General features: G+C 34.5%; 6 protein-coding genes across 9 annotated transcripts; 1 reads left to right on the forward strand and 5 right to left on the reverse strand.

Annotated features, from left to right (window-relative positions):
- Nucleotides 1–16412: 16412 nt before the first annotated feature.
- Nucleotides 16413–22824, forward strand: LOC122316817 (aluminum-activated malate transporter 8-like). 2 transcript variants are annotated; one of them, XM_043133617.1, is made up of 7 exons: nt 16433–16996; nt 17110–17253; nt 18232–18504; nt 18631–18740; nt 19041–19184; nt 19586–19935; nt 22658–22815. In XM_043133617.1, exons 1-7 carry the CDS (start codon nt 16507–16509, stop codon nt 22662–22664), a joined length of 1518 nt encoding a protein of 505 aa, XP_042989551.1. In that variant the 5' UTR covers nt 16433–16506; the 3' UTR covers nt 22665–22815. The 2 variants fall into 2 exon arrangements, with proteins under 2 accessions (XP_042989552.1, XP_042989551.1); XM_043133618.1 differs by lacking the exon at nt 19041–19184 and having other exon boundaries at nt 16413–16996; nt 22658–22824.
- A 21226-nt stretch (nt 22825–44050) lies between these two features.
- On the reverse strand, nt 44051–56819 carry LOC122315579 (protein trichome birefringence-like 10). 2 transcript variants are annotated; one of them, XR_006244059.1, is made up of 5 exons: nt 55813–56819; nt 54351–54740; nt 47051–47209; nt 45573–46071; nt 44051–44223 (listed from the first exon to the last, which is right to left on the reverse strand). XR_006244059.1 is itself a non-coding variant. In XM_043131572.1 (4 exons), exons 1-4 carry the CDS (start codon nt 56229–56231, stop codon nt 45732–45734), a joined length of 1308 nt encoding a protein of 435 aa, XP_042987506.1. In that variant the 5' UTR covers nt 56232–56819; the 3' UTR covers nt 45131–45731. The 2 variants fall into 2 exon arrangements, 1 of the variants encoding a protein (XP_042987506.1); XM_043131572.1 differs by lacking the exon at nt 44051–44223 and having other exon boundaries at nt 45131–46071.
- Nucleotides 56820–69089: 12270 nt separating this feature from the next.
- Nucleotides 69090–73118, reverse strand: LOC122316929 (F-box protein At2g27310-like). 2 transcript variants are annotated; one of them, XM_043133791.1, is made up of 2 exons: nt 72791–73118; nt 69090–70362 (listed from the first exon to the last, which is right to left on the reverse strand). In XM_043133791.1, exon 2 carries the CDS (start codon nt 70354–70356, stop codon nt 69229–69231), a length of 1128 nt encoding a protein of 375 aa, XP_042989725.1. In that variant the 5' UTR covers nt 70357–70362; nt 72791–73118; the 3' UTR covers nt 69090–69228. The 2 variants fall into 2 exon arrangements, with proteins under 2 accessions (XP_042989725.1, XP_042989724.1); XM_043133790.1 differs by having other exon boundaries at nt 72848–73116.
- A 3751-nt stretch (nt 73119–76869) lies between these two features.
- On the reverse strand, nt 76870–77269 carry LOC122315203 (outer envelope membrane protein 7). Its single transcript, XM_043131001.1, has one exon. It carries the CDS (start codon nt 77203–77205, stop codon nt 77029–77031), a length of 177 nt encoding a protein of 58 aa, XP_042986935.1. The 5' UTR covers nt 77206–77269; the 3' UTR covers nt 76870–77028.
- Nucleotides 77270–79517: 2248 nt separating this feature from the next.
- Nucleotides 79518–83707, reverse strand: LOC122317098 (small nuclear ribonucleoprotein SmD1a). Its single transcript, XM_043134016.1, has 4 exons — nt 83549–83707; nt 83352–83428; nt 79961–80152; nt 79518–79875 (listed from the first exon to the last, which is right to left on the reverse strand). The coding sequence occupies exons 1-4, from the start codon at nt 83560–83562 to the stop codon at nt 79814–79816; spliced, it is 345 nt and encodes a 114-aa protein (XP_042989950.1). The 5' UTR covers nt 83563–83707; the 3' UTR covers nt 79518–79813.
- A 47554-nt stretch (nt 83708–131261) lies between these two features.
- On the reverse strand, nt 131262–132828 carry LOC122314782 (probable aspartic proteinase GIP2). The gene has a single exon (XM_043130366.1). The coding sequence runs from the start codon at nt 132802–132804 to the stop codon at nt 131482–131484; it is 1323 nt and encodes a 440-aa protein (XP_042986300.1). The 5' UTR covers nt 132805–132828; the 3' UTR covers nt 131262–131481.
- Nucleotides 132829–144179: the final 11351 nt, after the last annotated feature.

Genomic DNA, 144179 nt, shown 5'->3' on the forward strand with positions numbered 1-144179 from the left:
CACTTGTCTTCCTGTGATGACTACTAATATAAGTAGTGCAAACTCGTCCACGTTCCTTTCAAAGTCTCCTGGTCAATAAATACCAGTTGTCATAAACATGCAAGTAGCTCCATGACCCACGCATGCATACAATATATATATATATATATATATATATATATATATATATATATATATATATATATATATATATATATATATATATATATATATGTATATATTTATATATATATATATATTTATATATGTATATTATAAATGTGCACGCGCGGCGGCAATGTACCAATGTGCAGCTACTATATAGAGAAATAATATTTACAATCTTGAAGTATATATATAGTTTTCGCGTACTTTCTTTAAAAAAAGTGAATAAATCGAATATTTACATAGAAAAATTATTTTTTAATGGTACTGTCTACATTTTTTCAAAAGAAGTACGCGACCATTGCATTCTCCATGAATTAATATGGCATTACCCATATATATATATATATATATATATATTAAAAATTATATGTATAATCACTTTTGTATATTCTTTTATGCACTCTATTGATGTGATTGATTGTATATTAAAAAATTGATGCAGTCAATTACATTAGTGGAGTGCTGCTTAGGAAATACGTAAAAATGATTGTATATAATATTACTCTATATATATATATATATATATATATGATTGTTCCTCTTTGTCAATGCAAATTGGCCTAGCTGCAACTAAATTCCTCATCATATGATTATACGCATGCACGAGTATGTGTTTTTCTCCCCCTTACAGCAACGCAAAGTACTCTTCATTTTAACGTTCCACGCACGTACATGAGGCATGAGCTTCTATCTTGAGCCATAAATTAAAAAGGAAAGGAAACGAAAGCGCCAACAGACAATAACCTAACTTATACTGAGAAAAACAATAATAGCATTCTGTATCAGTGGCAATATGCAGATCAGCATTCCATTTCCTGATGATCAATACTAGCGGCAGAGCAGAAATTGCATCACGTACGATTTAGTGGACTCTCCACTTTGCATTTGTCCTATACATATATATATCTTCTGCATTTTTAAAACTTCGTTATCTCTTTGCTTAGTGTCTTTAATTAATTTGTGACCAACGAAGGTGCAGACATATATATTAAGATTTGAGAAGTAGTACGTGCTACAGATACAGAGAAATATATTACATGATATGAAAATTAAATTTCTAAATTGACGTGATTTCATGTGATTCGTTAGATTTATTACTTGGCGACAAAAGTAACTTTACAATATGTCATTTCATATCAAGACACGTCATTTTGTAGATTTATTTTTATATAATCCTTTTATAGCTAAAGTATTCATCTTAATATCGAAAACTGCAGTCATGATCGAGTATGTAGTGCATCATCAATGGCCAAGTTTCGATCCATTCCTTAAAACATGACTAAATATCTTAATTTCTTCTTTCATGTTTTTTGTCCGATTTCGTGAGTAATTATTAGAAAACAGTTTAAAGAGTCATGATGTTAGTACTAAATACTATGAAAATATCAAATAAAACTAGATCTAAGTAGTGATCAATTTATAATATGCCAAAAAATAGTTGAAAAAACGTTGGCAGTAGTATCCATTAATCAATTAGTGCGCAGTGCGCTCCTCGGCCAAATCTGGTTTATCAAAATATATAGTTAAGATATATAATTAATTATTTATATGCCTAATTTTCCCTTCACCTCCAACCTTTTTTATTACTTTTTTCACGTGCATGATGCTTTGCAGTTACTGATTTTTTATGCTTTTGATCAATTGGCTTAGAAAATAATAATGGAGATCGAACTTATTTTCAGCATGCACTTAATTAAAAGATTGGAGATACATAGAACGGAACTATATATAATGAGTATGCCTTGAGAAATTTCATTTTGCACTCTTATATTATTATATATCATATCAGTACCCTTTAAATCTGATGCTGGACATAATAAAGATTATTCAGGTTAGGTTCAATGGATAATTGAGACAGAAAAGATAAGAGAATTGCCCAAAACACATAGAAAACTTTGAAAATTTATTGATTAATAGTAAAATTCGAAATTATTTTATTAACCTCACGAGCTGGATTTAAATAGCTGTAAAATTTGAAATTATGAATAAAATGAAAAAATAAAAATTATTATATGTGAAATAAATACAAAAATAAACAAGAATTCTACCAAAAATTCGCCTAAAATTGAATCAGAATTACTTCCAATACTTGAAACCAAATGTTTACTAATAAGGTAAAAATGAGTATAAATATATGATTTGAAAGAAAATAACTAATATTTCTCTTAGTCTAATGAAGATATTAAGATTTTTCTTCCATATTGCATATATAATAATTGTTATATTGAAGTAGAATCTTATTTTTGTTTGGTAAAACCTATCCTAGCTTTAATCAAATCTTGGCCGCTAATTACACATTAATGTTGGTAGATTAAAGATTGCATATTTCATATATATCTAGCTAGTGAGTACGTACAAGGCCGGCGGCCATTATATTATTTTATTCTAGGTTTGTCATGTTTGATTATAATATCAAAAACACTAAGTACTTTTTTTTTTTTTAATAGATTTCAATTCAATTCATGAACGAAGGAAATTACAGTTGTGATTAATAACGTCCAGATACACCCTGATTACAAGCTAACTACTCATCGGTTATACGCTCCCTGCACACAACTTTTATTGTGTTGGACATTGTCTAAAAACTTCAAAAAACTTTCTAATGACACATCCCTTCTGAGATGCGAAACTTTGTAAAAACAGAGATACCCATCTCGACTTGTTTACGAGAAAATAACTCATTTCACCCCCACCCTCCAAAGGATGAGGGAAATTTTCTACCCTCATCCTCTAAAGAAGGATATGGACTAAACTACTCTTCTCCAAAAGAGGAAATAGAATTATCTATTTCAATTTATTCTCTTTTAAACCTAACAAACAAAACAAGAGGTAAAACAACCTAACACCCTAATAGGAATAAAATTGTGCTCTCCACTTTGTCCACGCCGTATGCTCATTTCACCGAATGCCCACGCCATATGCCCATCCACTGTCTGCACCACTTTGTCCCCCACTACCCCTGCTACTCGTAACTGCCCCAACCCACCCTACGTTCTGCCACGTCTTGCAACCAGCAAGCAAGCAATGGACAACTCTAAGATGCTTCAGACGAGCCATCCTCAGAGTGCAAATGGACAAGCAAACAAGCAACTGACACCTTCACAGTAATCCCTTATTACAGACTAAGCAGAGAATCCAAAAAAACTAAACCGGCCAAAAAAATACTTAATTAATCTCAATGTTTTGCCGTATTAAATATTAATAATTTAATACTAGTTATCATGATTAAAACAGTTGATTATCAGGAATATTCCTACCTACCTACCGGTACGATGATCTCGATGTTTTATTAATAAAGTCTTATGTTTCTACTCTAATGAAAATTAATATTTACAAAATCATACCGTACCACAAACACACACACACACACATATATATATATATATGCACACAATTAATATATATTAATATATATATATATATGTTTTTATTATTGTTATCATGGACGTTCTATAAACAATTTGAAGAATGCTATATTATATATATATATATATATATGAAAAATTCTATTTGCAGTCTCTAATCAAGGATTGTGTATGTGCAGACCCATTGATATATTTCATTAAATGGAAATTATTCTAATTTTGAGAGGGATATTATTATAATTTTAAAAGCTAGAAATTTTATTTACAATTCCCTAGTGAGGAATGGATGAACATATATATATATACTAGTAGTTGGGCAACGTCCAAGGGACGTTCACCCAATGTATAAAAATATCATTTTTAAGAATTAATATTGTTTTTATTAAGGAAAAATTTTTGATTAATAATGTAATGCTTTTAGAAAAAAAAAATATATAATTTCTAACATCAAATAGTAAGATAAACTTAAATCAGTTTTAAAGCATTTAGAATTTAAAAAAAAAAGAACCTTGAACCAAAACTGAGTGCAGGAGATAAATCGTTAACTGTAAAGCAACGTGTAGAGCACGTTTTCTTAGTTTAATAAAGCGATTATTTTTAAAAGTGATATAATTTTTATAAATAAATAAAATACTAAGGTTTTTATAAGATATTATTATTTGATTTTAATGTTTCATAATGAATTTAAATTGATAAATAAATAATATATTATTGAAATAATTGTATTTGTAAATGTAGTTGGTAAATAGATTTAAACTTAATTATTTTACATTTCTCTTTATTTATATAAGGAATGAATAGAAATTTTAAATCACAAATATAAATTATAATTTATATAAAATATTATATATATAATAGAATATAGAATATATATTTATATAATTTATATAGATATATATATATCTATATAAATATCTAATATACCTCTTAAATAAATGAACATTAATGCATGAGTTATAGGCTGCATAAATTTTAATAATTATGAATTTATTCATAAGTAATTTGGGAGAGAGATTAAAAAAGTAAGAATTTTTAAGAAGAGAGAGAGAGTCACTTTAATTTATTCATGTAACTAACGACGTTAGTTTTAACGGTAAAACAACAAAAACCGTTAAACCAATAAAATTCCGTTAGATAGCCACTTTATATATATAAAGATATATATATATATCATACTCTGGAAGAATACCTGCAGCTAGCTAGGGTTGAATGATCTATTAATTGATAATGAATCCTACAAAGTGCTCGTTCTCTCGCAGTCTTTTCAGCTCCCCCTTACTATAATTTGCAAGTTGTAATCGAGAGGTAAAAATCAATTCCCATTGGACATTTGTTTGAAAATGCTAGATATATAGATCAACAAATTATCATTATTAATCCTCATCTACCATCACTACAAGAAATTTAGGTTTTTCTCATGAATTTTTTTCCCAAAATAAACATCCGTGGCAAATACTTACTTTATGACACTAAACCTGTTCGTGGAAAAAAAATATACTGTCTGGCTGGCTGTATCTTCAAGCCTACAATGATAATTTTGGGTTTATAGTAATCTTGTATATAGTTTAACTGAGTGTGCACAGTTGACTAAAATATTTTGCTACTTTAATTCAGGGATATTGCTGCATGCATTAGCTGCATATTTGTAAAGGTTCCAGCCAACAATGGTTCTGTGAGTATGTAAATGTTGTTCCAGCACAGTTACAAGATGTTGAGATCCAATTCAGGAAATGGTCAAGAAAATATAACTGGATAGGAGCTTCAGATCTGGTGATGGTATATGTTACTGTGATCTATTCTTGTTTACATCCGATCAATTTATAGTGCATTATGTTAGCATATGGAACTTGCTCCTAGACAACATGTATGTTTAAAATATATGGGATTTTGGTATATTGACTGTTGTATTTAACACCATAACTAGCTGGAAATTATTCTCTGTGGTTAAACTGTTTGGTGGAAGATAAGAATTAGTTTTTGTCAAAAAAATGTGTATGCATGGTTGCAGCTCTTACATATTATCTTAAAATGATCTCTTTGCAGCGTATATACAGTTTAGTGACATATATAGGCTATCGAAAGAAGGAAGGAAAAAAAAGTATAATGTCAATGAACTTATATATGGCCTTGCAAATAACATACTTGTACAACAAAGATTAATTTGGCCAGTTTCATCTTTAAACTAGTGGTTGTAGGAAATGTGCTTTGGAGCTGTCAAGCATATTCATAGTCTAGTTTAGACCCAGTTTACTGTTTTCATATATAATATTTTTGGGTATCTTATAACTGTCATATGGTATATGGGTCATAGGGTCAGATTTTGGCCAAACATGTGATCACCAAGGTAGTTCATACATGTAGTTTTTGACATATTCAGTCTACTTGGTTTTGATAGATATTGTAACAGCACTCATAAATGTTGTTTGATCAATCCTTACTGACCCATAGGATTTTATCTCGCTATAAGTCAAACTCTCATTCACTTCATTGTGGGAAAGGTCTGATTTGTTGAACACAAATTGAGGTCACAAAATAAAGCTTGTGTTGGAAATTGGCTATCCCTAAAACCATTGTTTGATCAATATTACTTGCATCTTGGAGACATGTAATTTTGTGAATGATCAATTGCTGATGTTAAGGGGCCAATATACAGAAACGTTGATGTTTTTTGTCTCCAACTATATTGAGCATACTGAGATATATTGGTAACATATATATATATATATATATATATATATATATATATATATATATATATATATATGTATGTATGCATTGGAAGAACATTACTAGATATTAATAATGAGTGCCCAGTGAATTTCAAACTTGGAAATGATTTGCATATTAGGTTTCTGGTAGGAAAATCTTGTATTGAAGAAAGGCCATGAATTTTTAGATAATTACATGTTGGATAATCTGCATATTGCAGAAAATTTGCCAGCTTGGTGGAGGATTTTACCATATATTGTCTGTGACTTTAATATTGTAAATGCCCAAGTATATTAAGGGAGATGGTATGTGAGGATATCTTACTCAGATCACTATTAGTTTGTAAGTTGTAATGTTCTGTTTTTTTTTTTTTTTTGCCATGTCAAGAGAAAGATCAGTCCTGTTATGCAAACTTTAATTGTTAACAAACTGAATTTGTTTTTTTTGTTCCCATTGTCCAGGTGTTTTTCATTCACTCAAAAAGTTGAAAATCTATCCATACAGAAGCTACATTGGTACAGCTGGAATCTCATCACCTTGGACGATAAAAAATGAATGATAGAAACCTTGAAAGCAATGGAGCTATGCACTATTTCTAGGCTGGAGCAAAGTTCATCCCAACTATATGTAGCAGAATTTGTGTTTTATGGGCTATACAATAGTTCTAACTATTATGTTGATCCTCCCATTTCCTTCCCACACGAAATACATTGATGTATTTCGTATATGCAATCTAAACATTGAAACATGTTTGAATTAATTATATATATGTACATGTATATGAACAGGGGAATTTATGTGATATGGTTGTGATTGTGTTTTTGAGTACTTTTGCCATATATCTCAACTAGGTAAAGCCCAATTTACGACCCTTTATGGAAGGGAACTTTTCTGATGAATGTGTATTTGTTTTTCCCCAGGAGCAAGCAATTGTGGCAAAAACGTGGTATGTTATATTTGCCAAAACAATATAACGAAAATAAACTTCATGGGAAAAGATTATTTGCTAAGATTGTGGTGGTGGGAAATTCTACATTTTTAGTGAATGGTCTTGGTGGGGAATAGTATTTAAGTAAATATGATGACATTATTTTCCACAAGACATTATCATGAAAAGTAATCTTTTACCACAATAGCGTTTATGGGTAAATCAGCTTACATTCATGGCTACCACATGCTAATTAACCACAAGAGATTTGGTGGATAATAGTTATACCCACGAAGCTAATATCATAGCAAAACATTTAATTACCCAGAAGACACATGGTGGGTAGTAATTATTCTCCACGACGTGTTTCATGGAAAAACATGCAAGTTACCCACAAGAAATTTGGTGGGTAATAGTATAACTCACGAAGTAGTTCATAGAAAAACATGCTAATCACCCTTGGTTCTATTTGGTGGGTAATAGTAATACTCACGAAGGACTTCATGGAAAAAGATCCTAATTACCCACAAGAAATTTGGTGGGTAGTAGTTATACCCACGAAGAAGTTCATGGCAAATCATTTCATTACCCAGAATACAATTAGTGGGTAATAATTATACCCACGAAGGAGTTCATGGCAAAATATGCTAAATACCCACAAAATAATTGGTGGCTATTAATTATACCACGAAATGTGCTGGTGAGAATTGTCTATCTTTCACGAGTTCTATAGTATTTAAAAGGGTTTTTGCCAAGAAAAGGATGACTTTTGCCCACAGAATATGTTGTGGTTAATTCCATGTAGTCCCCACGAGTTAGAGGTCTCGTGGAGAAAAATACCTTTTCCCACGAAGTATACGCCACGAGGCTCCCACGAACAAAATTGGTGTGTACAGTTCTTTTTTCACGAAAATACGGACTTTTGCCATGAAGGTGCTCCTTGGAAAAATCTTAGATTTCTTGTAGTGCATATTGATGTTCAGTCATGGACTGCACTTTAATTTCCTTTTTATCATTTCTAACTCCATTTTGATCTTTTAAATAAATGATTTGATATGTTTTCATAATTATGAAAACAATATGGATATTGGCCGGCACACCATCATATATAAATTAATATGATCATTCCAAGATTAATTACATTATGGTTACGCATGTAGAGAGAGAGAGAGAGAGAGAGAGAGAGAGAGAGATTATCATGCCTTGTTTTAAGCTAGCTGGCTTTATCTTTCAACTACTTTTGACTATTACATTTTCTGTATATATATACAGTTTAGAATATCCCAGCTTATAATTATATTCTAAAGTATAAAATTTAGATTTGATAACTTCTCTTATAAATCAAACCTTGATGTGTCGGTGTAGCAGTAATGAAGTCATGATGTAGACGACGTGTCTTCCACGCTAATGTACGAGTAGAACGACTCCTTTAAAATTTAGCTCTTATTTCCACGATCACTTATACTTTTTCTTATATAATTCTTTCATATCAACATCAGATTAGACTCGTCATGTACCTATCCAGCTTCCTCCTATATATCTACACTCAAATTAACAAAAGATATATGTACAATCAACCATATATATACATATACATATATATGTAACATTCTTCAATTTATATTCTTGTTGGTCGCATTATGTAAGTTTTGATTGTTGTGTATGATTATCATGTAATTATGAATCATATACATACATACATACATATCTTCTATATATAAAAAGTGTGTATGAAACGGAAAATCTTGTTTTAACGGTTTTTCTTGTTTTTCCGTTAAAGTTAACACCGTTTGTTTTAACGGTTTGGCACATAAAATGAAGACATAAATGTTGAGAGAGATAGCATTCAATGTTGTTATATGATTTATTAATCTCAATAATTATAATACTTAATAGTTTATATAATAATAATTAATTAAAGATTAGTTATTATATTTTTCTCTTTCTCCTTAACATATACACGTGTATTAGGTGCATAAGACGTGAATCCCTAAGTATAATATATGTGTATTATACGTTTCATTAATTCAGATTATTGAGTATTCCAAATTTAAAAATCTCATATAATAGATAATATAAGTGTGTTTAATCAAAGTGTTTTTTTTTTTCCATGGTAGTAGGACGTAGCTTCCGCTAAGTCATATTCCATACATGGGCTTGCTATGATAGGCACGTGACAAAAGCCGTGATCCTTGAACTGATCAAGAAAGAGTAAATTCGGCCAACAATTTCAAAATATATTTTATGATTTATATATATGTTATATATAGAAAATATTATACCACAAATTTTATAAAAAGATTATATTTTAACTTTATGTTGTCCCTGATCGACTCAACCAACGGCAAAATAAGAATTTCAATGTTGTCTCTATTGATTGTCTACAGGATGACATAAATTGATGAATTATAATACAAACATTAAACGACACATATTTTGAACTACCGTTTGTGTTAAACTTTTATTAAATTTTTCATATATATCTTTGCTAAAATTATAGATGTTATAAACATGTATTGGATTATATGATACTTTGAACTAATTTTTTTATTTTCTCCAATATGCCTTAAATTATTAAGTGACATCAATAATTTTTATAAAATATATATTATTTTTTACAAATAATCATTTCATAAAATTAGACAAACGTGCTTTGCACGTTACTCCCACCTAGTATATATATATATATATGTATATATATCACTTGCATATATTGAGCATACAATATTATTGAAACCTTTCGAAACACAAATTGTGAATGTAATTTAAGAACGTGATCATTAGGTTATGTATATGCCGAACATATAGTACGCTATGATAGATATATACCAGTTTTGAAATGTACTAAAGTTTGCGGAATGAGTGTAATGCAACTGCAACAAGCATTAACGTCCCCAATCGAGAAACATGTGTACTATATATATATATATATATAAAGACAAGACGAATCTGAATGTGTTCCTTGTTATCCATGTATGAACAAATTAATATTGGTGTCAACAATACATAACATGCCAATTGAAAACGTGGTTGGAGGGCCAATGTTGCGGATGGACGCCGGTTTGTGCTCAAATTGGGGGGTGACGTGATTGGTCTCCGGAACTTCAGTATGGATGCATGGATGGATGGATGGATGCAGGGATCAAGTGGATGACTGTGCATCAACTATATATATACATATATGCCGACGTGACTGCAGTGGCCTCAATAGTTAAAACACTATTAACTGCTCCTAAAAACATCATCATGACTAACAAAGACTTCTTCATACAAGGTGGCCGGCCGTCTGTGAAGAGTACGGATGGGTTTTTTTCCGTGGCACGGACTAAAAAAGTTACTTTATTTGATTGGTACATCGACCGGCCCTTCTAAAACTTAAAAACTAAGCACAGAGAGGGAGAAGAAAAACCTACTCCACTGCCGGCTGCCGCCCCCTAATTGCGCTTTAGGAACATGACATTGTCATTTAAGTCGGGCAGTGAAGTACGTGTCTATTCTTTTAAAGAAATTTTTTAAAAAAAAAAAAAAAAAATTGGAAAGAAGTGGGAACTCAAAGAATTTCTGTTTTTGAAAGAAAACCAAATGCAGTTGCAAAACTCAGATGAAAGTCTCTGTTCTTGGTTTTTCTTCTCATGTTTTGCAGATACATATCTACGCCATGATTTCAAGCAAGGCCATGGCCTTTCACTTTCTCGTCTATTTTTACATCGCTAGCTCTCATCTTGTAAGTGAGGAAGAATATATATATATATATATATATATATATATATATATATATATATAATATAATAAGTGTCTATCTTATTACTATAGGAATAAACAATGTTTTCTCATTCCGTTTTCATTTCCGTGTAATTGTATGTTTAGTTTTTACACAGTCCGTACAAAACACAGCGACCAGAGGGAAAGAGAGATGCGACGTTGAGGGTGGTGCACGCGATGGCACAAATGTTCACGTTGAGGGTGGTGCACACGACGGCTGGAGGGGGGGAAACGATGAAAAATTAGTGAGCGTTAACTAGGACAGCGTCCGAAGGGAGAAGGTCCCGTTAGCTCCGCAGCTTTGTGCCCTTGTTGGTTGGCCACGGTGGAGCATTTGCTCTGTTTTTAGGAAGCAAAACAGAGGCCTTCGGTGGAGGTTGGGTAGTTGCGGTGGAGCATTTGCTCTGTTTGTTGCCTTGTGGGGAAGAATTGTGCGGCGTTGCTGGGCTGTTGTGGCTTTCAGTGGAGGTTGGGTAGCTGGGCGCGCAGGGCTGGTTGCTCAAAAATGAGAGGAAGAAGATCGGGAGAGAAGCAGCAGCAGCAGCACACAGAAAACAGAGGAAGAAAAAATAAAAATGGAGGAGAAGCAGTCGGCGCCAGTAGGAGGAAGAAGAAAGAATGAAACCCTAAGGGGCATGGACCAAAACAGCGCCGTTTAAGGAAATAAGGGGCTTGGACTTAAGGTACATGGGCTGGGCTCGAAAACTGAAAGGGCTTGACCCAAAAATAAACGAAAAATCCACTAAAGCAGAGCTCATCCGAAAATATAAGTCTAATAAGATAAAAAAAAAAATACAATAAAAATAAATAAAAATTAAATAAAAACACTACAACTCAATATTAATAAAATAAAATAATTAAATCTAATAATAAAATAATTTAAAGTAAAGAGTAATTTAAATACAAAATAATAATTAATATCAAGAAAGAATATTAAAATAAATTTTATAACTTATAAATTATAAAATAATATAATGAAAAACAAATTAAAATTAAAACAACAGAACCACTAATTATATTAAATAAAATAATCATTTAATTAAAATACACGAAAATACAACTAAATGAAAATAATTTTATTTTCACATGTATGTTATTATGATATCTATGCTACTTTATTTTGACATGTATATTATTTTATTATTAGGTTATTTTGTCACAACTAGAGCAAATCATGTCAAGGGACGCTTGCTTCACTACTAGTATAAATATATATATATATATATATATATATATATATATATATATATATATATATATATAAGTAACACCGGTAGCTAGTACACATGATATGTTTCATGCGCCCCTTCATCTGGCAATTGATCCTCTCTTACACATCATGTATATATATTATTATCGGCATCTTCTTTAATTTTCTTGACTTTCACTACTAGCTAGGCCGGTTACATGAATCGAGTTTAATCAAGTTAAGGGCCTTAGGCCAATTAAATCGATAGAACTGAATTAACGTGGTCAATATACATTCCATTATTTTGCTTGTTGACTGATCAACCGACCCATTTATATGATACACTATTACCATAATACAACATCCATTTCAGTCTATTTTCACAATACTCATGGTATAGATCAGCTTCATGAAGTTTCAAAAATGGTGTGATACCTCCATATAATAAGGATAATGGTAGATGGTGTATGGGATCCCACATTACTTGGGAAAAAGAAGTTCTTGCTCTTTATTATAAGGTTCTAATGGATTTTTAATTATATCATTGACTAGTCCTTTTAGAGTATAGGCCATGTGGTTTGGGTCTTCCATTAGAACATTACAAATAGTATAAGAGAATTGCAATACCTAATATGATAAAGATAAGGGTTGGTGGCCGGTGTATAGGATCTCACATTACTTAAGAATGAGAAGTTCTTACTTTTTATAAGGTTCTAATGGGGTTCTAATTGTATAATTGATTAGTCATTTTAGAGTATAGGTAATGTGGTTTGGGTTTTCCATTAGAGCATTCCAAATATATCAGAGAATTGCAATACCCAATATGATAAGAATAAGGGTAGGTAGTGTATAGGATCCCACATTATTTAAGAATGAGAAATTCTTACTTTTTATAAGGTTCTAATGGGATTTCAATTGTATAATTGATTAGTCATTTATAGAGTATAGGCCATGTGGTTTTAGTTTTACCTTATATTAGGGTGTTACAAATGGTATCAAAGCCAGCTCCAACAAAAAATATGGAACTTGAACTATGCTACCTATGATAGACTGGGTCGACGAGGACGTCGGAAATTTAAGAATGGTAGATTATGATAAGAATAAATATACGTGGTGTATGGGATCCAATATTACTTAGGAATTAGGAAAAGTTCTTTCTTCTTATAAGATTCCAATAGAGTTTTAATTGTATTATTGACTAGTCTTTTTGAAGTATAGGCTATTTGGTTTGAGCCTTCTATTGGCACATTATATGTGGATATACTTTTCTATCTATCAATATTAATGATGTGAGAAAATACTCTTGCATCCATTAGGATATTAATTAAGTTCCATAAAATACACAATAATCGAAAAGAGAAAATTAATTATAACCAAGTCATCAAAATCCTTTTGGCCTTTGTATAATGAGAAACCCTAGATGGAAGATCCCCCAAATCTAACCCATGAACGAAACTCCAAGAAACTGAAGAACCTAATTCCTATGTTTGGTCATCCATTATTGCAAGAGATCAATACCTGAATTAAGCTCACTTCAATTTGTGTTAACTCCATTGATGTGGATTTTAAGAGCTAGTATAAATATATATTTTTATTTTTATTTTGCAGAAGCTCCGTTTCCTTTTTATATTTTGCAGATCAGCTTGATCATTGATTTTTCAAATATATATAATAATAGCTAGATTATTCTGAATACCCAATCTATACTACTTGATTACTTGAAAATCTAAATATATATCTTGGATTCATAATATATTCCTCATCTTGTAGGTGTTGCCAATGCATTAATGTGTGCAGATGATCACTGATACAAAACTAATTAGCTAGATGACAGTACGTAATTCTTAGCACTGTAATTCAGTCCTTGAGCAGTATATTATATACATACCAAAGAAATTTTAAGGTACCATCAACATTGCCCGGCCATAAAATGTTTAATTAATTATAGAAGATCTTCTCTCTTCTTTTTATGTGGATTAATCTGCTTTCGGGCCGACATAATATCATGCTTTCTAGGATTCTTGCAATCACGCTCAGAACTTCACATGTGAATATAGATAATATATTATATATGGATGTGTTTTCAACAATCTACAGCAATTGTAAAATGTGAACACAACCATGACAGCTCCTTCGTCAAAAGAACGAGGACTTTAATTTATAAGTAGTGCCTTAGCTTTGTGGAGATAGGTAGGTTTACCAAATGAAGGCCAAAGCCAACATTTGTACCTTTCAATTGGCGGGTTTCTGTCAATGTCATCATATATAGCCGATCGATATTTCTTGTGGTTCTAGCACTACCGAAAGCTCCTTTTCCAAATTAATAAGTATAATACAATATAATTTGACTCGTTGATCCCTCTAGAATCAATGTAAATCACATAAATATTGTTTATATTTTTTGGACGGCCAAGCTCGATCTGCTTTTGATTTGCAGGCCGCCAGCGCCGGATCAGGGCTTCTAGACACCCGTGTCAACAGCGCGTAAATCAAGGAATTCTAAGCTCGTAATTAGTGCCTCAGGAGAAACGAATGGAAAGTACAGATTTCGTACACATTTGAAAGTAAAAAATAAAAAATGAGAAATAATTATAAATCAATGTGAATTCCACTTGCCTTCATGTGTGCAAGATTATTGGATGTTCATGTTCTTATCAGCATCGATCTAGAATTTAGACCCATATTCAATGAATCTGACCATATTAATTCATTAATTCAAGTTTTTCTCCTCTTCTGGATGCATCAGAGAAACTTCCAATTACTTTATGGTAAATTATGTTGATAAGCTGACCTAACTAAATCAATCAGGTTAGGTACGCACCTTGAAAATTATATATAACTCATGTCTGCTATCAAACTATATTAAGTTTGCTAATTTATATTCTGATCAGAATATATCGATCGGAAGATGCTTACTAGTTTATATATTTAAGATAAATATTTTAGTCACAAAAAATTTTATAAAAATAAATTTATAAATTAATATACTAGATTAATGATATGATATTATATGTTAGATTATTGTAAAATTATTTTTATTATATAATAAATAATTTAACATATTATATGAAGTTACGTAGGTTTACTTTTGTTAGATTTCGTTGTTTGTAGCAGTTCGATTTCAATAATTTTAAATTATTTTTTGGCAAGTAACTTATTGATATTGACTTTCTTCCCGGCCGTTTATCTGCATTCAGTACCGAGGAGAATCTTCACCAGATGAGCCACACTCTAAATATTACTCCCGTTTATAAACATATATATGTATGTATATATGAAGTGTTACCTGTCCCCGATAATGCCAGGATTTTGTCGTTTAAAACACATAAATATATATATATATATATATATGTATGTGTGTGTATATATATATTAGGTGTACCCATTAGAGAAATAGCCAACATGATCACGTAACAGATAAAAGTTAGTGGCGCAATGCGACATATGATGGGCCACGATTAATTAAGGCGATCAGGTGGGTGTCATTTTCTATTTAATCATCATCTAGTATTGCGAATAGTTAAGACTCGTCGTTTTTATAATATATTTAATTAATTATATATATTAATTTATTCTCCACTTTCTCTTCCTCCAGGCAGCCACTCTTTTGCTCATTTCTCTGGAATATCTAGGATTAATATTATATATAGGCTTACGATCGATGGATTTCCGATCGAGCTAGTAGTAAAACAATAATATCACACAAAATATTAATTTATTTTCCCTAGCTATGGAAGGAATTACACGTATAAATCGGAGAGATTACTCATGCATATACATATAATATGCACGTATCATGATCATGGAAAAACATGAGCAAAAGAAGCAGTCCCAGCATGCATGCAGGCATCATGGAACAGTCATAAAGGAATATTATTGTAGATCGCTAGCTGGCCTAGCCTGTTGATCAATCTGCGCACACCTACGTACGTTGACATATTGATAATATTGAAACCTACCTCTATTTCGTAACCATCCACTAACATGAATAAGAAATAATTGGAAATTAAAAGCTTAGTGAAATTTAGATAAATACTGTCGGAGTATGGTCTCTCTACGGGCAATACAGATTTAATTAGCTTTAAAAGTATTGTGGGATATAATATTGTAATATATATATATATATATATATGTATGTATGTATGTATAGCTAGCTAGCTAGCTAGCTCGATCCCCCATATGTACGAAATGCATAAAGGTGTTGCGAAAAGACCATCCTCCACAATATCATGTACTGTTTAACAAGGTAGCCTTCGCCGTGCAGTGCAATGAAGCGTGTTCCACTAGAGTCACTAACTTCAAAAAATATAATTTGTGCACATTGAGATAATTGCACATAGTAGTAAATGCGGTTTTTTCATGTCCTCGTTTCTTTTTAGGGGATACTGTGTTTTTCGAGAAAGTGTATGGTGCCTGTTCCTGCCACTTTTCCTATATATCTCATGTTTACCGATGTCATGTATATATATATGGTTTCTCTCCAACTCATACTAGAACACGGAAGTGAGAGTTCATTTCAAGCAAAAAGCCGGAGATCGAGAAAAGAGAGAATATTCATCAAGACCAATATGGGCTCAACTGTAATATCTATTCCGGATGGAGAGGGGGTTCCTGATCTTGAGGAGAAGAAGAAGTCTCATTTCTCACTTCAACCCATTATTTCCTATCTAAGAGAAAAGAAGAAAGTACTCAAATTTTCACTTCCTCCCATTTTTTCCCATCTTAGAGAAGAGAAAACTAAGCATGACCTGAGAAAACTCATTCATAGTGCCAAAGTTGGAACTGCGCTGGTTTTGGTTTCACTTCTCTACCTCTTGGATCCACTTTTTAAAAAGGTTGGAGAAAATGCCATGTGGGCTATAATGACTGTTGTGGTCATCTTTGAGTTCTATGCAGGTTTGTTTATCGTAATCCTATATATATGTAGTCTGATATAGTCCTAGAAAAATGAAAATGTTAAGTGCTAGCTGCTTCGAAACTAATTTTATTTTCTGCTTATTACATGGTAGGTGCTACACTAAGCAAGGGCTTGAACCGGGGTCTTGGAACTATATTAGGAGGTGGACTGGGTTGTTTAGCAGCAGCCCTTGCTCAAGGAGTAGGTGGCCGTGTTGGCGACCCCATTGTCGTTGGCGTTTCTGTTTTCATTTTCGGTAAGACTTAAACTTATTCTTTGGAATTAATTAAACTGTTCATTACTGCATATAATTTTTTTTTTTTTTGTTAGAAATTGGTATGTACTAACTATTAACGAAAGAAAGAAAGAAAAATGGAGCTAGCTAGAAAGTTTTTCGCTGCTATCCAAATTTATTTAATTCTATGTTTCCTTAAAATATTAAGCACGAAAGTTTAATTAATTGTCCTTTTTTAATAAGTTTTTAAATAATAATCAAGACTCTAATGGCCTAATAGCATATTAGCCAATTCTCAAAATATAAAACGGGTTCGAAAACCCCACAATCTAGTTATTAAAAAAAATAAAAAAGGAAGAAGAAGAAGAAGAAGAAGAAAGCTTATATATAATAAGATGATGCTCTATTAAAGGAAAAATAGAAAGAAAGAAAATATCAGAATCCTATTAGGTCATGTTTAGTTATACAGGATATTTTAAATGGTAATGAATAAAATATTATTATAATATAATTTTTTATATTAATTTTGTATTGTGATTTGAAAAAATTAAATTATTTATTATATTTTATATAAAAATTTGAAAAACTTATAATGATGAATTGAGATAAGATGAGGTGATGTTAATTTTGTGGAATGAAGAGTTAAATTCTAGATTTTTGGTTTTTAGTTGATAGTGCGGTGTACGTTGGCGGTGTTGCTGTGTTGCTATTGTTATTAATTTATTAGTATTGGTGGCAGTGACCTGGAGAGATGCATTTATTTATTTTATGGCTTTGTCTTATTCTATACATGATCCAACTACGTACGTACCATCATTTCTCATAGGCAATATGCAATGCATTTTACACGCATTCTATACCCGACGTCGTATTGCACGCAGCTGCATAGTAAAGCAACCTATCATGCATATAATTGGCTAAACTGTATAAATATATATATATATATCTGAAGAATAATGTATATGATTCTGATTAATCGTCAAATTAAATTAATTTCAGCTGCAGCTGCAACATATACGCGAATGGTTCCAAGCATTAAGAAAAGATATGATTATGGGGTCATGATATTCATCCTCACCTTCAATTTAGTAGTGGTTTCTGGTATACGTGTTCAAGATGTCATGAAAGTAGCCCGTGAACGTCTCTCAACAATCGGTATGGGCTTTGCCATCTGCATTTTCATAAGCTTGTTTGTCTTCCCTGTTTGGGCTAGTGATGAACTTCATCACTCTTTTGCCTCCAAATTCGAAGACCTAGCACTCTCTATGGAAGGTAAGCTTCTTTAAATGGCAGGCTTTCTATCTTTTGAGTGCTCTCTATCTTCTTATTCTCATTCATAGAAAGAAAAAATAAGTATATATATATTCTGATCATAACTTGTCTTAATGTCTGTCCTAGGATGCCTGGAGGAATACTTCAGTTTCATGAGCGAAAAGGGAAACCAGCCTAAAGCAAATTTTAGTAGCTGCAAATCCATCCTGAACTCCAAGACCAAGGACGAGGCACTGGTATAATACATCTTGACATTAATCAATATATTTATCAGAAAATAGTGCCATGTTATTTGATAAGCTATCAAATGTTTGATCAGATCATGAACATGCGAAAGAAAATGGAAAATACCAAACAAAACAAAACGTCATGATGATCAAAGTTCCATTAAACTGCTTTGAAGGGACGTCTTCGCTTACTTATTTTTAAAAAAATAATAATAATAATCCTCTCGTCTTGAGTACTACCAACAATTATAGACAATCTTCACTGTAGAAAAAATATTAATCCAAACGGTTCTATATATAATATTTCAGGCAAATTTCGCAAAATGGGAACCATGGCACGGAAAATTCGGACTGTACTACCCTTGGGAAAAATATTTGTTGATTGGAGAGCATCTTAGAGAGCTGGCAGCAACCATCCTTTCACTGAAAACTTGTCTTCAATCCCCTAAACAGGTACTTAATTATCAGGAAAATGTTAAAAGAGTACTCCCTCAAATTTACTGCTCATGTAATTTTATTTTTTTAATTAATGATTAAAGAAATGATTATTAGTAAAATTGAATATTTTTTTTCTTAATGATTAAAAATATAAAAAAAATATTTACAAAAAATGATAAAAAAAAAAAAAAGCCATCTTAATATTATTTGTGCCAGCCGATACACCCAGCAGTAAGTGCTGGGCGGCCACTACCACCTTCCTAATTATAATTATATATATATAATTGTCTGCTGACAAAGTACCATATATTTCAACGCACAACGCATTAACTTTCCTTTTAGTTGAAAATTTTTTCAAATATCACAAAAACCTCATAGTACTTATAATTATTTGTTTTGAATTGTGCTATTGGCAGCCAACAACTCAGAGAGAAACACTGAAAGAACCATGCGAAGCAGTTGGATCGTTACTTGGATGGACACTAAGAGAGCTTGGGGAGAGTATCTTGAAAATGAGAAAATGTCATGCAGGAGTTTCGATAGTGCCAAATTTGAAGTCAACGAGACTAGAGCTCAGCTCGGTTTTGTCGTCTTCACCTTCGAAGCTTATGGAGAATGGTAATGATTATGGACTTGCAATGGCAACCTTTGTGTTCTTATTAATGGAGGTAGTGGAGAAGGTGGAAGAGGTGGCGAAGGAGGTGGAACAACTTGGAGAGATTGCTCATTTCCGTACCCAATTAGCTTTGATATGTCCCTCCACTCTGTGAGTATATGCTGCATGTGTACATAACCAATTGCTATTGGCCATTTTAATTTTTGGCCTGGGAATTTACATATATATATGTACGTATCTCTTTGAAAAAAAGATTATGAGCCTGGTTTTAAAATATGGATCAGATAAATATATCGGGAATTAATTGAGTTGATGATGTAATTAAAGAACTTGGGGATGCATGCCGGCCGGCCTTTCTAATGTAATATTTTATAACCTTGTAAGCTTGTCCAACGCTAGCTAAATTATATATATTGGAGATTAAACTTCTATGAAGATGTTAATGTAAAAATAATTTCTTGATATATTTAAATGACAAAACTTAGTCCAATTGAGTTGTACTTATTGCGCTATCGCTAAACTTGAGTTGTAATTAATCCTGAGAGATATAGTCAACCAAGACTCATGCATATAGATGACTTGCAAGACTTAATTGAGACGTGATTTCAACCGAGATAGTTGGATTTTCTTCATGTCAGAACCAAGAATTTGTGTAAATTAAGGTGGTGACGAGAAATTTCAAACCTACACTATAAAACAAAGTCTGGTGACTAGACAATCACCAGAGGCAAATATTATATATTTAAGCAAAGAGTAAGATCGAACGAAAGAAAAACACTCATGCTACAACATATATAAGTGAAAACCAAAAAGAGGGGTGAGAGAGATCAAAACACTACCTTATAAATTATTAGTGTACTAAAATTTTATAGAAGTGAGTGAGGTTCGTTCTTGGGTGTTGATATAGTACTATATATGTTATATCCCATATTTATGTGTATTTTTACTAAAGGATTATCTAATTATTATAATAAGTGGTTTTCTTATTTTAAATTAAACGTGCTTTTTCATTGTATTGTTTTATGATTTTTAAGTTGTGAGATTTAAATAATGTGTTTTCTTGATATTAATAATTACTTTATATTTAAATTACTCTCTACCTTGAATTATTTTATTGTTGGGTTTTAACCATTTTATTTTATTAATATTGAGTTGTAGTGTTTTTATTTAGATTTTATTTATGTTGTTGTGCTCTATATTTTAAAATAGTTTATTGTTGAATTCTATTTTTTTATTTTATAAAGTCACTATGTTTAAATTATTTCATTTAATTCGTCGTTTTAAAATTTATTTTCATTGGATCAGTTTGACATTCCGAGTTGAAGATACTGGACCTCACTTTCTTTCTCTTCCTTTTTTTTCTTTTTTCTTTTTCTTTTTTTCTCTTTCCTTTCTTTTTCTTCTTCTTCCCCCTGCCTCCCAATCGTGCATCACCCCCCCTGTTTCTCTCTGTGGGGCCTCTTTCCCTAACCCACCGACACCCGCTGCCTTCCGGCGTCACTGCTTGCCTCGCCATCTTCCTCACTCACCGGCGACCTCCCCTATATTGGCCACCACCCCCCACACCCCACTCTCTCTCTCTCCTAGCCGTGTATTGCCCAAATGGGCTTGTAGCTACCTGACCCACCCATCATCAGCCCTGATCCATCACTGGTGAAATCCAGCCATCTCACTTTCTGTTTTACCCTTTTGGACTTTCAACCACCATTTGTGCCACCATCCACGGCTAACCACCACTTCCATTAGTTTCATCAACACCCCTAAGCCCTACCATAGCCTTCCCTAGTCTTCGTTTGTCTCTATTTAAATTTTTTTATTTTGGGACTCACGACCACAATGCATTTTGCACTGTTACATTGCTTTACTGTCACCTTTTGCAGCTATTTGATCATCTGAATATTATTTTATAGCATTGTAAGTATTTTTCAAACTTCCTTTGAGATTTAAATATATTTTGCTTTAATAATAATTTGTGATTGGTTGGTTATGTCGGACTAAGTCTGAGGAGTCGGTGGTCGGAAGGATTTGAGGATGGAGTTATTTATATTTGGATGATTTGGATTGTTGGAAATTTCATGTCATGTCATTTGCATTACATGGTGCATGCATATACATGTATTGGAAATTGAAAACTGGATTTTTAAGTGTTAATGAATTTTTGAGTGCGTGTGTATCACGACCCCAAGCCGAGATGGGGCATTATCTCGGTGGAGCTCCTCTGGTCACTCGAGAGCAAAAAAGGCCGAGTGACATCCCCTGGGTTGTCACTAGGTGACAACAGACTCGGACGATACGGTAACACTATCATGCTGACTCTGTGGTCATTCAGCTGACGGGGACTAAAGGATGCCTGGTCATGGTATGCGCTGGGCACGGAGCTGGGTATCGCTCGTGTAGATGTCACATGCGTAGTCGTTACCTATGGTGTGGCATAGGAGCTAGAGTGTGCGGATGATCCCTAGGGGAAATCAAAGTGCATACAATAAATTGGAAACTGGTTTTGATATTGGATATGGGGTGAGTTTTGATTAAAGAATATTTGTAGACCATTTTCTAAGAAAATGGCGGAATTTTGTTAATGGATATTTGTGGACTATTTTCTGAAAAAATTGTGGATTTCTTGTTTTTGGCTATTATATGGGATAATGGCGAGAAAATGTTTTAATGGAACTGTTTGGGCAAAAAATGGGATTTTTGGCATCTGTTGGAAAAACTTATTATTTTTTGGAAAGGTTTATTTTGAGAAATGTTATTTTTGGATCTCATGCACACGGTATCCTGTTCATGCATATTGTTGAGGTCCTAATATATTTTTTATCTTATGGGTTATTCGGATTATTACTTACCTACGATACCGTTTTTGGTACCGTAGATTTTGATACAGATGAAGAGGAGGCTGAGCCTGAGGAGGCGGCTCCACCAGAGGCTTGTTTGGGTGCTCTTGCTTAATTATTAGAAATTATTTTCCATGTCCTTAAACTATGTATTTTGGTTTTATGATGTTATTGAGGTTTTTATTATTGTGATACACTTGTTTTAAGCGAGTTTGTATTTAAACAAAATTCTGATACTTAGTTGAAGACTTTTATTACTTGCTACGTTATTTTGATGTACATGTGTTGCATGTATACACACTTGGCATTTGGTGATGGGATGCCTGACCTGTATTGTCATCATCCTAACGTCTCGATTTTCACGTGTCTATAAATAGGAGATGGGGACGTCACAATATACATAGAAGCTGAAGTTTCAGAGCTACCATTGATCCATAGATCGAATGGGTCACTCCTGAAATCATTGCAACAAATACCTATTTTTCCCCCAATTTATTTTAAAAGGCATTCTTGATATTATTTATTATTTTACATTTAAATTTCTCTTTGCTTTAAGTTATTTTATTTTTGAGTTTTAAATACTTTATTTTATTTATATTTAGTTGTAGTGTTTTTATCGGACTTTTATTTATTTTTATTGGATCTTTTTCTGCTATTTTTTGGCTGGGCTCTTCCTAGTGGATTTCACTTTTGATTTTGGACCAATTCCTCTTCAATTTTGCGCCCAGCCCGCTGCAATGGAACTCATCCCTCTCTCCCTATCGAAATGGCGTCGTTTGGCCGTGTGCCCTAGGGGCTTGTTTTTCTTTTCCTTCTTGCATCGTTCCTCTGTTTGACCGTGGTCTTTACCTGCGGTGTGACATGAGAGCCAAGGTGTGCGGATGATTGCTAAAGAAGATCATGGTATATACGGATAAAATTGGAAATTGGTTTTGATATTGGATAATGGCCCATTTTTTTGAAAAATGACAAGTTTTGGTTAAAGGATATTTGTGAGCCATTTTCTGAAAAAATGACTGGATTTTTTATAAGTGGATTTTTGTAGTCCATTTTCTGGAAAAATTGTGGATTCTTGTTTTGGGTCATTCTCTTGGATAATAATGAGAAAATGTTATAATGGAAATGTTTGGGCAAAAAATGAAATTTTTGGCATGCGTTGGAAAAAAAAAATGATTACTTTTGAGAAATGATTGACTTTGAATCTCATGCATATGACATCATGTTCATGCATATTGTTGTTGCTTTAATGTATTTTTATCTTGTGGGTTGCTTGGATTAGTACTTACCTGCGGTACCGTCTTCGGTACCGTAGATTTTGATGCAAAGGACGAGGAGGCTGAGCCTGAGGAGGCGGCTTCGGCTGAGGATTGATTGGTGCTCTTTGTTATTATTTGGAAATTATTTTCCCTGTCTTTAAATTATGTATTTTGAATTTATGATGTTACTAGAACTTGTAATATTTTTGGTACGCTTGTGTTTAAGCGATATTGTTTTTAAATCTGTATTTTAAATTCTTGTACTTAGTCGACTAACTTTTATTATCCATTGCTTTATTTTTGTTGTACACGCGTTGCATGTACACACATTTGGCATTTGGCAATGGGATGCATGACTTGTGTTGTCATCATCCCGATGTCTCGATTTTCACGTGTCCATACGTGGGAGTTAGGGGCGTCACAACCATGACAAGTGCCAATGGGTTATATAGTTTAATCGATGAAAATATTTGGTGAAAATAACTTCTTTCTCAACCAAACTCAGTTGTTAGTAAAATTGAGGGCTGTACTTTTTCCCACATAGGCTATGTTCTAGTATTGTTCATTTTCATTAACTGAACCTGCAAGAAATAGTTTTTCTGGTAGTGCTAGCTAATTACCTAATTTCTACAAACATCATATTTTCAAGAAAAATAAATTTTATTTATGAAAACTGTTTCGTAGAAAATATTGATGTTTTGAAACTTTTCCCACAAATTGTTAGCATCACTAATTGTCGATTATCCTTGTGTTTCTTATACAAAGGTGTTCTTAGAAAACTCAACAATACATTTTTTTTTCCACAAATGTTATTACAACTATTGGAAATGAGTAGAAGTTTTTTTTTTCCTGTTGTTGGGTCATTCTTATGTGTCCAAAATACTAGGAAAAACATACACGTGAAAATACTAGGAAAAACATGCATATGATCCATATAATATAATTTATATAATAGATTCTTAACATTCCAATATGTCCCCAGTCAATCAAGGCCATAGAAATACATCGATACGTGCAAAGTGGGAAGTATAGGAGGGTCACCTACATGCATGTTGTATTGTTCATAACATATATTTGCGTCTAACTGCATATATATATACACATATTTTTGGCTCTAGACACGGATATATAACTTAAAAGAATTCCATGCTACTAAGATAGCTCCAATTCATCTCCCCAAAAACTCACCACATATATATATATATATATATATATATATATATAGCCTCTTCATTCACACATATTAGGAGCTAATAACCACTTGAAAAAAAATATTTAAATCATATTAACCCACAATTAGCCTTCCTATAGTACTAGGACACTACAACAAATCAATCGTTGTAGCTTATACCCATAGATTTTTGTACATTACGTGGCTTTATAAACCTGCCTTAAATCCAATTGATGATTTCATACACCTTACTCAAGTTTATCATAAAATTCTCAAGTAAAGACCCCCCAAAAATGTTACTATAACAGCCCATAGATTTGTTGGGATCATTGCCATGTGTTTATAAAATATTCTTAGGAGCCATTGAACAAGACTTGTAGTCCATGAAATCACTCTAATATGATTTTTCATATAAAACATACAAGTCCACAATGATTAGCCATATAAAATCCACCATCCAAACATACACTAGCCACTACTTGCATATCAACCTCTTTATATTATAACCAAACTTTTTGAAAATGATGACTTCCATATGCAAACATGATAAATTAGGAAAGAAACCTAAATATATTTCAGAAATGACTAACATGGAGAGGTTTTCCTTATTGTTAAATTACTCATGTCCGAGTATATTTTTCAAATGGTTGGTAGTTGCCAATTCTCTCTACTTTCTCTTGACAGCTACCTTCCACGAAACCGATTGTCAGTTTGTTGGGACCCTTGTGATAGAATGAGTTGTTGGTTTGAACAGCCCAATTCTCTAATGTAATAAGCACTACAAGCCAACAATAAAATAGGAGTAATTTACCTCATCATAAAAACCATAAGCTTCACCTCCCACATACCATCACCCTACCAAGTAGCTATGCACATGAAGTTATTAGTTATTATATTCCAAAAAAACAACATATAGTTATATAACTATAACTAACCTCTAACAATTGTTCTAACTTAACACCCTCTAACACTTCTCACATTACACATCAAAAGATTGACATTTCACACTACCATGGCCACAAGGTTGATACAATTTACAAACAATACAACAAAATCCACTTTCTTTCCAGCAACAAAGATGTCTAAGCATCTCCTTAAGTCTCTCTATGAGACTCACTATTCGACTCCAACCTTGACATCCGAAAATTTATTTAGTTTTCATACTTAGAAAAATCTTTCTTTAAAAAAAAAAAAGGTGAGAAAAAGAAAAAAGAATTAGGGCCGCCTATCCTATCCAAGAGTGACCCCTCCCCAATTTTATTAAATGGAAAAATCTTTCTTAATAGTAGTCATATCACCCATAAGTGACTCTAGTTGAGTCTTGTAAATTTCTGCACTAGTCTTGTTCTTTTTATTCTACTCAATTAAACGCACAAATGCCTTGTTCTTTTGCATTAAAGGAGAGAGCTTGAGAGTGACTGAGTGCCCCGGCCCTTGTGCATACCTAGATATGAACCCTAATAATCATTGAGAACAGATACAAATGCATCATCAATATCCTATTTGGAGTCTTTCTCATTCAACTTTTCAACCATAATATTCTGAACATCATAAGAAAGAAAATCAGATGATTGGTGACTCAATGCATAGTCCAGCAAGTGTGAAAATCATATGCAAACTTACATAATTGAGTTCAATTGTTGCATTGATGAATTTGTCCTTCTATCATGACCAGTGCATTTCTTTATAGAAAGCAATGAGATTCGGTGTCATCTTGTGCTTCAATTAAAAAACAATAGGTAAGGCTCAAACTCAAATTAATAAACCACAGATATTATACTGCATACCTAGATCTTACTTTCTCTTCTAAAAGCCTAACAAAGGATTTCTTGTTGCTTGTATGTTTCACCTTTCGTTTTTGCCTATTAGTAATGTTTCTTCGAAGTTGCTCCTGAAACATCTCGAAAAATATCAAGTCCCATATATACACTTACTACTTGCAGGTAGAAAGAGAGAAAAATAAAAAGACCAAGTGCTATAACACATGAGAGTGACTAATGTAATACTTTGTGTGGTCAACACTATAATATTTACCTTGAATGTTTCGCTAACCCACCTTTCATATAGCCACTCCCAAACAAGTTTGTCTACCATAGACGTCCCACCAAATAGGATCTCCTCATGCGATGCATAGTTTTAGTTTTTAAGTAGATTTTGTGTAGTTCATAGTGATATACATTCTACTTATTGGCAAGAAACGTTATCACCACTTTAAGATGGTTGTCTTTTATCCAATCTAACACAAAGTCAACCTATAAATTCAAAATCATTATCCATGTTACGTGTTATGAATCAAACATATATAGAAATTCATAAACATCATCACTAATGCATATATAATAAACCCCTACTTTAACACGATCAATGAGTTCATGTTTCTCATTCATAGTTACAATACTTCAGCTTGCATGCCTCATTTCTGCATATACTTTAACTATCCACGTCACTCAATCAATAAAGAATGAGAACTTCTCACATGATGAACCTCTATCCCCATCCTTGACATGTAAAGGAATCTTACACAACTTTCAAAGGCATTTAAATTGCATGCCCCTATCCGGCCCTTGGCCCCCTTTTTTAATGGGTGGAACTATATATTGAAGAACATAAACTATTATACTACTCACAATAAGGACAATATGTTTCAAGAATAATCAAGTGTTCATGGCATAAAATTAATGTATAACATTTATTTATAATGGTAATCGTACTTGTAGTAATATTCCTATCTTAGCATGTTCTACATTCATGGATTCTTGTAGGTCCACATCTAGTATTGCTTGAGTTAAATCATTTAAAAGTGGGTCATTCTCGTCTTGTAAATTCCTTGTTGGAGGCAGTAATGCATCTAGGCCTCTACATGCCAAGCTTGATACTGGTCTACTTTGTCTACCTCGTCCCCTCTTTCCTCCATTTACTGATTGCCGCATCCTTGTCTTTACTGGAATTACTTCCACTTTTCAACATGTAACCCATAAAATAAAGTAAACAAGAGTTATTACTTTTAAGGCAACATGAGTGCTATTTTTCAGTGCCTACTTCTCAACAATATGTTTTATATATATAATTGTTTTCTCCTTCCGTTGATATGCAAACTTAATAAAACGTTGCAAATTCAAGTTACAAGAAATAAGCATATCAACACTAATGCCACTATGACACCTCTCAGGAAAATGCTAAATTAGATTTGAGTATGTGTAAAATCAAATAGAAATAGATGTTGAAAACTCTAAGAAAATTTAACTAAACAAACATTGCATGGGAGAAAAATACCTGGTTACTGTCTCTAATTTGCATGAAAAAACTCAAAGTGGTGTAAAACCAGTGAGAAAATCTTATTTTGTTTAACATCACAAGACTTAACACATTTTATGTATAAAATAGCTTTAAAAAATATTTTCACCTCTACTTATCACATAACATAATCAGAAAAGTATGTGAAGGTGAAACCCTCAAGAGGGTAAGTTTCTAGTCCTTGGTTTAACCAAACTCATCAAGAATTTTAAAACATGTTATACTATTTCTTCAAGTATAAAATAACAATCAGACTTATAAAAAATAATCTCAAACTTATCCAAAATCAAGAAAATCCGAAATTAGATTTGAGTATGTGTAAAACATACATAAATTAAGCAAAGAATTTCAAAGAAATGTTACTCAACAAGCATTGCATCGGATAAAAATACCTGGATGTCTATGGGTTACATGAGGGAGTTGAAAGTGGTGTAAAACCAATGAAAAGATCTGGTTATAAGAATCGGTGGAAGGGAGCTCACACTTGATGAAGATGAAGGCTCCAGGGAATGATTTACCAAGCTAATGAAGAAGGCTCTAGAATCTTACCACTAATAACTTCTTTCCTTCAGCCAATTTCACCATAACACATGGTGTAAATAACTGGGGTAGGAGCTAAGCAAGAGTTGTTGAACGTGTGTCTCGAACCACTATCACTAACCCATTCCCCTGGCGCCAAGTCACAAATTCCCTTAATTAAAATCTCGTCTCTTCATTTTTCAGCTCCCCCTCTTCACTTGTTAGTTTCAATAACATTAATTTTACAAGCATCAATTACAGTTAAAGATAGTACTTCATCAAATATTAAAATCAATCTCATATTTCCAATTTTGGTTGTTCTATTACATTTTTCAATGGACATAACTCGCCCAATCATTTAAATCTTTACTTGCAATTTTAGTTGCACATTTTATAGCAGTGTTGTAAGTTGGATACTCATGTGCATTAGAGGTAACTACATTAATGTGTGAATTTTTCAGCTATTATGTCATGCATAAAATTGTGTGTGCATTAATTTCCATTATTATGTCATCCATAAATCATACATCATTTACCATTCTTTCATTTTGATATACGTTTATAGATTTATAATAACAATCAATATTTGACATTGACCTATCTTTCATCAAATGCAAAAATTCCATCACAAACACCCCTGGTAATGGACCATCCATGTTCATCAATAACGTGGTTGAACCTTCGATATAGGTGTTCTAAATATTTGGCTAATGCAAACCACTTCATCTACATATAATATATAAACCTGACGACTCGCTATTTACTTCCTTTAGACTACTCTTTGAGACTCTTGTTATTGTTAAATATAAATTTGAAACAACATTTCCCTACTCAAGCAAGCATTATCATAGATATTTTATAGGTACAAGTATAATGTCCAAGAAATGACATTTGATATTGAGCAATAATAATGCTAATTTAGAGGCACTAAGATATACACCCCATCAGTTTTCATATCCACCTATTGGAACACAAAGTACAAGTACATCTCCATTCGTTATCCACTTAAGATAATTATAGATTTTGGGGTATATATCATCCACTTTATCCACCCAAATTTCCCAACAACATATCATTCACCTTTTGCAATTTATCAACATTTATTATTTTAGGAAAACATGTGCCCAATAGAAGAAATCTTTCAAATTTACAGGTTGGCATTATAGTTTCAATAGAGCACTGAATTGAGCTTAAGGTTTTTCCTAACAGTTTTTGTAGTTTAATTACTTTATATGCCTATTGCGTATGGGAGTGAAAATTTCACCCATCGTACTCTAGCATCCCAAATTTCGTGGGCTTGATTTCTATCCATGTAGAGTGCTAGTGTAATTTATAGAAGTAGCTATCCACGCTTAACTTCTATCTCAACTATGAATAATCGAACATAAAATCAATCACAACTGTGATTTACCATATCAGTTCTGCCCTTGCTCAAATATTAATAAATTAGTACTTCATATTATTGTTTTGTTTATATGTACTCTTCTAATGGTAATGTTCTAAGCCCACCCAATCTTTGAGTATGTTTAAACTATTTTCTTAATATGAATTGAGAAAATCCAATGCTCCCAAACCGAATTAACAAAAAAAATAATAATAACTATGTGCATCTAGTCAAAAAAATAACACCATATGCACCATCACAATCCCAACTAAGTACCTCCACTTAAATGTCATCCAACTTCCTCGAGTCCATCAATTAAAGCACGCGCTATCTATGAAGAATCATATACACAAAGTAAGATAGCAGTATAATTCCTCAGTACATATATTGGAATATGATTAATAAAAACAACTCTTATAATGGGTTGTGAATTGGAAACACTCATAAAAATGTTTCTACGACTATTGCTCATGGATGGTTGATTTTAAAATGAAGGCTTTGAACCCATGAATAGCTATGATATGAGGATCAATATTATATATGACATAGAGAAACTATAATCAATATATCATTCATCGACTCAATCACTACCACATTAATGAGTTTAGCCTATGATCATATGTAGGATAAGAAATACCATCATCATCCTCAATCTCATCGTGCAGGTCATGGTCGCATTCACTACCATCACTATCCCTATCATTTATGTTCTCCATCCCCAATTCCTCGTTAATGGTGTCATCTTCAATAAAGACCTCATCATCAAATGGTTGGGACATTCCATCCCATCATATGATCCAGGGATCAATGAGAAAATGCTCTTCATCGACTTGATGCAATAATTGGGCACAGTTGAGTTATCTCCATTAATACGCCCATAGTTGCTGATATAAGCATGACCCTCATCATCTACATCACCACCATATGATTCATCATCATCATCCTCAATCGAGGTCATCTGGCAAATCTTGTAAACATTCATATTTTTATCTTTTGTATGACGTGCCAACTTCCTCCCAAACTCGGGTCCTTTAGGTAAAACATTTGCAACACTTGGCATGCTAGGGTGAAAGACTTATCTTTATTCCATTGCCTAGAAGTATTCACACTTGTAAAGTGGTCCCCAGCACGCATCTCATTTCTCGTGTTGACAATGTCCCACCAATCATTCTTAAACAAGTATGTATACCTTACGCTAACTCATGTAGCATAATTCTGTAATATTCTACAACACACTATAGAAATCAGCAAGCAATCCTTGATGCTGGCCATGAACAACCACCCCGTTGTTTTGGGTATGGTGATGCCTTTCACACTCCTTCATATGGAATTGAATTTCATTCATTAGATATTCGGCATATGATGCAAACCATAAATCTAGACCACATGCTAATGCATATATGCCATCAATCACCTCGCCTAGACTCATTGCATGCAAGTCTCAAGTCTAACCTGAATATTAGACAAAAGAAAACACAGTTAGAAATTTGCTATTTCAATGAAGGGATACATATATGTATAGGGATGGTATGGTAACTTATGCATGATTTGAACCACACTAGGAATTGACTCTAGTGCCTATGCTTGATGTTAGTTAGGTCTTCTTCTTTGATCTTATTACTGCTCACTGCAAAATATCAAATGTTTGTGTTATATTAAAAGTTTATGTGATATATATTAATTTTATGTTATAAAATTAAAATTTTTAATGATAATGTTATGTCAAATGTTATATTAAGATTTATAATATTAATTTTATGTTATTAGATTATTATTATACATGAATAATAGGATTTTAAAATTTAATTATTAATTTAACATATAATGTTAGAAAAATAAAAATCGAAATTGAACCAATTTCGACTGTTTTTTAAAAAAATGAAACCAGTACCAGACCGAACCTACTAATTCGATCCACCACCGATTTTTTTCACCCCTAGCTATGCTGGCAAGCAACATTGAAGGTTGATCCAATGCCCTTATTCTTTAGCTTCTCAAGTTTTAAAGTCGAAATACTTTCCAAAGTTCAATTTTTTTTCAAGCTAAGCTTGGTAGCAGACTATCCTTTATTTGGAGAAGTATCCTTGTAGCTAGATCTTTACTAGATAAAGGTACAATCTAGAGAATAGCAAATGGAAAAAAGAGATTCACATATAGAAAGACAAGTGGATTCCAAAACCCAGTACTTTCATAATCCATAGTGCAATAAAGGTCTTAGATAAAAATGCAAAAGTGCAAAAACTCATTGATCTTGATACTAAGTACGGGAGAACATCTTTTATTGAAGAAATATTCTCAAGGGATGAAACTGAAATCATTACAAAGATACCAACAAGCTACTCCAATAGTCCAGATAAGTTAATTTGGAAAGAATCTTCTAATAGTCAGTTTATAATGAGGAGTGCATATCATTTCCATAAAGAATTGCAAGATCAGTCCAATGGATGGACCTCATGCAATAGTAATCGAAGGCAAGTTTGGTCAGATATTTGGAAGTTGAAAATTTTCCCAACAGATTAAATTTTCTTGTGGAGAGCTGTTCTAAAAGGCCTTCCCACAAACTTGAATCTGTTTAAAAATAAGGTTTTGGATGTCCAAACTGTCCAATTTGTCTAGAGGTGGAAGAATCATTCGTTCATGCAATATGAAAATATGTTGCAGCACAAGATATTTGGGGCCAATATTCCAAAAAATTCAAAAAAGTTATTTCTATAAGAAGACTTTTATGGAACTTATAGAAGATATGTGTATTGTATTTGAGAAGGAATAGATGGAGGAGATGGCAATGGTTGCAAGAAGAGTTTGGCAAAGAAGGTATGGATTGTTTTCCAAGCAGAGTTCAAACATCCAAATGCAGTGATGTAGAAATCACAAGAAATTTTGCAGGAGCTGAATGCTATACATACACAAAGATCTAGTAAGTTAGACATTTCTAGTAAAATGTAATAAAGATGGGATCCTCCTCCCATGAACACTTTTAAGATAAACTGGATGCTGTGCTTGATAGAAATCACTTCAAAATTGGTGTTGGTATCATAGTTTGAAATTGGGAAGGTAAAGTTATAGCCATAATGAGGATGAACTAACCCCTATTCCCCGATCCTCTAGTTGCTGAAGCAATTGATGCACTTCAAGCTACTCTATTTGGTCTGGAATTAGGCCCTAGATATGTCATACTAGAGTGTGACTCTTTACCGATCATTCAAGACATCACAAATGCTAAGGAGTCCTAGACCAGTGCTAGCATGATTATTAGTGACATCAAGAATAACCTCCAAAATTATGTCTAGTGTTCTACTCATCATGTGAGAAAAGAGACTAATAATGTAGCTCATGCATTGGCACAAAATGCTTTACATGTTTATGGTGTAATTGTGGATATAGAGGATTGTCCTTCATGTATGATTTTTTTTGCTCTAAAGGATTTGATGAATAAAACAGTTTTCATTTATAAAATAATTATAACCAAGATCTCAAGAAATTAAAACATGGAGAAATAAAGTGATAGTATGTTAACACTTTATCTTTCTTTGATAGTATATTAAAGAGATGGTAGCTTTATAATCTAACTATCATATCAAGCCACACCAATTCGTGGGTTTATTTTTATAGGATCGTTTTGTAGCTAAAGCATTTATCTTTTATAATAAGGTCATAATATTTAGCAATTAATTGGGAGCTCTATTGTAATGATGTAGAATTTAGAATACAATTTTTTTTTTTTATGGAAAATTGACTTCATTAATTCATTAGAGAAAAGTTACCTGTATAATTAGTCCTGCAACCCGATATGTCCCAATCGGGTTTGTGCCTGATTCGATCCGATCAACCACATTACAATGAGGCAACCTGATCTGATCTGCATCCATCAGAGTGTAACCAGGTCGAACCCATACAATCTTACCTGGGTTTAAATTATGAAACAATCACAAAATAGGCCTCTAACCTCTACTGCAATCTCCTTCTCCAACTTCAAAAAGCTTCAAGTCCTTGGCCATGGCAGTCCGCCACAAACATACCCACAATGTCTACGCCCTCAAGGTCGTTCACGCAAACTTGGGTCCCACCCTCTGCCCCATCTCCTCTACGCTTCCATATATCAGCTTTCTTTCCATACTGCCCTCTCTCACTTTGTTGCAAATATTACAACACCACCACCTCCAAGAAGCTAATTAGATCATAGATAATGGCAACCTCTGCCATCCAATAGTTAGCATTTGCCGGCTAGACTACTTTGCAGCTATCTAATGAGCTCGTCCGCAAGGCTAAAGGAAAAAAGATTGCCTTGCTGAACTTGGGTTCCCTCAATTCGCTCCTCAAGACCCAGAAAAATATTGCCGTCATTGATTTCGGTGCCCGTTCGTTGCCAAGGTTTTCTGCTCTCCACCTCCTCTCCTGCTTGTGGCCTCATCTACAATTTTGTCAAACAAGAGACTCGGTTTTGCAGGTTGCCTTCTTTTCTCTTTGGCGAATCGATGGGCAGCGTAATTTGATTGTTGATCCATTTCAATGCTTCAGCTCAAGAAGATGTCCTTGAGCTGATTCAGTTGATCCGATGGAAGGAGGTTGGGATTCTCATGAATGAGACTTGGGCAGTTACTGGGTAGAGTTTTGAGGACTGAAATTATGTCAGACGGGTTGAGTAGTACTATACAAACCGTTATTAGTCGAGTTGGAGACCCGCTCAAATAATATCCTGATAAAAATACAGATCGATTCGGATCATCCTAATCGGATTAAGCGGGTATGCGGGTAACATGCACAACCCTATGTATAATCAAATACATATATGGAAATTCTCATATCACAAGCCAACTACTGTGTTTGAAGTTCTATCAATATACAAATTCATTTGTGATTAGTTTGGTCTTAATTATTGTTGTACATCTTTACAGATAAACCGTCTAAGAGACGGCACTCTGTCTAAAACAGATACTCCTACTCCACCCTTCATAGGAGGAAAAGACTTAACCTCTACTAACAAAACGTCCAAGAGATGATCTGTTTTTTTTTTTTTTTTAACTAAACAAAAGGAAACAAAAATGAAAGCAAAAGGATAGATATGAAAATGAAGAATTAAAGTTTAGATCTACTCTGGTAGACTTCAAAATCAGTCATAAAAGACAGATCTGAACAATCTAATTTGGTGATCTACCACTATCTTCCCAACGATCGGCCTAGGAAGCATCTTGTGCTACTCGTGCCTCACCAGAGATGTCGAAGAACTGTAGATCCGTCTTTTAAGCCTCGAAGTAAATAAAATAAAATAAGAAAAGAAGAAAAATGAAGGAATGAGGTATGGAGAGAGTAGGGAAGAAGAAGGGGAAAGGAAGAGAAAAGAGAGTGGAGAAAGGAAGGCATGAGAGGAGAAAGGAGAAAGAATAAAGGAGAAAGAGTCCTCTAGCAATTTAGAGAATTTCCAAGAGAGAGTTTTCATAGTAGAATAAATATGAATCAAAGACAATCTTGAGTTAATTATTTTTACAAGGAGCGGATACTGCTTCTAGCTAGCATGCTACAAAGGGATCGGCATTAATAAATTTATGGAAAATGAGCTTTAAATTTGACCATTTTAAAACAAATCTCATATATACATATATATATATATATATACACACACAAATACATATATATATATCAAATAAATAAATATATATATATATATATTTCCTTACTCAAAAATCATATATTTTATAAACTTCGAATTTTTTTATCGTATTTATCTCAACATACATATGATTCATAAATCTGATTTTTCCTCCAAGAATGAAGAATATGAGAATGCTCAAATGATGATAGTTTGGGAAAAAAAAGGGACAGAGGGTGAGGTGGAAAGGATCCAATTCAGGTTATAAGAAATTGTATTAATCATTATTTTAATTATCATTTTTTCATCATTAAATGATTAGAAAACTTTTTTGTTATTTGTTATTTATCTTTCAACAGTTTAATGTCACTTCAAGAGACGATGAAATGATGATATTTAAATTATGATAAAATAGCATTTTACTTAAAGTATTGCCTATTCGATCATCATTCAAGCAAATGATGTTTGTTGGAACAAAAGAAAAATCATCAAATTTTATTATAAGTAGTTATAAATGTTGCAAAACTTTAACTTTCTTCTTTAAAAATCTCTCCAAAACTCCCAAGAAAATGACGATAAACATTAAAACAAGGCCGCTGAAGAGTTTCGGTTCGCTCTTGTCATGAAGTTTGTACGTCAACGTCCATCTATTGATAATATTCAATTGATAGTGTTGAAAACTTGGGGCCTGGTAGAGATTCCGATGATTAGTTTTATGGATGAATTTCATGTGCTTATTCAGATGAAAAATGAACGTGATTTTGTGCATGGCTAGGCACGTGAAGGGCAAACAATGGAGGGCTATGTTTTTCGGCTCTTCAAATGAATGAAAGAATTTGATTTGAACAAAGGATTGCCTTTAGCCCCGCAATGGATTTATTTTCCAGGTTTGCTGATGCATTTATACCAGAAGGATTGCCTACAAATTCTAGCCACCCACTTTAGTCATTTTCTTGGGATGGATAATGCCACGCTTCATCATACTAGAGCATCAAGGGCGAGGATCTATGTGGAAGTGGATTTGATGATGGAGCTGGTTAAGAGTTTTCCTATTGTTTTATCACCTACAAAGTGCATTTGGCAAGAGGCAAGATACAAGAAAATTGATTTTTATTGTCAGAAATGTTTTCGTCAGGGGCACACCTGTTAGGGACCTCGGTCTAATCCCTAAACACTATGGTTCTCTAGATCCGCTTCATCCAACTATGACCGAAGAGTCTATCCTTCTTGCTTGCCCTTTTACTTAAGTCCTAGTCTTGAGTGATGATATTTGGTGAATATGGATGATTGGTGTTATAATTGGTGAATTGGGATTTTGATGGAATGGTATGGTATGGTGTATGGTATGATGATGGCCGAATGGTGAGATCTAGGGTTTATGGTAGGCGCCCCTTGGGTGGTATTTTGGTAATTATAGAAGTGAGGTTAGGGTTTAAGGTTTCCTAAAATATAGGAATTCCTTATGGAGGCTAGGGCTTTGTGTAGGGAATATGGAGGCACTAGATCTAGTTTAGATCTAGGGTTTTATGATGAAAGGAAGTTAGATCTAGGATTGTGGAAGGTTGTATGGAGGCTAATATAGCGTTTGGATGGTAGGAAAGTGAAGGAAAAGTGAAGGGAAGAGTCCAACAAAGCTATATCTTCTTAAAAAAGTAGATATAGTGGGTTGGAATGGTGGATCTAGCAATGGAATGGATGAGGCGTGATGTATAATATCAATTGCAATAAAAATAATGCAAATAATAAATAAATAACAAGAATGCAACTCAATAATGGAAAAGATAAACAAACTTGCTCATAAGATTAATAATTGAATCAACACCCGTCCACAAAAGTCAAGGTGTTGAATCTCTATTTGGGATTCACACGGGTTGCACCCAAATAGCCCAAGTGCCAAGCACCGAAGGAGATCTCAAGAACAAATAAGCCGTCCACAAAGGAATTTTTTAAAAGATAATCAAAATGGGGCTAGGGTGGCCTTTATATAGGCTTACAATGGGAAGACTCCTAATGGTACTTGAATAAAGAAATAATTCCTAGTAATACTAACATAAGGAAATCATTCCTAGTAGTACTAAAATAAGGAAATATATAAATACTAGAATAAGAAAATAACATAATAATATAATTATGGCCGTGGGGCCCATGGGGGGCCCACAACTTGACTGGTGCTGGCCCGTGCTGAAAATGGCCCATGGCATGAGCCATGGGCGTTGGTTGGCTAGTCATGGTCAGGCCACATGGCTAGTGCCATGGGCGCTAGCTAGCTGGGCTGGTCAGGCTGCATGGCTGATGGGCAGCACGCATGGCCTAGTATGGCCTGCATGCTGGTCAGGCTACTAGGCATGCTAGCTGACCAAGTGGGTCTGCCTACTGGGCGTGCTGGCCAAGTAGGTGGGCGTGTTGGCCTACCTGGTGGCTCATCAGTGGTGCCGACTAGGCATGTCAGTGATCATGTCGAGGCTTGGCCTGAGGCCACTTTTCTAGAGGGTCTAACAACACCTCTGTCGTTTGTCGAGTTGGTGCAAGGAGGAAGGATGACGGCAAAAAGAAAGAAAAATTGACTTGGCAATTAAAAGGTGGGGATGGATCTACTGAGGGGTTTGGTAAGCCAGGGGGTCTGGTAAATCACCTGTGGGGATGGAGGTGGGACGTGCTGCACCTGTGGAAACTGCTATATGTAATGAGTCTGGGCTGAATGAGGTGGGGCATGTGGCCCCTGAGATAACTCTTGTGTGTCAAGAGCCTGAGTTGAAAGAAGGCGGACATGTTGTGCCTGTGGACATTTCTACGTATAATGAGCCTGTGCTTACTGAGGTAGGGCATGTTGTCCCTGCAAGAAATCTGGTGTGTAAAGATCCTGTGAAAATAGCGGTGGGGCAGGTTAATCTGCTGATCTCTCCTGCATGTAGTGATCCTGGGGTGATTGGTATCGAGTTGTTGATGATTGCAAGTGAGGGGCAGGTGTCGGATGTGAACCAGGTATTGGCAAATAAAGGGGACGTAAACCAGGATGGGAAGGATAATAATGTTGTGCATGGCGAGTTAGTCCAGGATGGAAATGTGGATAATGAAACCGAATGTGAGGAGGTGTGGTGAGATGAGGAGCCGACATCTTCATTGGCGATTAAAATATTACAACATGATGGAGGGGGTGTGGTTTCTTATTTTGACAAGGAGGAGGGAGAAATCCCTGTGCGGTTGGGGAAAGAGAAGGCATATGATTCTGATATGGATCCAGTCATCGATAAATCAAAACCTGTGAATAGCAAATCAGTGAAAAAATCTCAACGGATGCACACCTGGCCTCGAAAATTAAATTTATGATTGATAAAATTTTGTTCTGGAATGTGAGGGGTTTACGCAAGTCAAGGAGTAGGCTAAAGTCTATTATCATGAAGAAAAATTCCACTTTAGTAGCCATTTCGGAGCCTTTTGTAGTAGCTGCACATATGTCTTTACTTGGGAATTTTTTGAATTTCCATCATTTTTGCTCGAATGAAGTGGAGGGGGGTAAGTTGTGGATTTTTTGGAAGGATCCGAATTCTTTTGAGGTGCTGGGAGTTTCATCTCAGACGGTGACAGGTTGGTTTACTTTGGCAGATATATGGGTTTTAGTTACGTTTGTATATGCTAAGTGCAATTATGTTGAAAGAAGAGAACTGTGGCGTGTTATGGAAGAGGTGCAGGTGGGAGATCAGTCGTGGCTTGTAATCGGTGATTTTAACGTTATTCGCACGGACTCAAAAAGAATAGGTGGAAGTCCTCGTCCACTTATATCTATGTCTGAGTTCAACGAATGTTTGGATCATTATGGTCTCTTTGACTTAGCTAGTGATGGCAAGCAATGTTTTGGTGCAATGGCCATGAGGGGACTTCAAGAAGCTGGGCTAAACTTGATAGAGTAGTCATCAATAATGCTTACTATACCAAGTTTTTATCTGCTCATCTAGTATATTTGAGTCGGAAGACGTCTAATCCTTGCCTGATGGTAGTCCACTCGGATAGACCCTTTTCTTATTACGGCCCCGCCCCTTTCCTCTTTCAAGCTATGTGGTGCTCACATGAGGGGTTTTTGTCTTATGTTGAGGAGGCTTGGAATAGACAGGATTCAGTTAGGGGTCTTTGGCAACTTGCTCTTAGAATTAAGAGGACTAAGGTGGCTTTGATAGCTTGGAATATTAATGTGTTTGGGTGAGTGGATGTTATCCTAAAGGAACTTGAGGAAAGAGCTACGATTTTGGAGCATCAACTCCAGCTGGGTTTCTCACCAGACACAGAGGCTAATTTTTTTACCACCAAACTTGAGATCCAAACTTGGGAGAAAATAGAGGCTACACGGCTGGGACAAATGGCAAAAACGAAGTGGCTTACAGAGGGTGATCAGAACACCCGTTTTTTTCATGCTTTGATAAACTAGCGTTAGAAGCAGGGGCACATTGCTCGTATGGTTTTAGCAGATGGGAGGGTTTTAGTTACTGCAGAAGAGGTTCATTCAGGAGCCACTGAGTATTTTTGGGAGGTATTGATAGCGTCTTCGATAGTCGAGCAACCTGATTTGTCGAGCCTTATTGATAATGTCATTTCAGATGAGGAAAATATGATGCTTTGTATGGTGCCTTTTGAGGAAGAGGTGAAAGATACGATTTTCTCCATTCCAAGACAAAGTAGTCCGACGCTTGATGGCTTTGGTTCTGCATTCTATATAGCTTGTTGGGATATTATTAAAAATGATATTTTGGAAGTGGCACAACAGTTCTTTAGTGGCGAGTCTCTACCCAGGTTTTTTTCCTCTTCTTTTATTGTACTAATTCCGAAAGTGCAAGATCCTTCGAGTTTTGACAAGTTCCGCCCTATTAGCTTGTGCTTGGTGGCTTACAAGATTTTTTCAAAAATCATTGTAAATAGATTGACAAGGATTTTGCATAAGCTGGTTTCTCCTGAACAATGTGCTTTTGTGCCAAGGCGAAGCATTTTTTAGAATATTTCTCTTGCCCAGGAAATGGTTCAATCTTTGAATAAGAAAATTATGGGTGGTAATGTGATGGTGAAAATTGATATAGCAAAGACATATGATCGAGCTGATTGGTATTTTTTATTGGACGTTCTGAAGGCTTTTGAGTTCTCCAATAATTTTTGCCGCCTTGTGGGGGAGTGCATAAAGAGTCTGTGGTTTTCTGTGATAATGAATGGGACTTTTAAAGGATTTTTTCAACCTTCGTGGGGGTTACGACAAGGGGACCCTCTTTCTTCTTATTTATTTATTATAATGGAGGAAGTGCCGATGCGGTTGCTTAAGAAAAAACTTTGAGGAAGGGCGAATTGGTTGTTTTTCTCATCCGATTGGGGCTCTGTTGATCTCACATTTATTATACGCCGATGACCTGCTGATTTTTGCGAACGGTGGGAAAAGATCAATAAAAAGACTTGTTGAGACTCCGGCTTTGTACGAAAGGTGGTCAGGGCAATTAATTAGTAAGGAGAAGTCGGCAATCTTCCCATCAAAAATAATTACGAATCCTCGAAAGCGTGCCTTGCTGAGGTTAACAGGCTTCAAGGAAGGAAAATTCCCAGTTATTTACTTGGATGCACCACTTGTTTCTGGTAGATTGACAGCTCGCATTATTGAGCCATGATAGAAAGAGTTAGAAAGAAGATGGCAAGGTGGAAGTTCAAATTGCTTTCTCAAAGGGGGAGGCTTATTTTATTGCGCCATGTGTTGTCAAGTATGCCCATACATCTTATGTCGGTGATTGGTCTACCGGGGGCTACGATTTCTCGTATAAATTCCTTATTGGCTAATTTTTTCTGGGGGGAGTTGGATGGAAAGAGGAAGTTACATTGGCGATCCTGGTCAAAATTAAGTAAGCCCACAACGGAGGGGAGACTGGGTGTGCGAGATGTTACAGCAATGCAACGATCGCTACACATGAAGTTCACATATCGAATACTGTCTTCTGAGAATATGTGGTCTGAATTTTTTAAAGCGAAATATTTCAAAGATGGACATATTGCTACTGGGAGTTCTACAGGTTCTTGTTTTTGGAGGTCTACCATTTCAACCTTGCCTAAGGTCATGGAGAATACTAAAGTGTTGGTGTGAGGAGGTAATGCTTTTTTCTGGTATGATAGATGGCTTGCTTCGGGTCCCCTATCTGTGCAGGGAGGACATTGCCAACACTAAGCTTCGTATTAAGGAATGTTGGGCAAGTCAGTCTTGGGATGTTGGCCTTTTGACGAAATTGTTAGGTGCAGAGGCTACTTCAGAAATCTTGCGAATGGTTCGTGCTGGAAAAGTAGGACAGAATGTCTTTGTCTGGACTCCGTCACGGGATGGCAAGTTCTTAACACCGAGTGCATGGGAGGTGGTGAGATCCAGAGGTGTTTTAATGCAGTGGACAGAATGGTTTTGGCACCAGTTGTTACCTAAACGAGTGTTCATCTGCCTATGGAAAGCATGGTTTAACTCACTTGCAATAGATGAAAGGGTGCAAGCGAGGGGTGTTTCTTTAGCTTCAAGTTGTAATTTTTGCTTACGGAGATGTGCTGAGACAATGGATCATGTTTTATGTTCGGATGAATTGCCTAATCTGGTTTGGGATCGAGCAAGTGTTGCTCTGGGAGTCCCCTGTTCTAGACATTCTTCATGGAAGGTGAGGGTCTCAGCGTGGTTTTAATGTGCAAAAAAGTCATCTATAACAGGTACATTACTGGGTCTTTTACTGTGCTTAATTACTTGGTGCCTTTGGACGAGACGTTGTAAGGCACGAATGGAGGGGGTGCACGAAAATGTCGATCAAATGTGGTGGTCCATGAAATACTAGGTCGGATGTTAGCTGGAGAGATAACTTCATCTAGACCTTTATCTTCGAATGAATTGCATATTTTGACGAAGCTTCAAGTGGATTTTCCGAGCAAGGGTGTGAGACAGCAGAAACTTGTAGTCTGGAAAAAACCTCGTGCGGGTTGGGTCAAGCTAAATTGTGATGGGAGCTATCATGGTAACTCGGGGAGTCTGGGGGGAGGGAGTGTGGTACGAGATGCAGAGGGTAATGTGAAGAGGGCTTTTTCAACTCATTTCGGTGTCGGTACTAATAATGAAGCTGAACTAAGCGCTATTTCAAAAGGGATTCATTTATGCAGAAGACTTAATTGTTTTAATATAATTATTGAAAGTGATTCTAGTTTGATAGTGGATTGGCTTAATAAAGGGAGATGCACTTTGTGGTATTTATGAGATTTTTGGGAGGAATTAAAGGTTGCACTTGAGGGGCTATTAGTTATGGTGGTACATCAATATCGCGAAGGAAATCAAGCGGAAGATTTTCTATCAAAGCAAGGTGAAATGGGAATGAATGTATGATATGAGAGACATCATAGTTTACCACGGCTTTTGGAAGGCATAACTAGACTTGATAAATTGGGGCTCCAACACTTGGGGTTGTATAGTTGGTTTTTTTGTTGTTCTTAGAATAAGTTGGTCTGTTGTTTGGGGTTTTTATTGATAATTGTGTAAAGTGCCCTATTGTTTAACGGTATTCCTCTATCATAAGTGAGGTTCCTTAATAAATCTGAGACGAAATTGCTATGTGGGTGGCTACCGACTCTTTGAAAGAGAAAAAAAAAGAGAGGGGGGGTTGTGTTAATAATCCATTAAATTGGTTCTCCCCCAATTTTGTCAATTTGTTCCTTATGGTTTTTGTAGATGGCTGTCCATATGGCTGTCGATATGGTTTTTGTAGACCCCACGCGTAAAGGGGTTATTTTCTTAGCTGGCCAGCATGATTTCTGCAACATTTGACAATGAAAGGTCAGGTTGTCCCTCTCTATGTTTGCTTGCTAAACAGAATTGCTGTTTAGATGCACTTGTTTCTTAAAGTGGGGACATGAAGTTTTTGGGTATACCCCACCCAAAAACATTTTGCATATGCCAATTGGTGTGTGTGCGTGTGTGTAAACTGGTCCCATGATCCCAGAGATAAGACATTTCAATATCTGAATCATTGTAATTTGTTTTGAGACAAAATCCTGACGCGTTTCTCTATTTTGTTTTGGGGGGGGGGGGGGGGGGGGGGGGGGGGGTGGAGGATGAAATCTGCATTCTATGATCTTGGGGCTTATTCTATTACAAGTATTGTGTAATAATTATAAGATAAATTGTAATATAATTGTATAAATTTAATTTTTTATTATAATTAAATTACAAAGTCATCAATTCTGTCTCATCCACTAATGATATTCACTAAGTAATGCTCATCAATTAACCTCTTAAGGATGATAAGTGAGCTGAAGAGGTCCATAATTACAAATAAGTAAATCAATTCAGAAGAATTTTCTTTGGTTTCAAATTTTATCAGGCCACCAAGAAAATTGCAGCATTTCTTTCTTTTACCCTGCACAAACCAAACTGGTTAAAGCTACATAACTAAATGCCATGCATACCTGGGAAAATTAGTGAACTGATATTAGCAAGAAGAACAATATGCCATGATGTCTTTCCCAAGCAAGTTCAGGTAATTTAGTACAGAACCAAGAATTCCAATGATAGATCAAGTACACATAAAATAAGAAAGACATGAAACTGCATTGCGGGGATCGTTCAGAAGCCCCAAGAACACATAGAGTAGCATCTCCTCACAGGCATCAACTATGCTTACCTCTAACCAAGAGTTATAAAAGACTGAAACAGACTAATGAAGTTTCAGATGAAGGATGGCTGAATGCCACAATTTCTACATAAAGCAAGATATAATATGAAAAAACGGATCAATGGCTTGGTGAAATAGAACCCCCTATGTCTCCCATTTGATGTCCTAAAGTCTGGACAAGAACTTGAGAGGATCTTTTTCCAAGAGTTATGACAACTGCAGAAAACACTACAATTGATGCAAGTTAAAAAGGTCTTTCATGATCATACTGCGTAGTCTTAGAATGGCATGAACATGTTGGATGCTTATTCTTTGTTCTTTACCAAGATGATTATCAGAAACCGTATTCTGATTTTCAATCAATGATAGCGCAACTTTGCAATTAATATAGAAGCATAAGAACACAGCTGAAAGGCTTAAATCTGAAAATTCAAAAAGCATGCCAACAAGAAAAGAAGTGCATAAGAACTCAGGAGCCAGTAGCATTAACCAAGGAAAAGCAACATGCTTTGGATCAGCATAAGAGTTCTCAAACGGTCTCATTTTCTTTACCGTCATTTTTTCCAAGAAAGTCATGGAGAGTGGAAAAGGCATTGAATTCTCCAATATAAATGGATTAGCAACAATTTTTTTTTTTTTTTTTGATAAGTAAGAAACAAAATTACAACATCTTTATAAAAGTTTTATCCAAAATTTTGTGCAAACATCAAGGACATTACATCATTTTCTTTTTCTATTCTTTCTGAAGAATCAGATCATGTGCCAATAACAAAAGCCTATGTGCGTACATCTTTTCTCACAACTATCAAAGTTTGCCTCAAGAAGCCTTGCTAAGTACACTTTGACCCTAAAATTTAGCACCCTTCATAGATCAACCGTCTGTATCTCAGATGAAATATGTGCCACCAAGCATTCCAGATTAAGCTCCCAACAACATAGGCATGATTCCATTCTAGTTAGTGCTTATCATCTCTAGACCAGTCCAAGCAGACATATGCCACTCACAAAAGTACAGAAACAAGAATAAGACAAACTTGCATTTCCTTGTTTTGCAACAAAATTTTTAAACTGGTAAGGTAAACTGTCCTATTTACCTGAACACAAAAAGGGCTATACACAACTCCCAGTTTTATATACGACAATTTCACCAGTTGTTGAGAAAGCAGTGAGCAAGCAGTCACGGGAGTAGGCACCGTAGAAAAAGAAGTATCTGATACCAATCATAACATAGATTGAGTAGGTTTTGTCGACATTCATCGGCCAAAGAATTCTCGCTTGTGGAGAAGTGCATAAAGAAGCACGTTCCATGAATCAGGGACACCAGGCAGGCACCAATGGCTGCAGTCTTGATGGTGGAGAGAGGCTGGCCCAGTGTCAGGCCCTAAATAGTAAACAGAAGCATGGCCATCTTTTCTTCTTCGTGTCATGTCCGTCACATTCAATAAATCCAATTTCATCACTTGTGATTCATTTGAGTGCTCTGATAACATATTAATGAGAATTTCTAACTGGATGTCTGATGAAACTGGCAATAACCCTAGGTCAGGTAGTGTTTCCAAGTGACAACCACCACCAGAATTCCAGTTGCCACCTCTGTTACATCCATATACAGAAAGTGAATAGAAGTATTTTCTCTCTTCTGAAATCAACAAAAATAAGAACTACCGATAATTTTGAAATTTTCCATTGGCACTTGATCCATATTCTGTCAGCAATGAGACAACATAACTGAGAAAAGAATTTGGGTTTCCACACCATGATAAATGGCAAAAGGACTGTAAAAGTCAGTGTTTTTAAAATCGTACCGTACCGGCCGGTACGGCCGGTATATTCCGTACCGGCCACCGGACCGGTACAGAAATTCTGTAATTTCGTACCGGTTCAAATACCGGCCGGTACCGGCCGTACCGGCCGAGATTTCGGCCTGTACCGGCCTATGTACCGGCCCGTACCGGCCGGTATTTCGGTTTCGTTTTTTTTTTTTTTTTTTTTTTCATTTTTTCAAACTACAAATTTATTTTTTTACCCCTAATTTAGACTAAACTATTTATAATTTATATAGATATATGTATTTATGTATAATTTATTTATATATAAATTATTCTTTTGAAATATAATTAATATATATATTTATATATATAATTTATTTATATATCGACTATCCCGAAACGGTACACGAAACGGTACCGGTACCGAAATATTTCGTTCCAGTGCCTTAACCGGTACGACATCCGGTACGGTATTCAAAACATTGGTAAAAGTATCTTTTCGGGAGCCAAAAGTTAGCGTTCTGCATAATTCCTCTGGTATAAATATTTTAGAATTAAGCTACCTATGGAGATAGTTGACCTTAGTTTGTTAGATATAGTTACTTATTTAAAAATAAAAATAAAAAATGAAAAAAAAGGTTTGTTAGATATAGGCCAAGCATGAAAATGCTGAACCAGGAAATGTGAACCATGAAAGACCTCCAAAGTTCAAAAGTCAAGCTAAATTTTTAGGAGATTGAGAAAGATAATAAAAACAATAAATCAGTTGAGACTCCCATTAACAAAAGGGTGGAAAGGAAAACCTGAAATGCACGGCAGATGGGGTTCGGAAGAGAACATAAGTCTTGCTCATGTTCACATTACTACCAATCCAATCAATTACAGTCTCAAGCGATCGCCGGTATGCACTTTGAAGACTCATGTTCATCTTCACCTCCTCGCCTTCTTGGAAGTAACAACCCCTAACAAATACAAAGTTCACACCATATTGACTATTATATCTGGAAGCAATGATGCCTTTACAACAGAAACATTAATAAATTTCTGCAAACAAATGACCTTCTGCATTAACTTAGTTTTTACTTTCATCGGGTTTATATGATGCAACATAAACTCTTTTTTTTTTGTTTTTTTTGTGTACATATGTTTGCATGATTTTGTTTTCGAAATTACAATAGCTTAACCAGGAACTCGTCAAAAAAAATCTCAAAGGGAATCTTATAAGAAAAAAAAAAAGGGAAGAATAAAAATAGAGATGGAAGGAGATCAAAGTGACCTAGAAAGGATATAAGTAGACCAGAATACGAAGGAGTAAAATATAATAAAAGTAGGTGTACAGATAGCATACAGATAGCATTGATGGGAGCAATAATGTTTGTAGTGAGATGACAATGATGTTGGGGGTGGCAGCAGTGATTGGTTAACGGGAATATTGCAGCGAATGTCAAGAAAAAGTGTTAGCAGCTCCATGGTCATCTACAAAGTGTGCCAGAAAGCATCGTCAGTTCCAAGTGAATAAGAAGGTATCATTGGACAAAGAGAGTGCAAAACCTCAGAATCTTCTTTCCTCATTGACTTTTTCTGTGGAAATTATATGTAGCATTAGCTAATTTGGAAATTGGAATTGGAAGCTCAGATTTGCACCAGAAGCACTTCTCCATCTAAGCCAAGCTGTAATGATCATGTAGGAAAAATCTGTTTGTGAAATCCTCCTCATTATGACTCATGGACTAGAAGTTAGTGGAGATTTCAATGCTTTTAGAACTGATCTGAAAAAATTAGGGGTATTCCAAAACCCAGAGCTGTAGATGACTTTAATGTGTTTATTCATAATGGTGGATTGCTGGATCTTATTTTATATCGGTCAAAGTTTTCTTGGTGTGAAGGTAGAGAAGGGGCTGCTCGGAGATGGGCAAGATTAGACAGAACTCTTGCTGGCCCTGGCATGGTTGCTGCCAACAAGTTGAAACTGAAATATCTTCCAAAAGTATGCTCGGATCAGAGCCCCATGACAATTTGCTCAGATGATGCTTTCTCCCCATCTGGTCCTTCTCCCTTGAAATTCTTCCATATGTGGTGCAAACACAATGACTTCTAGGGTGGTGAGGGAAAGCTGGACTTAATCAGCCCATGGGGAGAGTCTTGTTGAATTTGCAGCAAAGTTGAAAAGACTTAAGCCGGTTCTATACAAGTGGAACAAAGAGGTGTTTGGGAGTGTAAACAAGATTACAAGACTTGGAAGATGAAATTCTGGCACTTGAAGTTGTATTGACGACAAATTACTCAGCTGAAGCAGAGAGACAACTGATAACCAAGAAGGCTGAACTGGATCAGTTCCTATTTCAAGAGGAAATTTTATTGAAGCAAAAATCCAGAGTTAAATGGTTGAAGGGGGCTCCAATTCCAAGTTCTTTCACTCAATTATTCAGCTACGAAGATCCAAGTCCATGATTAACAGGATGACCCTAGAGAGTGGGGAGATACTTGACTCAACTCAAGCTATTCATGATGCTGTTGTCGAATATTTTCAAGAGGCCTTGACCTCGTCTGGTACTCAACCACCCAGGGATTTGGGTTCACTCTTGAAACCTGTTGTTTCAGAAGAGGACAGCCGTTGTAGTCTTCGCAGGCCTCCATCCTTGGGAGAACTTAGAGAGGCACTAGATGGCATTCCATTGGACAGCTGCCCCAGCCCGGATGGGTATGGTTCGAGTTTTTTTGTGGAATGCTGGGATATAATTGGTATGGATTTATTGGAGGCTGCCACAGAATTTTTCAAAGGAGTTCCCCGGCACAATGCTACACTTCATTGTTTATTGTGACTATTCCCAAAGAAGAACACCCAAGGAATTTTTTAAGCCTTACCAATAAGTCTTTGTTCAATGGCTTATAAGATTTTCAAGTTATGGTAAATAGTCTCTCCCCCCTCCTACCAAGAATCATTTCCAAGGACCAAAGAGCTTTTCTGAAGGGACGAAGTATTCACGAGAACATCTTTTCAGCTCAAGAGATGGTGTAAAGTATAAACTCTAGAGTCAGAGGGTGCAATATTATGATTAAGGTGGACATGGCTAAAGCCTATGATAGGCTGGAGTGGAACTTTCATAAGTGCTGGCTGCATTTGGCTTTTCAGAGGAATGGAGGCGGCTTGTGTAGGGTTGTAAGCCAGTCAGTCTGGACCGGAAAAACTGACTAGACTGGACCGAACTTTAGACCGGTCGGTCTCGGTCCCATAAATTGTGGACCAAGACAATTCAGTACAATCCTGACGTCTATAAATTTTGGACCAAATCAAACCGAATGGACCGAACTCCTATATATATTTTAAAATTATTTTTAATAATTTAATATCTTGTTTTTATATAGTAATTATATAAGTTAATGATATAATTTTCATCAAATTTATTATCATTGACCATATAAAATATTTTTTTAATGAATTAGTTACATAATCTACATTAATAATTTACATAATTTTAATTTAGTAATTTAAATAAATTTTTTTATTAATGAATTTAATTTATTTGAAAAAATAAATAAATAAATAAATAATTGAGCCAGACTGATCGAACTGAACCGGTCCCTATGGATGTTCGGTCCGGTCCGGGAAAAATGATGGACCCATCACCCCCCCAGACTGGGCTAGACCGGACCAATTTACACCCCTAGGCTTGTGGAGGGGTGTAAGCCGGTCGGTCTAGACCAAACCGAACCAAACTTCAGACTGGTCGGTCTCGGTCCCATAAATTGTGGACCGAGACCATTCAGTCTGATCCCAAGGTCTATAAATTTTGGACAAGACTAGACTGAATGGACCAAACTCCTATATATATTTTATAAATATTTTTAATAATTTAATATATTCTTTTTATATAGTAATTATATAAGTTAATGATGTAATTTTCATCTAATTTATTACCATTGACCATATAAAATATTTTTTTAATGAGTTAGTTACATAATCTATATTAATAGTTCACTAAATTTTAATTTAATAACTTAAATAAATTTTTTTATTAATTTATTTAAAAAAATTTAAAATGATAATAATAATAATAATAATAATAATAATAATAATTGGGCCTAACCAGACTGGACCGATAGCTACCAGTTCGGTCCGATCCCTATGGATGTTCAGTCTGGTCCGGTCCATTCAAGGGAAAATGATGGATGATCCATCACCCCCCCCTTGGACCGAACCGATTTACACCCTTAGGCTTGTGTTTCACTGCATCACCTCTTCTTCCTTCTCCATCATGATGAATGACACCTATTGAGGTTTTCTCAAGTCTTCTCGTGGAGTCAGGCAAGGGAATCCCCTTTCACCGTATCTTTTTATCATTGCGGAGGAAGTGCTGAGTCACTTGATTAATTGAGCTCATGGTGAGGGTAAATTATGGGCATTTAAAATTCAAAGGGGCTGCCAGTCGATTTCACATCTCATGTATGCAGATGACTTGATTATCTTTTTAAATGGATCTAAGAGTTCCCTAAAAGCTTGTGCACTTAAAACTTATGAAGAGATGTCGGGCCAGAAAGTCAATTAAGCCAAGTCTGCCATATACTTTCTAGCATATGATTCTGCTGCTAGGAAATCAATTGGGACTCGAGTACTAAGGTTCCAAGAGGCCAAATTTCCTGTATTTATCTGGAAGCTCCAATTCACACAGGTAGGCTTACTGCTCGCCTCTTTGATCCACTTGTTATGAAGATAGAGAAGAGATTGGTTGGGTGGAAGGCTGCTCTTTTGTCCAACACTGGAAGGTCAGCACTCATCAAACATGTCCTGACCAGTTTGCCTATTCATTTACTTTCAGTTCTAGATGTGCCTGGTATTGTGATGAGTCATATTTCCAAGCTCATGGCTAATTTATTCTGGGGGAGTAAGGATGTGAAAAGCAAAAGGAAATGGGTGGCTTAGGATAGAATTTGCAAACCTGTGGACAAAGGTGGACTTGGCGTAAGGGATTTACAGGAGCTGAAAAAAAGCTTTGCACATGAAATTGGCCTGAAAATCTCTACATGAGAAATCCCTGTGGTCTGATTTTTTTTTAGGTGGAAATACTCACAACAGCAGTATCCTTCTTTTATCCTCCCAACCCGCTGTGAATCTAATCTCTGGAAATCAATACTAGGCCTTATCCCAGAAGCAAACAAGCACACTGGATGGACTCTCAATGATGGAAATGATTCATTTTGGTATAATAATTGGTTAAGCTGTAGACCGTTGGTGGAGCAGGTGGAATCCTTTTTTTTTGTTCTAATCTGCAGGTAGACGAAACCTTGAAAGAAAATGGATGGAATTTGGACATGCTCAAAAAGCTGGTTGGAGTAGAGTTGATGGCTGAAATTAGCCCAAGCAAGTCTTTCGGTCAGCGGGATTAGATAAACCGATATGGAAGCCATCTTTGAATGAACTTTTCTCAACAAAAACAGCTTGGCAAGTGTCTAGAAAAGAGGGGCAACAAGTAAGTTGGGCAAGATGGGTATGGCATAAACTGGTTCACAGCAAAATTTCTATATTTATGTGGAAAGGTCTGTACAAGGCCCTCCCAACTGAAAGTCGTATTCAAAGTCTGAATGTATCCTTGGCCTCAAAATGTAATTGCTGCTCAAGGGCTGCCTGCGAGTCCTTAGATCACATTTTGTTTGCAGGGGAAGTAGCATCAGCTGTTTAGAGTTATTTTGCTAATTTGCTGGGTCTAAATTGTAGGGTGATGAGAAGTTGGCGTGAGTTGGTCCTGTGGTGGTTCAACAAAGCATTGAGTGTGTCCCAACTCAACTGTTTGATTGGCCTTCTACCATCTACTATCAGCTGGGTATTATGGCTTAGAAGATGTAAGGCATGTATGGAAAATAAATTGGAGATAGTGGAAACAGCGTGCCACAAGATCAAAGACTTTTGCCTGAGAGGATGGGGATCATTTACAATCCAAAGTACTGAAAAAAATCCGATGAGCATGTTCTCCAACGGCTCGGAATCACAATAGCTCCTACTATAGGCCCAAAAGCCATTATTCTAAGGTGGGCCAAACCGAATCCTAGCTTTGTGAAATTAAACATTGATGGTAGTTGCTTGGGCAACACAGGGCAGTGTGGTGGGGGTGGCGTTATTCGAAGTGCAGCAGGTGATTTTGTTGCAGGCTTTTCCAAGTCCTATGGTGAAGGAACCGATAATATGGCTGAAGACCGGGCTCTATTGGACGGACTAAAGCTATGTGAAAGTCTCCAAATCAATCAAGTTGAAGTGGAGACCGTCTCCATGCTAATCTTGACGTGGTGGAAGAAGAAGGGGGGAGGTATTTAGGTCAGTTTGGGAACATTGGGAACTGATCAAGAATTGGGTTAACGGAGGAAGAGTTAGGTGCAGTTTGGATAGTGAGATGAGATGGTTTTAGTTGAAAGTTGAATAAAATATTATTTTTTAATATTATTATTGTTTTAGAATTTGAAAATGTTGAATTGTCTATTATATTTTGTGTGAAAATTTGAAAAAATTGTAATAATGAGATGAGAAGAAATGAAACACTTTCATTATCCAAATAGGGCTTATTCTCTTGAAACATATTTTTCAAGAGATCGATCAAGCGACGGATTTCTAGGCAAAACAAGGGGCAAGTGACTGCAATGGTGAATTCTTGAGGAGTTCTGATTTACCACAAGTTTTAATTGGCATGTTGAAAATAGACAAGTTGGGTTTACCAGTCCTTCGGCTCAAATGAGGTTAATTGTGTATAGAAAGTCTATAGATAGAATTTAGTCATACTTAACACCTTGTCCTGGTCAAAGGTGTATGCTGTTTTATTTCAGTTTTCTTCCGCCTAAAGTGATGGTTTTGCATCAATAAAATTCTTATTCTAAAAAGAAATCTTAGCCATCCCCTATTGATGTTTGATATGAGGTCTAACAGCATTACATTTCATGAAGACGCTTTTGCTTAGTTCCAATTTATGCCTTTAATATATGATTTCAAATTTAAACCTCTACAGGCAAACTATATGTTAAATGCAAGAGTTATATGCAAATGTAAAGGCCTTCAAATAGAATTATTCTTATATTAAATGCAGTGGGTGATTATAACAATCATCTCTCTACTCCCCTTACTCTTCACCATCCAATCACATTGTTATTGCACATTATGTAGATTGCTACTAAAAACAAAAGATAAGAACTATACATACCGGCAGAGAAATAGATGTTGCGCAATGTGAGCATCAAAGTGCTCAGTTTATGAACTTCCAAATTCTATGATTTATCTCTTTTTTCCTCTGTTTTTTTTAAATATAGCAAGACTACACTCAACACAGGTATAGAATTGCATTGTACTTAGCTTAATGCTGTGCTTTTGGTTTTCTTGAGGTTCTCTGAATTATGAATTATGAGAATCATCAGTTTTCTCATAGAATATATTCCCCATATAATTTCTGAAGTATTTCCTTTGTTCTCAGTGAGCCACCTCAATATTTTCCTAATTACCTTCTTTTTTTTTTCTATTTTATTCTTCTCTAAATTACAACACCAACATTTCCACTTTGTCCATTATGGTCATCCACTCACCCCATCTCTTACACTCTCCCAACTATTCAAACAGCCATTTGTTGCATAAAAAACCCTTTGATTTTCAATTTTCATAAGACCTTTTGATTTCGACTTCCAAAAAGACCCTAAAGGTTCCACTTTAATCATAGATACCACATAATATGACTTTTTCTTTTTTCTTTTCCTATGATAATTTAGGGACTTGTTCCCTCACATAGCGTGGGTGTGTGACTAGTTTTCAAATAAAGATAGAGCTGATACATAACCTCAATGAGCAAATTTACTTGCATTGACTCTTTTCACATCCTACATTCCAAGCTATCAGCCAAAAAGAAAATTCTCAAATGATTTTCTCTTCCTAAAGTAACCTTGATAATTAACCAAATTGCCACATTATGCAAAATTTATTTATCTTGAAGATTTTGTCTTCTGGAGAAATTAATTCCATAAGATCACTTGCCAATATCCGCATCCCTGTGTTTTTGGTACTAGATGAAAATAGCTATGAAATGAATGTAAACAAATCAGCTATTAGGAAAAGTTTATCGGATAGAATATAGTTACACTTTTATGGTCTTGTCATAACTCCACCAGTGCCCAGAATTGAAGACCAGCACATCTGCATCTCTCCACTTGTTAGAAACCCAGTCGATTTGATCCACTTTCAGAGTTACCTTCACTTCTTCTGGAGCTCCAGCTGGAGGCCGGCCCTGGACTACTAGAAATGGAGATCTGTAGTATTCAACTGTGCAATTAAAGTCATCAAACTTGAAAACCAAGAAGCCCGTATGCTTTGTAATTGGGCTCCCATTCACCTCATGGATAGAAGTCTTGTTAAGAATAACAGAGGAAAGCAGACAGAGGAGGGACTCCCAGTGGTTTCTTCCTATTGAGTCGCCAACAAAAACAATCCGCCTATTCCGCAGCTTTTCCAACATCATTCCTGCATCAAATCTGTTCTCAAGAGGCAGAAGAAAACCCCAGATAAGAATTTCTTCTTCAATAAAACCAGATATAACAAAATTCTAAGTACACAGACAATTGAGCATGATTATTGAAATTTGGAAAATGTTTTTAAACAAGACTAACCCTTAGGCAGTCTCGAAGTACCAATGAGATAGTATTCCCACCCGTTCACTCAGGATGTAATATCATTAACACTGCCAACAGAATCACCAGATTTTGATCATAATATGGCGTCCTGTCGTAGGACAATACTACCATGTATTCAGGTTTTGGGACTGTCGTAGGACAATACTACCATGTATTCAGATTTTGGGATTGCCTATAATTACTCGTTAAAAGATCACTAAGGCTGAGTTGTAGTACTAACAAATAGGAGAAGAAAACTATTACTTACCTTTAAAATGAATATACTCATAATCACCTTCTTAAAATAGAAAACGTAAAAATGGGTGGTCAAACAAGTTGATGGCTCGAGAGAGGAAACCTTAATTGCAATAGATAAGACAAAGATTCACGAGCAGAGCTAAGCTACAGAAGAAAAAACACGGAACAAGCTGTATGCCAATCAAAACCACCCCAACAAACAATAATAATGATGTCATATCATAAAAAGCAATAAACCGAATTAAGGTCCAAAGAGTAATAAAAAAAATTACATTTTCTTAACTACAGCCGGGAAAACAGAATCTGAGACGAAGTTACTTTGGTCATAAACTATGTGTAAATACCAAATTACAAACTCAAAATTTACATTACGAACTAATATTACTGGAAAGTTAAAGTTTAAAACAGGGAAAAACAGAAAGTGCAAATACAAATATCGTGAAATCTCCATTCGGTTCCGAAGAAACTTTAGACGCCTGGCGTTCACAATGAGTCTAATCATCTACGTAGTTTATCTCGGGCAAAATCTCAATCTTTGGAAAGCAAACCAAACGCGACATTCGAGTTTTTTTAATTATTAATTTATCTAACTTTTCCCATAAACCAAAAAAGAAACTTGACACAGAGAGAGAGAGAGAGAGAGAGAGAGAGAGAGAGAGATGAAGATACATATAACCTGGGCAAGTTGCAATCTTTGGGCTGCCAACGCCACTTGGTATAGAAACTATCAGGCCTACCATTCTCATTGCACCTAAAACCATTATCCAAGAAAGAGCAGTTCTGTGACTGATAGAGTGGATAGCTCTCATCCCAAACCCAGTTTCCATCAAAAACATCGCACCCATCACCACCTTCATCAAGAAATTCACGTCGTACATGCACATTGGCTGATGATGATGAACCGTTCCAGGTGAATCCACGACCAATACTGAAGTAATCCAAGTTAAAAAAACAGCTAACGAAGAAGAGGGTGGCCAGGAAGAAGGCGATAATACTTAGAGAAGGCTCAAGAGGGCTCAAGCGCCTAAATTTCTTCAAGAAATCAAAGTGGGTCATTGTGTTTTCTGGGTCCTGTGAAGCTGTGTTCTTTGCCATCTCGTTGAGTGAAAGATTAAAGATTCACAGGCGTGCTGTAGAATGGTCCAAAGGGGGTTTACCAGTGGGTGAGAGAGAGAGAGAGAGAGAGAGAGAGAGAGAGAGCAGGTGGGGTCTTGACAACAAGAAAGCATTAATGGCTAAACCGCTTTTGCATTATATATAGCAAGAAATGAAAACCTTTGAGACATTCAAAACGTTTCATCAAACTGGTTTTTTAGAATCAGAGTAAGGGAGAATGTAAGTACTCATCAATTGGGTCAGTAAGATACAGGTAATTCAGCAAAAATGGTTTAGATACGTGTAGGTCTATTTCGGGTAAAAGATATTATGATCTTTAAAGACCCAAAAAACAGGAAAAAGAAAAAAGCCCCTCAAAACCTTAGTACCCCAAATCTTGGATTTAACACAAGGCAATTAGTATTTTGTGGTGGTATTGTTATCAAAAAGATATTGAACGAACTTAACCTTGAATACCGTCACTGAAAGGTGCCACCGCTAATGTATAGTTTTCAGAGAGAGAGAGAGAGAGAGAGATTTATGTTTCTGCTTGATGGTGGCGTGGACGACGGAAGTGTGTAATGAAACGGGACTGAACTTGGGCCTCGACAAGTCAACAATTATGACAGGTTTGTAGAGTTGAGATGAATTGAGTTGAGTTAAAAGTTAAAAATTAAATAAAATATTATTAAGATATTATTTTTTAATATTATTATTATTTTAAAATTTAAAAAAATTAAATTATTTATTATATTTTATAATATAAATTAAAAAAATTATAATAATTAAATAAAATAAATTGAGAGGAATTGAGAAATCAATTTTATTATTGAAAGTGATGATGAACTAGGTGAGAGAAGAATAAATATTAAAAAATTCTATTAGTAGTATTATATTATACACTTATTGTTTTTTTATTTTATTTAGTAAACATGTGATATAAAGTTATTAAGTAGAAGAATTCTAAAAATTAATAAAACTAAATAAACCATATTATTTATTAGATCAATAGTACGTCACCAAAGTTTTAAACAAAAATTTTAGATTCTAACCCCTTAAATGACAAATATATAAAATTATTTAAAATACAAACATCAAAAAATAAAATTGAAAGTTATAAAATTTAAAATAAAAAAGAATCACTTAAGAGAAAATAATTTATAAAATTTTAAGATACGTAGATCTCTTTATTAATAATCTTTCTTTATAAACTTGAAAAAAAAAAAGTCTAATATTTTTTTAACTAAAAGATTTGACTTGAAAACACTCCTTAAGGCCAAAGATACATTTATTTTTCTATATTTACAGACATGAATTGTCCAAGCACCTCACAGTTCTTTTAAAAAAAATGAATAAATATAGTACCCACACAAAAATTAAATTTTTTTAATAATAATTTTTACTTTTTTTTAAAATAATTATACAGCACTTACAAAATCCATGACTCTTTTTTCCGTGTCCATTATGCGTGATTTTCTTAAATCTTTATCTTTTTGTCTCTTTCATTTATTTTCTCGCTTTTCTCTCTTTTTCATAATTATAATATCAAATGTAAGGGATGACTTGAGATTGAACATAGAAAACCTTTATTCAATCATGAATCCATAAATATGTTGATATATTTTTTGTACTTGGAATTGCATTTAAAATATCATTTTTATATTTATATAAATAGCAAAAACTATTCTATGTTAAAAAAAAAAAAAATGTATGCATAAAGTGTTTGTACTTTTTTAAGATATTTTTCATTTTAAATGAAAAAAAAAATATGAATAATGCTACATATAGTTTTAGGATACGCAAGTCACGCATACTCTTATTGAAAAAAAGTGAGGTCCGTTATTAAAAAAATAATTTTTTTAAATGAGTTCAATATTTATCTATTTTTTTCAAAATGAGTTAGCGAAACTTACACATTCTGGTATTGCAAATATCATTTCTAAAAACATATTCTACTCCATTTTTAAAGCTCAAAGATTTTGGCTTGAGATCATTTTAAAAAACCAATAGATACATTTTTGTATTATGACGATAATGCGTGATTTAGATCTTTCTTTCGAGTCTCTTCAATCGTTTTCTTACTATTTCTATTTTCCCTCTTTCATACTTATATATCTTCAAAGATGAGCCGATTTTTAGATTGAAAAAAAATAAATAAATAAATCCTTGTTTGAAATTAATTATGATGTCTTACCATATACATAGATGTTGACATATTTTTTTGTATTTGGGACTGTGATTAAATTATCTTTTTTTATATGAATAGAAATAGAGAATATATATCAATATTCGGCTCTCTCAAAATGGCATTCGTCACTATAAGAAAAACAACAATTTTGATTATTAATAGTCTTTTTATTACTATAAATTGATCACAAAATATCATTTTTCTTGTATTGCGTGCAATTTACTCATTTGCACGTTCTCGACCATGACTCACGGCCCCTAATTTCTTTCACAGCTTGTATCTCTTACCTTACCTAAAATTTGAAACAATAAATAAATCGTTTGAGCATGAGAATGAGAAAAGGTGAGAGCACTAGTCGCTTGGTGGAGACGATACAGGTTACCTACGGCCAAAAAATGGATATTTTGAAATGGAAATTGAATAAAATATTATTATTATATTATTTTTTTAATATTATTTTTATTTTAAAATTTAAAAATATTGAATTATTTATTGTATTTTGAAATGAGGATCTTTAAAAGAGTTAATTGGAAAAACAATATCTAATTTCTCACTTTTTATAATAACATTTGCTACTCATCATCCTCACATACTACACTTATTTTTTTAAAATTTACTTTCTTAAACTAATTAGATTATTCTACTCATTATCCATATTACACATTTGGTAAGAGAAACAAAAGGTGTTGTGTGTGGAGATAGTGAATAGAATTTTTCTTTTACAATTTAAGATTTCTGCTTTTATGTTTTATAAAATTGGTACTTGAATTTAATATATTTAAGATTTAGGGCATGTTTAGGTAATGAAATGGGATTAGAATTTTTTGAATAGTAGTAAAATAGTTTGTGTAATAGGTGTGAAAATAGTTTTAGTTAAGATATTTTATTGAGTTTTGAAAAATGAGAGAGAAATGATTTATAATATTATAAAATTAAAATATTTTTAGAATATTATTTTTGTTTTGAAATTTGAAAAAGTTATATTATTTTTTGTGTCTTGTTTAGAAGTTTAGAAAACTTGTAATGATTAGATGAAAAACTAAAGAATTGAAATTTAAAAAATATTTATATTTAAGTGGTATTTAGAAAGAAAATTATGAAAAGTTTTGACATAACATGAGATCATCTTACTTCCCAAATAAAATCCTAAGCATCTCTATCAATCTCTTGTTAGAAAACTTATTAGAGGTCAAATGTCAATTTTTTATTGACTGACATGTGGCACAAATGTAATCCTTCTATTAGTATTCATGGAAGAAATCATATAATTGCAAATTTTTTTAAGTTCATATATCAATTTTGCAAATATTAATATTGTTGGTTTCCATGTGGAAACTGGTATGTGAGCAAGACATCGAGAAACAGAGAGTTCACTCAACCTAGCACTCGAGTGAAACTCAACCAGTGAGTTCGCTCTAGTCTCGCTCAATAATGGGTTCGAGCGAGATATAAATCCTAATGTTCACTCAAGCTGCACTTGACACATTGCTTGAGCCAATGTTCATTGGCTATTTACTCGAGGCGTGCCAGACAAGCCTCTCAAGTGAAGGACGTATTTTTGCTATATTAGGATTTCGAGCGTAGTTTATATATATATGTGATATTTTGACTTATTGAATACGACTTTCAACATATTTTGATAGTGACCGATTGTCAAGTGAGTACATATTATGTAAAAGAGTAAAAAGCCCTAGAGAGTGTGAGTTGAGAATGAGTGATTGTAATCTCTTATGAATTAATAAGATTTTTTAGTTTTGTGGACATAGGAAATTTTTCGAACCATGTAAATTGTATGTCATGTGCTTGATTGTGTGCTTGTTTACATTGGTTGCCATCATTGGTGTGTGTGTGTGTGTGTGTGTGTGTGTGTGTGTGTGTGTGTGTGTGTGTTTTGCATAACAACTGGTATCAAGAGCCAAGGTCGGATCTAAAGGAAAATGATGGCTAGAGACAAAGTGAAAGCACTCGGGATCGAGAAGTTCGACAACACTGATTTGGGTACTGGAAGATGTAGATCTAGGACTATTTCTATGGGAAGAGACTCCATCTTCCACTGTTGAGAAATAAGTTGGAGAGTATGGATGATGCTGAGTGCATCCTGTTAGATTGACAGGTTCTGGGGATTGTTTAGTTGACCTTATCCAGAATAGTGGCACACAATGTCTGTAAGGAGAGAATAACGATGGATCTAATGGCAGCTTTGTCAGGTATGTATGAAAAGTTGTCGGTGAATAACAAAGTGCACCCGATGAAGAAATTGTTTAATCTGAGGATGTTAGAAGGTATGTCTATGGCCCAACACTTAAATGAATTCAATACGATCAAAAATCAAATGTCTTCTGTAGGGATTGAGTTTGATAATGAGATCAAAATGTTGATTATATTGGCATCGCTTCGAAATAGTTGAAATGTCATTAGGATGATGTGAGTAGTTCAATTGATAAGATGAAACTGAACTACAAAGACGTACATGACATGATCATTGTTGAAAAGGTACGTAGAAGAGACTCGGGTGAGTTTTCAGGTTCGGGATCGTCCCTAAATGTTGACAATCAGGGCAGAGGACATGACAAGTTAAGCTCCAAGAGCAGGGGGAAGAGCAAAATGACATCTAGACCACAAATCACGTGCTAGAGTTGTGGCAAGCCGGGCCACATCAAGAGAAACTGCATAAATCAAGAAAGTGTTGGGGGTGATGTTGTGAATGTAGTGGTTGAAGAAATACATGATGTCCTAACTCTTGTAGTGCATAGTCCGATTGATGATTATATGTTGGATTCAATAGCTTTGTTCCATAGCACCTCTCATTGAGAGATCATGCAAAATTATGTTGCTGGTGATCTTGGAAAGATGTACATAGCTGGTGGAGAGGCATTGGATGTAGTGAGAGGGGTGATGTGCTCATTACACTTCCAAATAGAGGCATGTGGATTTTACAGCAAGTCAGACACGTTCCAAATTTGAAGAAAAACATGATCTCTATGGAACAACTTGATGGTAGCAGTTATGTAGTAGCGTTCTCTGGAGGAGCTTGAAAAATCACTAAGGGTGCGCTGGTCTTAGTGCATGGTAAGAGACCTAACTCTTTGTATTTAACATCAGGGTTCAATAATGTGCAAGGAAATACAATAGTGCAATTAGGCAAACTTGATCGCGTGAAACATATGAGGAAGTTAAAGGGAGTCAGTTTTGTCGTTCCGCATGTAAGCCTGGGAAAGTTGGTTGAGGTTGCCAAAATCGGTTCGAGACCGAATACTCCTAGTGCAATGGAAGTTGTGAGTCGCTCAATGGATGTGCTGACTAAGAGGTGATGTACGTGAAAGACTGAAGTGGGGCTCGACTTCAGTTCATCTTCAGGCTTGAAAACAGAAACTGTGAGTTGTAGAGATAATATGGCTTGGCTAGAAATAGTGGCTGGCATGTGGAGATCCAGTCTCCAATTGGGAGATTGTTGAGTTGCATATGAAGACTAGTTTGTGGGTAGGAAATCAAGAAACAAATAGTTTGCTCAACTAAGCTCAACCTGGCGCTCGAGTGAAGCTAAATCTATGAGTTCAATCGAGTCCCACGCGACAGTGGAATCGATCAAAACACAAACCTTAGTGTTCACTCGAGCTGCGCTCGACACACTGCTTGAGCCAATGTTCATTGGCTGTTTACTTGAGGCATGCTCGACACGCCACTCAAGCGAATGACGTATTTTTACCATATTAAGATTTTCAGTGCCATTTCTATATATATATATATGTGTGTGTGTGTGTGTGATATTTTGACTTGTTGAATATAACTTTCGGCATATTTTGAAAGTGAACAATTGTCAAGTTAGTAGTGTATATTGTGTGAGAGAGCAAAAAGTCCTAGAAAGTGTGAGTTGAGTGATTGTAATCTTCTCTGAATTAATAAGATTTATGAAGCTTTATAACGTAGGCAATTTGCCGAACTAAGTAAGTTGTGTGTCATGTGCTTGTTTACTTTGGTAGCTATGTTTTTGTGTGTGTTCTCCACAACAAAAGCTTGGGTCTCAAATTATAAATAGTAAAATATAATTACGGATTTTGCAATTTACATTCTTTAAAAAGAAAACCTCAAGTTTTAAATTCAAATCTTGAATAAAACAACAAGTATTTTATTATATATATCAACATGATATTCTTTAATCTTAGTATTTATTAAACTCAACATATTTTAAATAAATGTCAGGATCTTTTAAGAACTTAAGAAAGGGCCTTTTGTCGTTTTTGCTAGTAATACGTACCCTTGTTTGGAATTCGACGTATTGAGAATGCATGATTTGTAGCTGGCTTTTAGGTTTTCACTTGGTTGGCCCTAATTCTAGGCTCGAGATACGAAGTTAGGACTATTAACATTTTTAAGTTAGAATAACTAATTGAAATAACTATTTTTACAACTCAAATTTAAACGAATGATAGTTCTATAAATTTTTAATTTGAAAAAAAAAGTTTAATATTTTTATAAAGTCTCCCTATTAAATTGGTCGATTTAATATAAATTAATCTATAGTTCTTGACCAAATTCTAAGTTCTAAAATAGAAAAAGAGATGGACACATAAAATTTAATTCTATAATATTTATTGAGTATTTAATACTGTTCGAACAATTTACACTAACAACTATAAATGTTGTGTGGTTTACTTCATGTGTCTCTCACACAAACTAAACTCCAGAGTTTGGTCAATAACTTACGTGCATATGTAGAGCACACATATGTCAAACTAGGTGAAACTATCTAGATTTATTTAAAAAAAAAAAAGGTGGGGGAAAAAAACCAAGACGCCCGAGATGAAGGAGGCCAAAAGGGTAAAGGGGAAGACTACTCTATCTCGTGAACAACTTGGAAGAACAAAAAAAGAAAAAAAGGTGATACAAAAGAGAAAAGAAAAATAAAAGAAACCCATATAAGATACATAACTTGAGAATAAAACCAAGATGATGGAAAAGGATGAAACAGGGAGGGAGAAGTGTAGCAGCTTGAGCAACACAACTTCCACAAAAATCTATAAAACTCTATTCTCAACTTTATTTCTTCACTATTAATAAAAGAATTTCTTAACTTTTTACGTCCAAATATCTAAACCTAGTCAATTGGTCCACTTACATTGATTTCTCGAAATCAATAGCATCAATCTTTTTGTTTAGACAATTTTCTTTTAGCCAAAATCATTGTGTCCGCCTTTATCTTGCACCTACATGTAAAGAAAAGTACTTCGAGTGATCCTAGCTAGTGAAGAGATGTCTTAGTTAGTAATTGTGAGAGGGGTGTGTTTAGTTAGTGAAGCGATCTCTCATATTAGCTCACTACAATTAATTACTATTTATTAATTTTTATTACTATTTATTATTTTTTCACTATTATTTACAGATTATTTAAGATTAGATCAACATTTAAACATAGTCTTGTTAGTAAACATTATGAGAGTGTAATATTCAAATAATTTAGAGTGCGATGGATCTTAACCCTTCAATTGCTTTCCTATCCAAGATTACAGAGCGGGAAATCTTTTTCAATAGTAACAATTGATTCAAAAGAGAAATGATGCTCTTCGAAATAGGGGACTTCAACAGTATTTTTTTACTTAACGATTAATAAATAAAGTATTTTTTAATAATATTATGAATTTTCTTTTTTTTTTTAAATATTTAAAAAATTAAAAAAAAAAAACATTAAAAGAACTATTATGGGGATCGGATCCATGTGTGGCTGTAGAGCCACTTTATTCAAAATTGGCATAACCCTATGTCCCTGTCGACTACGACCCCACAAACATTAGGTGATTGCTAGCCCGCATAATCCATCTACCTCACCATTTATTTAAATTTTGTTCTTGACATGAGAGCTACATGAATCTTTTTAGAAAAGTGTGGAGCACTGGAAGCTTTGTGACATTCATTGCATGAAAGCTCTTGGCCCTTGGATCGGTTTACCTATCCTAATTAAGGCTATTGAGTAGAAAATCTTCTTCAATTGCATGAACTCGTTCAGAATTGCTAGCTGCAATATCCTACAACTAAAATGAAACCCTAGGCAAGCAGCCTTTTCACATGAAGACTGTGAACCAAACCACCTTCACGTGAACATGAATGATCTCTTAGATCATGTAGAACATGAGATCCGGATTATTCCGTTTGTCGAAAACTTGCACTTTTGTGTTTTTTACAGACAAATTTATAAACTTATAATAGTGATCTAAAGTACAAAAGGTAAAGACCTTACATTAATTCCCATGAACCCTGCCATTCTTGTTTCTTTCTTTTTTATCAAATCTAAAGTCATGAAATTAAACTGAAAATCTTCTAGGGATAAAGTAGATGACACTAATTACTTTGGTGCTATGAAAAGGATCATCGAGGTCATGGCCAACATTAGTTTATTTTGTGAATGGGGGTGGCCTTTAGATTTCATTCCTTTCCCACTTCATTCCAACCATAACCTGGTGAGTAGTTCAACGCTAAAATACCTAAATAAAGATGTAGTGTGCCTACTTACCCAAGAACCAAAAATTACAGAAAATTCAAACAGGATATTAAAAAAAAAAAGATCAGTAAAAAGTTATTCCCAATAGCTATGATTGCCATACTCAAAATGATTTGAAAGCAGAATGGAATTTAGGAGATCATGAAGCCTTTTCCCGAAGAGATGCCAAGAAAATTAGCCAAAACGAACATAATATACTTGACGTGGAAGTGGTGGCTATATATCCTGTCCTTGTGAGTGAAATGTCTTACAAATTATAATGTTATTCTCTCATTTTCCAATATATATATAAACGCATTCAAACAAAAGGTGCGGAGGACGGTGATCGATTGATGCGATATTGAGATGTGGGGACTACTGCAATAAGGCCACATGCCATCAACCATGTGTCATTCAATGTTCATTTCAATGTCAAATCTGTGGTTGTTTTCTGGTTTCTAGAAGCTTGCACTGAATATGTAAAATAATTTAAAAATTTAAAAAAAAAAAAAACAAAAAAAAAAAGTAGCTTAGGATCAGCATTCCATGTCACCAAGATTATCTTGAAATATGGACAAAAGATGCCAATAATAATAATTGTTGTCGATTAGCTTTTTGAAAAACATAAAAAAAAAAAAAAAAAAAAAAAAAAAAAAATGGCATATTGTTATAAAACTAATTAAAAGAGAGAGTAAAAGATAAAGAGAGAGAAAGAAAGTGAGATGAAAGAATGTGTAAAATTTTATATTGAATATTTTGAATAATATTTATTTATATAGGAGTATAAATGAGGTCTTGGTAGTCGTAATTAACAGTTAATGATGGTCAATTATGATGACTACGGGTGGTCAATTATGACGATTACGGACAGTCATAATTGACGACTAAAAACATTATGCTAAATTTAAAATATAAATTTAATTAATGTTATAAATTACAAAATAAATATATTCATAACGTTAAACCAGATGAGCCCTTCCAATTCATAGCTTACAGGCGAAAGTATATGTGGCAGAGAGCTAAAGAGATTCATGAAACCAGCTGCATGATTTAACTTATATCATAAACAGTAAATAAAAATATTGATTTGGTTAAATTAAGGGATTAATTCTCTCATCATTAACAGTAAATCGACCACTCTATTTTCCAATTATATAAACTCTACTGTACACATGAATTTATTATATCCAAGTGATCAGTAATGAATATGAACATATTTACAACTGTATAAATTAATTTTCTAAATATACATAACTTTATGGAAAATATTATTTTTATCTATAAAATTTATCGACAAAACTCACTGATTAAGTTGTTACTTAATGCCTAATGAAGTATTTTTTTTTTTAATGAATTTGTGATTTTTTTATATTTTTTAAAGATGTACGGCCTTGTTTGGTTAACTAAAATTAAAAATCTCATCTCATCTCAATTTATCATTACACCTTTTTCAAATTCTCATATAAAATATAATAAACAATATAATTTTTTCAAATTTTAATACAAAATTAATATTAAAAAATTATATTATAATAATATTTTATTTATTATTATTTAAAACATCTCATCTCATTTGTATAACTAAATGTAGTGTTTAAAAAAATATTTAAAAAAAAAAGATTTTTACTGTTCGGTGAAAAATGGAAATTCTCGATGAAAAAGAATCTTGTATAGGTGTAGCATCGCCCCTTTTTCTTTCCCTTTATTCTATGTTCTCATTGATTTCATTGGAGTTTTAATTTTTGTAAAGGTCAAGACTGTTCCAGGGGCCCATACACCAATAATTTTGTTATCCCGTGGGGTTTGAGTTCAATGTGATTCGTTATGTTTCGTTACGTAAACGCCTCATATTTAAATAAAATATTATTTAAAAATATTATTTTTATATTAAAATTTAATTATTTATTTTATTTTATATAAAAATTTATAAAAATTATAATAATTAAAATGAGACGAGAGCAAAAATTCACGTGTCAAGACGAAAAAATATAAAACATTGGACCGCTTGTTATTTAAATTATCATTTTCTTTTTTGAGATTGGTCAAATCATGGAAACGATTCCAGTGCAAGCAATATCTACCTAAAAAGATTATACATGTGCCTTATTTACGATGTTATGATCAATCACAAAGCAATATGTATCTGACTGAATCTAGCAACCATATATTTTAAAAAGATAGAAAATAAAAAATAATTAAATAGTAACAAAATTAAATAATCAATGACCAAAAAAAAAAAACTTGAAAAACCTTTTCCCTTTCTCCAAGGAATTTGCCTTGGATGACTTTGCAATAGTATTATATACAGATATAAATTATGCAAACATTACATATTTTTATTGAAAATGAGTAATATTTATTGTTAAAAAATTAATTTTTTTATATAATATTTATATTTATTATTATTTTTTTAAATAAATATGTGATAATTATATATAATTTTTCTTTTATAGACAAATACCATGTTATCATTGGTTATTACGTGACAAATACGAGATATAAGTTGCGGAGATCATATTGATAACTCTGCCAATCCCAAGAGTCAAATAATAGTTTTTGAAATAAGAAAATAACAAAAAGTTTAGTCACATGTTGGATAAATTAAAGTGGACGTATTGAATCTTATAATACAACTGCAAATGGCTTTGTTGGCAGACTTGGCAGGTCACAGACTCACGGGTATAATATATTTCTTGAAGTTAGTGATGAATGGAAGTTAAATAAAATATTATTTTTTAATATTATTATTATTTTAATATTTAAAAAAAATAAATTATTTATTATATTTTATATGTAAATTTTAAAAAATTATAATAATTTAGAACATTCTCATTTGTTTGACTGAATTTATTTTTAAATTTAATTAATATCAACACTTCTTTATATTTGTCTATTTTATTTAAATTCAATCTCCACATTAAATTAGTTATTCATTCTCTATATAATAATAAAATATTATTAAATTAATATTTTTTTAAAAAATTTATTTTTGTCATATTTTATAATTCTACCAATTTAATATTATTAATAATTAAATTAATATTAAAAAAATATTTTCAAAAGTCATTTAATCCTTTAAAATGGAAGTGTAGAATATTTTAATATTTTAATTGTTGAAATAAAAATGTAGAAATAAAAGTGTAAGAGGAAGAAAGTAATATTTTAATTTTTGGTGAATAAAAGTGATCTTCCATCCTTAGCTCATGACTGTAACAAAAATATAAAATATTTTAAATTTGCTTAATCCAATGTAAGTTTTTTCAAATTTTAGCCAACATCCAAGCCAATGAGGGTACTCTAAATGAGATGAATTGAAAAGCCTATTGCATCCAAACCCAGCCAAAAGAAGAGAAAAGGCAACATCAAGAAGCCATTGTAAAATATATATATATATATATATATATATATTTTGAGATATGATAGTTACAGTATAAATACGCAAGTGTCGTATAATCATTTTAAAAAAATTAAAAAATACGAAACTCACGTAAAAAAAAATTAATTTTTTAATAGTGAATTCTGCTCTTTTTCAAAGTGCCTATATGACACTTGCACATTCCATGACTATATGGCATTGTTCATGTATTAATTAAGACATGCAATGACCCATCCAGAATTTGTTCCCCTTCGCCTGGTATCCCCTCGTGTCTTGTATTAACATTGCAACAATATTTTTCCATACTAACTAAACATATCAGATCAGTTTTCATTTAATTCCTTCAAAGCAACATTCCACAAAAGATTGAATAAGATAGGCAGTTGTCCCAGTAAAATTAATGAGGAAGTTGAGAGGGATCCGTCTATGATGCAGGAAAAGAAAAAAAAGAAAAATGGCAGATTGAACCAATCCAAATGCAACAGAACAAATCTTTGATGATCATTAGACGTTAACAGATTGATCAAGGGAGTATATATCTATCTATCTAGCTTTGCCATTCATAAGCCACATACACCACACACTACAAAATTTTTTATTTTTTAAAATTTTATTTAGTTTTATTCTTCTTAAAATAATTGAATTCTTCTACTAATAATCTATATACCACACATTTGATAAGAGAAAAAAATTAAAAAAAATAACAAAAAGAGTGATATGTGGTGTATGAGACTTATAAATAGAATTTTTCATATCTAATCTATCCAAGAAGATGAAAAGTCATGCCTCAGCCTGGAGTGTTGATGCCTGCTTCCAAAAGGGTTTTCATAGCACATTAGATCGGTTATCCTTTTTTATAAGTTGGGAGCAAAATTGAATATCTACATCAGAGAAAATTACAAACATTGAAAGTCTGTTGCAGCATTTTCAGCCAACAGTGTTAAAATGGAAAAACTTCCGTTTATAATATGCAGTACCAGAACATTATGAATGCAGCAATGCCGCTAAGGATACACAGTCTGTCTAACCTGCTTTCATTTCTTATCTTCTCCTCTTTTAACTCGCTCTGCACTTTTGAGTATAAATGACAAGACTCTAGAACTTCACTGTAATTTTTGCTCCTACGGCAGCTTAGTGCTTCTTTCAGGATAAGCAAACTGTTCCTTCCATTAACATGGGCACCCTCCATGTCTTCCAACTGCATGCTTAGCTCAGTTAACTTGAGAGTTGTCTGAACGCCATCTCCCTCAGTATGGGTCACTCTGAATTTCATACTAAGGATGCATTCCACAACTTGACATGGAAGAATGTCTTTGGCAGGAAGGACAGATCCAAAGCGTAACACAAAATCCTTGTCTGTTGGCCAATGCCTTTGTCCACCAAGAGGGCTCCAGCTAGCAAGATTAGCAGCTTGATTTATTTTACTGTTCACAACAATCCAGCTAAGCCGGAGTCCATCACGAAGCTCCCGCCATAGCTTTCCATCTTTCCTCTCTCTTTCGATAGATGCAATTCGTGGCAGACCATCAGAAACAGAAAGTTTAACCTCACCATCATTCTCATCATATCTATCTGCATAGTTTAGAAGATCAATCCGAAATGGGCAATTGTAAAACCAACCATCAAAGCCATTTGCATTTGGAATGCCCCAAAGAACTTTTGAGCAAATTATTTTATCTTTGTAGCTGATATCCACAAGGGAAACAAAATCTGAGGGCAAAACACTTTCAAATTCGTCTGTGTCACCATAGTATTCAGCCTCAGTCCATTCTTCAGGGTACTCAGGATAGTTGATCCACTGGTTCTCAGAGACTTCCTTGTTCACAATAAGGGGAAAACAATCTGCATAGAACTTTCTGAATCCACCGATGGATGATATTAAACTTTTGACATCTTCCCTATTGGTTGAAGGCCACATAGAAGAACACACATTTTCCCATAATTTTTCTTCTTTTGATATAGAACAGAATGATGCACAAGCACAGGCTGCACTTGCCAAAGTTTGACCATCAAGACGCCTTAATATATCATAGCAGAGATCACTGCTCAATGATGCCATACTCTCTACAGGTGCAAATGACACAGCCATAGACCTCTGATCATCAGAGGAACAAGTTAAAGATAGAATACAAGTTCACTTGATAATAACAAAGTAAGAGAGATGTGTGTTTCAAGGCATTTGCAATATGGTTTGACATCACCATCACCTTTTTTTCAGCGAAAAATCCAACATATAAACTCTCTTAAAATGTATCACTTGCACAGGGCCTTTATTTTCTCTTGGTACACAAGTTAATTAATACAGTTGCCACTGCAATTATTCCCCTAAAAGTTTCAAATAATAACAATAAACTAACAAAAATAAGGATAATAACGGCAATAAGCAGAAGGCTTGTTGAGGTATTCTATATTCAAGAACATATTTCTCAATTACTCCACATTCCATAGCATCAAGCATGGCCGGCCTTAAAACTGACAATTTATTTTCAGATACGGTACTCTCCTCCTACCTACCATATTAGTTTTTTTTTTATAAGTAAACCTACCATATTAGTTAATTGTCATTTTCCTGCATAATAGCAAGTTAAGACAAGTATGTAAAGGTATTTAATTTTTATCTAGAAAATCAACCAACTTTGGTTTAATTTGAATAGAGGATTTTAATATTTTGAGCATTGATGCACAATATTCAGTAAAGTGCCACAATTTAATTTTAAATCCTTTTACAACCTACTCCAATCTATAGCTTCTAAGCAACATTGATAACAGTACACCTGAGCCTCCTACAATTTCAATTTTGACCTGGATTTGGGTCAAAATGGACTTAATTGGCTTTTTCAATGAGACTGGATCCAAAAATCTGAAAGAAGTTGGATACAGAAAGATTCAGTAGTAACATAGTTGGGCTAAGTTTTACAAGATCCAATAAGATATTTGGTTATATTTAAACAGAGTCTAGTAGGAAACTTCTCCTAAACTAAAAACTAGCATGAGTATTGAGGACAAGGCACTTGTTTCTGCTACCTCCAATGGTGTCATTGGAAGACTTAAGAAAGGAATTTCCTTTATTTAACTGAAAGTGTAAATCATAAGATTGCATTCATTTTTGTGAAGAAAGTTGAACACAATTGCTAATTTTGTGATTGTAAACTACCTGTAGTTTGTCTACATGAAAACAAAAGCTCAGATATGATAAATATATGTGTCTAGATTAAAAAATTATAATACACCATATGACCGTGTTCATTTATCTACATTTTGAAAGTATCACAAGTACAAGTCAAAACCCCAACTAGTAACCAAAACAAGAACAAGTCTGCAAATCTTTTCTTTTTCATTTTCACGAGACACTTTTTAGCTTCAACAAAAGTTTAAAACTCAAAACATTTGTATTAGCATGCAAACCTAGGCTAAGACTAAGTATTGCACTAGATGCTTAGAAAGCCCTCATAAAATTTTTGAGAATGTCTACAGACACAGAGATTACACAAAAATAAACCCACAAACTGATGTGACTTCACGTGATGCGTTAGATCTACTTTACATTAAAAATAACTTTACAATCTGACGTACTGCATTAAGCCACATCAGCTTGTGGATTTATTTTTTTGTAATTCCTTTATGGTGAAAGTATTTCTCAAATTTTTTTATTGGAGAAAACCCTCATCAAATTTCTCTCACACATTTATCAAAAAGAGTAAAACAATAGAATAACTGTACTATAAGTGATTTAAGTATTAGAAGCAACTAAGTTAAATGCTTGATGAATTTTTTTCCAGAAGATCAAGAATGCTTCCAAAAAAATGGCACCAATACTTGGGGACTTCTCCATAAGTCGGTATTAAAATTTTGTGTATGGCATTTTACATGCATGGGGAAGCAGTCAGAGATACACTGTTATTACATTCTGATTCAAAGAAGAAATGTTCCCAACATCGATACCAAGAAAAATCTACTAGAAACCCATCTAAGAGATCAAGCCTCAGTCCATAATGCCTCAAGTGAATTGAATAGTATTTATTCTTGACAAAACTATAAATAACGATATGATGTATTAGATAATAAAACCGTGCAAGAAATGGAAACAAATTCTAAAACAACAAAAAAGGGGGGCCAATTTAGAAGCTGACAGCTTTTGTTCTGCGACTAAAAACCAACATCCAAAGAATAACCTAGCAAGTAAACTAGGCATTCATCCTTTAAAGAGAGAAAAAAAAAAAAATACAAATACAAACGCAATTCATCTCAAAGGAGAACTATAAACACCTCTCTATGGAAGATCATATGATTTTTTTTTTTGGGGGGGGGGGGGGGGGATGGGATGTAGCAGCAACATAACAAATGCTTGCTACCTGGACTTTCTAAATTACTCTTCTTCCTCTTTTGCTGTCTCTTTTTTTACTGAATATGAGCATTCAGATTTTACAAAAACAAAAACCTCAAACAAATGCGATTTCAAGTTATTAATTCAAGAACAAAAAGAAAACAAGTGCCACTGGGAGAATTTTACAAATACAGGATACCTAATTCAATTCATTCACATGGTAGAACCAACCACTGAGAGAGAGAGAGAGAGGCACCTCATAGACTAGCGAACTGAGGAACTGAAACGGGAAGACCCAGAGGAGGGAAACGGAGAAGAGTTGGGGAGGAATTTAAGGGAAGGACGAAGATCTGAAAGCGAATCCTTTGGGATATTGATTGACTAGATCATGAAAGTCGTATGGAGGGTTGGGTTTGTCCGTTAGTTTAAGGGTCACTTTCGACCGGTCCCAGAAGCTTTGTTCTCGGGTGGTGTGCTCTGTTTTGTCTGTTACCTTGGCTCGCCACGGTGCTATAGCTAGACATTGTGACTTCCCATCTTTGCTTCCCCGTCTCCGGTGATCTTTTCTGCTGTGATATTTCATCCACCACACAACTCTCGCCACGTCATCAGATACAGGTCATTGTGTAACCCAACTTGTCTAGATATTTCTGGTACCTTTTTTTAATTTTTTTTTTTTTTTTTTTGCTTTTTAAATCGGCATATTAAATTGCATTTTCCTTTTGGGGTCAGATTTCAAATTTTTAATGAACGGTGAAAATTGAAAAACATTAACGATATATTAGAGAGATAGCTGTAAATTGAGTAATGTTTTGCGGAATTTGTTAGTGTTGTACAGTTTTTTTTTTAAATATAGTCTATTATTAAAAAATTTATTTTTTTAAAAAAATAATGTTATACTCTATACTCTCATCTTATTTTTATCTCACTATATAAGATATGACATATTTATTATCATTTAATGATAAATAATCATCTAATAAAAGATTATATAATAATCATAAATGTGTCGTATCTTATATAATATGATAAGAATATGATGTGGTGTAGCATATAGAATTTTTTTTAAAAATAATTATATAATATTTATATATTTACTACTACAACTATTATTTCTTTTTTTTAATTATTATTAAAGTTCTCTTAAGAACTCTATAGGATACAAATAAGCACGAGACAATTAATCATGTTTATATGTAATGAGATATTTCTAATGATATAAGAAATGATTTTTTTTTTTAATCTCAAATTGATGTATGCTACTTTAAATATTATATTTAATTTATATAATCAAAGTAATAATAATAAAAAAATAACAGCTTAAAGCTGGTGCTCAACCGCATCTACCCATCTCTCATGATGTATCTACCAGTCTTTCCCTGAGTTTGAATAGGCTTGGGAAACCAAAATATAAAAAACTGGAAGCAAGATAGGTTTGGAAAAGGGTATTTATTATTTAAGAAAGTTGACTGAGGACTCTTTTTTATTATTACTATTATTATTGGTACAAAGTCCCATTCCTTTCTTTCGGGTGTTCAAAGATAAAAGATGAATATAGTTTACATTTAATTAATATATAACTTATTATTTTTATCTTTTTATTTAAATATGCACATATTTTAGTATTAAGATAAAAATATAAAAATAACAAATCAAATATTGATTAAGTGGATATTTAAGTTGTAAGATTTTCAAGTAGAATTTCTCTTTTGTGATAATGGCAAGAGCAATGCCTTCCCACATTGAGGATATTTTGCCAAATATGAGCCAGCAATTTCTTGCCTAACATTCCCCATTTTACCATTTATTTCCTTTGTTCATAAAATCATAGGATGGATTCATCCACAACCTCTTTATTCTTTTGGCTTTGTTAGGTCATGAACTTGGAGATGCTAATCATTGTTGATACCAATTTCAGGTGATTTTTCGGACACCAAATGAATGATATGTTGTTTCAGCACATTGTTTCTATCATCACCAATTATCTATATTATAAGAAAAAAAAATCTATTCATCATCTTATAACGTGGTATTAAATGATAGGTTCACATGTAAAATATAATAAATAAATTTTCATTATCTACAGTCACATCATGAGATGATGAGAAAATTGATGACAAGTATCATTATTCTTTTTTAGGAGAAAAATCAGTAAGAAAAGTTGGTTTTATTGAAAAATGGAAAAAAAAATAAAAATAAAAAATAAAATTGTGGGGAGCTCTCAAAGAAAGTAGAAAAGAGAGTCCAGGTGTTTTTCATTAAAAGATAAAGTTAACTAATTTTTAATTATTGTTGTAGTTTGTCTTGAAATCAATTCTTCCAATATATTTGGATTGGAAATGATGTTAATCAAAGCGGTCCATTCACCAGAATTCTACTAGTGGACCATTACTTCACATGTCAATGAGTGCGCAATGTATTTTAGATTAAAAAAAGAGTCAAAACATGGGTGATCATCTAAACACCTAAAATCTTACTAAAAAGGGAGAAAAAAAGAACTTATATATATAACAAAGAAATACAGGTCTAAAAATCTTAGGTAACTAAAAACATTAGTCTCACTAATAAAAAATAACGAATTAATGAAAGAGTAAAATTAGATAAAGTTTCAAATAAACAAGTCTTGTATAAGTTTTTGTAAAAAATTAGTCTCACTAATAAAATATAAATATTTTATAATTTTTTTAAGATAAAACCTACCTTTTACAAAGATTTATATTTAAGACTTGTGCCAATTATTTCAATACGAAATAACTTTAGGTATCATTATGAAATAGCTTAGGAATAGGTATCGATTGGTGTAGTACCTTCGAAAGATATGAATTGTAGGCTGTTAGGGCCATTGTACTGCGAGGGTAGGGTAGTAATCATGAAGGTTGCTGGCCTGCTGGCCGGTGGACCAGAAGGTTTGCTAGTTGAAAAAGGACAATTCTATCAAAAAAAAAAAAGTTGAAAAAGGACAATGGACATGTCAAGGCTTGCTGGCCTGCTGCCCAGGTAACTTATACCTCCTCCTCAGTCCTCCCCCCCACGCCCTCATAATTGTCATGATTTAAGGTGGATTCTGATTCATGAAACAGATATTTTTTTGTTTGTTTCCTTAGGAAAGGGAAACATTTTAGTTATAAATGATTTCACAAAAATAAAATCTATAAACTAATATAACTAAGTATATTAAATTATAAAATTACATTTTTTTTTTCTATTTAACAGATCATATAAAACCATGTCCAAGTTTACTTTTACAAAATCCGAGAAATATTGACACCCCATAGCTCCATTATATTATATGTGTAGTGAGACTTAAAACCCTTGTCCATGTCAAAAACCTTGCAAGAATAAATGCAAATTGATTAATATACAACTCTTCCCCGTTTTCTTTTTTTGGGTGTTGGCGGCGGGGGGGGGGGGGGGGGGGGTTTAAACAAGAAACCCATTGCTGATGCCCACATCCATTATTGCTGGTTGCTTGCTGGATTGTATATAACCCCCCAAGTCTCCATCATTAAAAATGCTCTGGCCCTCTTTCTCTTGCCTTTTAACCTCAAGATATCTATTTGAAAAATGTCCCTTACCTTTGTTCCATCCTTGGGTTTTGTTTATATTTTATTCGAATCAAAAGCTATATAGATTACCCATTTTTTTTGCACCAAGGAAGGGTGCAAAACCTATCATTTCCAGAAATCAAATGAGATACAGAAGAAATTACTTCTTTTCCAGAATGAATATCATCATATTAAATAAGCTAAATTGCCAAAGACAGCACAAATTTCATTGTCACCATTTACTACCAAACAAACAATAATGTCTAGCAAAATTCCAACCACTACAGCTCGAAATAATTGTTGGATTTAAAGAATTTCCGTAGAGGAAGAAATATATCAGAAATAAAAAAAGGTATTGATCCTAGTTCAATAAATGACTGCAGTTTACTACACTACATACACTTTCTTCACTTAGAATCCGTCTAAAACCTAACATCAAAAGTTGATCTTACAGCTACAGGACGAAAAGAAATGTTTTCCCAACCTATTATTAATAATATTATTTTAAAATCACATTTCGTTTAAAAAAAAATTCAAAATTTTTTATTTATTTTTATATTCATGGTTGTCCGGAACAGTTTTCGTACACTTCGACTAAATTCACAGATTTTGAAGTTTAAACCTATAGTGATATGAGGAGACTATTGGAAAGCAGAACCCAAACCTATCCAACTGAGCTACCCTCAGGTAAAAAAAAAAAATCAAATAAATAAAACGAAAACGAAGACATCAATTGAAACACGAAGTTTCACCTTTGATTGACCATTTTTCAATTATAAAATATCCATGATACACTTTCAAAACCGATCTCCAACTCAGTTTAACATAATACAAGACAAGCGAAGCGCTTCAATTAATTAGCACGGAATAAGATTCTCACCAATTTCGATCCTCACTTGTCATCGGCGGCGGTCTCTTCGTCGTCGGGATCTTGAGTCGGGTCAGACTTGCCCATGGCGGCCCGAGCCTTGTCGAGTAAGGGCCCGAAGGCGAGCTCGATGGCCAGCCACCCGAACGCTAGGGCTCCGAATACCACCAACGCTTGCTTCGTACCCTTTGATTTCCCCATCTTCCTTCTTCAAAGCTTTGACGAACGGTCCGATCGATTTTACGTATATAAAAAGGATAATGATAGCGTATTACCACCCTTTCGATAGTGTTTTGAGATTTTTATTTTTTTTATTATTTTTTTAAAGAGTAGTGCTCAGTGACATAACCTTAGAAAATCTACTTCGATTTCTTTAAATTACTTTCCATCTTTAAATTTAATTGATTTTATCAAAAGTTAGCCTACATTAAATTAGCTAACCTTTTTTTATTCTTAATATGAGCTATAATAATTTCAACTTTTTTTTTTTAAAAATAAAAAGTTATGTAACAAGTCTATATTAATTGTTTATTAATTTCATATTTTTCTCTTATATTATTTTGTTATATTTTGATATTATTATATTATAGATGTGAGATTTTTATAGATTATACATATAGAATTTTTATTTACATATGAAATTTTATCATTTATATATATATGAGATTATTATATTATAGTGTGGGATTTTTATAGATTGTATATATGAAATTTTTATTTATATATGAGATTTTATCATCTATGTATGTATGAGATTATTATATTATAAATTATTGGATTATAAAAATGAAAATGAATATGATTATTGGAGGTTATTGAAAATTAGGAAAATAAAATAAAAAAGTAATTAAAAATAAAAATTTATTAAGAAATATAAATAATAAAAAATAATAATATTTTATTATTATAGAGAATGTGATGGCTATTTTAATATAGATTTTAAGTATTGAGTGATTAGCTAAAAGTTAAAAAGTTATATATTTTTCAAATTTTGAAAATTTGGATAACTAATTCAGTGCCAATGCTCTTAAACCAACTGAGGTAAAAAGTTTTTTTTTTCTTATTTTCTTATTTATTTTTTATATTTTTAAATATTTTTTAAAAATAAAAAAATTTATAATACCACTAAAAAATATTTTTTAATTATTAAATAAAAGAAAAACTATTCTACACACAAATTCAGATCCCAAAGTATTTCTATTTTTTAAAATATTTTATTAACATCTATAATTATCAGAAAAAGTTATTAATTAATAATTAATTTTTTAATTATTAAATAAAAAAAATAAGAAGATATGAAACCTATCATTATTCACATAAAACTTATAATTTCTAGTAAAAGCATTTCGGTTTAACCGTGTAAATTAGTTTGGATCAGCGATAAAATAAGATGAGATGAAATAATTTTAAATAAACGATAATAATTAAATAAAATCTTATTATTACTATTTTAAAATTTAAAAAAATTGAGTTGAAATTTGAAAAAGTTAAATTATTTATTATATTATATGTAAAAAATTTAAAAAATTATAATAATAAAATAAGATAAGATGAGATAAAAGGAAATAATATTTAATCCAAACGTTCAGATGATAAATGGACACGTGGGAGCATGTCGGACTCGTAACGGCGCCGCGTAACTTCTTGATCTACGTTCGTTCAAAACTCAAAACAGATACAACCTCCACCCTTCCGTATGCCAAATTTAGGCCCGGTTTGGTCATTCCAACTTATTTTATTTAATTATTTGAATTCTACGTGGCGTTTGAAAGACAAAAATATTGTTTAGATTGTGAATTGACATCAATTATAAATATTAAATTAAAAATTAAATAAAATATTATTAAAATATAATTTTTTAATATTATTATTATTTTAAAATTTAAAAATCCTAAATAATTTATTATATTTTGTACACAAATTTTAAAAAAATATTCATTTCACTTTCTCCACTCAAAAGTATTCAGCTAGTAGATACTGAACTTGTAATTTTTATTTTTTGAGAAATTATACTTTCACATTACATGCCAATATGTTATTTATCAATTTTTTTTTTCTTTTATTTAAACACACATCAATATATATATGTTTAAATAAAAAGATAAAAATAATAAATCACATATTAATGTATGGTGTATACCATAGAAGATAATAAATAAAATTTAATTTGTTCTTTTTTTCTTTCAAACATTTAGCATTTTCTTTTTTTAAATCCCTCGTACATTTTTTTAAAAAAAAATCACAAACTCATTATAAAATATTTTTTTAATCACTAAGTTAAAAAACCAAAAAACAACGAAATTGTGCAGTATCAATCAGCTTCAGTAAAAATAAAAAATAATTATCTAGTCAATGCATAAAGCACACCATTCATATCACATAAATAGTAAAATATAATTTATAAAATTTAAAATTCTCTCTCAAATTAAATTAAATTATCTCATCTCAACAATGTATGGTGTAAAAACCTCATGATAGCAGTACTCAACCATATTTTGGGTCTAGAAGAGGAATTAAAAGAAATTATACTTATCGTATAGAAATATGCAGTAGAAGTCTATGATAATCCTAGACAGTACACTACTTATGTGGCCCAAACAAATCAGGCTCATCTGATTCTCCCATTAAATAGAAAAGAGACTACTGATTGGCCAGCACCGTAAATGAAACTTTTCCTGAGATGATCAACTTCTCTAATAGCCCTATTTAAGAAAATACCACACCTACACAAACTCAAAATACAAGCTCCGCGCAACAAAGGTGTTTACATAAGCAGGCGCCACAAAAATTGAAATCAGTGCAGCATGACTTAGCGGCCACGTCCGCGCCCACGTCCACGTCCACGGCCACGTCCCCGTCCCAAAGGCTTCCCTGTAAAAGCTCACCACATGCCCCCAAAGTGTAAACAAAGAAACATCAACATGAATTGAATTGAAGTTGGGTATAGTTGCAATACCAGCAGTTGGCTTCTTGGGCTTGACCCTAGGTGCCTCTTCGACCAGCAAAGTCTCAAGATTCAAGCTGTCAGGAAGGATATAATATCGTATATTGTTACCCCTTACGCTTAGATGATCCAGAGTCACTGGATTTTTTCCCTTCAATGTAAGTTTCACCGTCTTCAGGTGTGTATTCATACTGATATCCACACCTGCATCCACCAAGTGAATAAGGAAACTGCAACACTATTGTAATGAATCAACGCAACTCTGCCTAGCTTGAAAAAAAAAGAAGCAAAATCACAGCTAAAGAAAATTCTAATACTAGCAACAACAATGTGTGCCTGTCTCCTTAAAGATCGAATAGAAATACATATTGCAAATTCATGCATTTTGAAATTTTAAACTTAAAAGGAAAGGCAAATTCATACAACAATGTGTGCCTGTCTCCTTAAACTCTGCAGAGCTTGAAAAACAACAAAAGCAAATTCACACATTTTGAAGCAAATACATGCAACAGCAGCAGATTTGTGCTGCAATAAACAATATAAGTGTACAATAAGATTCATTCAAATAGATAAAAATTCACTGAGAAACTTATTAACTAATGTGCTTTAAATGAAAAGTTGACCATTTGCTGTCCAAAGAGTGAAGATTTTGAAGCAGTACTTCTGCTTCATAAAGATGAAATTTAGTCTATGTTTACCAGCTTAAAATCAAGAGAACTCATAACTAGAAGACAGATGGGATCAAGAGTTGGCAATATTACATTTCAGAGATATATATATACATATATATATATATGTAAATATAAAAATATATAACCACATACATACATATATATACATATATATATATACGTGGTCAACAACCTATAAGGACAAAAGTCTTCGGGGGTGGAAAATACACATATCCAATTCTCCAACAGGAGGGACTTTTCCCTAGGCGCTTTCATTTTTAAGGCAGAAGCTACCCACATCTAATTTAGTAAACCGTTGTCAATTTTGTGAATCAGCTTTTTTTGTGCATTTTGGGCAGCTCTTAGAAGCAAGCAGTTGATCTTCACATAATAATAAGAAACTGTAGCACTTCCCAAAGGACCCTAAAAGATCCATCCCTCACCATATACAATTCAGGCAGACTACCGTCCCAACATTTTTTTTTATAAGCACAATGCCTTCCTCACATTGTCTTTGCATGAAATACAAAAATTGATGAAAAAATTATTTTTGTTCCCGATCTTCTTTCAACTGTAAAAAAAACAATCCTCTCTACAAAGCAGGCAGGCCCTGTACAAAGAACCGAAATTTCTCCAACCTTTCTGTTTGCGTGCAATGTGCACATGTCAAAAAGAGCAATTTCACATATAACAATCCTACACTTTGAAACTTCATATGGTATTTTTTTAAAACATTTTCATCTCCTATTTGTAAACTAAATACGCTGCCTAATCCACACACAGAGAGAGAGAGAGAGAGAGAGAGAGAGAGAGAGAGAGAGAGAGAAGGGGGGGTGGAACTAATAATAACTGTTCCTAGATGGCAATGGCAAGAATACAATTTTATGATAAGATCCTTCAAATCCTGGTGAAGGTAGAGTCAATTTGGTAGACAATAGTCTACAACTGGTGCTGGGGAAGCACGACGACACAACCTTATAATAGAAATATGACTTAAAGACTAGGTCCTTTAATACCAGAGTTAACAATCCTCCTTAACACTTTGCCTTGCACTTGTATAAGGCACCCAAAATCTAAGACGCCACATGCAACCCAATTTGATAAACTTGTACTGTCCATGTTATCAAGTTTGTCTCCAAATAGAATTTCAGGCAATTATATATTTATACTATCGAGAAAAATGAAATCCTACAGTTTTGTCCATCTCAATACTACCTTGCTTACCCCTCATAATATTTTGAGATACAAGATATTATGAGTCCGCTGGAAATTTTCTGAAACGAATCCCACTTCAGATCAAATTGATTCATTTGCATTAGGAAGGCAATTAGTAAATAGAAAGGATAAAATGCGTTGACGATCATTCTCTTTTCATAAGATGTATTGAAGACCATTGTTGGTTAGAATACAAAAACAAGCTCTTCGTTAAGCATTAGGTTGGATACTCAAACGTTCAACCATTTTGAAGTCAATTGTTAAACCATGATATGCTTAGTTCACATTGATGCAGTTGATGCTTTGAGATGGTACCCTGATAAGATGGAGCATGACTGAGCACACAGGAATGAGAAAGACATATATTCCCACTGAAACACTAGTACAATCAGGAATATGCAAATCCACAGGGGCTTTCCACCTCCTTTCGAGATGAACCCTTCTACCTGATTTACCACCAAAAAACTTTGAATTTTTGCTATTTATCACTCGGAAACAAAAAAATCAATGAGTCAGCCCCATTAAAAGTTCTAAAATTCGTTTTATTGAGTAATACAGAGGGAATGCTCAAGCTATAATGGCACAAGTTCTTGAAATTCCATATATAAATTGGAGAGAACATCCTAACCTCAACCTTACCAGAAGGTAAGATAATTGTTTTTTTTTTTTTTTTGTTCCCCCTTATAACAGAATGTAGGCATACACCAAGTAAACGGAACATATACAAGAGCAATGCCTATTCATGACTGGGGAGACAAGGAAGTCATGAATATTCATGTCATTAAAATCTATTACAATCAACCAATAGAATAAAGTATTAAAGATAAACATTCTAAGTTCGTCCATTGACCGCTCGCGATCTCCAAAGCTTTTGTCATTCCTTAACTTACCAAGGTAAGATAATCTTACAGTAGAAACCTCCACCAAAAGCTAAGTTCCTATGTCTCTTCCCTGGTTCCCTTAATGAAGACATGGGAAACATAATTTTGACCAGAAGAAGAATAAAATAACTAAAAGGAGAAACCAACAAGATTAAATTAGCATTTATTTTGTTCTCCGTGTCATAAATTAAATCCAAGAATTTACATTGATATTTCACAAAAATCTCAAGTTAAAATCTAAAGGCAATCCGAAGGTTTGCAGTCTTTATTTGTACTTGAAACAGGAAAAAAAAAAAAAAATGGGTAAAAATTACACTTGAGCTTCAACCCGCTAAAAGAACCTCCTTGCAATCTATTTGACCCAATTTGTTGCTTCCAAACACAAAGCTTAAATCAGAGATATACCGCAGAACTGAAAACATAACCAACAACTACTGCGTCTAATTTTTTGTCGAGATAGCGTAGATATAACATTACCGTAAAACGATGCAAATACACAGAATGCTGAGGTAAAATGCCAAATAATGAGCATCCAAGATTCACAAAAGCGAATAACCGATTACCTAGGGTTTAACATAAACCCTAAGCATATTAAAACCTGTACTTAAACAAGAGAAAGGGCAGAACTAGGGAGACCTGTTATAGTTCCGTGAACAACGGTGCCATTTTTCAGCTCAATTGAAACGGTCTCGTTGTTCAGCTTCATCAAAAATCTGCTCCATTTTCAAATTAGATTTTCATACATTAAAGAAGAAATAAAACCAGTAATAAGAAGAGAATTCATAAATATATTAGAATAGGGAGGTAAGAAACTGGAGAGAAAGTTTATGGACCTGACGAGCTTCATTGTGGGCAGGCAAGGAAGACCAAAGGCTTGGGGCTGGAAGAAGACGCGAAACTCCAGAGACAGAGTGAGCAACTTTTTTAAGTTAGGGCTCGGGCTGGCTCGCGCTGAACCAAAGCATTTTCTGTGCTTCTCGAAACGACGACGTAGCTCGAGTATAAGTTTTCTTGGACACCCTGCACTTTGAGGTATTTACTTGGATCTCCCGCGCGTTCCGCAAGTATTCAAAAGTTTGCATTTCTCGAGTTTTTAATTTAGAAAAATGATAAATGCAAGCGCCTAATACAATCGGCGCGCAACCGGCTTGTCCACGTCACTCCTATTTCATTTTAAAATTATATAAAAAATGATTGAAAGAAAAGATTAAAAAAAAGAAAAAAAGTGCATTGAACTTGTCGACCAGTAACTTCGGTAAAAGCATTGGTCTCAGTAGCAGTCCCAACAAACAAATACTGGATTTCTCGCTTCGTCTTCGTTGTCTTGGTCATTCTCTCCTTCACGATCGTCCCCTAGTTTCAGGTAAATTTATTTATTTGTGTTTATGTTCTTTTTTTTTTTCCCTTCCTCGTTCTCTATTTTCTTGGAAACCAATATTGGTCTGTGTAAATCTGCAGAAGTGCCACACAAAAATTCAAGTGAATGAGCTGAGCTTCAAACCCTCATTGCCGTTTTTTATTGCACTCGAAGCCCTTCAGAAGCAAATTGGGTTTGCCTTTTTCTTTCCCTGATTCTATCTTTTTCCGACTTATAATTTATTATCTTCGCTTGGTTACTCAGATTACGTATGACAAGAAACAGCTCCTGAGACCAACTTTGTAAAGGAACGGCTCCTCTCTGACACCATTGGTTGCCCCTTAGAGCCCCTGACGACAGCCATCTCCCCTTAGAAAGCCCTAGCGAAACCAGAGCAAAAGGAAATCTTTGGCTCCATAGTTGTTGGTCTCCTAATTCAAAACCAAATCAGACGAAGACGAAGAAGAAAACCCAGCTAAAAACTGAAACCCAGCTCTGTTTTTGCTTTCATCTGTAGCTCCATAGTTGCTTTCATCTTCGACAAAACGGTGTGTTTTTATTTTATTTAACCATGTTAGCCGCGCTTACATGGCGCTTACATGGGACGACTGTCCCTAGCAGAATTGTTTAATTTATCACATTTGTCAAGTTTTTTCTTAAGTTAAAATTTAATAAATGTTTTAAACACTTTCTCCATATTTTGTTAACTATTCTGATCACAAGCTTGCCACATCACATATGAGTTATAGTATAATTTTGATGAGAAATTATATTTATAATCATAGAGAGTATAAGACTATAAGTGCTATGCAATCTCTTTAAAAAAAGTTAATAAATAATACTTGACTCATATAAAAAAATATTCAATTTTTTAATAGTGAATTCCACTCTTTTTCAAAGCGATGATGTAGCACCTATATATTTTACGACTATATCTAGTATTACCCAATTTTGACACATTTAAAAAATTAAAGAGCTAAAAATTAATGAAACTCATAGAATAATTAAAATAGATAGGTAAACTTAAAAAAAAAAAAAAAAAAAAAATCTCTAAAATCACCTCAATCTAAGTGCATTCCCAATAGTCTATCTAAATTTTTGTCTAAAATTATTAACAAAATGTCATTTTTTCTTGCGGTTATTATTAATGATCTCATAAGACAAGTCTGTCGTCGAGGTAGTTAAAGGAAGATAGAAAATTCAGATTAATAAAAAGAATTGACAAAACCAAGAGTCATAACAATAAAGTTGAAAAACCCGAAAAACAAAAAGATACTCATCCAAAACTCAAAAAATATTTAATACTTAACCATAAGAAATATAGAGTTCTGACCAATCACGTTGTTGGTCACGTTGGACGAGTGTGAGTATTGGTATGCAGAATTATTTACAACAAGATTTTTTTTGAAATTAGAAGCCATTCTTTAAAAATAAAAAACAAAATAAAGATAAAATTATTCTTTGGGAGGTGTTAGACCGAATGAATGAGACTCATTGTTTTACACCCACTAATAGACACATGACACATAGGGATTGTAGCAAAATGAGTAATAGGATTGCATGTAGGCTATTCCTCACAAAATCATCTTCTTCCTAGATCTCTCTCTCTCTCTCTCTCTCTCTCTCTCTCTCTCCCTTGAAGGTGGGTATCTTAGCCCCCCCTTCTCTCAAGCCCAAAAGAAAAAGAAAATAATCCCTACTCTATTACGCACATCAATTGAAGAAACATTTTTCTAGAGAAACATCGGAATGTTTCTGGGCATTAATATATAACAATTGAAGAAACATTTTTTTTTGGGTATTATTACATGTCCAAATTTGAAGCACAACATACTATTAGCAAGAGAGGCTTACTTTTTTCTTTCTCTTCTCAAATATAAAAACATTATCTCTGAAAGGGAGATGGGAGTTGAGGGGGGGAAGAGAGAAGACGGGGAAAGGGAAAAGGGAGAGAAGAGGGGAGAGCTTGGGGGCGATAGGAAAAACCGGAATAGAACGAAAGACCCTCTCAACTCACACCCACCATGACTTTTACACCCTCCAATATTATTTTGACACATAATTATTCTAATAGAAAAATAATAGAACCACACAACATGCAATTAAAACCTACTTTTCTTTTCTTCATTTTCTATCTCTATCTTTTTCCGTTGTGCTCACTCTCTTTCTCCTCTCTCTCCGCTTGGTAGTGCGCTCTGTGACGCTCCCAAATCCCCACACACGGACATGGGGAAATCGAGACGTTCGGATGATGATATCGCAGGTCACCACCCTATCGACGAGTGTCAAGTGTGTGTATAAGCAACAAATGTACACAAAGAAACACGCAGCGGATAGCAAAGTCATATAACTAAGTACCAGAATTTTTCTTGTTTAAATATAAAGCTGTTCAAAATATACATAATAAAATATTACAAACTACAAATATATTTTCAAAGCCAACTATAAAGCATAACTCCAACTCAGGACTCCGACGGAGCTGCATCCTCGGGCTCAGCCTCCTCCTCTTCCTCGAACTCTGCACCAAAATCTACGGTACCAAAAATGGTGCAGCACGTAAATAAAACCCAAACGCCACAATATAAAAACATATAAACTCAACAATATGCATGGATGAATGCAAATGCACATGTCCCACAAAAACCACATATTTCCACGCACGCCAAAAATCCCATTTGACCCAAAAACATAACCTCGCTATTATCCCCGATAATGGCCCAAAACCAAACCATCAGAGCACCGTAGGCGGTAATCACAGGCGAGATTCTACCACCGTCCCTGCTTACCACCATCCCTACACGCGCACCGTAGGCGGGAATCACAGGTGGGATTCTACCAGCGTCCCTGTTTACCACCATCCCTACATGTGCCTCTGACTCAAACTAGTTAATCCAACCTTTCACTATACTATAAATCATTTCCCGCTTACAAGCCCAGTTTTCATTTTACAAACACATGTACATGCATGCAACTACACGAAAATCCAGTTTTTCCTTTTTAAACATGAACATGCATGCACTATACAATGCAAACATCAAGGCACAAATATCTCAAACAAATAACAACATCAACCAAATAACTCCGTCCTCAATCCATTCGACCCCCAAACTCCTTGGACACAGTCCGGAATCAACCAACCAATCCAATAATTTATTGTAAGAGTAAAATATATTTAAATCTACAAGTAGAGTATGGAAATACTTACAATGCAATACGGTATTTTTTGAAAGCTTGCAGCGTTACAAACGGCGGATGAAAAGTAACATAACAGTGTATTTTACACTGTGGCCGTGAGTAATAAATTACCCACTTTCGAATGGGGACAAACCAAGACACGAAATTGATAAGAAATGGTCTTGAGATGTTTATGAAACTAAGGGAGGTGAGCTTTGGCCGTGGGTGGCGGTGGAAACGGTGGTGGAATGCCAAAAAGGGGTTGAACGAAGTTGGGCTCGTGGGAGCTGTGCCGGGAACGGATCGAGGCAGAAATTGGGTGGGTTAGGTCTGTAAGAGGTAGGGGAAGAAGCTGTGAAGAGGTGATGGCTGGAGGTGGAACGACGGCACCGGAAAAGCTCAAAAACCGTATGGTTTGGAGGAGCTCGTGGCGGCTAACGGTGGCTCGGATGGAGGTGAAACATGATGGGGATGTTCACCGGTGAGAGGGGAAGAAAACTGGGTGGATGGTATAGGCCACGCTGCCGGCGAGTGGCAGTTCTGGGCTGAGAAAGCAACTGGTGACAGAGAGGGAAAACAGGGCTGGTGCCTTGACTTCCAGCCGTGCGTGGCGGCTAACGACTGGTTGGATGGCCCTGAAAATTGGTGGGATGATCTCTGGTGGGAGGAGAAGATTTTGGTGGGAGTGGTGTACTACATGGTGGCCGGACGGATGCGAATCGGGCGATCAAAGGGCCAGCGACGGTAAGGAGAAAGGGAAGAAGCAGCGCGCGGGGAGAGAGAGAGAGGAAGAAGAAAGAAAGAAGAAGAAAAAGAAAGAAAAGGAAAGAAAAAGAGAAAGAAAAAGAAAAGAGAAAAGGAAAAAAGGAAAAGAAAAGATGAGGGAAAGAAATGAGGTCCAATCCTCACTCCGGAATCCAAAAATTGATCCGCCGAAAACGATTTTAAAAACCGTAAAACGACTAAAATAAATTAAACACAACATCAAATAAATTAAAAATAATTTTAAAATACAATAATTTAAAATAAATAAACCAATATATTAATTAAATTAAAACAACCTTTCAGTGAAAATACACGTAAAAACGGATCATCACATTCTCCCCCCCTTAAAAACAAATTTCGTCCTCGAAATTTGCAAGATCAAACATCAACTCGAAACAAGCCACATAATTCCACATAAAACCACCTATGACCAAGATTAAGAAACGTACTGTCATTACTTAAACAAGTAGAGGTACTGCTCCCTTATGTCAGCTACTCTCTCCCAAGAGAAATCTTGAGCTAATGGATCATCCCATGCCACCTTTACCAAAGGTATCGTCTTGGACCTCAATTGTTGCTCTTTCCAATCCATGATCTGCTACGGAACAACCTCATACTTCAAAGGTTTTCTCTAGATCTCTGACCCACTTTCCAGCCCGTAGTGGATCCTCTTCCCTCGTGAAGGGTGGAGTTCTATGCGCTAGAAAGCGCTCATATGTGCATCCAGCTTGCACCATTCCACTAGGCCCTCCTTGTAGCCAAGGCTCTCCTTGTTGTGGCTAAGGACCTCCTTGTTGTGGCCAAAGCCCTTCTTGTTGTGGCCAAGACCCTCCTTGTTGTGGCCTAAAATTCTGCTATATGAACTCAGTTATCTGCCGTATTGCTTGGGCTATAGAATCATCTCTTAATGTATCGTCCCGATGCCTTTGAGTAGATTTTATTGGTCTCACCATCTTCCTGCCACAACACAACCTTTGACCCCCTTTAAGAAAAACAAATAAAACCAACAACATAAAACCAAAAGTCAAAAACCAACACCACATAACAAGAAACAAAAAGAAACCAGCATGCAATAACATAACTAAATAAATAAAAACAAGCAAACAACCTCACTCTGCCATTATTGGCCTAAAATCTCCAAATTCAAACAAGAAATTAGAAAAAGTTTGAAATAAAAATCAAGAAAAAGGTGTTATATATATATATATATAAACAAAGATGAGGAAAAATAGAAAGAGAAATTTAATTTTCTCACCCTTCCATTCTTGCCCAAATTTGGAGGGTTTACGGAGAGGTTGTATATTGGGAGAGGGCTTGGTATTGCAAATAAGGCTTTTTGGTGCTTCAATCTTTTTAGGGGTTTGTTGCCTGTCCATAAACATTTGCAAATATATAAAGAAAAGCAAACAAATTTGGGTGCATATGCTAAAAATAAGCTCGGTATAGGAAAAAAGAGAGATAGAGTGGAGAGAGGGAGAGAAAGAGAGAGAGTAAAGGGGAAGGAGAGAGGGGAGAAAGATAAAGTGGATTTGCTAACTTGTGATTGATTCTATTATTCATCTCTTAAAATGCTTATGTGTCAAAATTTTATTGGAAGGTGTAAAAACCCCGTATTCACCTGAAGTTAATCTCTTCTTTTAAAGGCTAGTTTAGATACCCTTAAACTATTTGTTACATTTAATAAACATTGATATTTCACTTTGATAAAGTTATAAATTAAGTGATTATTAAAATTAAGTTCAAACATAGTTCACTATGTTATCGCTTTCAAATCTTCTTTCCGGTAAAACAAGTGTATCCCATACAAAAAAGATGGTAAAATCCAACTATATTTCTTCATTTAAGTAGAGAATACTTCTACTTACAAGTTGTTATGTTCTACTTATTTAATAAGACTTAAATTTATAAAAATAATTTAGAAGTAAATTATTTTACAAATCAAATTTTATTATGCATGTAGGTAATGTGGAGGCCGGTATGCTTTCCACACTAACTTACAAGTATAGTTGTTGTCAGGTGAAAATAAAAAATTCTTGCCATTCAAGGGTGTGTATTAGGGGTGAATGGCAAGGCTCCGCCACTCACCACCCCATTTGGCCCTCACCTGGTTGGGACAGGGCCTTGTTTGCAGACTAGGGACTTGCGTGCAAATACCTGGACACTTTTAGTTGCCAAGGAACGGGCCATGATTGGCCCCTAGCCATAATGTGGTTAAAAAATTTGACTAAATGAAAATGCAAAGTTTTTCTCTTCACCCTTGGTTCCTTGCAGCGCCCAATAAAATTAAAATGTGTTGCCCTCCCTCTCGATCAAAGTCCAATGCCAGCCTTAAGTGTTGCCATGCGCGTAGGAGAATAATATGTGTTGCCGTGTAGTCTTCTAGGTCCAACTTTTTCAAAATGAAATAAAAGTGCCGTGTAGCACTTGAAGTCTCACTCCAAGTCAAAGTCTCCATGTTCCTCAAAGTCTTATTTTCATTTATTAGCATATAGAAAAAAATTAAAAATAAGAATTAGAAATAAAATAAAATAAAATAAAAATAAAGAATAGAATATCAAAATATGTTATGCATGTAAATAAACATTGTCCAATTAAATCATAAGTTATAAAATTAAGCATAAATTCACGCTATCAATCAATTTAAATCACAACTTGGATTTATGCATCTTAATGATTTTTCTATCTAAAGCCAATAATAATAATGTAATGAAATAAATAAAATATATTGGTTCTAAATGTATAAAATTTGCAATAATTCAGCTCGATCACACCCCCTAACTAGCATTTTGCTAATCCTTGAATAAAATAGTAAAAATTAATTGAGATGAATATTGAATAAAGATCGAAATTCAAAAAGAAACAATCAAACACAATTATAAATTCTCACAAAAGTGACACGTTACTACTCAACCTCAAGGGGCTATACCCACCAAGACTATTTCAACAATCTTTTACATAGAATTGATGCAAATGTCTCATAACTCAAATGTGTGTGTGAAGCTAAACTAGCTGTGTGTCCTCATTACTAGCCATGATTTATCATCGGATTTTTCAACTTTAAGATTAATCATTGCTGATTCTAACTACCTCAAAACTTAAGGGACTAACAGTTTTCACGTTAGCTCGTTTTTAAAGGTTGAACAGTCAATCCCCAAAATCTTGGGTAACTGTTTCTAGTCCTTTTACTTAGGAAAGTTTACTAAGTCGTCTTTATTCCTTTTTTTTTTCTAATTATTTCAAATCTCTCTTTCTTTCTTTTTTTCTTTTTTAATTTTTTGAAGCATGGCTCAATAGTCTTGTAGTTTACTTCTCTTCTGTTAAATCAGTGAATAGTAAATAAGGAACACTACAAGCGTAAGCATATACAAAATGTCCTTCAAAATTTGCCATTCGTTTTACAAAACTCTTATCAAGTCTCATCTCAATAAGTATAGCATCCTGGTGTTTCAAGTCACACATCAACAAAATATGATGCATCAAAAATCATGCTCTATGCTTAAGTTTGAAAATAAATCTTCACAAAATGATTCCGCTCAACTACTCTACCAAGATGCTTAGATTTCACAAAATACTATAAATAGAGTGTGTGTCAATCATATATGTATCAATGCACATCATATTAATTTTTTTAAATAAAAATCTGTGCACACACGCTATCCCCTAATTAGTGAGAAACATGGTCCTCAATGAATTGAACGAAAGAAAACAAAGTGCACAAAAATAAGCAAGCAAAAAAAAAAAAAAAATCAACATGAAATATAAAATCAAAGCAAAATAACAAATAATAATAATAATAAAAAATGCAAGTAAAGAAAACTATAAAGAAGGAAAAAATAAAAACACTTCCCTGGAATTTTGTACTAGTAAGATCTCTTCATGTGAATCAAAGACCTTCAGAAATGATTTTAGACATTGTCTGTGAAGCGATTACCATTTTTTGAATTGAAAATGTCTACTGCGCTGTGAGGATGAACCTTTTTTACAATATACGGCCCACTCCATTGGGATTTCAATTTACCAGGAAAAATATGTAAGCGAAAGTTGTAAAGAAGAACTTCCTGGCCAAGTGTAAAATGTTTTGGATGAATTTTCTGATCATGTAGACTTTTCATGCATTCATTTGCCAACTGAACGTTGTCATAAGTATTTCGACGAGTTTCATCCAATTCATTGATATGCAATTTTCTCAATCCTAAAGCTTCATCAAGTGACATGTTAATATGTTTTACAGCCCAAAGAGCTCATTACTGAATATTAACAGGTAAATGACAAGTTTTACCATAAACTAATCTATAAGGGGACATCCCTAGATTTGCTTTAAAAGTTGTCCTATAAACCCACAAAGTATCAAGAAGCTTAACTGACCAATCTTTCCTATTAGGATTGATAGTTTTCTCTAAAATGATTTTTATCTCTCTGTTTGCCAATTCTGCTTGCCCATTTGTTTGAGGGTGATAAGGGGTAGAAACTCGGTGTGTGATAACATATTTCTTCATTAGTGTAGAAAATGATTTGTTGCAAAAATGAGAACCCCCATCACTTATGATAACTTTGGGCATGCCAAAATGAGTAAATAGAGATTGCAAAACTTTTAGGACAACACGATGTTCATTTGTTTTGCAAGCGATGACCTCCACCCATTTTGAAACATAATCCACAGCTAATAAAATATATGTGTTTCCAAAGGAAACTGGAAAAGATCCTATGAAGTCTATTCCCCAACAATAAAAAATTTCTAAGGTAAGAATAGGAGAAAGAGGCATCATGTCTCTTTTGCTAATTGATCCCAATTTTTGACAAGGCTTATAAGCCTTACAAAAATTATAAGTATCTTTAAACATGGAAGGCCAGTAAAAGCTGCTTTGCAAAATTTTAGCGACTGTTTTCTTTGTTGACAAACGACCACCACATGCACTCATATGACAAAATCTCAACATTGAAGAAAACTCATAATCAGTAATGCATATTCGAATCAATTGGTTCGAACAATATTTGAAAAGGTATGGATCATCAAAGTAAAAGTGTCGTACCTCAGAGAGAAATCGATGCTTATCTTGGGTGGATCATTCAGAAGGCATTCGCTTAGTCACCAGATAATTGACTATGTCAGCATACCAGGGAGCTATATTAATCATAAACAGCTGCTCATCTGGGAAACTATCATCAAGAGGAAGGCTGACATTTGAAGAGGAGGATGATGATGGCAATCTAGAGAGAAGGTCAGGGACCACGTTTTCAACTCCTTTCTTGTCCTTAATATTGATGTTGAACTCTTACAGTAGTAGAATCCAGTGAATGAAGTGTGGTTTTACATCTTTCTTAGCCAACAAATACTTAAGAGCAGAGTGGTCAGTGAAAATAGTAACAGAAGAACCAAGAATGTAAGTTCAAAATTTATCAAGTACAACAACCACTACAAGCAATTCTTTTTTAGTAATGGTATACTTTTTTTGGGTATCATTCAAGATTCTACTGGCATAATAAATCACAAAAGGTATATTATCCACACGCTGCACCAAAACAGCTCCTAAGGCATAATTACTTACATCTATCATGATTTTAAAGGGAATGTCCCACTGCGGGGGTTGCATAATAGGGACAGTGGTAAGCAATTTTTTAAGGGTATCAAAAACTTTTTGACACTCATCAGTCCAAACAAATTCAATATCATTTTGTAAAAGAGTGCACAAAGGTTTTGTAATAGAACTGAACCCTTGAATAAACCGCCTATAAAAGCCAGCATGACCAACAAAAGAACAAATATCCTTAACCGTCCTAAGGATAGGAAGTTTAGATATTAATTCAATTTTTGCCTTGTTGACCTTTATACCTTCAGAAAAAACAATATTTCTCAAGACAATGCCCTGAGTAACCATAAATTGACATTTCTCCCAATTAAGTAAAAGATTTTTATCCTCACATCTTTGGAGAATATGTGCCAAATTATGCAAACAACTATCAAAATATTTTCTAACAACAGAGAAGTCATCCATGAATATTTCACAAATAGCATCAATCATGTTAGAAAAAATATTCATCATGCATCTCTGAAAAATAGCTGGAGCATTATACAAACCAATAGGCATTTTGGGAAAAGAAAAGGTACCAACAGAACAGGTGAAAGTGGTTTTCTCCTGGTCCTCAGGCGCTACAGAAATTTGATAATAACCAGAGTATCCATCCAAGAAGTAATAAAATACATTACCAGCCATTCTTTTTAAAATTTGATCCAATAATGGTAAAGGAAAATGATCCTTTCTATTGGCTGAATTAAGTTTTCTATAATCAATGCACATTCTCTAACCAGTAACCATTCTAGTTGGAATCAACTAATTTTTTTCATTTTTGATAACAGTTAAACTAAATTTTTTTGGTACCACTTGAGTTGGACTTACCCACTTATTGTCTGAGATGGGGTAAATGATACCCACTGCGAGCAAGTTAAGCACTTCCTCTTTAACAACTTCCTTCATGGTAGGATTGAGCCTATGTTGAGTATCACGAACCGATCTAGCATCATCTTCAAGATGGATTCTATGGGTACAAACAGCAGCATCAATACTTTTAATGTCGGCTATTGTACAACCAATTGCGCCTCGATACTTTTTTAAGACTTCAATCAACTGGGCTTCATCCTTCTGATTTAACTTTGAGGAAATTACCACAAGAAAAGTGCCTTCTTCAGGACCAAGAAACACATACTTTAAATCTTGAGGAAGTGGTTTCAATTCCAACTAGGGAACTTCTTCCTCTGAAGATTTGAGTATGTCTGGTAGTGGTAGACTTTCAATTTGGAGTTTTCATCTTGCGCTTGCAAATTGTACTTCCAGTGGTAAAGAAGAATCTGCAAAATAGTCTAAAAATTCTAAGACATCTTCATCAACAAGGTCAGTTTTTTTATCAAGTAAAAATTTAGGTGTCTGAAAAATAGAATCCTTATCAGAGAAAGGAAAAGTTGAGCAAATAAATTTTGTTGGTGTCAAACTCTCCATAGCATTCAAATCACTTGGGTCATCAAAATGTGCTGGCATCTTGCAAGCATTGAAAACGTTCAATTCAAGTGCCATGTTCCCAAAAGTAAGTTTCAGAACTCCACTTCTACAATTAATCAAAGTATTTGATGTAGCTAGAAATGATCTTCCAAAGATGACAGGAGCTTGGAAAATAGTGGAAGTTGGTTACTGCATATCAAGAACTTCAAAATTTACTGGGTAGTGAAATTTGTTCATTTGTACCAGCACATCCTCTACAATATCCCCTCGGCTCCTTAACTGATATGTTAGCCAATTGTAGAATGATGGAGGTCTTTTTCATCTCACCCAATCCCAACTGCTCATACACTAAGAATGGTAGCAAGTTCACACTACTCCCTAAATCAAGTAAAACTCTCCCAATGCGTGACTTGCCGATCATAATAGAAATGTTGGGAAAGCTGGGATCTCGAAACTTCTGAGGAGTCTCGCTTAATATCAATGCAATGCTTTGCTCCGTTTCGAAAACTTTTTTCTTTACATTTAATTTCCTCTTCACTGTGCACAAGTCTTTAAAAAATTTTGCATATGAAGGCACTTGTTGTATGGCATCTAAGAGTGGAATATTAATCTTTACTTGTTTGAAAATTTCTTGAATCTTAGTGCGATATTTGTTCTTTTGGCAAGCTACCAATCTCTGAGGATAAGGAATCATAGGTTGGTACGTCTTACTAGTTTCAACATCTGCACTCACAGGCTTCTTCAGCTCTAGTCTTACTACCTCTGGTTCTTTCTCAACTTCATCAGTCTCTGTCGCATCTTCAGGTTTAGAACTAATTACCTGTCTGTCCATGGTCATCTCAGGTTGAGAAACATCCTTCACCCTTCTCAAAGTAAGAACGGTCTTTGTTGTCTCAATAACGTCCTTAAGACATTATGCACTTACTGTTGTTGTTGCCTGTATACTTGAGGATTAGACTGAGGCTGTGTTAGAAATTTTCCTTTCTCTAGAGTGCTCAAGGTCGTGCTCATCGTGCTCATCTTATTAATAGTGCCACACAACTCATCTATGGCCTAAGTGTTCTGATTATTTGTGATGATCTGAATTTGCATGAATTGCTGAAGTGTATTGGCCATCTATGACATACGGTCATTTAGAGACTTCTTTGCAGATGATGGATGCTGACAACTCTTTGCAGTGACATGAGGCTGAAATCCAGGAGGAGCTACAAAAAGATAGCTTTAAGAACTTTGATATGGTTGATACTGGTGCTGAGGAGTACCTTGATGAAATAAATGCTGTTGAGATGGTGGAGACCGGCCAGACTGATCATTTCTCCATAAAAAATTTGGGTGATTCCTCCACCCTGGATTATATGTGTTGGAAAAAGGCTGATTCTATGCTCTATTAACCCAGTTAGCTGATTGTATCTACTCAGACCCATTTTCTTAAAATATTGGCATAATCAGGCAGTCTTGGGTCTTATGGTTCGAATCAGCACATATAGAACATGCTTCTACTACTTTCATTGCCTTTACTTTTTCCATTTCCATGACCTCCAGTCTTCTAGTTAATGTAGCTATTCAGGCTTGAACATCAGTGTCTTCCTTCAACTCATATCTACCCCTCCAGAAATAGCCCTTAGTGACTATGCTGTTAACGACACTCAATTAGTACGAGTGTTCCACTGTTATGCGCTCTCAGCAAGATAATAAAAAAATGATAGTGCTTCATTAGGTTCCTTGCTAAAGAATTCCCCATTGCACATTGTCTAAACAAACTGCTTGCATTATGGAGTGAGACCCGTGTAAAAATAGCTCACCAATTTCTAAGATTCGAAACCATGATGTGGACAAATGTTTACCAAATCTTTAAATTTTTCCCAACTGGCCTGAAAAGTTTCATCAGATTTCTAATTGGATTGACTGATTTGCTCTTGCAAAAACTGAGTTCTTTGAAGAGGAAATTTTTTTTGTAAGAATTCACGCTGCATATTAGACCAACTAGAGATAGAATTAGGCCTCAAAGAATTAAACTAAATATTCACTTTATCCTTTAAAAAGAAAGGAAATAAACGAAGTCTAATAAGTTCATCAGTAATGACCCTAGTAATAAAAGTAGTGCAAGCCAACTCAAAATTTGTCAAGTGCTAGTAAGGACTCTCATAATTCATCCCGTGGAACTGAGGTATCACTGACATCATACCATGCTTAATAGAAAAATTAGGTGGATTTTCGAGTAAAACAATGCATGAAGGTGTAGTGGTGTGAGTGGGTTGCAAATAATCCTTAAGAGTGCGTGGTGTAGGTGCAGCCATGGTTTATTGAATTTCAATATCCTCGCTCATAGAAGAGACATAGAGCTATCTATTTCTGAGCTGTGTACACTACTCTCAATGCTCGATGTAACTCTAAGCAACTTATTTGAACTGTCTCTCACCCATGACATGAAATATCAGTCTAAATAGCATATATAAGATTCAAGTAACTGAGTGGTAGATGGCAAATGAAATGTGTAATAAGAGATAAGATAATGAAAAATAAAAAATAAAAAATAACGAGTTTAAATTTAAATTAGACAACTATCCCCGGCAACGATGCGAAAAACTTGACTCTCTAAAAAATAAGTAGCATAAAGGCTATCCCAATTGTAGGAGAATGTCGCTTAATAATTAGGAATAAATTCCTAAATCGCCTCTTCAGGAAAAGTTACTTAAAATTAAACTCATTGAAAATAGTGAAAATATTCACAAAGAGAAAATAAAAATGATGGGATGTGCAATGGATGGAAGAGTGTAATAAGAATGAAAAAGTGCACTAGTCATGGACTAGATTCATATTTTTAGATTTTTGAGTGTCGAAATGCAATGTAAAAGACTAAAAAATTAAAATTAACAATTAAAGAATTAACTAAATTGAACAATCTTAATTAATCTGAAAATTAAACAATAAAGCTGAAATTGTTTAAGTGCTAATTAAATTTTAATCAATCTAATATGCAATGAAACTACGAGATTAATAAAACTAAGTTAAGAATTAAATTAGATTAGAAAATAATTGACAAAATATGAACTGAAAATTGAAAAGTCCCAAAATTTAGATTCTAGAGTTCATCCTTATATTCAAATCACAAATTCTCAAAATCAATCCAAAATAATTGTAATCACTGTTAAATGAAAGCTTAAAGAAGTAAGAAAAATAAATAACACCAAGTAAATAAACAGTAAATAAATTGCCCAAATTTCTAAGCTAAAAATCTCAAAAATATTCCATAAACTTTAAACTGAAATTAAATAAAAAGTAGGAAATGAAAAGAGCAAGCCAATGGAACGGAGATGGAGATTGAAAGCAGTAAATGAGACTAGACTGTAGCAGCAATTGGACCCCTCAAGGAGTTTTTCAACGACGCTACAATTCCTCTTCTACCAATTAATAATTCCATACGACGTTGAATGGAAACACCCAAGAGCAAAATTGGTGCGGCTTGAATTGGAAACTCTCCAAATTATGTTACGGCGCAAAGAAGAATAATCATGAAAAGAATGCCTCCTGTAGGTTAAAAGAAGAAGAAGAAGTAATGTGGCTGAAAAATTCGACTAAATGAAAAAGCAAGTTTTTCTCTTCACCCTTGGTTCCATGCGGCCCCCAATAAAATTAAAATGTGTTGCCCTCCCTCTCAGTCAAAGTCCAATGCCAGCCTTAAGTGTTGCCATGCACATAGGAGAATAATATGTGTTGCCGTGTAGTCTTTTAGGTCCAACTTTTTCAAAATGAAATAAAAGTGCCGTGTAGCACTTAAAGTCTCACTCCAAGTCAAAGTCTCCATGTTCGTCAAAATCTTATTTTCATTTATTAGCCTATATAAAAAAATTAAAAATAAGAATTAGAAATAAAATAAAATAAAAATAAAGAGTAGAATATCAAAAAAATGTTATGCATGTAAAGAAATATTGTCCAATTAAATCAAAAGTTATAAAATTAAGCATAAATTCATGCTATTAATCAATTTAAATCACGACTCAGATTTATGCATCTTAATAATTTTTCTATCTAAAACCAATAATAATGTAATGAAATAAATAAAATATATTGGTTCTAAATATATAAAATATGCAATAACTCAGATCAATCAGATAGCACCCCTAGTGTATATTACGAAATTGAAAAATAGACCTCGCAGTAGGCCGGTGTACCAAGAAGTTGGCAGCTAGATCCTTTTGACGTTTATTCCCTATAAGGGCGTAAAATAAAATTAGTAGGTTATTAAGGGCAAGCTAGACCTCCTTCAAACACAAGATTTGTGAATAACTTCATGCATGATTTATTAATGATGTTGACAAAAATTTAAATAGACAAGAGAACATAGCAACTAGGCTCATTATGTTGGCTTTAGCCTTGAGGATAAGTCCTCTTATTAATGACTATCTAACTCCTACTAGAACTCATTAGCCCTATGGATAAATCCTAGAATTCCCCACTTACTACTAGGACTCCAATACTCTAATATTCAAGGACTTATAATTACCTAATAGGACTTAACTACCATTTTTAGCACTTGACTTCCTTACTGCATGCATGACATCCACATCCCTTAGCTCCACGTATCCGTAACAACTCCCCCACCCTTAAAAATGCCCCTGTCCTCAATGATTAGTGACTAAAATCTCAAAGAAAATTCCGAGAGCTTCTCCTCGGTGGCTTCAGCGGAGTTAGAGTTTTTCCAATGCATAAGAATTTCTTCATTTGGCCCTTTGCCCCATAGGTCAATTATTGCTTGTGGTCATAACTCCTGGTCACTTTTCACTATTGTAGGAAGTATTGGCATACTCATCTCATCTCCAAGCTTCTACTTTAGGAGAGACACATGGTATACGAGGTGAATGCCACTACAACAAATTTTGGCTTTTGGGATGAAATGAAAATCATCCCAAAAATTAGTTTTTAGGGACGAAAATCAGATTTCATGCCAAAAAGTTTATGGATGTCATTATCCATTTGAACATACCATTTTCCGTTCGAACGGAATATATTGGGATGAACACAGTTGTTCTTATTGGAAATATCCTTCGAACGGGTACTTAACCGTTTGATCCAAAATAAAGTGAACCTTCGAACAATTATTTAGAATCGTTAGACATTAAATTGGCAGGTTGAGTTACAAAATTATAGCTAGTGAGTAATCGTTCGAACAATTGATTAGTTACCATTCGAACGTTCATTGAATGGTTTGAACGAAAATTCTAGCAAGTTTGATGAATAAAAGTATGGCGGGAGTAGAAACCACGTTCGAAGGCTTCTATTTGTCCATTCGAATGGTGGTTGAATTTTTTCCATTTTTAATTGTCAAAATTTTCCTTATTAATTTAGGTAAATGTTTAGTTTATATAATAAATATAGCATTTAAATAATATAAATAAATAAAGGAACTCAATAAATAACTTTGATCGGCCAAAAGGGAAGTTTAATGTCGACCAAGCAAGACAAAAGAATGTATTTTCTCTATTTTCCCGACACGTATGCCCACTTGGTGTAGAGCATGGTTATGATTTGTCTGGATGAGAGATTGAAAAAGCTTAGTGGTACATGTTAAACAATTGTCTTAAGATAAAAAGCCACTTGAAGTAAGTTCTCCTTATTTAATAATTGATATTGGAATGATTTTGAAAAAATCTATGCGAGTTGTAACTTATATACCATATTTCTACTTCAGTGATCATATTAACTTGCTCAAAAAATAATGAGCAATTGATAAAGACAAGAAACATGAAGAAGAGTTCCCTAAATAGTTTGAACGACGGGTAATGACTTATATTCTACATTCTTTTAGTTAACTTTTTTTTTTTTTTTTTCTAGTGATTGTTAAGTTATATAAACGCTCATACTCTATTCAATATGTAGGATGTACAAATGCATGGTAGAAATCCTAATGATGTCTTGGATGAATTGTATGGATTGGCGTATTGCCCATCAAGATGTGCATTTCAATATTTTGCGTGTATTTCTCGTGGAAGTGGGTTTCACATAATGGATTGAGAGTGTTATATAAAAACTCAAAATAGTGGTGTTTTAGTAGAAGGAAGTCATGAGGTAGAGTACATAGATTTTTATGGGGTTATTGTGGATATTATTGGTTTGAAATATTTGGGGGAGCTTGTGGTATATTTGTTTAAATGTGATTGGTTGGATTTGAGCAATCCAAGAAGGGGAGTGCGCGATGATGAATATTTCTTGAGTATTGATTCATCAAAAAATTAGTATGAAGATGATCCTTTTATTTTGGCTTCCCAAGCATCTCAAGTATTCTATTTAGATGATCCTGAGCTAGGAAATCAATGGTGAGTAGTGCAAAAATTTCTCCAAGAAATATATATGATGTTATCCCTGAGGCGGATGGACAAAATAAAGAGGAAGATAATTCCTCTACTCAAGAAGTTTACCAAGAGAGTTAGCTTGTCTTCAACTTGTTTGTGGATTTGATCTAGTATGAGATGATCCCTTTACATAGGAAAGATATTGAGGCTGAAATTGTTGATGTGACAGTTGGAGAAAACTTGGATTCATCTAAACTATCTATAGATGACGAGGGCGAACGGTCTACTGAAATTGATACGGATGATTGATGTGTTTTGTGTTCACATGACACTTTTGTGGCGAGTCTTTTATGTGATGCATACATTAATATCTTGAAATCATGCCACCCAAGAGGAAGGTGGTTCCCATCCCATCTCCACCGATGTTTAGCTCTCTGATTGACTCACCACTAGAGGTTAACTCTCTAGATCAAAGTAAACATTTACTATAATATTGTTATAATTAAAATAAATGAAACATAAGCATATTGAATTCTAGCTATAATTTCTTTCTTGTGTACATTGTCATGTGATTTTTTTGGAGTCAAACTTACAATCTTGTCAAGGACGTGGTATGACTAGAGGCGTGACATTAGAAAAATACTATAAAGTTGGTAAGATTAAGGTTGATATTCCTGACAATCATACTGGAGGTGAAGGAGAACTAGCGGCTTGCCTTGCTTCTCATGTAGGGGCTCTTACATAAACTTATGCACCTTTGGCTACAAGTTCATGGCATAAAGTTTGGTAAGATGTCAAGGAGCTTATTAGGAATTGCTATTTGTAATTGTTTAATTCATTTGATATGAAATTATTTAATGTCTACGCAAAATATAGAATGTGCAATTAATTTGTTTGTGAGTCTTATTTTTTTAAGAATGATTTTGATCTAAATTTTGGTTGGAGAGAGGAGCACAAGACTGTTGATAAGTTTATGTGTAATGCATTCTGGAAATATAAGACTAGATATTATGAGCATTAAAATAAGTTTGAGAACAAAGACGATGCACGCCAAAATCTTTTTCAGGATGTCCGACCTTCAGATTGGGAGAAACTATGTGATATGTTTGAGAATCCTGCATTTAAGGTAAATAAATAACTTGTTTTACATGTCATGATTTACAATTTCTCTGGCTAATATTTACAAATTCTATGCAAGAGCAAAGTTCTATAAATAAAACAAATAGATCAAATTTGAAGACTCATCATCATGTAGGTTCAATATCTTTTCAACGCCTCTCTAACGAGTTGGTAAGTTTATTTTTTACTAAAGTTTATTGTTTTTTGTATTCTAATAACTTTATATCTATAAAATATTTATCTTGTAACAAGACCCGGATAGTAATTACGATTTGATAAAATTATATTCTACATTAGATATTAATCGTAATTGAGAGTGGACTCATTCTAATGCTCATGAAAATCATGTGAGTATTATTATCTGTTTTAATTAAACTTATTTATATATTTGTGGCAATATTAATGATTTCTCTTATGTGTAGGAAAATATGATTTCTTTACGTGCTGAATCTGCAACTAATCAAAATTTCACAAGTGATGTGGAAAGTTTTACAAAGGTTTTGAGTCCACGTTCAACCTATTTGAGGGGTTTGGGCTGTTGTGTCAAGCTTTCTGACTCGTGCTCATCATCCAGAGATGCCAACATTTCTAGAACAGTAGAAGAAGCAAGGTTAGAAATCGAGGAATTGAGAACAAACCAACATGAGTTAGTGGCCCAATGAGCTGAGAAGTGCAAATGAAACAACAGGAAGAGCAACAAGTGAAGTTTAGGAGATAAATGCAACCCCAATTACAAATGCTTATGCAACAACTCAAGCTTCCAAGCAACTATAATATTTTCAACGATAATATTTTGTATTATGATAACAGTTTGTAACAGTTTTATTAAGTTTGTTTGCATTTATGAGACTACTAGTTATGTTTGATGAACATGTGTACTAATGTGTTTTAAACTGTTATTTATGTGATTTCTGTTTTCTATTAATGGGTTGAAAAAAATATTATATTATTCTAATGGTTATGAAATGTTTGAACACCAATTAATAGCCAAACATTCGAACATCTCATAACTGTTCGAAGACAATGCTAAGCATTTGAATGTTCATTGAATATTAGACTTTTCCCACGCAAAATTGATGTTCAAACGGTAAACTACATACGTTTGAACTATCAATTATTAATGTTCGAACAATGCATGACATTCAAATTGAAATTGTGACGTTCGAATGTATACTTGTTCGAACCGAAAATCTACCTGCCTTCATTCGAACGGTAGAATTTTATTGTTCAACAACCAATATGAGATGAAATAAAATCGTCTAAAAAAAAATCTGTTCGAACTTCATTGAATGGTTTCCTCCATTTGCATCCCAATAAACCTTTTTTAGAACATCTCAATAAACCTTTTTTGGAACATCCCAAAAAATCTTTTAGGGCAGTGATATTGGGATGATTCGTGACACTTTTTTTCATCTTGAAAACTGCTTTGGGATGAAACAATATCTTTTTGGGAAGAAAATATTCGTTCCAAAAGACACAAGCTGTTGTAGTGTGCATGAGTTGGCGTACACCGCCTTGCCAATGCATGCCAAAATTTTATAAGGGCCATAAAAACTTGGGGGCAAGCTTCATGTTGATCCACGAGCTACCGTTTGTTGGTGATAGGGTTGAAGACGCATGTACAACCATTTGCCTTGCTGAAAATCTCTATTCTCATGCTTCCTATCGTAAATTTGTTTCATATGGTTTTGGCTACACTTCAAATTCTCCCATACTTCTTTAAGCAATTGGTCTCTTGTGAGGAGTAATTGCTCCATGACTTAAACTTTACGGTACTTGGGATAAATGAGAGTAGCTAGGGCAGGTCCCTACCATACACAATGTTGAATGGTTTAGTGCCAATGTTGGAGCTCCAACTCGTAATATAGATGGACTCAACCCACAAAAGCCACGAAATCCAGTCCTTCAATTTATCACTCACAAAGCAATGTAAATACATTTCTAAGGTCAGGTTTAAGACGTTTGTTTGGCCATTTGTTTGGGGATAATATGATGAGCTAAAATTAAAGTGTGTCCCCTGTAAATGGAATAGTACCTTTTAAAAGGCACTTGTAAAGACATTATCCCTATCCCAGACCACTCAAACTAGCATGCCATGGAGTTTAAAAATCTATTCAAAGAAAACTTGCAATTGTATATGGGTGATTGAGAGGATTAAAATGCATGTACTTGGAAAGGCGATCTACTACTACCAAGGTAAATGACTTTCTGTTTGTTGGTGGAAGGCCGCCATTAAAATCTATTGAGATTTCCATCCAAACTATGGACGAAATTGGTAATGGTTGGAGTAGTTTGGTAGGTTTTGTGTGTTCTCCTTTACTATGTCGGCAAGTGTCACATTACTGAATAAAAGCCTTGAGGTACACATGTGTTCGCTTCCAATAAAAAATCAATTGTATGCGGTACCACATTTTTTGATACCTCTCATGCGTGCCTGCATGGAACTCTCAGATAATGGGTTTGATAAGGAGAGAGTAGGTTTGTAGGAAAATACGTCCCTTTTAGAAGATCACTTCATCTTTGGCAGTCCATGGTCCTATGATGTCCCCCAGATTGTCGATGCCCTGGATAAGTGTTTGTAGCATCAGTGTGGAAGCCACTTCCTCTCTGATTTCATCAAGCCACCAAGGCAATGGTTGCGAGATGGAAAAATTTTGGGCATTCGCCACTTGACAAAAGAGTGCATCGACTGCTTGACTTTTTGGTACCAATTTATATTATATGGTGAAGTTGTATGGGTGGATGTTGACTGGTTTAGCCCTAGTGACTAATAGAATTTGATGGTGTTGTTTGGAGGTGTGGTGGTAGGCCCATTGGCTTAGTGAACACATCCTTGAAAGTAGCCAATGATTTAGTAAGGTCCAAAGATGGACTAGAGGGACTCGAGCGGCCAGACCCCAGCACAATGGTGTGTAGTTATTCTTCGTAAGTGTCGGGTTGAACAACTCCCAAACGTAGCAAAGACACCCAACCTGTGTGGCATATATGTAGTGCTTGGAGAGCATGGTTTTGTTAACCACCCTATGTTTTGGCTCTTTTAATTCCTATTAAGTGAGTCATATGACCAGCTTATTGAAATCCCACCAAATTGGTTCGACAAAATGTAACCATTGAGTGCCCAGGAAGGCAACGTAGCCTTCAATGGAGATGAGGTAAAAATTGAGTGTGAAAGGCAGGCCTTGGAGGTTTACTTGTATAGTAGTGCACGACCTTGGTACACCAAGAGATCACTGTTGGCCATAGTCACAAATAAATGATCTTCGATGTCTGGTTGAATGTCGATGTGAGTTATGAATTTAGAAATAAGACAGTTGTGTGCACTTCTTGAGTCAAGCAACATAACTAGTGGGGTGCGCTGCAAGGTGCTTTGGATGCGCATGGTTTGTGGTGCCACTGAGCCTAACATGGCGTGTAAAGGTATGGCTGGGTCATCATTTGTGCATTGTGATAGAGGGAAGATTCTAGAAGAAGGAAAACTTCTATTAAATTGTGTAAATGCAAGAATGAAGAACACGACAGTAAAAATATATACTGGAAAACAACTAAGGTGCATATTAACTGGGTGCACATGATTACATGTGATTACAATTAAATTAATATCAATTACAAAATACAATATTTGTAATAGCCCCCCTCAAGTTGAAATGTATAGATTGATGACACCTAGCTTGCCAAGAGGAAAATGAAACCTTTCTGATGACAAAGGTTTAGTGAAAAAATCAGTTAATAGATGTGTGGAGGAAACATGAAGAGTGACTACAGCTTTTATCTTGAACCATATTGCAAACTAGGTGGCAGTCTATCTTAATGTACGCAGTTCTTTTATGGAAAACTAGATTGGCAGCAATATGAAGTAAAAAAAATAAGCCACTTGATTTCACAATAAGTAGAGGCCATAGAGCGATACTTAGCTTTAGTAGAGGATCTTGAGACAGTAAGTTGTTTGTTTGATTTCTAGGAAATCAAAGAATCACCAATGAAGAGACAAAAGCCAGTAATAGATCTTCGGCAATTAGGACAAGTGGCCCAGTCTAAATCATAGAAGCCTATGAGATTCAATAAAGAGGAATTGGGAAAAAATAATCCTTTACCTGCAGTAGCCTTAACATATTTGACAACCTTGACATCTGCATCATAATAAGATTGCCAAGGCTAATCCAAGAACTGACTTAAAGTATTCACAGAAAAAGATAGTTCAAGTCTAGTAAGTGTCAAATATAAAAATTGACCAATTAACCTTTTGTTAGAAGAAGAATTATCTAGAGATTTTGTCTTAGAAAGCCTTAAATTTTTATCATAGGACAAGTTGTAGGTTTAGTAGCTAATAAACCAGCATTAGAAACAATTTCAAGAGCATATTTTATATGAGACAAAGAAATTCCCTTAGCAGACTCTGCAACTTCAAGTCCCAAAAAAATATCTCAAAAAACCAACATCATTTAACTTAAAATGTAAAAGTAAGAAAGCATTAAGATCAGCAACAATTTTATAATCATTAGAAGCAATGACAATGTCATCCACATAAACTAGTAATGTCAAAAAAGAACCACTAGAACATTTGGTAAACAATGAGTACTTAGACTTTGATTGAGTAAAACCATAAGTAATCAAAGTTGAAGAAGGCCTGTTTAAGCCCATATGAGGATTTGAGAAACTTACAAACCCGAGATTACCAGGATTTTAAAAACCAAGGGAAAGTTTCATGTAATCTTTGTCATTTAACTGCCCATGGAGAAAAACATTATTTACATCTAACTGATGTAATTCCCAATTATGTATAGCAACTAAGGCATGAAAGCAACGAACAATGGTCCATTTTGCAATAGGAGAGAAAGTATCAAAATAATCAATTCCCTCTTTTTGAGTATACCTCTTCGCAAAAATCGAGCTTTATACTTTTCCAAAATGCCATCAGATTTCAACTTCCGCTTTTAAACCTATTGAATCCAATAGGCTGCTTGCGAGGAGGTAAAGTGGTTAAGGTCCAAGTTTTATTTGCTTCAAGAGCACTGATTTAAGTTGTCATTGCATCCTTCCAATGAGGATATTTGATTGCTTGATGAAAATATGTAGGCCCATATAGAGAATCATAGAAGAATAAAATTGTTGATATGAGGGAGAGATTTGGAATAAGAAAGATATGAAGAAATGAGATAGGCAATACCTGAATTGGAAGAACCATCAGTCAGAGGAGAAGCAATAACTTTGTTTTTAGATATCAAGGGACAATGATAATGCTGTAAGTAACCAGATGGTCTTCTTGTTCTTTTGGATTTTTGATTAGGATTAGATTGTGGGGGAGGAGATCTTGAAGATTGAGAGATGTCAACAGTGGTGGATAATGAATTATTGGAAATTGAAATATCTAAAAGAGGAGTAGGCAAAACAAGATTTGAAAATGTAGGAGGTTTAGAAACTTGATGAAGAATAGAAGAATCTGTTTGAAAGGGGTAAACAGTTTCATGGAAAATAACATCATGAGATATGATGATATTGTGAGTATGACGATTATAAAGTTTATAACCTTTGGTGCCCACATGATATCCTAGAAAGACGGATGCTTGAGCTCGACCAGAGAACTTGTGATAAGAAGGATTGCCAAGAAGAGATGCATAAAAGAGACATCCAATGACTTTAAGATGATTATATTGTGGTTTAACAGAAAATAGAATTTCATAAGGAGATTTGTTGGCGAGAATTGGAGTGGAAATTCTGTTTATAAGATAAACAACAGTGAGTATACAATCATTCTAGAAATGCAATGGAATATTGGATTGAAAACGAAGAACCGGAGCCACATTTAATAAATGTTGATGTTTTCTCTCAACATTTTCATTTTGTTGAGGAGTATAAACACAACTATGTTGATATTTTTCAGCAAAAAAAAAAAAAAAAAAACTTTTATATCAAATTTCAAAGCATTATCAGTACGAATTGATTTAATTTTTGTAGTAAACTAAGTTTCAACAATAACAAAAAAGGATTGTAGAGATGATCTAGTTTTAGACTTGGATTTAAGTAAGTATACCTAAGTACATTGACTATAATCATCTACAATTGTTAAAAAAAATATTAGAAATCCATTATATGAAGGAATTGAGAATGGACCCCAGATATAATAGTGAATAAGTTCAAAAATTAAATTTGAAACTGAAGTGCTTAATGGAAAAGATAATATTTTCTGTTTGGCTAAAGGACGAACAACACAAGGACTATTATTAGAATTAGTAAAATGGGAAATATCAGATGTTAAGTCATGCAGTCTAGAATTTGCTATTATATGTCCAAGACGATAGTGCCAAAGATTAAAATTGTTTTTGACTGAGTTACAGTAAGGAAAAGTAATGGAATTACAAGAAGTAAAAGTGCCTAGAACTTGCAAGAGATGATATAATCCTTGTGAGAGTTTAGTTACTCCAATTGAAGAGCTCCAGAATATAACAAAAATTATGTGAGAAAAATAAGAAGCAAGATAACTGAGAAGTCAACTTGTTGACTGAAATGAGATTAAAAGTAAAAGATGGAATGTAAAGAACATCAGTTAGAACCAAAGAATTAGAAAGTCTAATTGTGCCAACATGCATAACTCAAGTACAAGAGACATTAGGTAATTTCATAGAAATATTGGCAGAAGATGTAACAGAGGAAAATAAGGAAAGGGAACCAATCATATGACACCAAAATCAAGAATCTAAGATTGCTGATAAAATTTGTGTGTATTGACATCAGGTAAAATTAAAGCTTGAGATGAAGCAGTAGTTGATATACTTGAGAATGAAGTGGTTGGTGCAAATGAAGATAATGATGAAGAAATTGTACCTGCCTAATTCACAGAAAAAGGGTTAGAATAAGATTGAAGAAATGTAAGGAGTTGTTGACATTGCTCTTAAGAAAAATGAAATTGTGGAACCAAAATCAATTCTATTATTGATTGGCTAGCTGTGGCCTGATTAACGTTAGGGTGTCTAGGTTTTGCCTTATATCCAGGTGGATAACCATGGATCTTGTAACATTTATCAATTATGTGTCCCAAAAAACCATAGTGTGTATAATAAGGGTGTTCTTTACGAGAAGCAGATTGCTTTTTATTCTTTGTACCAGCAGAACCTTTCATAGAGTCATGACTGCTAGAATCATAGTTAGTAAACATAACAACAACTTCATCTGAAGGTAAAGATTCAAACACAGTTTCATGCTATTTTTCCTATTGAAGAATAAGAGAAAAAACTTTATTTATCAGAGGAAATGGATCAAAAAGTAATATCCAACTCTGTAAAGGGGCAAAAGACTCATTGAGGTCCCATAAAAAACATAATCTTCTTGTTGATATTCAACAATCTTTTTCATAGCACCACATGAGCATGAAGGCATGGGGTGAAAACGAATCATCTTTTCCCAAAAACTTTTCAATCAAGTAAAGTATAAACTTACAGGGGAGGTTTATTGAGACAAGAATGCAGTAGCTTTTTGGATCTGGAAAATGCAGGGCCGATTACTTTGTGCAAATTGTTCCTTTAAATCATTCCATATATTTTCAGCCTAATCGATGTAGATGATAGAGAAAGCGATTTCCTTGGATAAAGCATTGAGTAAGCCTGATAGAACCACGGTATTGCAATGAATCCATTTGCGATACATAGGATTTGTTTTAGAGGGCATCAACAGAGAACTATAAACAAAACAGAGTTTGTTTTTGGTGATAAGAGACATGGACATGGAACGATTCCATGTGAGATAGTTGTCTCTAGTCAAAGGCTGAGAGACGAGGACGACTCCAGAGTGGTCACCATTGTGAAGGAAGTAAGGATTCGAATAATCCTCATGAGAATGATATGGAATGGCGGAAGAACAAGAAGACGAATTGGCGATGGACATATTTCATAGATTTAGTATTTAATCTGATACCATGTTAGAGGGAAGATTCTAGAAGAAGGAAAACTTTTATTAAACTATGTAAATGCAAGAATGAAGTACACGACAGTAAAAATATATACTGGAAAATAACTAAAGTGCATATTAACTAGGGTTCATGTGATTACGTGTCATTAGATTTAAATTAATATCAAATACAAAATACAATATTTGTAATACACTATGCCAACAAGGATTCTTCGTTGGGATCATCATCCAACTAAAAAATACATTTTAACAGGAATAACTTTTTACAACGGTGACCTGGAGTGAAAAGCTCATAACAATCGAAGGTTGCTTAAGGACATTGAGTTTTTTAACTAGAGGTTTCTTAGGGCATGATAACGAAGGATAAGGTAGTGAAGGGATTGGCATGAGAGACGGAAGGGGATTCTGGTGCAAAAAGTGGCGAGGCTTGTAGGGACGAGCCAATCAATTGGCATCCATCAACAATGTTGGGTGTATTGCTTGAACACCAATATGAATATGGTATTTTAGGCCACTGATGAAGCAACCAATCTGATGATTTGATGAGACGTAGCCCACCCTAGTGAGTTGTTGTTCAAATTGATTTTGATATTCACGCACTCAATGCACCTGCTTGAGTTTTGTGAGGTTTGCAAAGTGGTTTTCAAATATCATGGGGCCGTATTTTGCATCCATGTAAGGAAGATTTAAAAAATGTCCTAGTTGCCGCTTGAGTTGTGCCCTCAAAGAATTGATAATGTCACCATCAAGGTGGTAATCGGCTAGCGTCACTTTATCCTCTTTTAGGGTCGACTGAAATTTGAAAAATTGTTTTATGCAATATATCCAACTAGTGTGGTCATTGCTACCATTGTAGTGCGAGAAGTCGAGTATGGCGATTTTTGGGGCCATGGAAGAAGAGGAGCTACCATGTCTACGACAGATCAAGAAGAAGAAGCACCTGCAGAGTCATGAGAATCCATATGAATGCTCAAGTCATACAATTTCTTTGTTACGAGCTCCATGAGGTGTTCTAGATGGTCAACATGTAGATTGTGAAGGTCGGACATGGCGGAAGGTGGGGGGTAGAGTACTGGCTCCGTACCGGATTATTATGAAGTTGGGAAATATACCTCATATTAGGCTAGTGTATCGAAAAGGCAACGGGATCCTTTTGGCATTTATTCCCAATGATAGTGTAAGATAAAATAAGTAGGTTATTAAAGGTAATAGAGTATTCCCGCTGGGTTATGTAAAATTTGAAAAAAATAGTTCAAAATAGCCCATCCAATGGATTATTTATTTTATCACTAAATCTAGTTTGCTATAGTACCTTCTCTACATTTATAGAACATTGTATGCTCTTGTATAAATATTTAATTCATTTCTCTCTACTTGTTACTCTTTACTTTATTTGAAATGAATAAAATATATGAAAAATTATAATATTTAAATGATATGAAGAAAAAATAGATAAGCTGATATATGATATATTGTAAAAGTCAGTGTGTAAAATAGAAAAGTCAATTTTGGTCATGTATTTTAAAGGATAACATGAGAAATCTATTGGGAGTGCTAGCCTCCTTCAACACAATTTTCTAAATAACTTCATGCATGCTTTATTAATGATGTTGACAAACATTTAAATAGACAAGAGAACATAGCTACCAAACTTGTGACGTTGGCTTTAGCCTTGAGGATAAGTCCTCTTTTTTATTGACTATCTAACTCTGAATAGAACTCGTTGGCTTTAGAACTGAGGATAAATCTTATTATTTATTCCCACTTACTATTAGGACTCCAATACTCTAATATTCTAAGACTCATAATTACCTACTAGAACTTGTTTTGTTTTATTTTTCTCTAAACAAGTAAACTTAATATTGAGAAGTAATAATAAGAGGTACATAATGTCTCAAGGAGGATCTTTGTCGCTGTCAATATATAAGAAACATCTAAGAATACAATCAACGGGTATACGACCAAAAGCTAAATTTGTCCTTGCCCATCCCATTTCACCACAGAGTGTGCACAACAATTTTGTAATTGATGAATTTTGATTACTTTCCAATCTTCTTGAGGGTGAAGATTCTGATAGATGTCATCTATGATTGAAGTTATTTGCCATATTGGTGAAGGAGCTTCATTTTCTATTGCATCTATAACAAGTTGTGCATTTCCTTCTAGAACAGATAGGCTCCTGTGGGGTTGTTTTGCCAGATTTGAAGCAGGAGAACTGCTGAGGCTTCGGCTATGACTAGATTGGTAATTGAAATTTTTTAGGTCTTTATTTCCAATATATTGCCTTTTGAGTCTCAACATACAACTGAAGATGTAGAGAAATAGTCTTTTATTGCTACATCAAAAGAGAAGCTCCGTTAATTTGGAGGTGGAGCTACCCAATTTAATCTTTGAAGGACTTTTGATTTTTTCTCTAAGGCTTGTAGGCTTGGTACATCTTTTTCAACTGGATTGTGGCCTTTTTAAGCTAGATGGTTGCATGATTGTGAACAATATTATTTTCTTGCCTCCATATAAAATCCAACACTATTATAGTGAAAGTCTAAAATGGATGTTTCTCTGAGGCATTTAATCCCAATACTGGTGTTGGATTGATTAGCAGTTGTATCTAATTTGACATTGAGTTTATTGGCAGTAAGGCAAGGTTTAGTGGCCCGTTGCTTTGATGACATAGTATGCAATTGATTGGACTTTCAATGAAAAGATGGATCATTGCTTTTTCTTCTTCTTCATTACATTGGAGACAATTTCTAGGTATAAAATTTGGAATGATGTTGCTCAGTCTTGCCCTTGTGGGAAGCATATTCCATATTATTTTTTCAAAGTAGTAACTTGTGATGATCATGAATTTTCAAACTCCAATTTTTTTTAAAGTTTGGAGTTTAGAAAATTTTGCAGTGGTGTGAAATTTGAACATTTTGCCACTATATGGTAGGCTATTTTTATAGAGAATTTCCTGATGTGATTCAAGTTTCAAATTATTGAGTTTTGTCTTTGGCTACTTAAAGCGAGAAATTTTTTTTGGATTTCTATAATGCCATCTTGCTCAAACAGAGTTAGCATTTTCCCAGCATTCCAAGAGCCATGATTGGTTACAATGATATCAGAGACTTTTCTTGAGTGGGTGTATGTCATTCATTTGATGGAGAGGCTTCGGCTTGAGATTTTTCGATGTTGGGATCCAAGACTCTGACCATATGTTGACTGATAAACCATTGAAGATCTGATAGCACTTGCCTTTTGAAAGTAGTTCGCTTGTCTTGAGAAATCCCTTCCATAACCATGGGTTCGATATTTTTGGTGGTACATTCCAAAAATTTGTAGCATTGAGGTATTTTTTTGTGAGCACCTCATGCCATAGTCCAATATTTGCTTGGTTCATTTCCCATCCTGGTTTTGCTAGAAGTGCAAAGCTCATATATATTATCCATTGACCTTTGTCCAACCCCTCCAGAGTTGTTAGGTTGACAGAGAGATTTACATGACTTCAATATGAGATTGTGATTATAATTTTTGGGAAAATCCCACCAAAATTTTTTTAAACTTTTATTTATTTATTCATTATTATTATTATTATTTAAGGAAGAGTTAGTGCCACATGTCTAATAGCCTCTACCCCAAATTTATTAATAAAACCCTCACTTGTGGACCATTCATACACTTGAAGGGTTACAAATAAGAAGATAAAACAACCCGAACTCAAGTTTTACTAAATACACTATATTCCTAGCACAAATCCTTATTTTGAAACAAACCAAAAGAATAAAAGACCAGAACTAATAGCACATATCCTTATTCCAAATTATGATCTCATAGAAGGGAGACCTAGTTTATCCACCTTTAAAAACCTTTAAGCTTCCACGAAATATCATTAAAATTGATCCACGTACCAGACTGATGATTCGAGGCCAAACGAGCAGAAAATCAGCCAATATATTTCCTTCTCTAGAAACATGACTTTGACTTGCAAACTAGACAAGATCTCTTGGATTTTGTCCCAATAATCTTCAAGATACCAAATGCCACATCTACCTTTTTTGCAACCAATTTACTACAAGTAAAGAATCAAGTTCGATCTCAATTCTATGCAAATCCAACTCCTTACAATGCTAGATCCCATAATAAAGAGCTAGCAATTGTGCTCCATTATTAGAACCATGAGACAACTCTTTAGCAAAAGCCAACCGCAAACATCCATGATCATCTCGAATAAGGCCATCTGCCCCCATGTATCCTGGATTCCCCAATGAACTCCTATCAACATTCAACTTAAACCATCCCCTATTCGGTCTATTCCACTTTACCAAACAAACATGCTTATGTAAGGGAGCTTTAACTGGAATAGAAAAGCCAATATTCGATCGTCACCTTCCTTTAATTTTTCACTAGCCCTCAAGCGTAAACCCACCCATGCAATCGCTGCCTTAATTGCAACATAAAATTTTTTCCCTTCCATACGAGCTTTGCACTGCCACAACCAAAGTGATCAAGTTAAAATAATTGGTACCAAACCAAGCAACATACCTTTTTGAGAAGAATGTGAGGCCCGTCTAAACCAAAGCTCCATATTAGCCCTCCAAGAATGGGATAAGTCATAAGGCATCCCCAAACTCAGAGAAGCCCTGCACCAAACTTCTGCTGCTAGCGAACCTATGTCAAGGACATGATCTTGGTCTTCCATACATCCCCGAGCACAACATTTACATTTAGACACCACGGGAATGCCCAAATCTTTAATACGCGCATCCACATGTAGGCAAAAATTTAATGCCTTCCACAATGTAACCGAATATTTTTTTGGAATTTCTGAGTGCCAAATCCAAGGAAACCAATCAGATTTTGGGGCCTTAACACGAATACAATCTCATGTCGATTTTAAAGAGAAATTACCATTCAAATTTGACTTCCAAATTAGAATATTTGCACCATCCTTATGCTCACCTAAATATTCCAAAATTTCTTCAACCTTAGAGTCCCCCACCAGTCTTCTTAGAAGATCCACATCCCACCCATTCTGAATTCGACACTCCTTTATTGTGAGAGAAGGAAGATCCGAGATCTCATAGGATTTGATAATAGTGCCTGATTTCAACCAAGTATCTTGCCAAAAAGAAACTCGACCATCCGTTAACTTCCACAAGGAATTACTCATCACCTTAGGTAACACTGCTACTATTCTCTTCCAGAATAAAAAGCCTTTACCAGAATCAATCAAAGAGATGTGCCTATCCTTCACATATTTTGCCTTGAAAAAATTAACCCATACTAAGTTTTGAGTTAATAAATTCCATGCAAACTTTACAAAGAGCAACACCTCCACATGTGGGTTTCAAAAGTTGGGTTACACACTCTTTTCCATGAAACCCACTTCCTTCTTGGCTTCCTATTAGAAGATCTCTAGAAAAAATTACTCATGAGCCGATTAAGGCTAGCCACCATTACCTTAGGAGCATACAAAACAGAAAATAAGTGAATCGGTATACTTGCCACAACGTGCCTCGATAACAGAATACGAACATTGGATGATAATAATTTTCTTTGCCATCGTTCAAGCTTGCCACAAATCCGATGTAATAACTCATCAAAATGAGTCACTCTTAGCCTTCCTAATACCAACGGTGCATCTATGTACTTCATCGGAAAAGAGCCCTCCGTGAAAGAAGTAATTCCCAAAGCACTCTTTTTTTAGCGCCCGTAAAATACTTGGGGAAAAAATAGACGACTTCTGTTTACTCACAACTTGACCAGACCAATCTTTATAGTGAGCAAAAACATCCCTGATAACACAATACGATGACTTCCCATCGTTAGCAAACAAAACAATGTCATCAGCATATAATAAGTGAGATATAAGAGGAACTCCCTGAGGATGAGAAAATGGGACAATCATCCCATTTCCAAACTTATGTTTTAACAATCTAGATAACATTTCTTCTACAAGAATAAATAAATAGGGAGATAAAGGATCCCCCTGCCACAAGGCACGCCCACTGGGGAAGAAGCCTTTTCAAACCAAACGAGAACATGACCTATAATAGGAAATCCTAGTCAACACTGTCATACGCCTTAGTCATATCCACTTTAACTAGGACATTGCCACCACGAATCCTCTTTTCATCAAATGTATCATCTCTTGGGCCAAAGTAATATCCTCAAATATACTTCTTCCAAATAAGAAAGCGCCCTACTCCAGAGAAATAATCTTATTTAAAATAGGCAACAATCTACAAACCAAAATTTTGGAAAAAACCTTATAGATAATGGTGCACAAACTGATGGGTCTAAATTTGTCAAACTTGAATTTTGCACTTTCGAAATTAACACAACATAAGAAGCCGAGTAAAATCTGGGTAGAGGGGAGCCACTGAGAGACTCCCTAACTGCTGCCACCACATCAGACTCCACAATATCCCAACATGAACAATAGGAGCTAGAACCAAAGCCATTGAGACCTGGACTACTATCAGTCGGAATAGAAAACATAGCCTATTTCACCTCTTGGATTGAAGGGAACTAAAGAAGAATATTGTTATCCTCCTCCAAAACAACATTTTGCACAAACAATGGTAAATCTAGGGGATCCCTCCTTGGTCTTGGCTGAAGGAAGTCACTCAAGAAATCCACAACACGAGCATGAATAGCTTCCAGGGATTTCAAGCAAGAACCATCTCAGAGTCACATTTCCTACACAATTGGCTTATTCACATAAACAAACATTTTTAAAAACTTGGTAGATACCTCGTCCTTCTCCATCCAATTGAGTTTAGCCTGTTGTGATAGCTGAGTCTCGTCTCTAAGAAGCCATACCACAAGCTCTTCCTTGGCAACTAATAATGCTGTCTTAACCTCTTCAAAAAAGCTAGCTTGCAACTGACCTTCAAGTCTTTCTATTTGCTTTTCCAAATCACGAATATTAGTCTCAGTGTGCCAAAAAATTCTACGATTCCAATTCTTTAATACCACTTTCAACTTTTTCAATTTAGAAGCTAGCCGAGAGAGACCCACAGTAGCAACTGGAATTTGCCAAGTTTCTTTAACAATCTCTCTAAAACTCACATGAGACACCCACATTTGTTGGAACTTAAATGAAGGAGGCCCATATCAACATACTAGAGACTTTAATACAAAGGACATCGGTGAATGATCTGAAGTCGAATGAGGAAAATAATTACAATAAGCATCAGGTAACAATTCCACACCCAATGGATTTAACAGGCACCTGTCCAGTTTCGACCAACTTCTAGCCAAGCCTCTCTGCCCATTACACCAAGAAAACTTGCTCCCCATTGATTTCATTTCAGTTAACCCATAAGCCTCAATAAAACCATTGAACTCATCCATTGCAATTCTCAACCGGGGTCTACCACCACTACGTTCATCATCCCCACGAATAATGTTAAAATCACTAAGACATAGCCAAGGTGTACCTTGCACTACATCCAATTGTAGCAACCTCCAAAGATCTCTCCTATCCATATGGTTACATTTTGCATAAACCACAGAGACTACAACAAAGTGTGAATCAACCTTTAGCAAAAGAGATACATGCTGAGCACTGCACTGACTAATCAAAACCTCTAAACCATCCCTCCATAACAACCATAATTTTCCACCAACATTTTGATTAGAAAAATCATGTTCAAACTTAAACTATTTTTCAAACCTTCCAAATTACTATCATCAACAAAAGGTTTAGCCAAAACATAATAAAACTTACATATAACTTCCTCACCAACATACAAAGTCTTCTCCGTGAAGATCGAATCCCACAGATGTTCCAAAACAGAGGTTGACATATCATAAATCCATCCAAGTGGGCTTGCTAGGAACCTGAGATGAGCTTATGAGAATTCTTCCTCCCTTAGTTACATTCTTAGCTTTTATAGCATCACCATCTGAGGGAAATCTTTATTTTTACACAAATGCTCTACCCTTTCTTCATCAAGCTCAGAGGCATATATTTCAACAACTCCAATAGGTTGTAACTCCACCCTATCGACTGGAATCACATCAGCCAGAAACTTCATCATAAGTCGATCTTCTGTGTTATCATGTAGCACCCCATCCTCTGCCATATTCTCAACTAACTCCTCAATCACCACCGTGTCACATGGTTGTATCACCAACACACCAACAACAACATCATTTATTGGTAATTAAGGAGATTGAGAAACCTCCATACTTATCGGATTAGGCACCGACTTATCATTAGGCATAGAACCAGACTCCACCAACACTGATGTTATATCAGCAACGTTTACACTAGAGTTTTGCACTTTCGAAGACTTAGGACCATCCATATTTCTATCCACATTTTCAGCCACTAACACATTGACAAAAGAGACATTAGTAAGCAATTCATGAGACCAAGTATCCACCATGAGATTTAAATCTTTACCCACTTTGAATATCTTCGGATCCTAACCACCAACCACCATTAACTCTGTATCAGCACATTCTACAATATAGCTTTGCTCTTTGGAATGACTAGGACTAGGACTAGCCATATCACTATCCACATTCTCAGCCACCAACACACCAACAATAGTGTCATTTATAGGCAATTTAGGAGATCGAGAAACCTCCATATTTATCGGACCAGGCACCGACTTATCATTAGGTACAGAATCAAGGTTCAATACCTTTGTAGGCGTGTCTTGCACATATGGCTTAGGCTTCCAAATATTCTCCGGCTTCTTTGTTTCCCACTCAAGCCCTTTCAGTTTGCAATCAACCACTTGAGTAACACCTCCCTTCCATTTACACGTCTTCAAATTATGCCCATGAGTACAAGATCTTGAACAAAATGTAGGGAGAGTTTTATATTCAACCTCAATATACAATGAAGCATGGTGAGGATTTCCAATCCAAATCCCCCTAATTGGTTCCCTCGCCACATCTCATTCCAAATAGACCCTTGCCCTATAAGTTCTTATTGCGCATTTGGTGGCATTATCACGACACAAAAATCAACCCAAAGGGGCGGTGATATTGCTCAAGAAAGATTCATAGTAATAATTTGGTGGTAATCCAGGAAGGAAAACCCACATCGGTACCAAAGAAGGCCCTGTATCCTCATCAAAACCCGAATACCAATGGAACCCTTGGTAGGGAACACCATCCACATCAATAATCTACCTTGACAATGCCTTCACAAAATCAGCCTCATTTGAAAGACACCCGAAGACATTCCGAGGCTTTCTCATGGCGAAAACCATCGACTGTGAACTCAGACCGCAACTATTTCAAATGAACACTCGAATTGCATCAAGGGATAGACGCTGCCTTAAAAATTTAAGGACCAGCGAATACCTAAAAGGAGTATTAGATTTCTCGACTTCTTCCTTGGAGAACAGAACACGGATTTCACCATCAATAATTTTTGCAAGACAAAAGGAACCTCAATTTCAGGTAATGGCTGCAGCGAATAGGCCACCAAATCAGCAAAAGAATGCTGCCAACCAGCCATTGCCGCCCAAGAGGAGCCCCGATGGCCACCATATGGCAGACACAAATAATGGGCCCTAGCAGAGCACGATTAAGAGGAAAAGGGAATTATCAAAATAAAAGCAAAATCGCTTATGACCTCACCTATCTCTCTCTCACTCTCTCTTAAACTTGTATTCAATGACTTGCGCACTGATTTCAACAGCATAAAGGACAACATTTGATATGAAGAAATTGTGCTTGTGATTGATCTGCTTAACGTTATCCTCTTTGCTTGTGAAAGTAATTTTGACTTTCAACCTTCTAACTTATGGTTGATTTTCTCCATTAAATATTTGAAACTTTCTTTTTTGGCTCGTTTGAAAGAAGTTGGAAGTACTAGATATTTCATTCTAGATGAGGATGACTTGTATGGCAACATTTGAGTGATTGTAGCTTTGACTATGGAATTGATACTTCTAGTGAAGAAAATTGAGGGCTTATTGAGATTGATTATTTTTAACCTGACTAATCTCGATATTTCCCCAGATTTTTGGATATTACTTGAGCACTTTTTTCATTTGTTTTACTGAAGATGATTAGATTGTCCTCAAATACTAGGTGAGAGATTGGGAGACTATTTCTACTTAGCCGAATACCTTCAAGTTTTTCTTGGGCCTCTGATCTGGCTATTAGTCTAAATAGCACCTCTATGCTCAATATAAATAGAAAAGGTGAGATGATCTCACCTTGTCTGAGCCCCCTTTAAGTTTAGAAAAAACCTCTTTGAGTACCTTTAATGATAATAGAAAATGATGTTGTTGTGACATATTCTGTAAGCAAATTGATCAAAGTATTGCTTGTTGAACTCAAAATTTCAAGTTTCGTGTAATTATATATTTACACATAGATTTTGATGATAACAAACGAATTCAAAGAATAAAGGAGTCTCAAACTCAAGTTGTCTATACAATAGAGTCAAGCACATCAAGGAACCAAGCATGAGGAAAAAGAGAATAAGTTCACATTAAAACTCATAGAGTAATTTTGAACATCTCTTAAAAAATTTGAAATTATTTTTAAGGCTCAAAATTAATATTTTATCATAAAGTATTAAAATACATTTTCCACATGTGCATGAATATTTTAAAAATTAAATTTGAAAATTTTGAAAGATGATTGATTGTGGTCTTTCACATGTGCATGACATGATTAAAGGTTTAAATTTTAAAAATATTAAAGATGATTGATTATCATCTTTCATATGTGCATACTTTATTTGAATATTTTCAAAATTGATTGATACTCTTTTTGACTTATGTAAAATGTAGATGATTATGTTTGAAAAATTTGAAAAGTAAATAGAACTCTTTTTGTCATATGCGAAAAGTAAAAAGATTAGGTTTGAAATTTTTAAAAAGTGAATGATTTTGTCTTTGACAAAAGAAAAAAGAAACATTTTTTTTGAATTTTTTGAAAAGTGAATGATGCTGTCTTTGACAATTGAAAAAGAAAAAACTTTTATTTGAATTTTTTGAAAAAGTGAATGATGTTATTTTTGACATGTAAATATTTTTAAATTTGAATATGAAGTCTTATATGCCTATAAATAGATCATTTGAGAACTTCAAATTTACAACACCAAGAGTATACGCATATCATTGCAAGTTTTGCAACATTTATTCAAAGTTTTCAATCTCTCTTCTCTAAGCATTGAGCCTTAATCATTGTTCATTTTAAGAGAGATATAGTTTGCACTGTATTATTCTTATTTCACTCATTGACGAGTGTTCTCCGATAACCTACCCACTATCAGCTCTTGTATCAGTAAAATGGTGTGTATAACCCTTGTGCGTGTAGAAAATATTCTATACAGGGAATAGTTGAATCACCACGTGTAATATGATTGCAAGTGTAGAGGGTGTTCTACACGCATTCTTTGTAGCGGTGTTACTCAAAGGTGTAATAGATTTCTATTTCCACCTGAAAGAGGTTGAATAGTAAATTTGAGAATTCTCAAGGAGAAGCTTGAGCCGAGGACTTAGGCAATGGGGTTGAACCTCGTTAACATACTGAGTTTGCTTCTCTCTTATTCTTACTCTTTATATTTATTGTTGTTTCGTATTTTGTTTATATTTTATATTATGTATTTGATTTATAATTGTTAATTTTTAAATACAACCCAATTCACCCTCTCTTGTGTTAGTCATCTAGGCAACATTGCTAAATCCCAAAAATTTCATCATATAGAAAATCTCATTCTATATAATTGAAAGTCTTTTCCATGTCAAGCTTTATTCTCATTAGTCCTATTTTCTCTGATGTTTTCTTCAGGTGGTGAAACCATTGTTTTTGGTACTGTATCGTACCGACCGATACATTTCATACCGTTCACTAGGCCAGTATAGGTATGGTACCTGTTTCATACCGGCCTATATTTCGGCCTACGTACTAGCTTATACCGGCCGGTATTTCGGCTTTTATCTTTTATTTTTATTTTTTATTTTTTTCAAGCTATAATCTCATTTTTTGACTCTAAATTTATACCAGACTATTTATAATTTATATATACATATGTATTCATGTATAATTTATTCATATATAGAATATTATTTTGAAATATAATTTATATATATAATTTATTTATATATCGACTATCCCGAAGCGGTACACAAAACGGTACTGGTACCGAAATATTTCGTTCCAGTGCCTTCACGGGTATGACATCTGGTATGGTATTCAAAACATTGGGTGAAACAGCTCATGGGAAATCATCGTATTTTTTTTAATGTTATGACCACGAACAAACACCATTTGAAGAGGGGAAATAATCTTGGGAAGAGTGGTTTTGAAACGGTTAGCTAGGACTTTAGTGATGATTTTGTAGATGACATTGGTTAGATTAATTGGGTTGGAAATTTTTAGGATGGAAGCAATTTTGTATTATTCATCTGTTTTAGAAGCTTACCATTTTGGAAAAATTTTTGCATTGTCTTGATGACTTCACTTTTGGTGATAATCCAATAGTGTCTATAAAAGAGAGCGCTCATTCCATTTGGCCCTGGGCCTTTTTGATTTAGGACTTGTTTTAGAGTTGCAAACATTTCTTCTTCATTGGGTGGTGCACTAAGCAAGTCATTTTCCGTATCCATGACTTGTTTATTGAAAAGATTTTCAAGTTGGTCTGAACTGTCGAGTTTGTAGTAGCATATATAGACCGAAAATAATTAATGAAAGTAGATTCGATAATAGATTGGTCCATTGACGAATTACCTAGCCCAATTTAATGGAATCAATCGCATTGCTCTACCTTCGGATGGTTGTTGATAGGTGATAAAATCTGGTGTTGAGATTCAAGTTGATTAGCCATGAGATTTTGGATTTTTTACTATAAAATTTCTTCATTCTTTAGTTACTTATGGAGGTTGTATTGAAGCTATCTTTCTATAGCCTTATTTTGTAAGGATGGAGTGTTGCACTGTACTTCCAAAAGCACACTTTCTATTTTTTGAATATTGACTTGAATTATTCCAAAATGGACTTTGTTCTAATGTTTAAGAGCGTCTTTTGTGGCTTTGATTTTTTTGCATGCTTGCTCCATATTTTTTGGATTATTTAAGCTGGAGCATGCTTGCTCCATGCTGGTGAACTATTGTATTTAAAAGCAATGGATAATAATGTGATGTCGAACAAGTCCTATAGTGCAACGCATCGTCTGGAAAAAATAGTCTCCATTGTTGGTTTGCAATACCATGATCTAGTCTCTAGCATATAAGTGCACCGCGTTGTCAATTGTTAGTCCATGTAAAATATGGGCTTGTGAAGCTGATATTAATTAATTCATGACTTTCCATAAGTTCCTCAATCCTCCCATACAGGTAGATGTGAAAGGGTCCCCCACAAATTTTTTTAGATTGTTTGAGTAGATCGTTGAAATCGCTTATATAACACCATGGTCTCGAGAATGCTTTGAACATTGAATCCCAAAGTTTCCAAATACTTGCTTTAAAGTGCCACTGATCAAGGGCATATACAAATGTAACAAGCTAAGGGTGATAAGGAGGATCAGAGTTGATCTAAATAGAGATAGCATTTATATTAATATTAACAGGTTCAATATCTAAACCTAAATGTTATAAAAGTACAAGGCCTCCTTTGTTTCCTGAGGCTGGATATTTTACAAAATGGTGGAAACAAGACTATTCACAATAGATAAGGTGTGTTCTATAGGTAACATGATTTCTGAGAAAAAGATAATATTGAGATTATATTTTCTAATATTGGCCCTTAGAGATTGGATTGCTTTGAGTCGGGCATCCCCTACAATTCCAAACCATTGTCTTCATTTAGCTGGTGCAGGCATTTTTTAGCTTGCCTCTTCAAATTTTTTGGATTTTTTAGACATAGTTGAGTATGACCTAAAGTACGAGGTGGGCCTTGGATGCTCCTTATATTTTTTAATTTTTCCCATAGATTGGATTGCATTTCCAATAGCATGAAAGCCAGAGTTTAATCATCTATGATGGGTTCAGGAATGACTTCTACAGATTCGTTAGCCTCACTTGTGGGTTGATTTTTATTTATTTATTTATTTATTTTTTTGCTACTTTATCTTAAGAGGTTGTGGGGTCATCGGGCAAGGTAGGAGTGCTATACCTTTTTGTAATTATCTTTGAGTTGAGTGAGGACAAATGGGAGGTCTCTATGGATACATTTGAGCTATTAGAGCATATGACATTTTTGGTAGTGACTATTGGAATAACTAGTGGGCTTGAGTGATTTGTACTGCTCAATTTAGGAAGGGTAGCTAACTGGGCTTGCTTGTTAAGAAATGAGCCTTGTAGAATAAAATTTGAGAAAAACGAATTTGGCTCACTGTCATGGGCCGAGAGGAGATGGGCTTTGTGCTTAGCTTGTTATGCTTGATATCCTTGTTTGTCAATTGCATCTATCTCCATTGTGAACTCTAGGGAGGCTTCTTCGTAGCTGTTAACAGAGATAAATTCCATTCCTAAGGCATCCAATCGGTTAGGGTTTGGAAGGCAAAATTAGCCCCTAGTGCTTGGAGGTTTGATCTTGCTTTGACTAATGGTGGGAGAGGATTAATGGTGCAAAAATTAGAATCCCGCTCTGATCGGGTTGGAGATGGTTGGTGTTGATGGGTTAAATTCAGGTGAGTAAATGCTGTGCAACAATAGCTCCTTGCCTCGGATTGCCGAAAAGTGTATTGGAATCGCCAAGTGCTAAGAGTTTTTCAATTGGTGGATCAGTAAGTGGTTCTTGAAAGCCAAACTGATGCCATCATGGCTTTTTTCGCAGTCGAGTTCCATCAATTGCGACGATGGAAAATTCTTTTATGGTATTTCTTGTGTATTTTCCACCATTTTCCCTTTCCCCTTTGCATTTTGTGTTGAAAATTGTTGATTATGGATATGATAGATCGCTCTGGTTATAAGAGTTTACTGTAAGGTAGTGATGTTGAGATATGAATGATGATGTGGAACCTGCTTTCAAGAGGGGTTGTTGAGAACTAATTAGTGGAGAGGTTCAGATGTGGTTCTTTTACTTGGCTTAGGATTTGTAGTTAGGGTTGTTTGGGATAGTGGAGGGTTGAGGTTCTCAACTTAGAGCCATGGACCGAATGGAAGATGTGTGGAATAGATTTTAGAACAGTGCAAAAAATTTGAGAATGGCCTAATCTTCCACAATCATAGCAAAAATCGAACAACCTTTCGTATTTGAAGGAAACCCAAGTATCTATGTTGTAGGCTATTGGGAGAGTGAATCCTCATTTCAGTGGAAATGTGATGTATCTCAACTTTTATCCTGATAAATTTCCTGCATGTAATTCCAAATGGTTGTCTTCTTCTACCTCAAGTAAGTTGCCCAACACTTTCCTAATATGTGTAGCATTGTCATGAGTCATATGGTCAAGTGGGAGGCCATGCATCTGCACAAAAAACTCTAAGTGGTTCAAATCAATTTCCTTCAATGTAGAACCGAGTGGCTACAGTTTAAGAATGAGCAGGTGCCTTTTGAAGTTCCATTTGCTTGAGAACTCTATGTTTGTCTTGAAGGGATTGGAAAGTGAATAAGAACAAATTTGCTTCCAGGTCTCTATTAGGAATTTTTGTATGAAATTCCATGTAGCTTTGATGCTTGCATGAATTGCAAATTTTTACAAATGGCGTGCTGCAACTAGACGCCCTACCAATGCTAGCTCTAATTTGTTTATTTTTTATTTTGCCTCTTGCATTGTAGGTTCTAGCTTGAGATCTTGCCATGAGAGAGCTTCAATTTATGATATCAGGGAATCCATTTCCATTTAGGTGTAGATTGTAACTGAGTTCTGAGTTGGGATTTTAGTAGTAAAGGGAAGACTCTATGGAGGAGTGGGGGTTCACTGGGGAGTGAGGAGACACTCTACAGAGAGTGACTATTATCTTGCCACTAACCTGCACTTAACACAAAGCAAAATTCCTTTTGATTTACCTACCTACTTTGAACTTAACTACTACTTCTAGTACTTGACTTCCTTACAGCATACAGTGTGACATTACCTTTGCATTGGCTTGACTTATGATTTATAACTCGCATCAAATTAATTATTATGATTCAAAGAAAAGCCTAAATTGTTTTGAGAGTTATACATTGAATTTCTTTGAAACGATCATATATATATAATAAAGAAAAATGTTAGTAAGAATCCTTTTGGTGGGGCTATCTCTCTCTCTCTCTCTCTCTCTCTCTCTCTCTCCCCTTTTCACTCTAGCCAGCCGCCCCCCTCCCCCTCAAAAACCCAGATCAGATGAGGGGGGTTGGAGCTTTGGCTCCTCTCCCTCTCCCTCATCCTTTCCTCTCTCATCCCTTCTCCCTCTTCTCTCTAGTTTTTTCTTGTATTTTTTTTTCTGGTTTTGTTTGTTTTTTCTTGTTCTAAGGGGTGCCAGATAGCTCTTGGCAACAGTTTTTGTGGGGTCCCAGCCAATATTTTGAATACTGTACTGGATGCTATACCAGTTAAGGCATTGGAACGAAATATTTCGATATCGGTACCGTTTCGTGTACCGTTTCGAGATAGTCGATATATGAATAAATTACATATATAAATATATATTAATTATATTTCAAAATAATAATCTATATATGAATAAATTATGCATAAATATATATATATAAATTATAAATAGACTGATATGAATTGGGGGTCAAAAACTGAGCTTGTAGTTTAAAGAAATGAAAAAAAATTAAAGGCCGAAATACTAGCTGGTATAGGTCGAAATATCGGCCAGTATTGCCGGTATTTGGACTGGTACGAAACATGTACAATTTTTGTATCAGACCAGTGGCTAGTATGACATATTTCGACCATACCAGCTGGTACAGTTCGAAATTAAAAACAATGGTCCTAGCGTGGTGGGGTCTTGATGAGGGTGGCTTGCAGTGCTTCAAGATGGAGAAGCTTATAGTCTATTTTCAGGAGTGAGGAACAAAGTTTTGTCATGTGCTTGTGGTTACAGGAATGTCGTGTGCTATGGAGGTGCGGTCGTGGCTTGGGTCGACTTTCGTGTCGGATGATCTCAGTATGTTGGCTCTTGAGTCTCGAGGTTGGTCAGTGTTGCTAAATGCTGTGCGTGAGATTTTACACGGTAGCTATGCAGGAGGTGCTACAGTGGATTTGTGTGATGGTTGGTCTCCAGGGTAGTGCCTGTCCCTCACGCTTCACCACGGTCTCTATGTTTGCATTTTTTATTTCCTCTAAAATTGAAAATGTGGAACTACAGCTTTCTAAGCTTTATTTCGCTATTTTTCCATGTACCTTTTGCATTTCTATTATTCTTTATGTTTAAGGTTAATAAAAAATAGAAATTAAAAAAACATAGTCTCTTAGACTTTTGTTCATAAAGTGTCCTCTACTCCATCTTAGATAGAGTGTGAGGTTGTTTTTAATTCTTCTTAGGACAGAATGTGGGGTTTGTGAAGTCTATCTTAGGACAGAGTCCTAAGTTCTCAAGAAGTTAATTTGTAGAAAATTACAGCAATAGATTAGACCATGTCAATCACAAAGAAATTTATGTATTGAAGAGCTTTAAAAACAGTAGTTGGCTTGTATTCTATATGACTCAGGTCAAAGCTCTAATGTCCCTTCATGAATGAATAGAATTTGTTACCCTTTTGGCCGAAGCATACCGCATGAATGCCAGATCATCAGGAATGAAATATTTATTTTTCCCTCCATTAAAACTCTCTTCCTTACTTCTCCTTCCTTTCTCCACCTAATTCCCTTCCATTAAAATGGTTTTGCAACAAGTAAACAAAATGAAATCAACATTACAAAATGTGAAGTGGGCAAATCAACACTAGAAGAAGATCTAGCATACACGTTACAAATAACCCAGGTCCACACCTCTATGTAGGTACCTATAACTACAAGAACTATTTTGCCTAGTACTATTTAGATCTAGCATTTCTGTTAACAAAGATCGGGGGAGAGGGAGAGAGAGAGAGAGAGACAGATAGGTGATTACCGAAGTAATGGCCGGGCAGCGCAAAGGAGAAGTGCAAAGTGTAGAAGAGAATTAGATGCGAGCGAAGGAGGACCAAGGTAACGGAGTATTGTTGCATTTTTAAAAAAAAGTAAGTTCCACCTAAGAAAGCATGCGGCGCCGTGGTGCGTGCTTCAGCCAAAAGGCTTCACTGTAGCATGATTCTATAATAAAATTTAGTTTCACTTAGTAAAGGATTAATGTACGTTAGGCTTTGCACCAATGCATCTTTATTGTGCCCTTTCACCTATATCATACACTTTACCTGCACAATGTTAGGATCAGAATGTATAATTAATACTCATAAATGTTTTTAGTTGGGTTGGAGCAATCAGCATTCCAATATACCGTGAGCTGGAATTTGAAAAGTTGCGTTAAGTTGAAAATTGTTGATTTCATGTCGAGTCGTTTGTCCAGAAAAGTTGAAAGGCCCCATAAAAAATAAGAGAGATGGTAGCCTTACAATCTAACTACAATTTATTTACAACTTATCAATAAAATAATATATATTTTTTTAAATTATAAACACATCAAATCAGAACAAAGAGACTTTGCCAAGAATAGTAAATACATCCAAATCAATGACGAAATGACTACAAGAGTGTGGACTGACCCTTAGATACCTAATATGCCAACCCTTACACCACTTCCTAATTCAAAGATCACCAACTGGAGCCCAAAATTAATGAAATTAGCGGCAAAATTAATCTTAGAGGAGCCAAGATGGAACATACTTTTACTATGGGCCCTCTTCACACTCGATACAGTCAATGCCATTCAAAAAATCCTTTTTTCTACCTTAAAATACTCCTCTATTGAAGACAAGATCAAATGGATTCATCACTCTTCAGGAAATTTATCGGTTAAATCAACTTACACAACTCTTGTTCACCCCTAGAACCTCAATCAAGCGCAATTCCTTGATGAAATCTGGAAAAAACTGTATGTGGAAAATAAAAATACAAGATAGGTTAAAGCATTTTTTCTAAAAAGTCATGCATCAAATTCTTCCCACTAAAGCAAATCTTAAAAGATCCATCTCGATGGAGGAAAATCAAGATCTTTGTTCCTTGAGCAAAACTAAGGAAGAGAACTTGTCCCACTTGTTTTTTAGCTGTCTTTTTTCAAGAATTCTATGGAGACAGTCTAGATGGCCAATAAACATCCCAACCTTTGCAAATCATCTCATCCATAGCTAGATCTTAGTTATATTAAATCCCTCAGGGAAGAAAGGAATACCCCAAGAAGATCACTCCTATTCCTTTCAAACCTTTGCTGTCCTTGCTATGGATAAACATCTGGTACCTTAGAAACCAAATCACTCATGGTGCTCCCTGCCCCTCTATTATCTGGTTTGTAACAATAGTCACAAAAAAATTTAAATAGCACCTCTCAGCCTGGAGCACGAATTTAACCCAGCAGGAACCTGATTGGCAACCCTTGCCAACAAGAGTCTTCTCACTCTCACTTGATGTAATTGTCAGACAAAATAGAAGCACCATAGCTACCATATGCGGATTCGGTAAGGGCAATCCAGTTTTTGCACGAGTAGAATTCATCCACAATACAAATCCCAATGTAGGAGAAGCATCAGCAACTATAATAACAGTAAATAAGGGAGCAAACAAAGGTATTAAGAGAATCATTATAGAAGGAGACTTAGCACAAACAATATTAGCCATCAACAAGCCGAAAGCTGCAATAGACTGAGCAATGCAGACAACTATTAGAGACATTCATCACCTACTATGTGACTTTGATCAGTGGACTGCAAAAAACATTTATTGATCTCAGAATCGTTGTGCACATAATTTGGCACAATGGGTAGCTTCTAACTAAGTGTACAGAAGCATATATATACCCCTAAATTGAATCCCTCAATGTGTTTTGGATTTTCCAAGTGGCAAAGAAGGGCTATTATTGTATGATTAAACTACTACAACTCTCATGTTTATGTTTATTGAATGACTAAATGAAACTTGCTTTAAAAAAAAAAAAATCAAAATTAAAATCAATAATTTAACAAGTGTTTTTTTTTATTAAAAGATTGTAGAAAAATTGTAAATGGGTAGTTATTTGATCATTTTCCAAAAACTTAAAAATAGGGATGCATATCATGTGGTTCTAAAACAAGCTGGTATAAGCTGTACTATAAACCGAACGTTACTAATTAATTCTTTAAATTAACTAAATAATCATCTGCTGAAATAAATAAAAAAGAAACTAAATAAATATCCAGTCCAAATCACTTGCTGGCCCCTCGATGTGAAGTTACAACGGTGGTGTCCACAACGGGCTGAGGTCAATTACTGTGGGTAGGGGAACGTACAATTCGATAAGATTGAAAAATATTTCAACGGTCACGAATTAAGGGACAAATTAAAGCGGGTTGTCAGAGTTGGTATATTACAATCGGATAGCTTTTGATTTTGATTTTGATTTTTAGGATAACCATTGAGTGATGTTAGTGTTCCGCCGAGCTTTAACCTATGGGCGAGTACAAATTCTACATTTTATATTTTATTCTTTTCTTTTTTACATATTTTAAGTATATTTAAATATTATTAAAAAATATTAAAAAAATATATCAATACACTAAAAATATTAAGTAAAAATAATAATAATAAATTTAAATACATGAACAGTCAAAATGCAGAGACAAGCTTATATGACATACTAGCATTTTCGTAACCATTAATATTCTTTTGATCCACAATCATGTTAATTAATTTGGTTTGATGTTCATAAAGGCAGGTTCAAAAAACCATATCCACTATCTATTTATTACTTGGTTTCATGTTCTTTTGACGATGCATGCATATATGGTAGTCACAGATGGGGAATGTCAATCGTGATCTTTGAATTTTGTCATTATTAATCAATATATCATCTGTCGTGACTTCATTTGCTTTTTTTAATTAATTATTTGGTTGATATATAAAATAACTTAAATTGCATTATTTTAATTGACGCGAGTAAAATTGTTCTATCAAGATCTTGAAGACCAGATTTTTATATATTGAGTCATTAGTATTACATTTTATTATTCAACAAATCCTATAAGTAAAACATATTTATGGGCCACCTTGAGTAAACTAAATATGGCCAATTATTCACTCTTGTAAACACATAGATGCAAACACATCATAGAATTACAGAAAATAATTCCATGATGTCGATATATATAGGGAAGACCCTGATCTAGGGGTTGGAAGTGAAGTTGAAGTTTGAGCATGTAGTTCGCCTGCCCAGCAGGGTAGAGCTGAACCCTAGCCTCGACGTTGCCAAATCAAACTGCAAAAGATTGTTCTCTAACTGATACCCTCCAATAACAATCGAAGTCCTGGGGTTCTCGCCTCCATTAACAAATCCAAGGCACAGCACATCCTGATCGCTAATATACACCATCGAGTTGGCACCAAATATGCTCCATAAAACATTCTTGTTCTGCAAAACAAGATAAATAGTCGGTACAGACGGCCCCAGACGTGTGCTAAGCACGTTCTTCGAGCTGAAACACACGTCGAATGGTGCCACAGAAGCCACCCTCGAGATGTTCCTGGCAGCTGCCTCGGCGATGAAAGCCTTCGTCACTGCATTGAAGATAGAACTCTCCAAGACTGTGTAGGGGTTGACGGTGCTAATCTTAGTCCCTCCAAAACCTTCACTGTCAATGGAGAGCAGAGTCGCGTTTACTGCTACAACCTTTTCGCTGATTCTTATAGATTTTACTCCAATGAAATACTCCGCCGAGGGCTCTCCTTGTGCATAGGCTGAGGCTGTGCTTACTGGGTTAATGAAGAGCGGCGTGTAAGCGAGGGACTCGGAGGCATCGATGTTAGGAAGCAGTACGTAAGGACCATCTCCGAAGAACACGACTCCATTTGATGTGGTTGAAGATGACAAGCAGATTGCGAATTTCCTGTGGAAGCTAAAGGCAGAAGCAAATTGCGAAGGAAATGCAATCTTAGTCCGGCCAAGACCAGCCATGCCTGAAACCCCAGTAGCAAGACCCTCCAAGAGGAAAGTCGGTGCGCATGAGAAAAGGAACTTGGACACCCTAACGGTTCTGCCTGGGTTTGACCCATCGGTGGATTGGACCGACAGAGCATCTTCGGCTACCTCACCGCTAGTGGCGGTGCGTGTGACGGTGTTGTCAGGCGTGACACCGCATGTGTTGTTGTTGCACCCTGGCCTTGGGGCTGAAAAGCAATCCCCACAGCCACTGGCTCTAGCTAGCGAGCATTGGGCTGAGTTGCAGCGGGCAGGACGGTAAGTCGAGGACACATAATTCTGCTCACAATCCACCCACAAAAATTGGCCGCCAAGATCAAGCACTAGGCTTAAGGGAACAAGCGGGGTTCTTTGGTTAATGCGGGTGACGTATTGGAGAGTGGCAGCGTCTTTAGAGACGGGAATCACGAGAGCTTTAGGCCGGAAAGACTGCTGTGCATGACAAATGGGAACAATGACAAATAATATTAGGAGGGAAGAGGAGAGAGGGAATCGGAGAGAGGAGGCCATGTTCAAGTTGTTTGAAAGAGATCTATGAAGGCAACCTCCATTTATAGTCGTACCTTAGGTACTGTACGTCACTAAGCTAGCTTCTACGTGGCGGCTTGTTTAAAGTAGTTGTGCATGTCTTGGAGCTTTGGGATAAGGCCATATATTGCCAACTAGCAAAGCTAAGGTCAAAGGGGGCTGCTTAATTAATTAGCTTTTGGCGCTTAATTATTAATCTAGAAGTCGGCCTTTCCAACATTGACTTTGAGCAAACTGCAAACATATATATATATATATATCTTTTTATTTTTCTGGTATTCGGTACTGAAATCCAATCTCAAAATCATTCGACTTAATATATGGAATTTTGATACCAAAGATGAGATAAGGATATGGCGTGCTTTATTTATTTATAAAATCAATTATTACTATTTTCCCATTATTAATTAAATTTAATTACTTGTCAAGGCTGCTTCGTAATTGTTTTAATCATGAATAATGATCAAGTTATTCTAGATTGTAGTACAAAAGATCTCTCTCTCTCCCTCTAAGTAAAAATAGATAAGAAGGTGCAACTATTACGTTTGTTAACAATATATATTCCAATTGTTTATTCAACGGCCTCGTCAGTATTAATTTTCTAGTTAAAGAGTACTCTGATGCATGCGTCAGCCAAAGAGTTAGAAGAAAAATTCTATTAATTATTTTTATATCTTATATATTATTTTTTTTATTTTTTTATTTTGTTAAATATGTGATCTAAGAATAATGAGTAGAAGAATTTAATTAAATTAAAAAAATAAAAAAATATTTAATGTGTGATTTGTGGGATATAAAATGAATAACAAAATTATAAAGTGTAGTTTGGATAATAAATTGAGGTGAGATGAAAATTAAAAGTTGAATAAAATATTATTTTTTAATATTATTATTATTTTAAAAATTTTAAAAATTAAATTATTTATTATATTTTATATAAGAAAATAAAAAATTAAACTAATAAAATAAAATAAAATGAAATATTTTTATTAAACAAGATTATTATGATCAAAGTCAAAGATCACGAGCAATTTTATTGACCAGCGAGGTGGCCTGCAACAGCTAGCAGGACTGGACTACTTGGCTCCTCTGTCACGTAACTATGGCGTGCACCTAAATTTACACAACTCTGATTATCCGATTGAATTCAACGATATTTGATTAAATTATATTAGTGCGTGGGATCTCACATATTTTATTATAACTTATTTTTATTTAAATATAAGAAATTACAAGTGTATATATATATATATATCGATTAAAGGAAATGGTTTGTACAGTGTTGTTTTGAGCAAATCTGATATATATTTTTTAATTGGATAATTTTGAGATAAATACAAAAACTTATTTTTTTTAATGATAAATCTATTTTTTTAAAAAAAAAAATTACGAGTCTTACACACCCTAAATATATATATATATATAAATTTACCAAAAATAAAAATTTAGCCAAAGCCTTTTTTTTAAATGAATTTCTTAAAGCTTAAGGAGTCCCGATTTCTCAATGCTCAAGATTAGCCTATCTTTGAAAAGTCTAAAAATATGACTTTTCTTCGTTCCCTAGTGTCGCCTTGAGCCTCTTGTTTATTTGATTTGCTTTTTCTCGTATCCTGGACGCATTAGATTTTCTCGTTATCATAACAGCGGTGCTACGTACTCTGCCGCTCTTTGTTAGCAAAAATCAATATCTTTTAATTTTTTTTTTCAATTTTTTTATTCATATTATTTTTATCATCTTAAAACATTTTTTAAAAATATAAAAAAAATATTAATACACTAATTATAATTACTTCCTTCATCATTAAATAAAAAAAAATTATAATACACGAAGTGTCAAAATGAGATGTCAAAGTAAGTAGGCAAAATAGCATTTCTCATTATCATAAATGTGCGATATATATCTTTAGATTGAGGAATGTACATATTAATAATTTTTATATTGAATTTAATATTCATTTTATTATTGCATATAATAATCTATACTATATTTATACAAATATTTTATTATAATAAAAGATTTATTGGATATGAAATGAACTAGATCCAGCCCATTGAAAACCTATTCTTAATAATAAAATGAATAAAAAAAATAAAAAAGAGATAAAGTCAAAAAACGTTGGCTCAGACACAAAAATGTAGAAGTGATATAAGGTTAGTAGGACTCAACTACCCCAAGAAGGAAAGAGATCTTTATAAAATGAGGGGATTTCTACAAATCAAGCCACACTATTGGCTCCCCCCTCTAGATTTCTACAGCCAAGGTGTCTTTTTCAACATTCCTTAAACTCTATTTCTTCTATTGTATTGAAAGCTATGAAAGACGGTAAAATCATCAAATATAACTGATTTTGCCTCCAAATAATGAGTAGATATAAATTTTTATTTTAAATTACGTAAATTTTTGTGTCTAGTCTTTCTTTCTTTAATTAAAATTTATAAGTTTTATTTATCATTTATTTCAGGTATGAGCATCGACAACCATATCAACATCTAAACCATCATCGTGGGCCATTCAATTGTAATTATAGGCTTTGGCCATGCTAGAATAATGCATCAACAGTTTGGCGTTGTCTGGGATTGAGATTTATCACTTTCCAAATAAAAGGGTTGTGTGGCTCACAAGATTGCCTCAAAAAAGCATATATGTCTCCCCGTCATTTCTCTGCATCGTTCATGTGGGTTTTAATTTAGTTAGGATTGTTGGTAAATAAAAGAAAAAGAGTATTGCACGATATGCGATAGGGGGTCATGCAACATGCGCCCATGCATAGAGTATGGGAATGCACATGGTTGTGGGACCATTGCCCTACACCATTGAGGATTGTGCTGGTCCTAGCTTCTCCAGTGCATTAGTTGGACGCACATGCACTACACGTCAACACACACAGCGTACAAAGCTGAGCATTGAACTTATCCCGAGCGACAAGTGGGGTGAGCATTGCGCTGAACTTGAGCAAGAAAGGTCAAGGGCGACTATGCAGCTCATCCCATGGCATGAAGCAACAAGCTAGGCTAGCTCTTATCTGCCCATGCCAGGTATTGAGCACTGCCCAAGCAAGGAAAATAAAGTGCGAGCATTGTAGCTTACCCTGAGTCGCAAGAATGGCGGGCACCTAGCCTGCCAGAGCTAGGGAAAGAACAATGAAGTTCGTTTTGGGCAACGAGCATTGCAGGCACTCAACCTTCCCATATCATGGCGAGCAATGAAGATTGCCCCACCAAACACACCTAGCGAGCACTCCCGTGTTGTTTTGTAGACCTCACGAGCAAGGTGGGCAATTTGCCCCACGAGCTGAGTATCAAGGGTAAGCAATGAAGCTTGCCATGAGCTTTAACCATGGCTTAAGGGTGTGCAATGACTCTCTCCTAAGTAATAAGCATGGCTTAAGGGTAAGCAATGAAGCTTGCTTGAGGGATGAGAAAGGCGGACACTTAGCTCACTTGCACATGGATTGGCAAATGCCAAAAAGGCAAGCACCAAGCCTTTCCCTTGCAAGGAACATAAAGGGGTGGGTTTGGGGGGGAGCAATAAAGCTCACCCTAACTCACACGCCTGGCAAGCACTTAGCCCCCCAGTGCTCAGAATCTCGAGCAAGGAACGAGGCACAACATCGGGAAACAAGTCTAGTAGACATAGACGTCTCGCATTATAGGCGAGCAAGGCACCACTTACCTAGCCATGCATGTCAAGGGCGAGCAAGCAACCTCCGTGGTGATGTAAGCGAGTAGGGAAGCTTAATCGCACCAAACTCGCCCTTGTGCAACAAGCCTGGCGAGCCCATTACTCCCACCACTATACATGAGGCGGGCAATCACCATGAATTGAGCATTGAGGATGAGCAAAGAATCTCGCTCCCGAGTAAGAAGCACAGCTAACTATGAGCAAAGAAATGAACACAACCGGCTCACATCACAAGCGGCAAAACTCCACCTAGCCAGCCACGCATGTCAAGGGCGAGTAGTGAAGCTCACCCCTGAGCAACCACCATGGCTACCTGACTTGGAGCATCAGTTGCAGGGTTGCCCCGCATGGGCACCTAAGCTCCTTATCTTTATTGGAACATACTGCCGTAGAGTACTTGCTTGAGCATGCCAGGTCTTCATTATTACCAAGGTAGAGCCACCCTTCAAATATTGCTGGGGCGCCTTAAGCTTTCGTTGCACTCCAGCAAAAGAAGTGAGAGAATGAAGAACTACAACAAGAAGTCGTCTCTTAGCCACATTTGAACAACCAAGAAATCGAGAGTCATTAGGCCACTTCGCATAGGTCTCAAGTCTTAAACTTGTGGTTTGAATTATGTAAACTAATCATCTTAGTTTTTGGTAAAAACTTCTCAGAACAATAGAGATCAAGGCTAACATGAACTTGGCAATCGTGTTTCAGTGATCAAGGCTAGCACGACCTGAGCAACCGTATGCTGTTGAGCCAGCCTTTTGTTGCCTAAGTGAGAAGTATCAGTGCACTAGCATATGACCAAGACTACCTCTCTCACCATAACCACAGCCAACGGGTCTCCTCTAGGAACCGGCTTTTGAGCTTCAAAATTATCTTATGTGAGCTGCATTCAAGAACGAGTCAATGGGCTCGACAACTACCTAAGATGGACCCTAGGGTTAGACAAGCTCCTTGAACACTTAGTAAGGCTTATAACCAACAAACTCAAACTTTAACACCAAAATGACACCACCAATGTGAAGTCACCTTAAGTGGGCAAGAAATCCGCTAGTACCAATGAAAAATATAACAATCACCAAGAACGAAATATGAGATCTTCGATAATGATAAACAATCTAACATGAGCATTAGTACACTTAGTTATCATATATACGCCCACCCAAACAAACGTCCTAAAGGCCCATCCTCAAAGGCCGTTATGAGGACTTACATGTCTCCTCAAGGTCCGCCTTGGGAGTTTATCATTGCATTATATGGCAAACGAAAACTAGGTACAAATTCCTAGAATTTAGTTCTCTGTAGTTTTCATAGACTATTTCTGTCATTGTCAGCTTGAAGGTTTTCAAGACTTTCTTATTGGACAAATCAACCTTAAAAATTGCAAGCATTGTTAGATATAGATGAACTAGGTCTAGCCCATTAGAAGTCCATTAGCAATAATAAAAGTAAGAGATATGACAAGGTATAGATAAATCCAAATGAGGTTTATTCAGATATAGAAAGGGTGAAAGTGACATAAGGCATGTAGTACTCAACTACTGTCACACCACAATTTTTCTAAACAATGGGGTGAATCTATTGACATCACAATGATAACTTAAATAATAATAAAGGGAAAATGAACTAAAAACTTTTTTATATAATAAATTGAGTACACACCATCAAACCAACTTAAATGGTTCTTTCATAAAATTTCAAATAAAACTTTAACTAATCTATAGATGACACTTATTTCACTGCTCTCCTTTTCACCCTTCCATGTGCCCTCTATGCCTCTTATTGGCATGTTCCCCTTTAATATATGTAAAATAAGAAATTTTACATGTGGAAGGTAAGTCCATGACTTGGTAAGTATGATTGATTAAATTGGGTATAATTGTCACACCCTTTACCTAGGCAAAGGATCTAGCTAGGATCCGTGCATGGTGCCAAGAGTACTAGCAAATTGGCAACACCCTAGATTTGATTGAAAATAGGCATGGAGTTTTCACAAGGAAGTGTATGTGTAAATAAAATAAATACACACACACACACATATATATATGTATGTATGTATATCATAGCAAAATAAGTAAAGGTTTAGTCGGAGACTAAAAACTATTTATACTAGAGGTCCAAACCAAAAATATGTTCATTTATTAACACAAATATCCATGTCACTATCACAGCTGAAATAATATTAAACAATACCATCTGTTTATCTCTTACATCCAAGTATGACAGACCAAACATGATTTTTCACCTAACTAAATAGCACATCTCCCATAATACAAACAACTATTAATGTAGACAGGCCTCCATTATTATTACTAGGATGGGTTGGTCCTTCTTCCTAGGAAATCTCTCTTGAGGTTACTTTTGCATCAAAGTCTACGATTCCAATGAACAAAACACTAGGTAAGTTAAACAGCTATGATAAAACTAATAATGAGAGAAATGCATGTGAAGATGTAATGACAAAACAACTATGTGTGAACACATATTTATGCATGACAAGGAATAACTCTCAGGGCAGAAACACATGCATCCATAGTTATACAAGGAACCACACCCTGAATAAAACACAAGCATATAAACACGACGAGGAATTACCCTTTGTACAAGATTCAAGTATACATATTTATATTTGAGGCGAGGGAACTACCCCCTTCTGAAGTAGATAAAACTCATTGTATCTCATTATACATACCTCACAGGGAATCACTTCATCATTCGACACGGGAGCTCGCTCCTACCAGACCAACGTGCAAGCTGACTCGCCTATTTCAAATCATCCCTCACACTTAGATCGAAATATACTGGATTGGCCTGGGGACACATTCTACCCAACCAACTGACTCGAAGACACAATACAGGATACACCGGGGAATCTCTCAACCAATCTATCAAGTGAGGTCAATACGAAAACGTTCCCTCCAAACCATCATGAGAACCCTTTCTCCTTCATATGAAACTCGTGGCAATGTGTCGTAGGAATGGCACATGGACTCCTCAACCTGTCCATGATGATTGACATATGAAAAGACAAACGCACCTGAAAATCCAAAGCATCATTAGTCCGAACCATTTAAACTCATCATCTTACAATCCCGAAGTAAAGATAATCCATGAACGTAATAAAGAAGAGGTATATTATTTTCCTAAGAAGAAAGAAGAAAGTTACAGAATATGCACTACTAAATTTCACAACATACCCACAACATTTATCCCACGTTCCCAGTACTCTCTTTGAAGCTACTTTCTTTACTTTGAAGACCCTGACTCTTGGACTCAAATGCTTACAATCTCAAAAGTGAGATTTTGTCCTTTGTTCAATCCTTTCTATAGGGTGGGGCAGTTATGTATCTTTTTGACGTAGTTCTAACTTCAGGCATGCTTGAATAGGAGCCTTTTAGTCTCAGCCGTCCCTCTACAGGATGATAGAGATAGACTGATGGGACAAGGCATGCATGTTTTTGCGACTTATCTTTATCCTAGTCTGTAGTCCTTCCCAAAATAAGGGTCTTGCATGTAGCATTAGACCATACCTCTAGGTTCAAATTATATGGCTTGTAGAGTCGTAACTTTCTTTTTGCAGACTCACTCCATATGTGACCTTTCAGGTGGAGTATGGACCTATGCGTATGACATTGCCGCCTATTGAGAATTTTTGCATTATCTTGGAAAGCCCTTACATTTGTATGGGCCTTGTCCTTGGTTTTTGCTTGCCTGATGCTCGTTACTTGCCCTCTGCACTATCCTTTCTCGCCTTCGTATGGTTGTCACCTTTTCCAGAACTAGCAGCCTCTTCAATACCTTGTGCTCGCTCAACATAGGGTGCAAGGTACTTTGGTACACCCTGTGCTGGGATGTGCCAGCCCAGCCTTCCACATAGTGTTGCTCGCCCTATTGGACTAGCTGCAATTTGTGGGTCATTGTTGCCTTGTCTTCATCTTCCAAAGAAAGACTCTCTTCTTTGCCTTCCACTTGCCCTTAGAAAGTGGTTTGTCCCCTTACACCGGCATGGTCCTCACAATAGTATATGAGCCTTAATTATTAAATCAATAATAAACTGAGAACAAAAACAATAAATGAACTCATAGTATTTAACATAATTGGAAATCTTGTACCATGTAAAGAAACACTTCTATAAATTCCTTCAATGGGAACTACCATTTCTAAAAGTAGTTACCATTCTCATAAACTTCTCTCTATTTGGAGTCTACACCTTCTCAATATTCATCAGTGTATGTATCATTCTCATTTACTTCTTTGTTTAGGGTCTACATATTCTCAGTGTCCTTCAGTGTAGTTATCATTCTCATACATTTCTTATTGAGCGGGTCTACACATTCTCCAAGATGTTTGGTGTAGTTATCCTCTCAAATATAATATTGTAATGGTACAATACTATACTAAAACTTATCAACATTATTTACGATATCTTGAGATAAATTCTATTAAACTCAAGTGCATGGTTTTCATGTAAATGTAACCATACCATAAATGACATGAAATCTTTTTAAAAATCTTCTATGAATATGCCACGACAATATATGAAAATATGTTTGATAAGCAATAAAGGCTCAAGTCACACATTTCATGAAATACTAATTTGCTTTGAGATCTAAAATTATTATGCAATACAAAATAAATTTTCTAAAAAATAACATTTCATGCATGCTTAATAAAATTAATAAAGATATTAGATTAATTAAACACACTTACTTGGATACTCCAATTATTACCACTTGACAATGACAGGAGTATCACTCAGAAGCTACATAATGATGCACACCATTTACAAAAATTTCTAAACATCTTCAAGTAAAAACTCTTTTTTCTAAAACTATTTACATATATTTGAGAAATCTACAAACAATCAGTACTTTTTAAAAAATTTTTTTTTTTAAGAAGAGAATAATACCCCAATTTTATTGATTGCCTTCACCTGTGACTGAGAAAAATCGTGGTTACAAACAATTAGCACTTTAATTAAAGTAACTTAATTAAAACACTACGCAAAACATCGTAATACTTAACCATAGAACCCAAAATATAATATACAACCAGAAAGTTAAATATTTTGATCTCCAACTTCATTGTGGCTAAGAATATAAAAAAATGATAACCATAATAAAAGGATACACTGTCATTTTTGTTGTCAACTCAAAGTTGGGTCCTTCAACAATGGCCACAATTGATACACTTTGAATATATATATATATATATATATATAAATGATAACCATAATACTGCTACTAAGACATTCAACGCTACACATATACCATTACATTTACCCCGGTCACTTCTTTGTGATATAAACATTATACTTCATTATTTTGACGTGTATATTGTATGGGGTAATGATAGACTTATCACTCTTTTACCATCACTTTATCACTTGTTGTGTATTTGTTTTTTCTTTATTTTCTTTTAAATATTTTTTTAATATATTTAATCATTAAGAAAAAATTTAAAAAATATACAATTTTATTGATAGTCACTTTCTTAATCATTAAGTAAAAGAAAAATTTTAAAAAAATTAAAAAAAGTGGTAGAAGAGTTGTAGAATAGTGGTAAGGCTATCATTATTATATGATATGTATCCAATCTTACTTGAGGCTAAGTGCATTCATACATCAATGCATATAAATCAGTATAATAATTGAAAATTAAAACAAATAATTAAATTCGAGATGAACATCCAATTGAAGATAACATCTTCAAGACTAAACTCTATCCAGCCTTTGATGAAGGAAGCCATTTTAATTTCTGATGAGTTTAGAGAAGCTTCTGTTGACAGCTTAATTGATCCAGTTACTAAAGATTGGAACTTAAATCAGCTTTGAGCTCTTTTCAATCCAAGCTTGGTTATAGATATTTTAAAAGTTATGATCTATCCAAATGAGCAACTAGACAAGATGATTTGGTCCCAAGAAAGGAGTGAAAAATTTAGTGTGAAAAGCTGCTACAGATTTTTTAAGTTACAACTTCAGGGCTGTAGAGGAGAGTGCTCTAATGATAGGCAACAACATTCCTTGTGGAAAGCCGTGTGGAAAATGAGAGTTCTTAATAAGGTAATTGGGTGGCTCATATTCTTGCCCGATATGCTTGGACTGTTAAGAGTATCTCAATGTGGAATGAGTGTTTCCCAGACTTTATTTCTCAGGCTGTTTGAAGTGATAAATGTCTATAACCTCTCTTTATTAATGAAAGTTTCAGATTTCCTATATAAAAAAAAGAAAAAAAATTTTATCCTGCCTAAAGCCCATATATGTGATACTCTATATGAAAAGGAGAAGGGTATAGGTGGTGTACATATGAGATCCCACATTACATGGAAATGAAAAATTCTTGCTTTTTATAAAATTCTAATAAGGTTCCAATTGTATCATTGATTAGTTATTTTAAAATATAAGCTGTGTGGTTTGAACCTTCCATTGGAACATTATAAAATATATGCTATTTCAAATTTTCCAGCAAAAGCCTAGTATATATGCTGTTATATTGCTGAATGAAGATAAAAATGAAAAATTTTATTTAGCTTATTCAAATTCCAAATAAGTGTGCAATGAAGCTAAAATCTTCGTCATAGAAAATAATGTCCATTAAAATCAAGTCATTCGAGTTCAAAAATAAAACTTAAAAAGGATCAAAATAAAATGCAAAGCGACATCTTACTAAAATTATTGCTAGAACCCCATACAACCCAGATCACTCAGTGTTTGTAATAACCGAAACATGTTATCTAAAAAATAAGGTACTTGTATTATAATTAAAACATCCAAACAAACCAACATGAATATTTAGTAACAAAGAATTGGCTAATGGGGCTGGGCTTACTAGCTAGGATGTGAAGAATGAGAGAGAGATCCAAACCGAGAACATAAAATGAGAAGCGAGAAACTTGTGTGAGTTGTGTGCTTCGATATGTGCCTATTTATAGAAGAAATATCGCATCATTTTGATCGATGATTCAGCATTTCTGGAGTAATCTCATGCTTTATATATAGTCGGTAGCATTAATATTGTCTTGATGAATTCGGCACCGAAAATAAAATTCTAGCTTGAGCTCCTCACTACAGTTATGAGGAAGAGGAGGAGGAGAAATTTGCAGAGGTAGAAGAAAGGTGGGAAGGAAAAGGGCTTACAGACGCAATACTCTTTACGTTTAGAACTCACTACAAGAGAATTGGTCTTTTAAGACAAACAAATTTTGTCTCAAAACATCCAAATTTCATCCTTAGAAGTCTTTTAGGAGATGAAAAATTTTTGTCTCAGAAAGACCGTCTTAGAAACTTTTCATAGACAAAAATTGATTTTCATCTCAAAAAAGTACTTTTAGGGATGAAATTGGGCGGGGTCAATTGAATTTGTTAGAACAAATTTTTTTTTTAGACAAAAAAATGTCGTCTCAGAATCAAGTTTGAACGAAAAAATTTCTGTTCGAACTTAAAATTTTGTTCGAACAACATGAAATGTTAATTCGAACCAATAACCACATATCTAATCAAGGTCGTTCAAACCAACACATTTTTAAGTGACTTTTGTTTGAAGAAAAATATTAACTATTCGAGCAGACAATCTATTTTCAGAAATCTTCTATTCAAACAGAGTTTTGAAAAATAACGTTATTCGAATAAATATTTAATTGTTCGAACGAATGCATGAATTGTATTTCCCGATACGTTTGAATGGG

This window comes from Carya illinoinensis, chromosome 7 (genome assembly GCF_018687715.1).
Source record: "Carya illinoinensis cultivar Pawnee chromosome 7, C.illinoinensisPawnee_v1, whole genome shotgun sequence".
NCBI lineage: Eukaryota > Viridiplantae > Streptophyta > Magnoliopsida > Fagales > Juglandaceae > Carya > Carya illinoinensis.

Excerpts from the sequence above, each read along its gene's own strand:
- LOC122316929 (XM_043133791.1), bottom strand. The coding sequence starts at position 70,356 with ATGGCTGTGTCATTTGCACCTGTAGAGAGTATGGCATCATTGAGCAGT.
- LOC122317098 (XM_043134016.1), bottom strand. Across the intron at positions 80,153-83,351 it reads TGTTCACGGAACTATAACAG|GTGTGGATATCAGTATGAAT; the intron begins GTCTCCCTAGTT and ends TGGTGGATGCAG. Across the intron at positions 79,876-79,960 it reads GCCCAAGAAGCCAACTGCTG|GGAAGCCTTTGGGACGGGGA; the intron begins GTATTGCAACTA and ends GAGCTTTTACAG.
- LOC122315203 (XM_043131001.1), bottom strand. The coding sequence starts at position 77,205 with ATGGGGAAATCAAAGGGTACGAAGCAAGCGTTGGTGGTATTCGGAGCC.
- LOC122314782 (XM_043130366.1), bottom strand. The coding sequence starts at position 132,804 with ATGGCCTCCTCTCTCCGATTCCCTCTCTCCTCTTCCCTCCTAATATTA.
- LOC122315579 (XM_043131572.1), bottom strand. The coding sequence starts at position 56,231 with ATGGCAAAGAACACAGCTTCACAGGACCCAGAAAACACAATGACCCAC. Across the intron at positions 47,210-54,350 it reads TATGACAAGACCATAAAAGT|GGGTTGTTACTTCCAAGAAG; the intron begins GTAACTATATTC and ends TGTATTTGTTAG. Across the intron at positions 46,072-47,050 it reads CCATCTGCCGTGCATTTCAG|AGGTGGCAACTGGAATTCTG; the intron begins GTTTTCCTTTCC and ends TGGATGTAACAG.
- LOC122316817 (XM_043133617.1), top strand. The coding sequence starts at position 16,507 with ATGGTGCCTGTTCCTGCCACTTTTCCTATATATCTCATGTTTACCGAT. Across the intron at positions 16,997-17,109 it reads CATCTTTGAGTTCTATGCAG|GTGCTACACTAAGCAAGGGC; the intron begins GTTTGTTTATCG and ends ATTACATGGTAG. Across the intron at positions 18,741-19,040 it reads AGACCAAGGACGAGGCACTG|GCAAATTTCGCAAAATGGGA; the intron begins GTATAATACATC and ends ATAATATTTCAG.